We start from the raw sequence: 120,258 nt of genomic DNA on the forward strand, positions 1-120,258 counted from the left end.
CCGGCATTGATATTTGAATACAGAGTACATTTACTTCCTTTTTATGGGTTACGTAAGGAATTCCTGAAATTACAGTAAAGTTTAGAATTTCAAATCTAAAAACATTGTAATTAATGATTGACACTTTCCTAGACATAGCATAGAGGATAACTTTCGGTATAAACTTGACACATATTTTGTGATAATTCACTTCATGTTTGGAAAACTTAAATGTATACGGATACTGATGTAGCATACTTGTAGTCTTAGATCTTTTTTAACAGTTGTCTAGTTTAAGTATGATGATAATTGTGAAGATGTAAGACCACTATTTCAGGTCTACTTAAGGACAATAGCATAACATAGTATTGTGTAACATTCAACATATAAACTATAGGGTCATGACTAAGTGAGATTCCTCTTAAAAGATATTACTAAGAACAACATTTATTGATTTCTGTATTTGATTAATGATCTAATACTTTTATTCTTCTTGTACCTTTTTTAGGAGTTGATGTACACTTTTTAGACGCATGTTCACTCACAACTGATACTGGCGTAGCATAATTGAAATCCAAAATGTTTTTATACTGCTCAAGTTAAGGGTCAACCGTTCACTACTCTATTTTTCCCTGAAACTGTATTGAAATAAAAAATGATAATCTATACATTTATAAATTTTTATGTATGATCTTCATTCTAATGCAAGCTTAAACATTTCAATTATTAGATAAACTTAAAATACTTTTTTAATTGATATAGATGTCACGAACTATGGCTGCATCACTAGTTTCTAACGAACCGTACTAAAATCATTTATAAATTTATTCACTCATTTGCCATAAGTATTAAATTTGAAAGGTAATATTTATGAAATTGTAATTTTCTCTGTTCAGCTAAATATATGGCTATAAAACATACAAAGTTTTAACAACTCATTATCAACTTTTTCTTCTCTTAACCAACAAAAAACAACATTGGGAAAAATACAAAACTACATAGTATTGTTTTTAATCTACTACTTAGTAATCGGTTTGATTATTTGAGCAATTGGATAGTGTATTTTCATCATTATATCTAAAACAGAACGAGCATGTATATATTTATTAACGTTTAACAGGAATAGTAATTATTTTTATACGATGTACATGTTTGCTATTCATATTGTTGCTTTTGTAGATACAGCGAATGTTTATATCATTTTGTTCGAACCGTGTATTGTGTAATAATTGCACTTTTTAGCTTTGATTGGGAACAAGTTGTATGGTTCTATTGATTACGCCTTTATTTGTTCCTATTTCCAATAAATTAATCAAGAAAAACACGTTTAATTTACTTTAACAGAATTATGTTAGTTCTAAGAGAATGTTGTTGATTTCCTCGAAAAATAGTGTTTAAATTGATTTTCTTATTTTGTTCTCAAAAACAGCAACAGCAAAAATGGTTGATAATCACATTGAATAGTGTCAATTAACTATATGTTTCAACGCATAATGTCTTTCAGTAATGCTTGAGGCCAACACATTGGGAAACCAAAGTAATATTGAAGAATTGATTAAATCGAATAGGACCAAAAATATTGCAAAACACTTTCAGGAAAGCAGAGCTAGGCATGGGGGAAATACGCTCCTCTATTGAAACAAAAAGTTTTCAAGAAAATTTACAATTGTTATAGTAAAATAAATATTAAAACCAATATCCGTATTTTCATGCCACACGTCTATTATTCTGGTGATACATTTGTTGCCATAAAGTCCACCAGAAGATATTTAAAAAAAATGATAGATATAAAAAAATTCAATACCAATTATGCATCACCAGATATGCATTACAACAAAAAATCCATATTTTACGATATTCAAGGCCAAAAAAACTAAAAGCAGTCCGTATAGAAAGGTTGAAAGGCAGACACAATCCAAAAGGACAAAACATAATTTCAAACTAGGTCCAGGAACCCAGTGGCGGATACGGGGGGGGGGGGGGGGGGGGGGGGGAGGGGGGGGGGGGGGTTGGTTGGTTGGTTGTAACCCACTTTTTTGGACGATCAATGCATCTGAAATTTGAATGGGGACATTTGGTTGGAACCCCCCTTCCCCCCAACCCTTCTTATTTCCTTTTTAAAAATGTCTGGATCCTGAGGAAAAGAAAAAAACATGTAATAGTAAAATATGTTCATTGGATGTTGGATGTGTATGATTAATATTTGAGTCTTAGATACATGATTTTTTTTAGTTATTATTGTCTTTGATCTAGCTGTCAGAAACTGCATGTACTTTCAGATCTGTACTTTCTGTCTTTTTTTTGTTGAGATGGATATATAATTTCCCTGCGACTTCCGGTTTTCAGAAATTGTTTTATTATAATATAGGCCGTTTGTTTTCTCGATTGAATTGTTTCATATTTTTCATGTCGGAGCCTTTTATAGCTGACTTTACGGTATGGGTTTTTCTCATCGTTTAAAATTGTACAGTTGCCTATAATTGGTTCTATCCGCTTCATTTGAACTTTGGTGAATTTTTCGCAATCATACCACATCTCCTTGTGTTTATAAAGGCAAAATAACAAAGTAGAGATGTAAAAACACCTTTCAGAATTAAACACAAACTCTGAAATTTGCAAATTCTTTTCCAGATATTATTTGTTCTATTTGAACATTTTTTTTACTTAAAAGGGGACATACACGATTGTTGCATCGATGAATGCAGATAACACCTGAATGATAATTCTCTTTCATTTTGTCTTTCCGCAAGTGTACGTCACAAGGATACCAAACCGATAAAATTAAGAGCTACAATGATTTTATTATAAACTTATATTCATATTAAAAAAAAAAAATTTGAAAATAAAACATTATAGAAGTAGCTACATTGAATTATTTTGTATTTAATCAGTTTTGTCTCCGTGTAACATTTTATTGTATATAATTTTAATAATGATTATTAATTGTGATGGGGTATTTTATAGAAGTTCAAATCGATAGTGTTTAGTCGATTAGCAGTTGTTGAATCTGCTTAACTATATTATTTCTACACTACAACGCGGACATTTTAATTTGTTTTCTCCAGACAGTTTGAAAGTGTTCAATGGGGGTGTTGCTATTGATTCAGGTTTATGGCTATTTAATTAGATGGGGCTAAAATCAACTTTCAATTAATTTTAATGACCGCACGGGGATAAAGATTAAATCAAACTGTAAGTAGTTTATTTGTTTGTTAAGCTTTTTCATTTACTGATCTATTTCAACTAGAGGCTTTCAAGAGCCTGTGTCGCTCACCTGATTCTACTTTGGTTTTGAAAATCATGTAGAAATAGATTAAAATCATAACAGATACCCTAATAATGATTGAGGCCAAATTTGGTTTAATATTAGCCCCGTAATTTAATCAAAAGCAGATGACTTTTGTTAGGTTTACAGAAATTACCAATGCATTCATTGAAATTGTAGAAAATGACTTTATAAGGACAATAACTCCAACAAGATGTCAATTGACAATTTTGCTCATGTTGACTTATGTGTAGATCTACATTTCTTGATATTTTTGCAGTTTACAGTATATCTCAATCTATAAAGATAAATATATTAAGGTCTTCATCAGCACCCAATAAGGAACATTTATGCCATGTTTGGTTTCATTCCATTCAGTGCTTTTATAGAAGAAGCATTTGTATGTATTTCCCATAGGGTCTTATGTTAAACTAAGTCCCCTGCTGACGGCCATCCTGGATGATGGTTCGGCTACAAAGTAACAACACTTGCTCAGCACCTCACTAGGAACATTCATGTCATGTTTGGTTTCATTCTATTCAGTGGTTCTCTAGAAGAAAATATTTATATGTATTTCCCATAGGGTCCTATGTTAAACCTACTCCCCCTGCTGGCAGCCATCTTGGATGACAAATCAGCTACAAAGTAACAACACTTGGTCAGCTCCTCAAAAGAAACATTCATACCATGTTTGGTTTCAATCCATTCAGCGGTTTTCTAGAAGAAGACATTTGTATATATTTCCCATAGAGTCCTTTGTTAAACTAAGTTCACCGTTGGCAGCCATCTTGGTTAATAGATTTGCTACATAGTATCAACACTTGGTCAGCACCTCATAAGGAACATTCATGCCATGTTTCGTTTCATTCCATTCAGTGGTTCTTTAAATGAAGACTTTTGTATGTATTTCACATGGGGTCCTTTGTTAGACTAAGTTCCACGCTGGCAGCCATCTCGGATGATTGATTGGCTACAAAGTAAAAACACTTGGTCAGCACCTCATTAGGAACATTCATGCCATGTTTGGTTTCATTCCTTTCAGTGGTTCTCTAAAAGAAGAAACTTGTATGTATTGTCCTGAGGGTCCTATGTTAAACGAAGTCCCCTGCTGGCGGTCATTTTGGATGATTGATCGCCTACAAAGTTATAACACTTGGTCAGCACCTCATTAAGAACATTCATGCCATGTTTTATTTCATTCTATTTAGTGGTTCTCTAAAAGATGACATTTGTATGTATTTCCCATAGTGTCCTATCTTAAACTAAGTCCCTCTCTGACGGCCATCTTGGATGATGGATCGGCTTCACAGTAACAACACTTGGTCAGCACTTCATAAGGAACATTCATGTCATGTTTCGTTTCATTCCATTCAGTGGTTTTCTAAAAAAAAGACATTTGTATGTATTGTCCCTATGGTCCTATGTTAAACGAAGTCCTCCGGTGGCGGCCATCTTGGGTGATGGATCAGCTACACTTACAACACTTGGTCAGCACCTCATAAGAAACATTATGCCATGTTTGGTTCCATTCCATTATGTGGTTCTGTAGAAAAAGTTCAAAATGTAAAAAGTTAACGACGACAACTACGACGGACGCCAAGTGATGAGAAAAGCTCACTTGGCTCTTCGGGCCAGGTGAGCTAAAAAGATAAAAGAAATTTAGTCGATCATGTTCAATGTAGCTTTTGGTGGGTTTTTATTTTAGATTACTACTTAGAATATTAGCATGTTTTGAAATTGACCAATATATATACACATTAGTGAATTACAGAATTTGCATATTTTCACAAAGGAGAACACACTTTACAATTCACGAAAAGAATAATCCAGTCCCGTTTGAAGATCGTTTTGGTTTAGCGATGCAAGTTTAATTTAGATTTATTTTAGTTTAAATTCATTTAGTATTTTTGTTTTTTCACTACAATATTCTATATGGCATTAGCTTCAAAATTCTGTGAACAGTAGCATACCCGAAGAGATTAATTCAGAAATGCACTTCGTACACATACAATTATTATCACTTCGAAATGAAGGTTTGGGTCAGGTTTTCTATGTTACATACCCAACATCTTTTCCTTTTTTAATATGAGAGTTGAATATTTTCAAAGGTTTTCTCTATTCATACTGAAAATAACCTAGATGTACGTTAGTCCTAGCTACTTCCGACTTGAAGGATTAATAACTTACACGTATTAATATGCTAAAGACTAAACATGATAAAAAAACGAGTTTTAATTCCTCATTATTCTAAATTACTATAGACGGCAATAGCTTTTTTTTCTGTAAACATCTTTAAACAGATTGAGGGGTGTTAAAAGTTAAACCATCTCGACTCCCTATTTGAAGTACGCTTCTATTGAATGGAGAAGGTCGTGGGTCTGGCTCTTAGAGAGTCAAACAAGATTTAACATTTGGTGTTTTCTGGTGTTAAGTGCTTCAACTGCAGTAATCTATAGCCTTTTAAAACAGATGTTGCGGGTTCTCCACTCGGACGAGGTGCGTTTGTCTCCAATCTCAATTGAAATGAATTGCCAATTTTCCTTCCTACGGTTTTCTCTGGGTACTGCGGATTCCTTACCCTATGCAAACTGATCGCCATCATATAAGCTAAGAATTTTGAAAGAGGTGTTCAACACAAAAAACTAAAAAAAACGTTGTTACTTTTCACATTAAAATTCTGCTCTGGTGGTCGGCATAGGAAATTCCATTTTCATATTCATTTTCATGTTATCTATTTTAATCAATCATTCCCCATGTCCCCTTGATTGTCTTGTTGCAATAATATGGAAATTACTCTGAAGTTTTTCATTTTATTCTATAAAAGATTTATTTTTTGGCCTTTTCCCCTTTTAAAATTCTGTCAAATAGATAAACATTTAAGGGACACGTGCATATAAGCTAAACACGATACAATTATGACTGTCTTGCGTCTAGCTGACACGGATAATTACTTAAAACCAAACTGATAAGGACAAACACCTGATTTTGGACAAAATGACTTTAAAATATTGTAAATTTGATTTTTTTTAGTTCATGCCGAAACTGCATTTCACACAATACATATGCGGAAAAATTATCGAACAATTCAAATTAACAAATATACACAGAAATAATCACTGTTTGATTCGTATGAGGCATGTGTTATTATAAGAAGCATTTTATCACACGAAAAGAACTTTATCTTTTTATTTTTTTCATATACATGAACATAATTATACTTATATTTATAATATTTCAAAGAAAAGACAAACAAAACAACAATAATTTATTATTTTTTTGTTGTAGCTATTAATGAAGATAGCGATACTGTCCGAGTTGCTTGTAAAATATGTGTGCAAATTATTTATTATATTAATTTTTGTACCGGTTCCTTAGTAGCAATTTTTTGCCTTTCTTTAATAGGGTTAGACAGTAATAATATCATTTTCCTAACTTGATGATGCAGTTCAGTTATGTCTGTGAAATTGCTTTATTATGGGCACATCTTAGTGGAAATAAGCTACAGTCTAAAATTAAATTTTTCTTTTTATAATTTCATTGGGTGTAAAAGCGTTGACCGAAGCATATTTTGTCATTTAAAATGTGCGCACGATCAACGCTTTTTCAACCCTTTAATTAAAATTATAAAAAAGAAGCATTCGATTCTTATAACTATATTTTTATTCTACAACCATAACATTAAGAGTTATATCAATCTTTTGGTATATTTTTGAACGCATTCTGTAAATATTGTCACAAACAGCACGTGAAGTCAAAGCTGTATTTTATACGGAAATAAAATATACATTGGAGTCCATCACGAATGTTGTCAGCAACTCAAAATAACAGATTGTAATGAAACAAGTATGCAATGAAATTTTTCAAAAGAACAACTGGCTTACCTTAATTTAAGTCTAATCTAGACTTTTTGACTGTTGTTTGCTTTTTCTTTTAAATTTCATCTTTGATAAACACATTTTTCAAAGTATTTATTGTTTTTTCAATATTTTCCTTTAATTTTGTAGCCACAATTTGTCTTGTTTGTTCATGGTAAAAATAATTTATTATTTTCAAGTACATTTCAAACATGGCTTTATCTGAAAAAAAAAAAAAAAATCTCGAAAACAAGTATATTGTATTTTATTTCCCGATCGATACTCTCAATAATTATCGTGTACCATATACTATGGATAGTTCATACATTACATTTTGACCAGAAAGTCTTATTTTAAAATTAATTTTAAAACATATTACAAAAAGAAAATAGATTGTCAAAAAAAAAAAAAAAAAAAAAATGAATCATGAACCAACGAAGTACTTGAAATATTGGTGTTTTGTATATCCTGCTTTAAATAATAAAAAAAAACCAAACAAACGAAAAAAAAAAAAAAACAAAAAAAAAACAAAGATACGTTACACGTAGCTGCCTATGAAGTAAAAAGCAAAATAACAAAACAAGCGAACTCCACGGAAAATTCAAAACGGAAAGTCCTTTATCAAATGGTAAAATCAAAAGCTCAAATACATCAAACGAATAGAAAACAAATTTCATATCCCTGACTTGGTACAAGCATTTTCTTATGTAGAAAATGGTGGATTAGAAGCCATCTGCCATTCATTTTGTTTCAAGACTAAGAAAATAACCGAATATTACCTTTTTTTTCTATGATTTGCATGTCTTAATTACTTCACTGCTATGTTTATACTAGTGCGTTTATTTTTAATCCAATCCACCTAAATTCAATCGCGTAAATGTTTATGTCGATAAAATTGTAACTGTGTTTTGGTTGACGTTTTCATTATTAACATGGTTTATGTGACTAGTGGTGCTTTGATATTGACCTTACCGTGAACGAATCTCGTTAGAAAAGTATCAAAGAATAAGCTATTAGAATTCTCTAAGTACGATTTGTAAGATTGAAGATTAAATGCAACTATATATACATAAAAAGTTGATGAGTATATACATTAAGAAGAAAGAGAACAAACGACAATAAAATTTAAAAGACATTTAAGGATACGCCGTTGGAATTCATAAAATTTCGGGATATATGTGAACCATGGCATCGTGATTTTGCACCAGTTAATTAAAAAAAAATTCTTCAATGATGAAGTATCTTATAAAGATTCCTTCGTAGGGATTTCTCTTGACAGAAAACTAGTTAATAATGAATTCTTGAAGCTTTACTTCACTACTTTAATGGTTCAAAAAAGTTATGTTGGAATCTATACTGTATTAATTTTTGAAATTTTCCTTTAGAGCGGACGTAACGCTGACATAATGGGTTCATCAATCATCACCAACCTTTAAAAGCATCGTGCAGAGTAACCATTTTGACGAATATTTCCTTTAAAAAACAGTTCTACTGTATGCAAACAGTATAAACATGATAAAGCTGGCTTTTTAGCGTTTGATATTTCTCAATAAAACAAATGTTATAAAAGTACATTAGGTGTAATATAACAAATAAACACAGCTTTTGCAATCATGGCCTCGATTATTTTGTAATGAATTTGAAAGTGTCTCTTAAATCATACAATTTTGTAAATATATCAATTTTACGCTTCGGATTTACGCTATCTTTTATTTGATTATTCTTGTTTTAACCTTTAATAACAATTATGTTAAGTAGATAAAACAATAGGAATACGTGTATATCAGCTAGAAAAGAAACAAGTAGGACTGTCCTTATCAACACAGATCATTACGTTCAATAACAACTGATAAGAGCAAACGCATAGTTTAGGACATTATGACTTTTACATACTGTAAGTTCGATTAAAAATAATAGAAACTTAAAGTTGGTGTTGTATTTGCATTTCACAGTCAAAGACCACAAATTAATATGATGAAAAAATATAAAAACAATAGTTGTGTTGTACTAGCTATATGTATAGTAAGCACAAGAAACCCTTTGAAAAAAAAATAACCTTCTGTTCACTATGGATAGACATGATAGATAGGTGTGTATTGAACCTGACACTGAGACTGACAGTATTAGCAAAGATCGGATAACATACCAACAACAACGATCAGTATTATCATTATTATTCGAATTGTCGTTGCTGCTTATTTTAATAATACACATTTAGCAATTTTGTCGTTGTTTCTTATGATGTGTTTGTGCAAATAATGTTTTATTTTATTACAGTTACCTTATTATTACTTTTGAGCAATTTGGTTCAAGGGTCAGACGGTAAGTATATATATGTATATCATTTACCTAATGGTTTACTTATTTATGTGATGTCGTGGAAGCGAGACAAGGCGATTATACAATCCGTCGTCATAGGGAGGTAAGCATTTCGGTTCAGCCCGTGTTTAAAGTATTTTACTGATAGTTAGACTTAGAGTTTTGCAGTTATCATTTACAGCTAGTATGGGATTTAATGTTTTTTGACATTTGTAAATCTTCATGGATTATTATGAATCTTTGACAGAAGCTACTCTTGACGATCAAGATATAGTATCTTAAAAACAGGTTGGCCTTTTAAACAAAAAATTCAGCCCTAAGCTATAAGACTGACAACAGCAATCGAAGAATTTTTAGATATGTTTAAATTCCTTTTGTTACATTAGTTCTACCAATTTTACTGCGACAGTGTCTCATTTCTACAGTTTATGTCCCTTCAATTTTGCTCGAAGCTAAAATCTAACAAAACCGATGAAGTGCTGATCAAACCAAATAGGACAAAAAGAGTTTGACCCGGACAAAGTATCAGAGCTATGCACGAAGAAAACACTTACCTTAGTTTGAAGTAATTGTGAAATCAAATAAAAGCAATTTAAAAAAAATATTTGTGTTTTCAACCAAGTTCCGAAGTAACATGTAGTCCTGAAGAAAGGTAACAATCAAAATTAAATCTGGTCATTTGAGTTTCAATGTTTTATGTGGAGTTATAATACCCAACCATCATCACATGCTATACTGAATAACAGATATCCATCCGTGAAGATACATACACATTTTGATTAGCTGAATCGTTTCAATGATATATTTTCTGCTGTTAGTTTTCATTTTCTATGGTCGACTTTGATGGTTTAGATGTCCATGTAAAAGTAGCTTCACCATTATCAAATTTGGTAAATGAAAAAAACTTTTGATTTTCTATTAACATTTTCCTCATAAAATTGTAAAATACATTATGTGTCATTCGTAAGCAATACAATGTGGTGGTGATTTGCTTTCTATACATTATGTATAACTCGAATCTGTTGCAGAGAGGGAAAACCTTTTAAAACAGATATCTACTTTTGATTGAAGGATGTCCTGTCATTTAGCTTTTTCATCATGATCTCTCAAATAGCTTAAATATTATACCAGTCGAAAAAGTGACATGATAGTAAACCAGGGAAAATGAAGTAGAGTTTTTGTTGTTGATATCCATCAGATGCAAATGATATCGATATTTTGATTCAGACATTCATATGTATTGTGTGAAATTTCCTCTTTATAAAATGAATAAAGGCGATGCACAGTTAAGATCAATAAAATAGCGACCTTAACTGTATCTAGATCTACACATAGCTCCATCTTAACAAAATCTGATAATGATCTCCCTTCAATTCCACTCCCCAAAATTACAATAAAAAACAAATATCAAGGGGAAAAATAAGAACTATTCAAATATGGATATAACAAAATGCAAAAGACAACCACTGTCGAGATCCTGATTTTAGTAGCGATAAATGAACATGTGGCTGTGCAATACATTACTACATACATTTAACACATAACAATAAACTGAAAATTCAGTAATATTTTTCATTATAAACGTTACCGTATCAAAAAATGCTCAATATTGTGGTCAAACGAAAAACAACTTGACAAAAAATACAATTTTCCGATCTGGAACGACATTAATCAAACATATTTCATTTCGATGTTAAACATTTGTATCTTACTTTTTCATGTGGAAATTGTAGGTCTCACTTGCTTAAGCTGTATTGGTATTGCTCATCCCCGATTTTGTGATTATGTGGAAGACTGCAATAGTGAGAAGGTAAATAAGATTTACCAATAAACTTAAGCGTATATATATATATATATATATATGTGTGAGTGTGCGTGTGTTTGTAAAGATATACGGTAAAGTATTGAGTTGATCTTGTTAAATTTCAAACTGAATGTCCGACAAACTGAAATCTGATACTTTAAATACGGCACAAAACAATGAATGTATCATTATCATTGCAAATCAAAGTCGATAGAATATAAAAAGAAACATAACATTGATTTTCACAGGTATGCGGTATTGAAAGCGTAGTACATCCACATGGCCACTCTGTGTTCAACGTCGGATGTTTTGACAGAAAGGTAAGAAAGTTGTAATAGCTAAAACAATAATTTATTAAAATAAGATTCTAATGGTTACCTGTAGCTCTGAATTTTAACATGAGCAATTAAGTATATATGTTGGTCATGAAGATCAATATTGTAATTAACATTTCTACCTTGGTTTTCTATTAATGTGTCAAGCCACTAGAAGTATTCTTTATTATGTGAAGTTTTCTATTACAATTACATAATCTGCCCTTAGAAGGCATAGGCCAAGGGTCCTAGTCATAGTTTTTTTCTTACTTGACATAAATGTTTAATTTGTTTATTAATTCTTTGCATCAACTAGCCGATTTCCGATCATTGATTTTAGTTTCAAACGTTATATGTGAGCAAAAAGTTGCCTTTGGAAAAACATGGAGTGATCTGGTTAACAATGAAATCCACCGGTCCTACAGTAAAAACAATTATAGATAATTGTTTTCGTTTACAAGAATGCATGCTTTAAGTTTAGAAAAAAAAAAACAAAAAAAAACGAAAAATACATTTAAACTGACAGTGAAAATGTCAAAGTTGGAAACAGTATGGTGATTACAATTCATAAAAAAATAAAGACACCCCTATATAAAAAAAAAATCTCCAGAAAGCAAAACAAAAAAAGAGGGAACAAAAAAACAAATGAACTTAGATATTTGGAATTCAACATGATCATTAAGGTTTCAATTCATTTTAAATTGTTATGAACTAACACCTAAGGCACATAACAGACACGGTGTATGTCGTAGGATGCATATTAATCTGAACACTGTTTTGTTTTTGAAACAAAAGACGAGGCTAATTGAAAACCCTGTTTTGATCTTGATATACACAAAAAAGCATATTGTTAACATTTATGTGTGTACGTTACAAGCAACAGGAAGACATACACATCGAACTACACAGTTTGATTTTTAAACTGACTTATTTCAAGATATCTGTGAAGTTTCACAATGCTTATAGTGTTTCGGAGGCAAATAAATTTGTTTCAGTCTCTTTTATGCAAACTACTTTCACCACAATTGTAGATTGTTGATTTCTTAAGTCTATCCCAAAGAAAATATTTTCTTTGTTGTTCATTGATGTATAGTAACTATAGAAATATTCCAGACTTGCCTTGAAAATGGAACTGGAACACAACCTATGTGCCGGCATTGTTGCACGTCAAATATTTGTAATATGGCTGGGTGTGGAGAGAAAGGTTTGTTGCCTACAGTGTCATTTCATCTAGGTTCTTTTACATCAGCTATTGTTTAAGTTGGCAAACCATAAAATATATCATCGTATCATTTAAGATCCAAAAGATTTTATAAGTGTTTAATACTACGGTAACCTTAGTTTGCTCTAGCCACTTGGAAAAAAATCATGGAGAAAGGATATTTTTGTTCAGTAACTCGAGATTAAGTTCTGACAAAAATTGTATGCAACGATTTATTCCTGGTACAATGACAAATTATGCACCGTGATACCAAAAATTGCAAATGATACGATGAATAGGTTCAACCGATTTTTGTGCAAAGAGTTTGTATAAGAAATAATGATACTTCAACCAGAAAAACTTTCTGAAAGATATCAACATAGTTTTAATTAAAAATTAAACCGTTTTTAAAATTGCAAGGCGTAGGATAGTAGTGTGTTTTTGAGGCTGAAATTTTGTTTCATTAATGAAATATCGGCAATTAACTCCTGCACAAACTAAAGGTAAACCGTGAATAAATTGTCTAAACAAATAATATAAAATGCTCACTACTTCAGGAAAGTTCATGAAGGAGAAATAGAAAAAAAAAAAGAAAAAAATGTGAAGCTATAATGTTAATAGATATAAGAAGATGTGGTATGAGTGCCAATGACACAACTCTCCATCCAAGTAACAAATTTGTAAAAAGTAAACCATTATAGGTCAAAGTACGGCCTCCGACACGGAGCCTTGGCTCACACCGAACAGCAAGCTATAAAGGGCCCCAAAAATGACTAGTGTAAAACCATTTAAACAGGAAAACCAATGGTCTAATCTATATAAAAAACGAGAAACGAGAAACACTTATGAACCACATCAACAAACGACAAACCCTGAACAACAGGTTCCTGACTTAGGACAGGTGCAAACAAATGCAGCAGGTTTAAACGTTTTAACAGGCGCCAACCTTTATTGTTTCTTACATGTTAGAAATCGGGTGTAACATACTAAATTAGCTCAACGGGTCCTCAATAACAGGTTTGTTAATACACTATGACACTATTTGCATAAATAAATATATATATATAAATATATAGTGTCTTCCAATAAACATCATGCAATATGCTTGTATGAAGAAACATGTTCCCAGTACACTGATTGTTCTGCAAGGGTGAAACATATGTTATTGAAATGGATTACATCATTTTCAAAAATGGCATTCATACACTATTTTTGAAAATTCACGTGAAACACATTTTTTTATATGCTAGTTTTTATATACTCTTCTCATTGTGCGTAAACTTAAAAGCGATGAATAGAACTGAATTATATGTTGTGCAAAACCTTCAATTCAACAGTTTTGACAAAAAAGTAAAATAACAAAAATACCGAACTCTAAGGAAAATTCAAATTGGAAAGTCCCTTTTCAAATGGCAAAATTAAAAGCTCAAACACATCGAAATTTGATAGTTCATACGTACACAAGTCCACATGCTTTTTTATAATTTGTCAAATGTCTTACCTCGATATATGGTATGCATCCCCTTGTTCTTAAATTTCCATTGAGTATTGTGATTTCCATTCAACATGTGTCACTTGTCAGATCAGCTATTGAAAACAAAACAGAAAAGAAAGCTCAAAAGCCATGCTGATCGATTAATTATTTGACAATTTTCAAGACTTGAAACTATTTTTATGAAAGTTCTTACCGCTGTAAACAGATCAAGTTTAGTATATAAAAGTACGTTTTCTGCTGTAGGAATTGATAAGATATAGGGTATAACTGTTCAAATCTGGTTTAGGGTAGAACTGTAAAAAACAACTAGTCTACGGTCGAAGAGTTCTAAATGACCAAGTTTAGGGCGGCTCTCTGATCGATTTTAAGTTCAAGGACAGGAATATTTCCTATGAGATACACATGTAGTCTTAGTTTAGCTAACTTGAGGTGAATAAACAGTCTTTTCATTGTTTTTTTTTATTTGTATGCAGTAATGTTTAAGCAATTAGGAAATATACTTATCTTATTTCTGTTAATATAATTGAAATACTATTATTATATTATCGTCTGAAAAATTATCGGACGTGCAGAGAAGCTGGTGTAACAAGTAAATTATTTGGATTATACAGTCATCATTTTATTTTCTCGGGGAGTGATTGTACGAGACATTGTACGAACTGACGCAATGATACATATGTCTTAAAACTTGTATCATTATGTACATTTTGTCGCTGATATCAACAACAATTGATCAAGGTAAACAATATTTCACGCAGGGATTTATATTGCGTATTGCTATTGATTATTTGTACCAACTGTTTGCGTGGAGGATATTTTTGTGCCTTTAACGCGATCCGATAATTTTGTGCTAAATGTACATGATGTAGATACTGTTTTAAATATTGTACAGCATGGAAGTTTGAGTTGCCTAATTTGGTTCAATCTGTCTCCATAAGTACGGTGCATTTTCATGTTTTGATCTTTATTTATCTCCCCTTCGCAGTGATTTCAAATTGAAATAAAAATTGTCAGTACTTTTTAAAATTTGTACATACTTGCACATATACTTTTCTTCATGAAGTTATCTATCACTCATTTGGCTATTAGATATTTTGAACACGGTGTGTTACTAGCTTTCAAATACCCACGAACATAATTTTGATCTTGTTATAACTTCAGGAATAACACAGTCGAGAGGACCAATTTGTTACAACTGTAAAGGAGTTTTGACGATGGATGAATGCACAACTGTTTCTGTATGTGAACAGAATCAGGTCAGCTATTTTTTGTATATCCAAATTGTATCATTTGATTAAAAATGGCTTTCCATATATGAGTAAATTAATTAGATACAGAGAGAAGGCGTATCTTCGGTTGAAACAGATTAAACGAGCACTTGCGATGGATGGCTTTTTTAAACGAGCTTTCGTTTATCCATTGTACATACTAATTATGGATAAGTATTTTTTGGAATATTTTATCAAATTGCATTAATTTTTCTTAGTTTCATAGAATGTAACTTTTTCAGGTACTATGTTGCTATGCACAAACGATCAAAAATGAATAAATATATATACATAAGTTCAATATCAGCTTGCATTTGATAACTGTCAATCATCATAAAACAACATTTCCAAATTTGTGCAAATTATAGAAACTGAGGTTCTTACTCAATCAGGTAACGTTGGTTATTAGTTTAAGTCTCTTGTAGACGTACACAATATAAGCATGGCAACTTTGATGAGTTTTTTTTGGTTTTGTTTTGATCGTATAGCTCGTTGCGTGAATCTCATTCCGTACACACAATTGGCTTTGGTCGTTCCTGATGACATTTATTAACCAAACAAGCAGTCAGCAAGATAACAAAAAGAGAGTAAGATACCAAAAAGTAAAATCACAAAAATACTGAACTCCGAGGAAAATTCAATACGGAAAGTCCCTAATCAAATGGCAAAATCAAATGATAAAACACATCAATCGAATGTACAACAACTGTCATATTCCTGACTTGGTACAGGCATTTTCAAATGTAGAAAATGGTAGATTGAACCTGGTTTTATAGCGCTAAACCTCTCACTTGTATGACAGTCGCATCAAATTCCATTATATTTACAACGATGATATATCCAAACTCATAAGTATGAGTGTCATCAAAAATGTATGCGTGATTTTCCAAAATAAATCATTGTTTTCATAAGAACTGATAGAAATGTAATGTTACAGAATTTTTAGAATGTTAACTGCTAAGTACACCTTGCATTTTTTCACTAATTATAAAACACTCATATATATCATATATATTCCAAATATAAGAGTAAATGTTTTTGAGCAAATAAAAAGCTATAAAACATAATTTGCAGTGCGTATCATTTTCTTATAATATGAAATAGCAGATTAGTAAGAAATGATAAAAAATAACGTTTTTCTCTTGCTATTAAATATAAGATAACACAAAACAAAAGGAGTTTCAATATTTTCAATTGTTGCAAGTAAAAAGCTTGTTTAAATCTCATTAAAGCTACCAGCCTTATAAGTTGGAACGCCAGACTTTTTTGTCTGCATCAGACTTATCAGTATCGATCGACAAAAAACGTTCAAAGCCAGATCTTATACGAAAATTCAAGTACCAAAAATTCACTAAAGATTGGCGGAAGACACCAAAGGAAGATTTAAACTCTTTTGTCTGTGATAAACTTACAACGCCATGGCAAATAAAGAAACAAAATCTATATGCAAACTAAAGACTGAGCAACTCAAATCCTACAAACGTCGTTCAATAAGGGCAAGGATATATCCAATTTCGTAGGTATAGCCGTCGTGGTATTTTTTTTGGGTAAATTGCAGTTTCTCTCTACTATTGTTTCTACAAAAACACGAACATTGATTTTGGTAAATAACGTAATTCAAGGGTAGCAACTTTTTTCAAGAATCTTTGATTTAATGCAAGTGCAAATGATGAAAACAGCACGCTGAATAATTTCATGCGTCCAAAGCGCTTTTCTGGATTTACCTTCATCAGGAACGCTCATAGATGAATATTTGAAAGCCGATAATGTATAAGAACAGAACAGTTGGAGAGCTATATGACATAAAAAAAAACATAAAAAATAGCCAAATCCATCTAAGGTCAACTTTGTCTGCGGGAGATGAAACCTTAGTTTCTTCAAAAAAAATTTAATTTATAAACGGACAATTTTAGAAAGGCTTGTTTTAAATCATGTCAGCACCCAAGCACTGACTACTGAGCTGGTGATACCCTAGGGAACTAATATTCCACCAGCAGAGTAATCGACCCTGTGCTGTGAAAATTAAAACAATACGCTAAATAATCTCATGCGTCCGAAGCGCTCTTCTGGATGTAACTTCATCATGAACGCTCAAAGCCGAATATTTGAAAGCCGAGAATGTATAGGAAACGAAACAATGAAGAGCTACATGACCAAAAAATACCTAAAAAATAGCCAAATCCATCTAAGGCAAACTTTGTTTGAGAAGTTGAAACCTTAGTTTCTTTATATTTTCAAAGTTTATAAACGAACAATTTTAGAAAGGTTTGTATTAAATCATGTCAGTACCAAAGTACTGACTACTGACCTAATGATACCCTCGGGAACTGGTAGTCCACTAGCAAAGGTATCAACCCAGTGCTGTTAAAATGAAAACAACACGTTAGATAATTTCATGCGTCCGAAGCGCTTTTCTAGATATACCTTCATCAGGAACGCTCAAAGCCGAAGATTTGAATGCTAATAATGTATAAGAACCGAAACAGTTGAAGAGCTAAAAAGAGCTAAAAAACATACGTTTGAATTGTTTTACATTTGTCATTTCGAGGCCTTTTATAGTTGACTATGGGGTATGGGCTTTGCTCATTGTTGAAGGCCGTACGGTGACCTATAGGTGTTAATTTCTGTGTCATTTGGTCTCTTTTGGAGCGTTGTCTCATTGGCAATCATACCACATCTTCTTTTTTATATACACACATCACGTTGAAACAGAGACATTTAATGGTGATACAAATGTAAACGTAAATCATATTTAATAGCATCGGTAATCTAGAATTTGATTATATACGTAACCAAGTTTTATATAGCCGCGCTGTTTCTTTACACTGAAAAATTGTAACCTAATATCGATGTTATATTTTTTCTATTATCATTTTAACTTAGTTTTGCGATTATTTTGAAGGCTTGTTTAATTGAGGAACACTATACTGTTGGAGAAAGATTCTATACAACAAGCTGTCAGTATACCAACGTAATATTATTATGTGCAATTACAATTCATTCTTCTACGATTTTCTATTATCAATTTCAACAGTGTGTTATAAACATGAGAAATTAAATATTTATGAGAATGAAAACAAGGTTAACTGCCAAAAAAAAAAAAAAAGTAAAATAACAAAAATACCGAATTCCAAGGGAAATTCGTAACGAACAGTCCTGTATAAAATGGCAACATCAAAAGCTCAAACACATTTAACGAATAAGATTTGGAAATGTTGGATTGTAATCAAGTACTTTCAGATTCTTATATCAGTTTTAAATATTAAATCAACGTTTATAAGATAAAACATAACATTTACACAAGTAAAAGAACAAATGAAGATATAAAGGTCGATAAAAGAAGTCATTTTTTTTTTTATATAAAATCAATATTTATAAGATAAAAACAACATTTATACAAGTAGAACGACCAATGCAGATCTCGATATAAAGGTCAGTAGAGGAAGTTATCAGTCTTAAACCACTTAGACTAATTCTGGTGTAAAGGTCAAGGAAACAAAAAGGAAAATAAAAACATGAATGCATTTTATTAATCATAGTGATACCGAAGGACTAGGTAATATGTGGAAATTTCAAAGACCATTAATTGCGGATATAGACAACACTTGTACAAGTTCATGTATCACACTTATGTCACTGAAGGCGAGGGGTTTTAAAGAGGCAGAAGAATCCATAACAATACCATTTTTTTAATGTCGAAGAGAAACTTACAACACCATGGTGAAAATACGATACACATCGGGTTATTTCCAGCTGATAGCCATGAGACAAAGTGTTTTGGTGTAGATTTAATCGCAAAATTCTAAAGCAGAAAGCCTAACTATATTAAATTCAATCTGGACAAATGACCTCAAGCTTAATAAGTATAATATTATTCAAAACATAATAACAGTTTATAATTAATGCGTGGTGCCAAAAATAAAGTCTTGGCTTAACAATAGGTGAAACGTTTTGATTTGGTACTGTCATTATTATGCTTTTATTTGCTTAAGGTGTGTGAAGCTCTCTCAAACGGACTTGGTTTACCTGTCATCGGAAGACGATCATTTTCAAAGATGTATCGAAGCAGTTCGACTTGTAACAGATGTTGTTTTACTGACTTGTGCAATAATCGATGCAACAACCAAAGGCTAACAACAAGGAGTACATCAACAATTACAAGACATGAGACCATTACTGCTTCCTCGACCCCGATCACAACTCCAAGTAATACCACAAAGGAAACCAAAATAAAAAAAGCACAAAAAAAAATCACAAGACTAACAAAAGCTAGAGCTCATTTTTTGTGTTCATATGCAAGAAAAATAACGAAGCAACAATAAGAAACGCTATCATTGAACTATATTTTCCAGATTTATTTTTGGAAAAAAATTGTCAAACCTATTTCCATTAAATATAGGTTTGAAAATCTGTCATTTTCAATGAGAAGAGTCGATATGACCCGTTGTTGTTTCCTTTTCATTACATTTACAAGGAAGATATACATTTTATTTTCAGAAGAGCTTAACATCAAAATATTTTGAGTAATTTCATATTAAGGTAGACTTGCTCTCAATTTTTGTTTGTTTGAGAGATTTTTTACTTAAATGAGTTTATGTACATCTATGAATATTTATAAAAACCAAACAAAAATAAAAATGGTTGATCTGACAGTTTCAAAGCCCTATAAGATAGTTTTTGCCTTCGAATTTCTTGTAACAGTGACATTATGACAATGTATCAGATGTCAGAAAAAAAATGGAAAGGGGTAGCTCATTTAAAAAATATACTGTCCGAATCAGTTTTACAGTAGAACTTTACTGTTTGAAACTGTTCTATTGATAAACTGTCAAAAACCGTCCTGGAAGAACTGTAAAATATTGTTCTAGAATAAAACTGTTAAAACCGTTCTTTGTTAGGACTGTCCAAAACTGTTTTTGGTTAGAACTGTCCATAACTGTTCTATGACTAAAACGCCTTTGACAGAAACGGTTCTCACTTTTTCTTGTAAACTGTTCAGCAGACTGTTCTAGAACAGTTCTCCTGACAGCGCTCGCTCTATTCTACTGAAAAAATAAATGTTGCTACCACTGTATTTTCAGATATTCTAAAACTTGATTATTACCATTCAATAATTATAAAATATCACTTATTTCTTATCAAATATTCAGTTTAATTTCTTAATTTAGTTAAGATGGAACATGTGAAAGACTGTACTGACGTAAATCAAACGATGCGCCAAAGTGGAGTTTATCATATCTCTCCTAGTGGAGCCCCAGGATATAAGGTGTACTGTGATATGGATACCGACGGCGGAGGATGGACAGTATGTTATTTTTTAAACAATTTCACGGTTTCATCACATCTATACTATAAAGGACTTAGTATATAAGGTGTCATTTTTAAAAGAGTATGTTATGGTATAGAACCAACCTGTTCTATCGGCATTATTCACAATAAAATTTTACAGGATAGTTTTGAAGGGGTAGTTCATTTCTATTTTCTTTCATTTCGTTCGCCGTTTTTTTTTTTATTCTTCGTTATTGTTTTCCCATCTATTCTTGTTCTTTATATTCTAACACCTAATTATTCTCTATTCTATATTTTTAAGGCCTATGTCTCTTTATTCTATATTATTTGGCAAGTTTTTGTCTACTTTTTGCCAATTAGTTCTTCAATGTTCTTCTCCAAACCGAATCCATAATTTCTTACAATTATATTTATAAAGACCTTTTATATTTTTTTTTCTTTTAGTACTAGTATTTGAATAACTTGCAAACTTCTGAGAGAATATTTCAATTGGCACATCGATTGAAAAAAAATGTCAGATTCTCAATTTTGAAAGAAAGACATTACTGCAGACATTTGTGATTATAGATACGAAAATTGCATTTACTGCATAATAAGTTGCTTTCTCAACTTCCTGACCCTTAACAGTATAATGAAATCATAAAACAGAAACAAAATGTGAAAAAGAGCTGTAGAATGTTTGTTAAGGAAGTTCGCTACTCAGTTTCAAAATAACAAGCTTTTCATAACACTAGTATATATTGATGGGGTATTAATAAAGGAACAAAAAGAGCAAAAATAAAATATAGGTCAATGTGCTTGTTTTCGAGATATTAGCTTTTGACATTTTGGCGGGAAAATATCCTCTCTTGATTTTTCATAGCTTAATCATTGACAAGTTAAAGTTCTCAAAAACTATTAAAAAATAATTAAGATTTTATAAGACTTTTACAGATGGCTATCATAACATAATTATGCATGTAAAAGATTTTTAAAAAGAAAAAATCGGGGTCAATGGGCAAAATTTTTTAAGGCATTCAAATAGATAAAACCAGAGGATTCCGAAAATCTGACAAAAATTCCAAAACATGACAAGCTAACTTCCTTAAGAACCAATCTTTCTATTTCACTTTTAATGTTTATGGACGGAGACCTTGGTTAATGGAAACAATTCTGGATAGGCACTGGACAAATATGTTAGTGTCATCCTTTTTCTTATATATTTGTTAAGCTTCTGCAGAATTATTGTTCTGCATGTTTTGTTTCATATGACTCCTTAAAAGGCTTTTTATGAAACTTGTAGTTGTATCAGCATTACTGATTTAAACATTATAAAGGGTCAATTCCCTTTACTCATGTCTAACACAAAAGACAAATAAAGGCAACAGTAGTATACCGCTGTTCAAAAGTCATAAATCGATTGAGAGAAAACAAACCCGTGTTACAAACTAAAACCGAAGGAAACACATCAACTATAAGAGGAAAACAAAGGAACAACAAAGACACTGAAGTGCAACAGAAACAAACGCCAACATACATAGAAACGAACTATTTGTTAACAACTGCCATATTTATGACTTGGTACATGACATTTTATGAAAACATGATGGATTGAACCTGGTTTTATGGCTAGCCAAACCTCCCGCTTATACGGCAATGTTAAAAAATATCGCTAAAATTACAACACAACGTGACAGAAATACAGCACAAACACACGCAAGAACACTCATCATAGAGAAACGCACAAATAAATAATATAATAGTCGATACAACATGTAAACCGCAGAATAACAACGAACATTTTCCATTAACGACAGACAGCACAGGACATCACAAACAGTGACGTATTTTTGTAAAGAATATCTAATCTTGAAATTCATAAAATTATTTTCACAATACTAGTTCAAACAATTATCATGATAATGACGGTATTGAAAGGCTATTTTATAATTATTTGGACTACAAACGATAAGACATAACACATTATCCAACCGAAACCATAACAGAAACATCATTAATAAATACAAGAATGTTGGATGTATAAAATACCGAGACACGTCGTATAGCAATACAAATTCACACTCGGCAAAACAGTCATATTCGGGATTAGGTCACGTTCGGTACTTAGCAGACAGACGACATAGATGTTAAACCACAATCTAAGACGTGGTAAAAATGTCATTAGTTAGTTTAGCCACGTACACATCATATAGATCAACCAATTCGTGATGGTGTCCGAGACATCTTTCAATTCGTTATTAATTTTACCATTTTAGAACTTTATTTGATCTTCCTACAGGTATTTCAATATCGATCTGGCGGATTGGTTAATTTCCATAACAAACTTTGGGAGGACTGCAAAAATGGATTTGGAGATATAAGTGCGGAACATTGGCTAGGTACAAGATAAAAAAATTTCAAAGCACTTCATTGTCCGTAGAAAAGAAAGAGTTTCAATCTGGATATGCACGAACGATAAGTATTTTGGCCAAATACAGAAGGAAATAGACTCATGGATAAACCACTAAAATGAAAGGTTCTGGTAAATTGTACAAACATCTTAATCGCACGAAGGGCAAAATATCGTGTGGTCTAGAAAAAAGGTCTCTGAGTATAAATACATCATTAAAACATTGTAATAAGACGCAATAATAACATTCAGCGATTTAGATGCAAATAGATGCGTCGGTTTGAAGGGTTGATCTCTTTGATAAATTTATAGTATTGTAGATTACAGAATAACTAATAAAGAAATGTGAATATCTCGAATAATAAACAACGAGTGACCTTAGAACACATATGGATTCGCGAATATATGTTGACATTTGATTTCTTAGGTTGATATTCTTTTCATAACATTGTCCTCTAACTATTTTAATGTAGATGAAATACTAAATGAAATGATTTTTTTTTTTATTTAGTTAAGAGTAAGGAATATTTGTCTACATGTGTCATATTTGTAGAAGGTTTGTAAAATTTAACGACAAGAAGGCGTTAAATAATGTTTATTGTGATATACTAAAATATCTTTATGTGGATTTTAAAATCTATACATCTAAATAGTATATTTGATTTATGACCATGTAAAACATTTATCCAAATTATAAAAAGTCTAAAATAAACAACTTACAGGGCTGGGCTCGATACTATGTAGCTTCGAGTCGTGTGTGTTTGAGTCTTGACGCCATCTAATTAACTATCGAGTTGACCTCCGAAGACCACCGATGGCCATTTACGCGATATAAGTATGAATAGAGATATAAATAGAAAGTGAACTCGTTCAATTTGATTTTTCTAGGACTGTTTAATTTCATATTATGAATTAAAACTATATGCTAATCATCGTTTTCTACCTGTATAAGAATGAATTTTTGTGGATCGAATCAGTCAATCAAATGATTTACCTTTGTTTCACTTTCAATGTTGACGTTCTTTTCCTTTAAATAACCAAATACGTACATCAGTATGCATTATCCATCTCAAGCTAAGGGGTTAAATTATAGTTCACATGAATACGGATTCAATGAGGTCGAATTATTCATTTTTAATTTTTGTAATAAGTATATGATTTTTTCAGTAATGTAACAATGATTAAAGAAAATAATTTAAAACTGTGTTCATACATTTTGTCATATGACATGTTGATTTTCACACAGAATTCACATAACTCGCTTTCGTATATCACTTATAAATACCGGTCACCTTGCGGATAACAGTTCAGCAATACACAAATAAGCATCAAATGCATAAAACAATATGAATGAAATTGGTAATACTTACATGTATATGGAACTATCTTTAATTTTTTTATCAGAATTTTGCATAAGTATTTGATATTATACATAACATTATTCCAGGTAATGAGCAAGTGCATCAGTTGACTGGATTGGGAAACACTGTTCTTAGAATTTATCTTGAAGACTGGGTAGGAAGTAGTCGTTATGTTGTTTTTAGTAATTTTTTTGTCGGTGATGAAGACTCAAACTATACCTTGTCATATGGTGCATACAGTGGTACTGCAGGTAAATTCTGATACAAGTTCAACCATTATTTGATTTTTCAAAACAATGATTTGAAGATCAGGTAAAGTTGATTAGAATTTTATGTCTTTTCCTTTACTTGCAAATGATTTATTAAAGAACACAATCAAATATCTATGATATCAATTAACATTTATAGTAATAAGGTGGCGTCATGAAACCTACCAGAATGTTTACTGATCATCGGTTAAAAAAATCGGGTGGGAGTCAATTTATTTAATCATACTATATACTGATTGAAATAATGCAAGCGATTTCAATAATTTTGTTTTAGAATGTGTTTTATGATTCATCTCATTACGAACTTATTGTTGTATATATATGTTCCGGACCATGTCCGTATTTGGCCAAGACGCGTATGATCATGACCATATGCGTAAACTCATATGATCCGATCATACGAGTATGCTCGGACAAAATACTCGTTTGGTTATAAGCGGCCCGCACCATATTAGTGTTTAGACCATATAGGTATTGTTCGGGTAAATTCTAACTTCCTTAGGAGGAATACACAGCTCGTTCTTCAAACCAAAATTGGGACATATTTTTTTACCTGACCTATTTTCTGAATCATGCTGTATATGTTGTCTTTCTTTACCATGAGTCAATTCAAAGGCCTTTATCCTATTGACCATAGCCGTTTGGGGCCTAATCCTCCCCTCCCCCCAGTATTTAAATTTTTTGTTTTTAAGAATATTTTTTTCTTCTTATTTTTTACTTATTTTCATTAAATGATATGGTCTCGCGCCTATTCATACTATCTTACAATCATAGAGTTTATACGTGCTGTCCTTTTATTGCTTTTCTCTATATAAGCATAGGTAGCCCATATAATTTTCTGCTATTTTACGATCGTATGAATAAGACTAAGAACACATTAAGAAACTTATTTTTTTTAGACATTTTAATTTACTTAAAGCGCACTTAAACACCACAATAAGTAGAGAAGGAAAATACGGAAGTTCAACCCCTCAAGTTGTTTCGTACGGACAATTCGAAATTTACCTCCAAGAAAAAAAAAAGGCTTTTACTATAATTTTTACGTGTGAGTATTATTCACTTTATTTCGTTAATCATGCAATAATGATTTATTAAGTCAAAATGTATTTCTTATAAACTCTTAACTTACAACACATTGAAGGGTAGCCTATCATCTTTTAAGGTGGCTCACCCCAATAAGGATTTTTTTTATTTTCACATATTTTGTAGATTTATTTATGCTAAATCCAAAAATGCAAAGAAAAAGGGTGTCACCAGGCTCGTTTTCCCCTCAAATGGAAGCGAAATGTGCGATTTTGACCCTATTTCCAAACTTTTCCACCCTTTCAACAATAGCGACTACATCAAATTCAAAGACTTTTAGAACCATGTCAGTATGATTATTATGTGAAAAAACAATTAAATTTGAAATTTAAACGTTCCCCTTGGTTGTTTTAGACTTAAAAATCCTTTTATTTTCAGATATATGTCTAAATTTGGCATTTTCTAATTTCAGTTTAAGGCTAAAAATATTGGTTAAATCGATTTTTCGTAAAATTTCCCCGGTAGATTTTTTTTAAAAACGGATATGTCAAAGCTATGAATTTTTCGAGCATTTTAAAGTCAGATAAAATGGGGGTCACCAGGCTATTAAAAAAGTAACGAGCTTTCAGTTTGTTTAACCCCTATACCCCATGAGGTCTGATTTCAATGCACTCCATTAATTACTTTCTTCTGAATTTTTTATTGATGTCTTTAAATAAAAAAATGTTTGTAATTATATCAATGGACGATAGCTGAATATAAATGTGATAAACATTTTACTGTTTGTTATAAAAAGGCAAAATTTTGATTATTTTAGTGAAATACGGTAATTTTGTCTGGCGCGAGTTGCTTCCCTCTAATTTGGTGCCATAATCGGACAACAGAAATTTCAGGGTCGCCTTGCTGAGCAGCATACTACACTGATAAATACGACCATGTGCATGAAAAACAGACATAGTGGCGAATAGACAACGATGAAGGTAGAGTCATTACATAAGAAAACATAGATTTTAATATATTAGACAGCCAATTGTTATCAGTATCACGAAAAATACAAAGTGGGGGGGGTTATCTCAAAATACCCGCTACTGTAGAAAATCCCTGCGGCTGAAACCTTGCATGGGCTAAATTTCTGTTCTATGTATAATCGTTATGGCTGGTATCTTATTTATGTATTTTCTTGACCCTTTACCTGTTAACTGGCAAGTTGTGAACATGTATAGCCTGTTTTGAAAAATATCTTTGTCAAACAGTCAAAGAGGAGGGATGGTCATTTTCAGCATCTGCGCTACCGTTAGCGTCAAATGAGTCTTGATTTTATATCGTCATTCGTAAAATCTAATTTCGTAGCCACGTTAGGGTCAAATGGAGTAAAATATTTATCGTTAACGTCTATAATGACTAGTAAAATGGGGTACCCCATAACTTCCCTCGGACAGGGGTTCATGATTTCCAGATTATTCATTCCCCCCTCTTTTTTAATTCTTGTCCATTCACCCAAAATCATGTTTGCTTCAATTCACGTTCATCCCTTCTACATTCCCACCCTGAGTCTGTTTGTACCCTTCCTTTAATCTAAATCATGCTTTTGTTAGATATAGTTCTATAACACAATAAAATAAAGTTTTGTTTTCTTGAGAATATAAATGGCCTAACTTGTATATTATAACCACTATAACACGAGGCAATACATTTTAATGATGAATTCGTCTTGATCACAATTTGTTTACAATTAACCCCCCCCCCTCCCCCGTCTCTCTTTAGTATAAAAAATTTCATAACGTCAAGTATCAGGTTTAAACATACACGTAGGGCTTATCTTGTTTACCAAATAACACATACATTTGAGTTGAAAATTTCATTATTGTTTTGTGCTTAGTATTTGTAAATACAAAATTTGTGTATCCCATATTCCAAACAAGGTACAAGACACCTCAACATAATTTGGTTGACGAGGAGTACAAATGTAGCTCAGCTGCAAATTTAGAATTTTTAGGCAGAGAAATAACTTGTCCCTGGCAGCGAAACACCATGCCCAGAAAAATCTGTATTCAACATATAAAAACAAAACCACTATTTACACTTGCTGTGCATGTTATTTTATTTTGTTTGCTCATTATTGTTGCCACAAACTCTTCATTTTTTTAAGCCGTAGCGGAGGGGGCATTAAGTTTTACCCTTGTTTGTCTGTACGTACGTCCCAAAATTGGTTTCCTTTCTCTAACTTCAGTTTGCCTCAACCAAATGTTATGAAACTTATACTAAATGCTTATTACCAACAAACACAGATCAAATTTGAATTTTTTTATGTGGTGTCACTTTTACTGTTCTAGAACTATACCCCTTTACAAATGGAAAAAATGCTGAATTTTTTGTTTCCGTTCTCTAACTTTAGTTTGCCTCATCGAAATGTTATGAAACTTATACACATTACTTATTACAACAAAACTCAGATCAAGTAAAAAGTTGGGTAGTGTCACTCTTACCGTTCTTTAGTTATGTTCCTTTATAACTTTATATGCAAGCGGGGGCATCATTGTGTCCAATGGACACATTTCCAATTTATTTAAAATATGAATTAGATTATGCTTTTAAATGTCAATCATGGTTGATTTTCTGACAGAATTAATCTGACATTTAATTTCAGGCTTCAAGTACATGTAAGAGGAAGGAGTGATTTGTTGTGAAAGATCCTGGAATGTTCAACTTTACTTGGAAACTATTGGCAAAGTACTGACAGAATTTACAGGAGAAGCCAGTATCATCTTGTCTTGCAATTGGGAACTATATGTAATGTGCTGAAACTTAAGAACAACCAACATTAGAAGCCAAGACCAACAATACTTGGAATTACATGTATAATCAAAGTACTGTCAGAATCCATATGAAAGAACCCAAGATCATCTACACTTGGTGTCTATATGCAATGTGTTGTCAAAATCCACTTAAGAAGCCAAGATCAACTATAATTTGGAACTATATGCTTTAGTGCTGTCAAAATCCATAAAAAAATCCAAGATCAAAAGGACCTACTTTACCTACCTGTCATGCCTGTCCCAATGATAAATACAGATTATTGAGTCTTATAAAAAACACTGAAGAAGAATATTGATATAAAAATTATGAAAATATAGAGCTGATCAGCTAATGATTGTACATGTACATGATGTATACATGTCAACAATTACTAGTATATTGAAATTAACAATGCTAATAAATGTTTTATAAATTTGATCTCATAGACATTTGAGGAATAAAAATAAAAAATGTTTCAAAAAATGAATTTTAATAGAGCTGAATTAATTTTTTTTTTGCTGTCTGTAGTGAATTTTGCTGCAAACACAATTCATGATATGCAAACTGCAATATATCCAGTTGTCTTTAATACAGAAGGTAGCTATGAGATTTGTAAATTTTGGAAATCATAATACCAAGTGGCAGTTGTGGTAAATGCACATGCCTTTGCCTCATCTTTTACCTCACCAAACCCTGACCTAAATGGCCACTTGAATTATTTTACATCATTTGGCATTTGTTTTCCATCCATATGCTATTCGGTTTCTATTTCAAAAGTTATATTTTCTGGATAAAAGGAGAAATAAAATACAGTTTTGTTCAATGAGACAGCAACTAAACAAAACAAACAAAAGAATTATATATTGTCTGGGAAAACTTGTGTCTCACTATTAAATGACAACATTTTTACCTACTGTAAATTCAGAAATTATTGCGTGCATTTATTATTGCGATTTTTGACGAATGGACTAAATTGCGAGTTTAATTATTGCGAGTTTAATTATTGCGATTACAAAAAAAAAATCAGTTATCAGAATGCAAGTTCTTATTATTGCGATATTCACCCTGTCGCATTATTTGCATTAAAAAAAACCTCACAATAATTTCTAAATTTACAGTATCACCATGATCCAGATTAAAATTGTTTTGTAAATTTAGATATGCACTCAAATTGATACAGATTGCTACAAAGATCTCAACCTCATTTCATGGATCAGTGATCAAGGTTAAAGTTACTTGATTAGGGTTGTTTATCAGATACTGTTAGCAATAGGTCATTTGTCAATGTCATGTTTTTGTGTTTTTGTCTTTTTTTTCTAATACTAAAAGTACATGTAGTAGATAAACTATATGTATACAATGATTCACAAATGTAAGGAGTACATGTCTGTCTGGCAGTTATCATTGACCACATTTGCATGATTCATTGGTCAATGGTAAGTCCTCTTTTAACATGTTACATTGTGTAATCAATAGCTCATTATATTTGGTGTATGGTATGATTATTAAATGTATATATTGAAATATTAAGTAAAAAGATGTGATATGATTGTAAATGAGACACTCCACAAGAGACCAAATAACACAGAAATAAACAACTAAATGTCACCATACGACCTTCGACAATGAGTAAAACCTATACTGCATAGTTGGGTATAAAAGGCCTCCAAATGACAAATGTACAATTTGAAACAATTCAAATGAGAAAACTAACGGCATGATTTATGTACAAAATAATGAATGAAAAACAAATATGCCTGTCTTGCAGGGTCTATCTGAACTTAACCTCATGTTCATGGTTTTGTCTGCTACTGGCATACTATATATATGTTTCAAAATATTTGGTTGATGGGGTGATTGTAACAGAGGCGGATTAAGGGGGAGGACCCATTGGTTGATTATATAGAGAATCACTGAAGCATGACTGGAGCAGGCCTGTCTTAGGCAGTCAGTTCCACCCCCCCCCCCTTTTCATGAAAAATTCTGGTTCCGCCACTGTGTAAGGCTGGCTTGGATTGGTTTATCTGATCATTTTCATGATCATTGATAATATGAATTTTTTCTGATACTTGTAATAAAACTTTATCTTAAGGAATATTCAAGGTGATAGGACGTGCCGCTGGAATAGGTCACCTTTTCAAGCTTGAAAATATGTGAATAGGTCGGGAAAACTATCAAAAATATATGATAAGGTCAATAAAGTTTCCATAACTTCTTCGTCTGTCATCTTTCCTGGTGTTCTCGGGTGTGATTTTATCAAACAAATTTTCTCTTTTAACACTTTGGTATTCTAGTCTTCCATTACACTACATGAAACCCAAGCATTATAGGGAAAAGGTTACATTTTTACCTACGCAATATATGAAAAGGTATACATTTTTGAAATATAAATTATAAGAAAAAGGTAGACCCCAGCGGCACCCCTATCATTTAAGTATTAAAGTGCCCCCTCCCCCCCCCCCCCCCCCGAGGTATTTATACATCCAGCTGTATGAACACCTTGTCATAGCAAGGGATTATCTGTCAGATTAGGGAAGTCATATTTCTATACCCTACGATATGAAAATAAGGAGATGTGGAATGATTGCCAATGAGACAACTATCCACCAAAGTTCAAATTCAAAAGTCAATATTAAAAAAATATTTCATCTCCATATCATCATAGGCCGATAATTACGTTTCTTTGCAGCTAGCAGGTGGGTCAAACCAGTGTTCACACATCATTAAAAAAGTTGTCATACATATTCCTTGCCGCAATGACACACTTCACTTTAATTTTTTTGAATCAAGAACTTTCCTTATCAGCTTCCCTTTTGAAAAAAAAACGCATTTCAAAAAGTAAGACAGAAGTTAAGGTTTGCCAATATCACCGACTAATATAGCGTCCCTGTGTACTGGGCGGAGTTTTAAAATTACAATCCCAACTTTTCCTGAACCTAGTAAGTAGTATAGATTTTGTTTATATATAATGTCTTTATTTGGTAGTGGTTGGAACTGCCCGGTAGACTGCGGATGTGTGTCCTAGGCAAAATCCCGACTTGGTCAAACCAAATATTTTACGCTTCTCCGCAAAGTATGCGGTAATGAGGGATAATAGCATATACCGATATATAAGGTCGGAATACTAGTAAGGTCCCGTTTGCTATTGACCAATTTTCATCTACATGATCAAAGGTGGAAAACTGCAAATTATTGAAGTGTCCGGTTTTTTTTCTGCGTAAAACAAAAAATGTGTTGCTCGAGTTCCGTTAGTCTTTTATAATAACTCATTCTTAATCAATTATTTTAGTTTTTACGCTGATATTTCCTCTTTTTTTTAATGCGAACTCTTTTGGCATATTAATAGATACAACAGAAAATAGAAAATTAACAAATAGCAAAATAAGTAAAAGGAAAATATCATAAATAGAAAACATTGGCCCCGAGGTCTCATGTTATAGGACGAGAGTTCCAAAAAATCGTAGAATCATGATACGAGAAAATTTGTTAGATATTTTCGTGTCAATTATTTGATAAAGTATATAAATCTTTAAATAAAAATGTTATGTGTGACTGTCAATCATTTAGTCTTTGTTTGAAAATTGTAATGTCCAAAATGTTTTTGGAAATTAAAAAATACTTAACTATTATCAAAATTTTGCAGTGTTAAAATATTTCACATACTCCGGAATTGTTATGTTCAAAAATTTTTGGCAAATAAAAAATACGTATAACTATTATCAAAAGTTTGCAGTGGGAAAATATTTCACATACTCCGGAATAAGATCCTACCAATACTTGGAAATGAAGATACTTCAAGTAAAAAAGAGATTTATGACAGTAATACGCCAAACGGATAAAACGGTTAAAAGCTTATTAGAGCTTATGTTGACTCTGTTTGTATAATTTGCCGACTCTAAATAAAGCTTACTTATTATTATTTATTTATTTATTTATTTATTATTTATAGCGTGCAGATGAACCCCGATGCCTTTATACTATAGCATAATATATAGGTTTTACTTGTTTTTGAAAGCCGTAAGGTGACATGCAGTTGTTTACATCGCTATCCTTTGTTTACGGTTAAACATTGCGTCATTGGCAAAATATTTTCATATATATACTAATACATCTAAAAGACATCTTTTGATACATTCAACCAGTATTTAAATGAAAACAGGGTGCTAACGGATCCAAGGGGCGAACGTGTAGGGTGAGAATGTGTTTTTGAGCGAACGCACCAGATACCGTCGTACATGTCAATATTTATATTTTCTTTTTTTTAATGTTATGCTTTAATATATCATGTATAATTCTGTCCTTTTTATGTGAAAAATTAACAAACCACTCTGTAGTTCTGACCGTACGTATTTACTGTTTTGTATAACGTTTTGCATGGTTTGTTGACATCGGGAAAGGGTGCTTTAATACACGCCCGCGTTCCAATGTCGTCAAAACTATTTTTGAGAAAACCAATCAAAGCGACCGTTTCCAAGGCGCTCGTCGTTAGAAACATGCGTTTAGATATGCTCACTGTGAAAGGGCCGAGCCACCTTAACGTATTAAATACCTGGATCACACGCATACGGTCATAACTATACGTGTATGGTCAAAATACTAATATGGTCCGGAACATATATATATATAATATTTATTTTTATCAACTATTTATACGCTTTAGGAAGCGTCTTATAGCTTTTAATATATTTCTATACATTGAGTACAATACTGTTAGATAGATTTTTGTTACATTTAAATAAAATTTTGGGATAGAAAAATAACTTCACACTATGGACAGTTTTTAACAGAGAAGAAGCCTAACGAAGCTAATATTTTCATCGCACTACTTAAGAATTGAGACAGAAAGAGGTCAGGTTACTCTCCTAGATGACAGAACTGGAAATGTGGCGGATTATTAAATTTGTCTATTGCAATGTGTTTAATTTGACGATGACCGTGATTATCAATTTTAAGAAATTTGTTGCCTAATGTTTTAAATTTTAACTCATGGGAAAAAATATATATGGGTTATGACTTCACAGATAAATTTATTTTTATTGCTGTTAGTAGATTATTTACTAGAAATAGGTAATAGTGTAGCTTTCCTGTCTGCCCCAGGCACGAGAAGGGCTGTGTGAAATACTTTAATGACTTTTTTGAATCGCACAGTTCCTTTAGCACCGTCTCTCACTGTCTGATGTAATATGTACATCTACATTATTCTTAGAACCTGTTACTGTAGTACTTGTGCTGTGAAAGACGGCATCTTAATGTGTTTTTCGACATCAAGTACGAGGAATCCTAAAGCACCATCCCTAGGTGCCTGTTCAGATTAACAACCATAAACATAAATCTTCCAAAAAGTACAAAAGAAAAAAAATGAAAAATAAATTCTAAATTTTGCGAATGTAATATACAGTCGAGGACATTTTCCATATCTCTGGGGTAGCAGACCTTAACAAACTTGAAAGAATAACCCGTATGACTTTACATAATCTTTATTTAGGTTTGTTAAATAAATGTTTTGTGAAAAATCATATTTGTTAAACGTATACGCCTCCTTTGGAGCTGATTTGGAAAATAAAATATTTTTTTTCTTATCTTTATTTTCTTTCTCAAAGACTTTATGGACTTGCAAATACGTGTTAAGTATTGTTTTAAGTACTGCATCAAAGTACACACAATGTTATCAATTTTTTTTCCATGCAATCATTCATAGTCATAACTCCACATGAACATTATAAAATCTTAGGAATGTGGGATAAACTGCAGAAAAAGGTAAAGGTTTAATTTCAAACAGTGTTATTATCAATTTTGATATGGTATGACAACAGTTGTCACATTATGTGTCTCTATATTACAGGGAACAGTTTGGCTAATAATGTACAATTTACAACTGCAGACAGAGATAATGACGAATATCAACAAGATAACTGTGCAAACCAAATATCTTATGGAGGTCCATGGTGGTATAGAAATAACTGTGGTTATTCAGATCTTAATGGAGAGTATATAAAAGGAGGTAAATCTGGAGATGGCGGCGTGATTTGGAATGGTTGGAAAGCATTTACCTACTCTTTGAAAGTCAGCAAAATGATGATACGAAAAATATTGAATTAATAACTTAAATGGTGTGAACTGTTTCAATGCGAACCAATTTAAATAACAGTTTTAGCACTATGGGTTTACTGATTGTAAAATTAGGCAACTTTCACATTTATAAGCATGTTGAACATGTATATACTATATCATTGTATAATATAACAACCAACATATTTCACACAAAAATTTCGAACTCCGAGGAAAATTCTAAACGTGTTCTGTTCTTTGTATTCTTTGTTTTCATCATGCATTAAGCTACCAAGTTAATGATGCTCTCGGGTAATGATCCACCAGCAGTAAAGTTTCTTCTAGCACTTGGCTGTAGTAAAAAGTAAAGAGCGAATTTAAAACTCAATAAATGCCAAAACCAAAGATCAAACACATCAAATGAATGAAACACAACTGTCATATTTCTAACTTGGTACAGGCATTTCTTTATGTCGTAAAAGGTGGATTAAACCTGGTTTTATAGCTAGCTAAACCTCTCACTTGTATGACAGTCGCATACAATTTCATTATATTGGCAACAATGTGTGAAAAAAACCAAACAGACTTCACATACTATGTCAACAAAGAAAAACAAATGACATATATACATTCTATAGACAAAGCAAATAAGCCAAAATGAAAAACAAGAATACAAAACATTACCATAGCACAAAAACACCATGGCAAGATGTATAAATACCGAGCCACGCCAAACAGATAGTACCAAAATTAGACTATACAGTAAAGGTTTAAAATATCTCAAACACATAAAAAAAAAGAACACTATAACACGAAATTAAGATGATAGAAAACGTCAGTACCTAGAATCTATGCTTCAAGACCATCATGTATCATTTGTGAAGTTGATACAGAATATTTATCAACAAGGACTTAGAATCTTCAAATGCACTTTTTTTTTAAAAGGGAGATACGTTCTTTGACATAACCCTTGTTTATCAACTTTCTGCTTAGACACTTGTGACGTTTTATAAAGTCTCAGTAGCAGCTGCAAACTCTTGAATACAAAATGAGTTGGGAAATGTAACCCAGATGCATGTGAAGATGGTATATTGCTGCTAAGGCGGGTGAAATTTTTCATGCAAAAATTAATATCGTCACGTTTGACTGTTTAGTCTATTTTTGGTTATATATTTTGGTGTGGCTCTGTATTTATACATCCCGCCATTGTGTTGTTGTGCTTATAAAATTGTTTGTGTTCTTGTCTTTCATTTATGTTTATGTACTTTGTCTATGTAATGTCTATTGTAACACAATGGTGCACCATATTTTTTGACATTTTTACCTATTATGTCGTTTTGGTTTGCTCACACATTGTTGTCTATAAAATAGATGTATGTTACTGACATACAAGTGAGATGTTTAGCTAGGTAAAAAATCAGGTTTAAACTACCATGTTCTTCAAAAGGAAGTGCCTGTACTAAGTCAGTTGTTTCAATTCGTTTGATGTGTTTAAGCTTTTGATTTTTTCCATTTGATAACAGACTTTCCGTTTTGATTTTTTCTTTCTGTTCAGTATTTTTATTATTTTACTATTTTCGGCATGGATTCTGGTACTGCAAGAACCGCTTATGTCAAATGCGAGGTATAAGTCTAAAACTGGGGCGAAGGTAACCGTGTCTTTGATTTCTGTTTCTGGAGGCAATATTAATCATGTTAATGGAACCTAATCAGAAAAGTTTGGATTGTTAATGGAAAGAACATCATCAATATATCTAAATGTAAAATTAAATGATCTTGCCCCTTATATCTTGTTTTTTTGACAAGTGTCTGAAGGAACTCCGGTTGATAGGTAAATAAGAAGAGGTCGATAAGGAGAGGCACACAGTTCGTTGTCATAATAAACTCCATCATGCTGATCACTTGATCCTCTGTGTGACATGTTTATCTTTTTGTTCACTATTAACAAAATATGTCGTATGGTATCCCAAAGCAATATATTTATAGCTTATACTACCATTTATATTAAAAAGCATTGTAAATTATTTCTTTTAGACAATTTTTTAATTTGACATGGGGAATGACGATATAAAGGGTTGAAAAAGGTTTTAATATAATTCATTTTAGAGAAACACTATTACATTAGATAACATTTTGATTGTTAAGATATTAGTTATCTAATCAAAATGCCACCAATCTTTTCGTCGTCTGAGTAATCATCAGAGTTAAAATGAGATATTCTAAATGAGATTTCAACTTCAAGTATATGTATATGTGTAGCTCCGTGTTGAGGGCCTCACCGTGATTTTTAGATGAAGAACAGCAATAAAAGCGCTGTTCCTTTGCTTTTTGGGTGTTTTTTGTTGTTGTTGTTGCTGTGCATGTATTGATTTTGTGTCATGGATAGATACACCATATCTTTTGCTTTTCTATTATATTTCTTTTATCGACGAAAACGTCGAAAATTGACACGTTTTAGACAAAAATACACTGATAGCAACTACAGAATAACAGAATTGTCTCATCTTGTAAATGACTGATTGAAAGGGAGACCAAAGATACCAAAAGGACATTCAAACTAATCAACAAAAAATAAACTGGCAACGCCATGGCTAAAAGAGGAAAAAAGACCAACAGTACACAAAACACAACATAGAAAACTAAGGAATGGTCAATAAGAACCTAAGCAAAATCTCGGATCGATCTAAAGTGCTCCGGGAGGGTAGGCGGATCCTGCTCCACATGTGCCACCCGTCGTGTTGCTCATGTAAGTACAAACTCTGTGATTAATCTATTCTGTAGGTCACATCCAGGGAAAATGGGACGGGCTTGTAATATCGACATTTGGAACTTATCATATGTGAAACATTTATTCAATAGCGGTCAACCAACTCAGTGGTTGTCGTTTGTTTATGTATTACATATTTGTTTTTCGTTCATATTTGTACATAAATTAGGCCGTTAGTTTTTGTCGTTTGAATTGTTTTACATTGTCATTTCGGGGCCTTTTATAGCTGACTGTGCAGTATGGGTTTTGCTCATTGTTGAAGGCCGTACGGTGAACTATAGTTGTTAATTTCTGTGTCATTTGGTCTCTTGTGGAGAGTTGTCTCATTGGCAATCATACCACAACTTCTTTTTTATATCAACTGGGTGATATCTACTCTGTATGCAGTCGCTGTTTGAATGTTTCTACAAAGAAATAGAAAGTTCACAATTGGGATGATGAAATAATCTCTTTTATCGTAAAATTTTGTTTTTGTCTACTGCAAGATGTAAGTCATGATATGAGGCAGACTTAACTGTATCTGTTGTATCCTTTATCTCAAGCTCGATGGAGTATATGCCTTCAACAAAGTCACCAAATGGAAATAGACGAGTACTTACAACAAACGTTGTGTTATATCTGCAGGCTGTAAATATTTTCGACAAAGCTGAGTATACATGTATTGAGTTATAAAAGTTCTGTACAAGGTATGCCTTAGAGGGTAAATTACATGTCTCCGTTGTAGGCAATGCTGTTTCCGCTTTGTGTAACACTACCACACAAAATGACTTAAAATAGTTTTTCAATATATACATAGATCTTGTGTTTTGCGTTTTAGTGATGCAATCTAAAAAAACAAACTAACACTAGTCGAGCATCCAAAATAATAAATGAACCTTTCGATTTTTTTCTTGTTAGATACTTATAAGATTCCAAAAAGAATAAACAAAACACAACTAGATAGGTTTTCGTTACAGTAAATAATACTATTCCCGATTTTATTTCAGCAGTTACAAATCAAATTTCAAAAGTAAATTTTAGGATGAACCTGTTTTGCACAGTTATGACTCCACAACAATCTTTAAGTTGTTCTTGAAATTAATTTCGTCATAGATTTATTAACATGTCAATTGCACTAGCATTACGTTAACAAAACATAGTTTGATTTAATAGCTGATTGGATACTAATAGTGATTTTGTACCTTTTACATGTTTTAATAATTGATATATTCAATATTGTGTCAGTTGTTTATCTACATCCATGAAACCAAACTGTGACACATTGCTGTTAATTCGTGTCAGATAGCAGTCTGCAGGAATATAATTAGTCCAATAATATAAGTCCTCGTAGGTTCATATCGTTTGCTTTCAACGTTTTCATCGGGCATTCTTTAAACCTTTAAACTTTCAATGGTGAACCACAAAGTATAATTGAAATCCCCAATTCGTAAGTTCTTGTATGATCCCTTTTCTAGTAGCAAATTTACAACGATTTTTTTGGGGGGGGGGAACAGTCTTAAGTTTACTTTTGTAATTTATTATTATAGGTTAGCGACGAAAATGAAAAAAAGACGTTTTACCTTTTCTCATGGTGGAGGTATATCCCTTTTCAGAAACACCTTTCTAACTATTTCCCCTTTTTTAGATAACTGATTTTAATGACTAAGTGAGCGAGGCAATTATTAATTATTTCTTTATACTAATTATAAGTGGGCGACCATATAATATTAATAAAAATGGGTAGGATGATTATAGAAATAAATATTCATTCATATGATGAAGACATAATCTTTCAATCAGTTTAATTGAAGTCTGGAGCTGGCATGTCAGTTAACTGCTAGTAGTCTGTTGTTATTTATGTATTATTGTCATTTTGTTTATTTTCTTTGGTTACATCTTCTGACATCAGACTCGGACTTCTCTTGAACTGAATTTGAATGTGCGTATTGTTATGCGTTTACTTTTCTACATTGGCTAGAGGTATAGGGGGAGGGTTGAGATCTCATAAACATGTTTAACCCCGCCGCATTTTTGCGCCTGTCCCAAGTCAGGAGCCTCTAGCCTTTGTTAGTCTTGTATTATTTTTAATTTTAGTTTCTTGTGTACAATTTAGAGTTTAGTATGGCGTTCATTATCACTGAACTAGTATATATATTTGTTTAGGGGCCAGCTGAAGGACGTCTCCGGGTGCGGGAATTTCTCGCTGCATTGAAGACCTATTGGTGACCTTCTGCTGTTGTCTGTTTTATGGTCGGGTTGTTGTCTCTTTGACACATTCCGCATTTCCATTCTCAATTTTATTCTGTCCTGATAGTTATAGGAATCATATAATAATTTGATGTGCTTCCCTCGGTTTAAGTTTGTAACACAGATTTGTTTTCTCTAACTCGATTTATGACATTTGAACAGCGGTATATTACTGTTGCCGTTATTTACCTTAGACAGGTATAAAAAAGTAGCAGTCCAATGAAAATACAGATTAATGCTGCAATAGAATCGATTTTGTGATTGTAAAACACATCAGACATACCTGGCTTAGAATGTGGTACGATTAAAAGTGAAATAACTAAAATACCGAACTCCGAGGAAAATTCAAAAAGGGAAAGTCCCCAATAAAATGGCAAAATGAAACTCTCAAACACATCAAACGAATGGATTACAACTGTCATATTCCTGACTTGGTACAGTCATTTTCTTATGTCGAAAATGATGGATTAAACCTGGTTTTATAGCTAGCTAAACCTCTCGCTTGTATGACAGTCGCATAAAATTCCATTATATTGACAACGATGTGTAAACAAAACAAACAGACATAATAGGTAAAAATATAAAAAAAAAATGTGGCACGTTAGTCAACATTGTGTTATAATCTTAATCACTTAATGATTGTTTGGGGTCATGCATCGCTCTATTGATCATTTGTATATAATTCATTAGGAGACGATGTAAAATACTTAATTAATAGTATTCTCCCTTTTGTTTACATCCTTCTTTCGCATATTTCCAAAATGGAAGTGCACATGCACCGATGAAAATTCCAACAATATAGTATTACTTTATAAAGTTATGAAATTGCAGTTTTGAATTATTCAACTCTTTCTTAATGTATTTAGATAAAATTGATTATTCATATAATAAAAATGTATTGTAATTGCTAATTGCGAAAAGGAGCGTGACTTACGAAATCATTGCGCGAAAATTCAAACCCCCAACTACATTAACATTACCAATCGCCCATAGTAGAAGTAGAATAACAGTTGATTTTTTTTTGTTAAGTGTACAAATACAGCAAATTTATATGACTACAAATATTATCTGAAAAAAAGTTTGTTGATTGCAGCATAAAATAATAGTTTTATCAGTATCGTAGACAGCACATGTTTCATGTTTTAAAAAATATTGAACTTATAGAATTGTTTTTATTAGATTAAAAACTGAAAGACAATTTGATAGTAAACCAAAAGAAATTACATACACAACAACATGATGTTTACTGTCAATGGTTAAGATTAAGAAAGGAAATTGTATATTGCTTTCTAAACTAGTGACTGTCACAATTTCTAATAAAGATTTAAAAAAATGTGTAAACTAATATTTGGTAATTTAGAGCTCTTATAAGACAAAATTTTGTCTCTCTTTTTGCTAGGACTTTATCTTTCATATTAACCTAAATATACAATTTTCCATAACATTAACGGTGCCATCTTTACTGCACCAGATGCACATTTCATTGTGTGCATTTTGATTTTCTACTTACAAGTTATAGATTCAAAATAATAAGCAAAATCTCACACTCAAACATCGTCATTCATTTAAGTAAAATAGTTTCAGTCATCTGAATTTTTAGGCGATCTAATATTGATGATCATTTTTACTGATGAAATATTTTAACCATTAATTATAGTCTCTTTTTTTAAGATGAAATGCCTTAATTATCAAGTTTAGGAAGACGACGAACGGCAATAACCGACAGGTGATAAAGAAAGGTGAAGTAAAGGCAACAAAAGTATACCGGTGTTCAAAAGTCATAAATCGATTGAGAGAAAACAAATCCGGGTTACAAACTAAAACCGAGGGAAACACATCAACTATAAGAGGAAAACAAAGGAACAACATGAACACTCAAGTGCAACAAAAACAAACGCCAACATACATAGAAACGAACTATTTGATAACAACTGCCATGTTCCTGACTTGGTACGGGGCATTTCAAGAAAAAATGGTAGGTTGAACCGGGTTGAAGGGCTAGCCAAACCTCCTTCTTTATGACAATGTTAAACAATTTCGCTAAAATGACAACACTACGTGACAGAAATACAGCACAAGCACACGCAAGAACATTCATCACAGAGAAACGCACAAACAAACAATGTAATAGTCGACACAACATGCAAACCGCAGATCAACAACGAACATATTCCATCAAAAACAAACACCACAAGATATCAAAAACAGTGACGCGCTTACGTAATTAACATGCTATCTAGATCTTTATTCAATTATTTTCACAATACTCGTCTAAACAATTTTCATGACAATGATGTTATGGAAAGGCAATTTTATAATTGTTTGGACTACAAACTATAAGACATAACAGATTATCCAACGAAAACCATAACAGAAACATCAAAAATAAATACATGAATGTTGAATGTACAAAATACACGTCGTATAACAATGCAAATCCACACTCAGTATAAGTGAGAAAGACGAAATAATGGTCAACAGCACAACTTTAATGTCGAGACTGTAGTTTGGAGTGTAGTAACACCAATATGGACTCAACATTAAATTCGATTCATAAGAATAATTAGTGTTTCTGTTTGATACGCAATAAACAAAACACGCACAAACATCAAGGTCGTCATAAAATCGGTTTAATACGTGAATTTGCAATACAAATTGAACATTCAGTATATATATTCATGCAAAATCTACTACAGGGGCATACAGTTTGAGGCAAATAAAGACCATTTTCTTTTCTATCATCAATAAGTATATATGACACTAACTCGTAAAGCGTTTTGATGTACGAGAGGAAAAGTGGCACGACGATGTTGCATTAAGAATACGCTGCATCGTCATTTAGTGCCAAAAAAAGGAAAACAGAATCTTCAGCGTAAAATATATGCTTTTTAATGGAACCGACTTCGTACCACTTCGAGAATGTTATATCGAAATTGCAAGAAAAAATCAACAGTATATTTTTTTCTAAATGCTTTTGTATTAGCAAGAAAATCGTCTACGGCTATTTATTACAAATACAAAATTTTATTGTATGATTTAAAAACAAAATTATCGAATTAAACGTACATTTGATGAACTGGCTGAAGGCCTATAAATTAGGGAACACAAAACCGGAAAAAAATATATCGTTCCGTTAGAAAGTTGTGTTATTTTTTTTCTCGGAGAGTACTGAGAACAGAAATTTCCCGTGTTTAAATGAAACAAGTTAGGCACGTTCAAAATATCTCGAAAAGTGAGTCATGATGGTATATTTTGCTTTCTCTAATTCTTATACGAAACATCCTTTTCCTGACCTGTTGATTATATTTATTCAATCAACGTGTGGTTTGTTTGATCTTAGTTCTTTATTGGTCATAATTTGATTATGACGTCAAATTTTCTTGCTATCCTCTGAATTTCCTATTGTGACGTCATGAAAATAGCGACCATGCCTGATGACGCAACATCGAAAGAACACATCTTTTTTTGTAGATCATTCAAAAGGTAGGATTTAATTTGTCTGCATACCGTTTAAAAATCATTAGAGAAACAGATTCCACAACCAAATCTTGCGCAATACGATATTTATCCACTCTCGACAGTTAAATTTAAATATTTAAAACGCTCGGCTAGCCTCGCGTTTGAATTTGAAAATTTGACTGTCTTGAGTGGATAAATGTCGTATCACCCTCGATATAGTGGTGGAATCTATATTTACATATTTTAATAGTTCATGTCAAAGTTTAAGGGGGAATAAAAAATAGACAACTGCTTTCATTGTGTAACTGAAATAAAAGTTAAGTAATTTGAAAAAAGGAAAATAACATTATCATTTTACATTTTTCCAAATTTCCTGCCTACACTTTTCATTTCCGAGAATATATCCTACTATCAATTTGTAATAATTGGCGTACATTATGTTTTGTGAAAATGTAAAACAGTATTTTATATTTAGTCCTATTCAATATTCGTTTAAATAAAAACAAGGATTACGTTGAGGACTATATATAAACAGAATTGGCCACGAAAGAAAGGCGAAAGATACATAACAACAGTACATCTAAGCACAACATGGAAAACTAAAGACTGAAGTACAAACAATCAGGTGCTGTTGAAGAGTTACCAGTTTCTTCTCCACATGTGGCACCTGTCGTGTTGCTCATTTAAGTACTACATCGGGGATAAGTCTGATTCGATAGGTCAAATTCAAGGAACAGAGGACGGATGTGGTTACGACAATGGAACATATCATTTGTCAACTGTAAAACAGTGATTTTACAGCAGTCAACCAACTCATGTCCGTAAAATTTGGACTGACCATTCATGTATCACTCAATCAAAACTTATAAAAAGCCTCGTATCACCAGAAGCTGCAATAAAACGCATGAAATTACTTAATTGGAAAATAAACACGTGAAATTTAAATTTGAAGAAATACAAATTTGAACGCTGCACAAATATACCTTTAAAACTTTTGTCAGATTCAAGGATCTACAATAAATATTGTTTATTTAAAATTTATTTAAAATGTTGAGATGAATGTTTTTGGTTTTTTTGTGTGTGTGTACATTAGAACCAATACATGTTCTAAGGTGGTCTTATAACCTGTTCTAGTTCTTTTTAGATTCGTGTGGTGTCTTCAGAAAAAAAGGTTTTAGACACCCCTCTCCTCATTTAATTTTTTTCCGTATAGTTCGGAACATCATTAGATAAGGAAATAAACAAATGAATGATCCACTATACTTACCTTTGCTTAATTTGCTGACAAATCTGAAGTATCTTTCAACCTGACATGAACAAAATGTGGTTTATTGGCGACAAATTAACCAGCTGTAGCACATTAAAGAATAATGCTTTTAGATTGTTTTAGATGAATTGGCAATAAATACAATTTCAATGAGTTTCATCTGATTTAAGTTAAGGAGATGTGGTATGATTGCCAATGAGTAAACTACCCAACGAAGTCCAAATGACGTAGATTTCAGCAAATATAGGTTACCGTACTACCTTGTATTTGGAAATTGTTTGTCACTTCGTCGATATTCTCTTTTTTTTTGTCGTGGTGTTATCAGTTTATCTCGAACAAAAAGTTTGAATGTCACTTTGGTATTTTCCGTCTCATTTAGTCATGTTTGTCATTTTCTCTGTATATTTAAACTAAAGCATAAAGAACATGAAGAACAAAAATAGAGATGGTAGAAATGTTGACACGGTTTGCAATGGGCATGTATGATAAAGCGATAACTTTTTGGTGCGGACATTTTGTACAGGTTACAATTAAAAGAATTAAAAGTAAATGTTCTTGACATCTTGATTTTGAATTGATTGATTGATTGCTTGGTGTTTTTAGCCACTTTAATCGCTATCGTAATTTTTCGTGGCGGTCAGTTTTTATTGGTGGAGGAAGCCGGAGTTCCAGGTGAGAACCACCGACCTTTGGTAGGAAAACTGACAACCCTAGTCAATCACGGTCGGAGTCGAGTTTACATGCCCCGTGAAGCATTCGAGTTCACATCCTCAGTGTTTACAGGATAGTGATACAGTATTTTGACTACTACTGTACACAGATATGCAAAGAACACACTTCTGTACACCAAAAATGAATAGTAAATTGACAACAGGTGTACACATCCAGAATCACACATGCAGCTGCACATATGATCATATGTCGTATTTAAATGATGTGCATAGTTTTGAGTCCAAATTAGAAAATAGAAATAGTGCAGCTCATACAGTAAACCATTGCATATATTTCCTGAAAAAAATAATAACTCTTTTAGCATTCAATAGTTACAAAAAACAATATACCAAAATAGAAGCAAAAAAGTATGAGGATAACAAACCATCACGATTTAATTCTGACAAATGCAACACATATACATGTAGTACTGATAAAAAATGTACATATTTATGTAAATTACTCATTATGTTAATCTACTGTAAACTTTGTAAATATAACTTTTGTATAATATATTCATGTTAATATTTTTCTCAACAGAAGCATTGCAATTTATGTATATTTTTTGTTTTGAGTAAAATGTATTTCTCAATTATTGTATTCACAAGCTGTGTGTGGTATACGTTTGTCACAGCTCAGTTTGTAAACAAAGTCACGTTGTTGACCCAAATAATGACCCGTAAGGCGAGGTCATTCTGTGTAAAAATTGTATGCATTGTTCACTTGAAAACAACACTGTGTAATATTTTTTTACATAATACCGTTACGTTATATATTAATGATACTGAATATCTAAATTATGTGATAAAATGTGAACACTATTTAATATGTTTTTATATAGGATCACTACGTATAGTAAAACATTGTGCACTATGTAGAAAATATATTTATTTCTATTCCGTTATATTTGGAATTTCCCTATTCTATATCTATCTTTAGACTTGTGGTACAAGTTTGGCTAGTATGTAAATCAGAAGTGGTCTGATGTTACTGTTGTTTTCTGCACGAATATTTCGAGGGCGGTAGTACGGGTGGGGTTTTATAGGCATATATAAGTCCTGATTACGTTTGATTATTATCGATGTGCTCCAGTAACTTTGATAGACGAAGTTAACGTTAAGCTCTGCATAATATATTACAGTTATGTTTGTATTGATATGTATTTAGAGGACATTGTGAATGTATATAGATGGAATTGTGGTATATTTTTGTAATTTGTAAAATGTTTACAAGATATTAAATGTTGTTTCGCTGAGAAAATAAGAAAGTTACTGCGAGCAAACAAACCTAAATTATGACTTGTCTCTTATTTAGCCATGTATTTAGTATAGAAATGTTTTAAATTCGGACGAATTCATGAGGGAGAATTTAAAGAGAATACATTGTTAGAAACACAACAAAACAGCCGTGAAACAGTAGCAGAAGGCACAAAATCGATAATTGATACTATAAATAGATGGGGGTTTCCCAATCATAAAGCTAAATTAATTCTTACCTATTAATAATAACAATCATGGCTGATCCAAAACTTCACATCTGTACAGTCAATTCTAAGGGACTACAGCAAACTGAAAAAAGAAAACGACTAATTGAATGGACAAAACAACAAAAATGTGATATCCTTCTAATACAAGAAACACATTTTACTGACAGCTTAGAAGAATCTTTAAAAAAAGAATTTGAAGGGGAATTGTTCTTCAGTAATGGTCAGAGCAATGCAAGAGGGGTATCCATATGGTTAAAAAGTAGGCTTAATTACAAATTTATTGACTATTATAAGGATAAAAACGGGAGACTTCTTCTGATAAATATAGAAATTGATGAAAGCATACTTACAATTGCAAACGTTTATGCACCAAATAACAATAAACTAAGAAACACTTTTTTTAAATCAGTTAAAACTTTTATAGACAGATATAGTCTTGGACAATTTATAATAGGAGGAGATTTTAACGATATCTTATCTAAAAAAGATACAAAAAATAAAAATAAAAGAACAAAATTTGATAAACCAGTATCCGGACTTAAAACTTTAATTAAATCTCTTAAATTAACAGATATATAGCGTGAAAAAAACCGAGATAAAACTCATTTCACCTGGTGTAAAGGAAATAAAACAGAAGCCACAAGAATTGACTACATCCTTGTTAGTACTGAAGTTAAAAAAAATTGCTCCTCTTGTGATATTAGAACAATTGTTATTCAATACACTGACCAGAATAGTGTATATTTAAAATTACAAATGTCAAGAAATAATAAAGGACGTGGCTACTGGAAATTAAATAGCAGTGTTTTAGACAATGAAATTTACCTTAAAATAATATACAATCTCATTAACAACTATAAAATTAAAGCAAATGATTCCAAAAATCTAGCTATTTTATGGGACAGTTTTAAAATAGAGGTTCGAGATTGTACAATTCAGTTCTGTAAATTGAAAGCCCTAAACAAAAAAGATTCAATCAATGTATTAGAAAATCAACTAATACAACTAAATAATGAAATTCATACAAATAACATCAGAGTTAATGAAACAAATACCTACCTGATTGAAAAAATAGAGAAAGTATAACAAGAATTAGGTAATCTGTACAATGAAAAAATAAAAGGCAATCAAATAGGATCAAGGGTAAAATGGATTGAAGAGGGAGAAAAAAATACCTCCTACTTCTTAGGTCTTGAAAAAGCCAGGCAGTGCAAAAAACCATTACTAGATTATATGATGTAAACAATAATAAAATTACTGATCAAGAAAAAATACTTGACCTTGAAGTTAACTATTATAAAGATTTGTATTCCTCATTAATCCAGATGTTGAAGATACCAAAAAGTACTTAAACGATATTAAAAAATGTCGAAAATTAAGTGATAGTGAAAGTAATTTATGTGAAGGAAAAATCACAGTGCAGGAATGTACAGATGCCATATTCAAAATGAAACTAAATAAAGCTCCAGGTTTAGATGGACTTAATGTTGAATTTTACAAAAAATTCTGGGAAAAAAATAAAAGAATTAATTGTATCTGTATTAAATTTTTGCCATGAAAAAGGAGAATTGTCAAATTCACAAAAAGTTTGGGCAATATCATTTATATATAAAAAAGAAGATCCACTTTCTTTAAATAATTATCGTCCAATAACTCTGTTAAATTATGATGTAAAATTGTTAGCGTATGCACTTGCTCAAAGATTAAAACTAGTATTACCAAAAATAATTCATACTGACCAAAAAGGTTACATAAAAAATAGATACATAGGCTTCACTATTAGGCAAATACAAGATATTATTGATTACTCAGAGAACTTTAAAGTAGATGGAGCTATACTTTTTTGTTGATTTTTCAAAGGCATTTGACTCCCTTGAATGGAACTTTATGTCAGAAACCTTGGAAAAATTTGGCTTCAAAAGTAGTTTTATAAGATGGATTCAAACAATGTACACAGACATAAAAGGCTGTATACTCAACAATGGTTGGGTGTCCAGCAGTTTTAATATTTTTCGCGGAATTCGACAAGGATGTACAATTTCTTCGTTAGCCTTCGTATTGGTAGTTGAAATTATGGCAATTAAACAAAGACAAAATAATAGCCTCAAGGGTTTACAGGTGAAATTAGATGGTAAAAACTGCTCACTGAAAATATGTCAACTCGCAGATGATACAACCCTATTTCTCAAATCACCAAAAGATGTTAGTTTAGCAATGAATATAATTGAAACTTTTGGAAGCTTCTCAGGATTACAGTTAAACAGAAATAAAACAGAGGGATTTTGGTTAGGAAAAGTCAAACATAGTAGAGACAAATTTGAAAACATAAATTTGAAAACAGATAACATTAAAAGTCTTGGCTTTTACTTTGGTTATAACAATCAAACCTGTCAAAAACTAACACTGATAAACAGCTAAAAAATGTGAAAAGATACTATCAAACTAGATGTAAAGAAACTTAACACTAATAGGTAAAATAATAGTAGTAAAATCATTAATTCTTTCAAATTTAACTTATATTGCATCAAACATGTACATACCAAAGGAAATTATACAAAAGTTTAAAGTCTATAATGGAATGGGAAAACAGATAGAGTTAAACGTGCAACCCTTTGTAAAGACTATTTGGAAGGTGGGTTAAAAATGATCGACATAGACTTGTATCTCAAAGCCCTTCAATTACGGTGGATTTTAAAACTTAAACAAAACTCTGGCGATAATTGGTCAATCATACCCCAAGTTTACCTAAACAAATTTGGTAAGAACCTTTTGATATTCCAAATGAACATTAAAAATGTTAATATGTTAGACAAAAAATCATTTAAATCCATCCCTGAGTTCTATCAGCAATTGATAAAAACTTAAATTAATGTAAAGGGTGGACAAACAAAGATTCCACAAACTTTTCTGGATATAAGAAAGCAGATGTTATGGGGCAATCATAATATACAAACAAAAGGAAAACACTTATTGTTTACTAAATGGATTGAACATACTATTCTGTATGTTAATGACATACTAGATGAAAGAGGTTATATATCAGAAAATAAAATATTACTTAAACTAAAAGATAAACGAGATTGGATAAGAGAATTATCCTTAATAAAGAAAGCTATTCCAAAACATTGGCAGAATATTTTAAAGCAAGAAAGCTCATTTAAAACAAAAGTACATATAAAGATACCAAAAATCTGCAGATACTACTCAATCATAATATCTATCCTGAAATGAGTAATAAAGAAATATATTCAATATTATTTGCCCCTCATAAACAAGAAAAACCTGTAGGATATCTTAAGTGGGAAAGAATTTTCAAAGAAAATCTTAACATAAAATTTAAAAGCACTCTTAATTTTATATTTAAATACCTAGATAACAACAAATTTAAAATGTTTAAATGGAAATTACTCCATTTCATCCTTCTATGCAATGAATTATTAGTTCAGTGGAAAGTATTAGAAAACAGTTCATGCAATTTCTGCAAAGAAATTGAAAACTATAAACATTTTTTCATAACATACCCTTATAATACTAAATACTGGCAAGAAATATATAAACTACTACTTTATCTTCAAATAAACAGACACATTCTAAGGATAGAAAATTTAATAACTGGCTATAACATATCAGATGTTAAATATTTTGATATAAACACCCTTATAACAGTTATATTTTTCTTTATATATAAAGCATATTTTATTTCAAATAAAAAAGAAACAAAGATAGATATCTTCAAAATTTTCAAAACGGAAATATACGACATTATAAAATTAAATGCGATAAGAAATATCGAAACCGGAAAAATGTTATTAAAGACATCGACGTATTGTAACTTGTAAGTGATATCTGTAAGTAATGAGTATGTTTGACAAATCAACACATGCTACTTCCAGTCTATAAATAATATACCACGAAGTGCCAAAAAAAAAATGCATCGTAAATAACCTATTGATTTGTATTTAACATAACTATATATACCTACCTATATATGTATTTCCATTAACATGATCAAGCATGTAAGTTTGAAAAATAAATCCTTCAAATTATAAAAGAATAAGTAAATTCCATATTACACAGGTATCCTGTGAGAAAGTAAACACACATAATAATCACGAAACGTAACGGTGAAGATCCGTTATTTTTCCGATTTGTAAGCAGACAAAAAAATCAATGAATCAATTTATATTGATGTTTATTTATATTATGTATTATGTTTAATTGTATAATACTAACATTTATATATATTTTATTATATATTCTCCCTGGATATACATGATATATAATAATTCTAAATACACAGGGAAACTTAGCCCAATGCTGTAAGCTAAGTAAATTGTTTAAAAAACAGCATTTAGTGCAATAAAGATGATTTAATTGTTAAAAAAAAAAAAAAAAAAAATATTTTGACTACTTACACCACTCGACCACCGAGGCTCCTTTTTAATCTTTGAATGAACAATTGTATATTATTTGACATGAAACGGCAATTTAAGATATATATCCTTAAAACGAATGACTTTTTCTAAATTTTTTTCGAATTTTTATAATAGAGTCTTTGGGATATATATATTAATTTCGGTCAATTATGTCTTTGACATTATGAACTAAATATACATTAATTTTCATCGTTCTGAATCTGACATGCACATGTAATAAAGGTGCTTTGTTATCAGTACAGTTGTTGTCGGCCTTTTTGTCACTAACTTTTTCATATATATTCTTAAGTTTTTTAATCCCTGACATAAACACATGTATGAACTTAAAATGAACTAATTTGTTTTATTTTTTGTATCCTGTTGTTTCAGATGAAGGTTGGGGAAATCAGCATCATTTCTGTATCCTGTTGTTTTTGAGAAGAGAAAATTATTTTCCGCATAGATCCTGTAGCTGAGTGCTTTATTGATATTAAAATTTGTAAGTGATCATACAAAACAAAGGTTATTGTTCTATTTTATGGACGAATAGGAAAACCCTATATTTAAGAAGCTCAAGCAATTTCATTCATTCACCTTTTTCAAACACATTAAAAGTCAAGTTACTGCCATATATAAAGATACCGCCAATGAAACAACTATCCAACGACACGACGAATTTAAAGAAGGAAACTGTCAGCATAGTACCATCTTCAAAAGTATACAGATGTTTATACATAATGCCGACCTCTAAATTGCTGAAAGTCGATCTGAAAAAGTTGATTATATATCAAGCAAAGATTATCAAAGACGTGCAATCAAAACACAATTTCTAAAAATAAAAATCACATGTGAACTTGAAAAATATAACAATTAACTAACTTACTTAAGATAGACACATACATAAGTGGTTGGATTTCTTTTAATATATCAAAGACTCCCCTTCTGATCTAGACAATTAGACAAACAACAAGTTCATAAACGAGCATACAATAAAACTATACTGGAAAATATCCAACAAAGATAATAAAGAATATGACGAGAATTATAGATTACAAAAGTAAAAATTTAACAATAACAATTAATAACGTACATTCCTGTTTGAATGGTTTTACATTAATTTAGTCATGTTGGGCCCTTTATAGCTTGCTGTTCGGTGTGAGCCAAGGCTCCGTGTTGAAGGCCGTACTTTGACCTATAATGGTTTACTTTTACAATTTGTGACTTGGATGGCGAGTTGTCTCATTGGTACTCATATACCACATCTTCTTATATCTATGTACTGAAGAATGATTTTAATTACTGTAAGCAAGCTATTTTTTTTAATACTTATGAATATACAATATAGAATTATTCCCGAGAAAAAGAGAAAACATACGTAGTTATGTGTTCTTGTTTAAAAGATTTAAAAAAAGGCCTAGTAATGTTTCACAAGATCATATTGTTTTAATTCATTATTGAACTTAATCATTTTTCGAAGAATAGTTTCTGAAAGTTAACAAAAGCAAATCAAAAGCAACCCTTTTCAACAAAGAAGAGAATGTATACATTTAAAAGCTTTTGTCGATTTGCTATGACATATGTGAAATCAAATAAATTATATTATTCAACCTGTTGTAACAACAGACACTTGGAAAAGGACATTAACAGAAATGTATTAAAAATCATATTCTTACAAGGAAGTACAACACTTTACCCTAACATATAACAAAACATATGAGACCCTAAAAGGTAATACACCACCATATTAAACATATACAGACAACACCATATTCGAAAATATACTGTGGTTATACAGATAACATACTCAAATAAATACAGACACCATACGTAAACAAATGCAGATAGCATACCTAAACCTAAAAAGGAGCATAAAGAACCTGAACAAAGACTTACAATACCATACTCAAGCATAACAGACAACATTTTGCTCAAACATGTAAAGAAGCTTGAGAAACCGAACAAATACAGACAACACAACTCAAAGGGATAATGAAACATATAACAACTCGATAAAGGACAGACAACACACTACTCAAACATATAATGAAACATGTGGCAATTCGATCAAGGACAGACCACATAATACTGAAACAGATAAGGAAAAATATAGCAACTCGATCAAGGACAGACAACACACAACTCAAACATGTAAAGAAAAATATAACAACTCGAACAGGAACAGACAACACCATACTCCGTCATATAAAGAAACATTATAACAAACATTGACTGACAAGCACCGTTATCAAAAAATATATATACCAAAAAAACAAAACAAAAAAAAAACAGAAATTCAAATAAGGACACAAAACATTATAATTTAACGTAAAAAACCCATTACAAACTCATAGAAAAACAACAGCACTATAACCAAACATATAAGAATACTTATGTTCGAAGTTGCCATGATTAAACATGCTAAACGAACATAAATTATTTATACAATAAAACTCAACACATGTATCAGAAATGTACGGACGCGTATATTAACCAACATTTCAAAATTCCAAAACTAGAAAAATGAGCAGCTCATGAGACGTCCTAAATATGCATGGCATATTTTCCACTTGATTTACCATTGTTTAAACTAGACAAAGTAAGTGGCTTGGTTTTGGGAAAACAAACAGGCCTTTAAAACCAACCATAAAACAAGAGATGATAAATGTCCTCAAGTCCGACGATCCTGAGACAGTGTGGCGGAAACTAAATCATGGAATATGGGAAAACAATATTTTTCTTCTCTCAACATGCATGTTCTTTCCGAGTGAAAGTCTTCATTATTAAATGCTAATCCATATCATAAATTAAGAACAAGACCAATTTCTGAATATTAATTGCCAAAATGTGTGGATGACGCTTTAATAATTAGTGCCCATGTCTCCTCCTTCTAAAATTGTATTAACTGTGTATGAATACTAATATAAACATTTAAACACTTAGAAAAAGTCGAAATATCGAAATTTCAAAAGTCAAGATTTCATTTGAAAACTCGCAATTTTGAGGTTTTTTTTTAAAAAAAGACTTCCAGCTTAAATCAAAATTTCCAGATTTTAAAAGTTGACATTTTGAGTTAAATCAAAATTGCGAGATTAAAGTCGAAATTTGGACTTTTATAAAAAAGGTAATTTCGAGTTCGACTTTTTAAAAGTTGCAATTTCAATATTCAAAAAAGTCAAAATTTAAAGTTAAAGTCAAAATTTCTAGATTTGAAAAGTAAATATTCGAAAGTCGAAATTTACAGATTTGAAATGTCAAAATTTCTACTTTGAGTAAAAAGTTTAATGCTAATCTTATTTTTACTTTGTCCCTATAATACGCTTCCGTAGAAATGAGCTCTCATTGTGACAAAAGCATACTTTTGATATTTCTCAAAAATCAGTTCAATTTTCTCCACGATTTCCTTAAAGCAACGAATAGCTCTCAGTCAGTATGTTTAAGGGTAATTTAGCTACGTGATACAATGTACAAAAAAAATATAAATAAAACAAAAATAAAAAATATTTTTTAGGTTAAATCATTAATAAATTTTCTAAGTGAAATATTGAAATCTTAATTCGTTTAAGCAGCCAGTCCTATTCAATTTTGTCAAAATCAGGTAAAAAGCATCGCTGATGAATAATTCGACCTCATTGAATCCGTATTCATGTGACGTTCAATTAAACCCCTTAGCTGAGATGGTTTACGCAGAAGAAGAAGAAAAAAATGTCAAGATTAAAAGTAAAACAAAAAATGAACCATTTAGTTGGCTGATTTAAAAAAAAAAAAAAAACCACACGAAATACTAATACATATTATCGAGTCCATGCATTGTTAATTGTCAATTTTAGACTTTTTGTAATTTAGATATTCGTTTTAGTATATGTTATTACTTAGATTTGAGTCGGTTAACATGTATTTGACAGCTAATGCCCCTTTACACGGAAATACGTATATAGACTCAACCACAGCCTTTCAGTCAAACATAATTATACATCAAGCTACAAAATAAGAAATATACTATTTATATTGAGCATTCTTAATAGCCCTTACTTTTAACACAATAACAGACGACTGTCGAGATGATTGGAGTGTGTGTGGAGGGTGGGGGGATTTGGTGTTTATTAAAATCAAGTCAGTTGTAAGCAGTGTGCTACTCAGCTAAAGGCAGAACTTTGAATTATTACATTATATATTTTATTAAGTTTATATGAAACAGCAAGCACGAAAAACACGAGCCAAATCCTACATAAGCTAGAATACCTACAATGCGACAAATTACACCCAATGAAAACCATTATAAACATTTTAGGTATTTTAAAACGTTTGTTGATGTAGACAAACACAAGTGTTTTACCAAAACAAATATAGGTGCTTTCGTATTATAAATAAATATATAACAACAACCAGAACATGAACAACCAGTACTTTAGCCAAGTTATGAAACAACAGAACACAAACTAGAATAAGAAAAATACAACATCATCAAACGTTAAGAAAAACAACAAAAGACATTTGACTTTTAATTTGGTAAAAACTAAATACGTGACCAAGATTTTTGTTGTTGTGTTTTGTCACGTTGGTATCTTAATTTGCGTTGTTTAAGAGGGGGAAAAATACAAACATTGTTTCCTACAAGCTTCCTCGCCGGTTGTTTTATTACATGTGGTATGTCGTACTAATGTATATAACAAACCGGAGCCCTTCTGCGTATAATCTGTACTACTGAATACATCGCTGTGTAGAAGAGGTAAGAACTTATCCGTAAAAATAGTATACGTGTACGCTTTTCCCTTTTTTATTCTGTTTTTTTTTTTTTTTTTATTTTTCCATTTTGAACATGAAATGACTTAAATGTGTAATTGTATGGCGTTACATGCAAACTTAATGTACACACTACTCATTGATGCCTGGTTTGACTAAGTTTGATTATAAAATAAATGAAACAATTATATACTGACTTTTACTGACTTTTCAGTGACACAGTGTACAAATTACTGTATAATATATTCATTTGAATTTACAAAAACAAATAAATAATGATCAGTCTATGATGTATATACGAAAGCAGCCTATGATTTACCTATTCGACCTTTTTTGATTAGGTCCCTAAGTATACAGACACGTACATTTTAATTTTAGAATGTCTGCCTTCAATATCGTAGCAAAGTTCCAACAGCAACACGATTGATAACTCCCGTGTCCGAAAGGTTTAGCCTACCTTTTTGGAGTACCCTTTTAAAAAGTAGGTTATAGTAGGCTGGTATGTCTTTGAAACAAAAACAAAATAAAAAAAAAGGACACGGCCTCATTTCATTTATTAGATTACGAGTTAATTGAAACAACTTGAACTATTCGGAAAATAAATCTATTGTAGTTGATCATTTTCCACATAACTTATTGAAGACCAAATAATTATTAATTCACAAATGTATCAATCTAATTAAAATTAGTTCTCCTCACTTGCTCCTCCTTTTCGTTCGGTTGTTTTATATGTGTCCGACGCGCGACATATAAAAAACCGAACGAAAATGAGGAGCAAGTGCGGAGGACTAATTTTAATTAGATTGCAAAAAATTGGAAACAACACTTTTAATAATTCCATGCGTCCGAAGCGCTTTTCTGGATTTACCTTCATCAGGAACGCTCAATGCCAAACATTTGAAATCCGAGGGATGTATAAGTACCGAAACAGTTGAAGAGCTATATGACAAAAATACCTAAAACAAATAGCCAAATTCATCTAGGGTCAACTTTGCCTGAGGGAGTATTGCTCTGCTATCACGAAAATAGATCTACGCAACATAATATTGTTATTAATTTGAAGCTGTTCTGGTCATGGCCAATACTCTATGAACGTGTTTTTTCTTGTTTTTCAGCTAACCAAATTGAGAAGTCTGTTTGTCTCTATTTTGGTATGTGTTGGTACCCACCAACTAGTACGTTCAGATGAGATTGGCCTGTGTGTGTCGTTAATTGAACAAGTTGCAGAAGTTAAAATACGTGTTCTCTTGATGCAGATTTAATTGATTTAAAGTAAGGCTAAGATATAATATAATAAATGTAATATGCTGGAAATGTATAAGCAGCTGATGGAATACTTTATGAATAGATATGTTTTAAGAAAATATCGATCTCGGCCATAGCATTCAATAACTAGCAAAATTCAAAATGACCTGTAAGTTCTTTATTTCAACGAATCTGTTTTTTTCCTCGCACTATTTACTTGAGAATTATATGCAGTAAACTCACTTGAACATATCTTGATCCTCAAAAAGCTTGGAAATCTCATGGTTAACATGGGTAATCAAATTTTGAAATACGGTTTATTTGTCAGGTTACCTTGGATGTTTTAAGGATATAGATAATGCTATGCTTCCATCAAGAACTGTCAAAGGTATTCCAGAATTAACTCTGAAGAAGTGCCAACAACAATGTCGGGATTACACATTTTTAGGACTGCAAGTAAGTTGAAATTATTATCCTATTTTTTATTTTCTATATGGATAATTTTTTTTTATGGGATAACACCCCTATACCTTGATTTTTTGCACTGAAAATGATTCGAATTTTTCTGCCAACGTTAGCACTAATTTAAGAAATAAGCATTTATTCCGTTGATACTTGTTTCAACAAAATTTTGAGATTTCTAGGTATTTTATCCATTTGTATAAATCTTGAATACCACTTCCTTGAAAATCGCAAATTTGTTTTGTTTTTTATTTGTAAAGTTTAGCTATCCTTTTAAAAGTGAATGCTGCTAATAAAAACGTATAATTAATATAACTATGCGATATGTTTTTTATTTCATTGTTCAAGGCCAATGATTGCATCCACTTCATTTCAACTGATATGAATAGTTGTCTTATTGGCAATCATGCCGCATCTCCTTATTGTTTTATTTAGATGATAAAAAAATTATGTAAATATAAAAAATAAGATGTGGTATGATTGCCAATGCGACAACTCTCCACAAGAGACCAAATGACACAGAAATTAACAACTATAGGTCACCGTATGTTGATGGATTTTTCTAGTTCTAGTGTCTGTTGGTTCTATCACTGTTGTAGGTACTGCCAAAATATGATGTACAGTTTAATACAACATCCCAAGTCAGGTTTTACTGAAGTCTGCGTTGGTGTAATTAAAGTAGACCAGTTTAATATACTGAGCATGCCTATAAAAGCCACGAGTATTATGAAAAAGGTTATAGGTTATCTAGATGGCCGTTTTTTGATCATCTCAAGTTAATTGCTGTGTTCGGGTTTTGTGGGGTTTCTAAACCAAGCAAGTGTACTTAGGCGTCGGAAAGAGAAGTAATAGGTATACCTGCAACCTAATGTTTGTGATTAATGTCTAACAGTTTTAAGGAAACCTAGGCTCTTGTTTGCATTTGTGGTGACATTATTTATCTATTGAGTCCATATAAAGTCAGATGGGCGAGTCATGACATGACATTTTGCCGAGGAAACACTTTCTTCTTCAATGCACTGAGGAAAATGTTGAGTTATTTTCATTTTCTTTCAATAACTATTGTGCTTGCTGCTTATTACACAATCTTTTATTTTCAAAAGCTTATATGTCCCATCCGTACACTCGTATTGCAGCGTTTGAAAATATATCACTCATACCGACAATAATTTAATCTTCAACAAAAACACAGATAACAAATAAAGGGGGGTCCATAATCTGAGCATATATGCATATCCCTTGCATTTGTCATGATATATGATCCTGTATCCAGGCTTACTTTCAGTTCTAGGCTGTAGTTTGATACTTTTATTTTCAAACACAGATTCTACTGAACAGATCATAGAAGTGAAACCTCTACCACGTGTGTGTCAGATCTAAAACACAAGCACACGATTTGTGATAGATCTGCATTTTAGTCAAATGTTAACCCATGCACTTGCATTCATTTATATCAATATTGATTTATTCTTGGCACGATAACTTATAGAATATCAGAAAATATACTAACAAAGGAACAAGTACAAGTTATAGGTTAAATATACTGTTATAAACTTAGTTTATAATTGCCTATTTAAGCCCCATGGCTTTCAACGTTGAGATCGAAGTGAAGTTTTGAGACAAATAATTCAGTATTATCATCAACATGTAAAGCAAGGGTTTAATAGAAACCTAAAAACTAAAGTCACATAAAAGATAAAAATGAAATAAAAATGAAACAGCAGATAATCATACTTAAATAACTCTCCTCAATATGGTTATTTGTAAATATGTAGTATGTTTGCATTGCTGGTGCTTACTGTAAAAAAATCAGAGGCCGTCACTAGCCATGACATTATTTGACCTTCGGCATTTTATATTTGATAATTTCAATTCAATAACAAACAGCTGACTTTTAGTCGAAAACATGAAAAGTGTCAGAGCTTTTGTCCTGCATTGTTCATATTTTACTCAAACATTTTATTCAACACTGCTTTTCATAGGAAATACAGGTAAATGTTTATAAACAAAATCTATTAAATCTTTGAAATTAAACATCGAGAGGCTGATACGAGTAAACCAAAATATATTGTCTTTTTTCGTCCCTCTTTTCTTCAAGGTGTCACTTAAAAAATTGGATTATGAAATGGAATGCGATATTTCTCTTATGGTAAAACATTCTTTTTTTGTTAAATAGAAAACACCAGGGATCATTGATCTAGTAGATACCAGTATCATGTCATATGTCATGATCCGGCGTCAAAATTTCAAATCGTATATTTTAAAACTGTGTTAACGCTTCAGAATGTAATACAGTTTTACAGAAATAAGATTTTCAGGTGTAAAGTGAAAAAAAGAAAAATGGATTTTTTTTTATAAAGTTTTGACAGCTTTCGGAAAGTTATGAGAATATAATTACAATGCACGTTCACTTCGAGTTTCGAAACACAACTGGTTTCCTGTTTATCATCTTTTATAAACAGTTAATATGTTATTCGTCTAAGTTTTGTGTTTATACTATATCATGTTATATTGATGTACTTGTACCATATTTCAGTCTTATTTATCCTATGCATTACAGCACAGATTAAATCATTCCTTCTGTATTGCGTGCCAATATAAACTGGCGATATACAGAGCACTACAGTATGTTAAACAGTAAATCTGTTCTGCCAAATATCTCATCAGATTCAAAGTATAAAATCTGGATTTTTTCACGAAAAGTTTAATTTCAGTATGGAGTTAAAGATGTTGCATGGAAGTACTCTTGTTCTAATCAATTTTTTTCTGAATGGATATGCTAGTGCGGATTCTTGCAAAAATGACAATTGTTCGTCTTCAATTGACATCCCGCTCATTTCAAAGCTTAATACACCGTTAAAGGCAGAATTAGATATAACTAGTTTAACCAAACAGCTGAGGGAACTAATACGAATGCAGATAAAAGTGGCTGTATATAAAGAGATGAAAGATCTCGTGGAAAATGTTCTAGATAAGAGGATACAAACTGCCCTGGACAGTTTCAGGAAATCATACAATCTTACACTATCAACTTTTAAACAGAAAATAGAAGGTAAGATCATTAACATATACATGTGATGTAGCATTTAACCGGTGTAATCTCTAAATAGTTTTAACAGGATGTTATTGTTCTTCTTTTTTTTTTAACAATTTGTGAAAGGGAGAATGAATTATTACTTGTACTTAAATGCAGTTAGTTCCATCTATATGATTAGCTACGTTGGATTTCATTTTATCTATGTATGCTATCTTTCGAATGATTAAACTTGGAATTCTAAGAACTTACTCTTATCAACCCGTAATCCCGTATATTCCCCAAACCAGAAACCTAACTTTTGTTATTCTTTAAGGAATAACGAACTGACACAAGAAATGGCAAACCAACTTGCTTTTTGGGTTAACACGTTTAAACAGATTTTACTGCGATTCGCATTAGCGATTTTCACATTTTATTCGTACATTGCCATAAAAGAAGATTAACCTTTGTTATGTATGCGTGTTTTAATATTCTCGTTAATTCTTTTAATCGAGTTAATCGCGAATTTAAGTATGTTAGAATGTTTGCAATATGAATATTACATTTTCTTACCTTAACCACAACTCTGAACTGTGAAGAGACTGGCATAACGTAGACACCTATTAAAGCATTTATAAACAGATGATGATGGAGGTTTTAAACAACCTTGACTAGCTATACAGTCCTCGCACGGTCGGTTATAAACTGAATTGAGGAGGGCTTAAATGTAAACTGATTTTACCATGGGTTGTCCCTTCATACTCAATGTTTTACGACGAGAGATAGCGTAGGTTAAATTTGACATCAATTTCAAACCCATGGTAAAGTCAGTATACGTCGAGGTCCCTATGAATTATTTTTGTTCTAAGAGGACAAATACGACATTTGTTTTCGAAATTTTCTAGGTGAAGGCAAATAACTGCTGTTTTTGTAATTAAACATACTATTGATATTGACGCAAAAAGACAGATGAGTTACATGGTAAAATCATTTAAAATCTCAGATTCATATTCGTGCATTTTCCCCTAATAAGCTTATATTTTTACGTCATTGTTCAGTTGCATCATTTACACCCATATATCAAAAGCAAATGACGTGGGAGTTACTCACAAACGCTCAAACAATCAATGACGTTGAGGATCAGCTGACATATCAATTTATTCATATTTTACCACGGCTGTGTAAACAAATCGTTTGGTTTCAATCCACCATTTGGAACATAGGAAAACGCCTGTACCAAGTCAGGAATACGACAGTTGTTATCCATTCGTTTGATGTGTTTGAGCTTTTGATATTGCCATTTGATTAGGTACTTTCCGTTTTGAATTTTCCTCGGAGTTCAGTACTATTGTGATTTTACTTTTAACGAATATCAAATAAGATCAAAACGTAGTATGACCTAAAGATTACCTTTGAATATTGTGTGCTAATGGTTGCTGTTTCAATTTAATGTTCTTGTGGATAACATAATGTTCCAAATGCATCGTAGCATGTACTGTCTTTTACAAAGAAACAAATACATTTTATATGAGTTCGTGTTGCTGATTTTGTTGGTTACCTAGATATAATAAGGCGCACTGCTGCTTGTTGTACTTTCTTTTCGGTGTGATGTTGTACAACCTTTCTCGGCCGCTTACGGTTTTATTCTTACTTACAATGTATCTACTGTACCTTTTTGTCAAGGAATATTTGAATCAATTAGTAAACTAGCTTTTCTTTCAGACGGGACTGCACAGATAGAGGAATCAGTCGCTGCTGTTTATAATAAAACAGTAGCTCTTGACAGAAAGTTAACTGAAGTTCAAGAAAATACAGAGAAGAAAAATACATTCATGTTGTTAAAACAGAACCTTTTGGCAAGCTTCATCAATTCATTGACTACAATGGACAATAAGCTGGTGGAAGAAATTGAGGAGATGAAAGAAAAGCAAAATTCAACAAAAGCAAAAATGTCACTTATTGAATCCAAGGTTAAAAATTTCACTTAGCTAAGTAATTATAATTTATAGTCATTTTCATACCTACACATTATGCTTAATGTAGCTGGAGAGTCGAAATGATGGACGGTAGATTGTTCTTGAATTTTGGGAAACAATGTATAGGTCAATGTAATTTATGGTTACAATAAACCATTAGATTTTATGGGAGCAGCAATTTTATGAAGATAACATGCTATTCAGAATTAAGAGTATGGCTAATCCTAATTGGTCGATATGTGCACCCGTATTTTTATATTATTAGAGACTTCGTGCATTCTGCATTATACCAAAGGCAAAATTATATATTTTCCTTAGCCTAACGGAAATGAGATGTCTTTTCAACACTAAGATCAGGCACGTGTTTTAAGAGAGCAAAATTGATAGGCAAGGGAGATAATTAAAAATTCAGTAAAGAAAAGCAACGGGAATCTATATTATTTGGAACAAGAAAAACAAGATCTTTTTTTTAATTCTAGCAAAGTTGCGTAAAAAACCAAATCACCTTTTTGTTTTAGTCTGTATCTCGAAAAAGGCTATCATTGTCGCCTATGGAGGAATTAATTGTTTATTTCAATCTTAAATTTCAATACAAAATTGGGCATAACGGATCTCTCCCCTCCCGCTTACTTACATTGAAATTAACAAAATCACAGTTATTTTTATATGGGTTATATATAAATCTCTCTTACTCAGGAAATATAAAACAGTAGAAATGATAGCGTTGCCTTTAATCAATACCTCCAAATTGAAAAAAGGGGATCACCAGTATTTATTTTCCTCAAAAAATAAAACTAAAACAAATTGTCAGTCTTAAATCAAAACTATTATCGGCCTTTCATTTATAATTATCGTTAATCGCGAATTTAAGTAGGTTTCCAGTACAAATAAATGCAGAATGTGTTCTAATTTTCTTACCTTATGCACATTTCCAAACTCTGTACGATAAACAGCTTGACAAATTATGCATCATAATTAATGCATTTAAGGAATAATGTCCGAGGGCTTGCAATTATTCTGATTTTACCAACAACTGGCCCTTTATGCTAAAAATTTTACCTCGAGCAATAGTAAAATCAGTATAATTTCAAGGGATTACCTTAGCTGTATTTGTCAAAACTTTTAGGAATTTTTGGTCCTCGATGCTCTTCAATTTCGTACTTTATTAGGCCTTTTGGACATTTTTTGATTCGAGCGTAACTGATGAGGTTTTTTTTTGGTATACGAAACGCACGTCTGGCTCAAATACAACATTTCAATCCTGGTATCTATGATGAGTTTATTTTCTAGCCCTAATGAATTATTTCTATTCTTAAAAGACAAATATGGCAATGTATTTGGATACAAACACTTTAGCTATGAGAAGGCATTTATTTGCTGTTCCTGTCTATTAAGATGACGTTATATACAAAGAAAAAAGAATTATTTATATGCCTAAACTATTGACAATGACAGACATTCAGTTTCATATTTTTGTGCTTTTCCGCGTATAATTCTTATATGCTTACGTCAGCGTTCAATCACACCATTAACACCCATTCATAAAAATCAAACCGATCATCAGACATTATATAAATAACACATGGAGTGTGGTAAGGCAGATTGTTACCCAAAAAAGGTCAAACGAGGCGCAGTAAAGGTTGACAATGTTTTATCTCTAGGTAATAATGTGTTATTTGATTTTTCAAACTGAAAGCATTTTTATAACTGTATATACAAATTTCAAATTCAAAGTAATAATCTATGATGTCTTGTACATAGCAACAACCGTATTTGACAAAGCGCACACTCTATTAATCGTCTCTGTGAAGGATCATTGAGTATCTTCCATATAAAAGAGTAAATAATCATTATTGTATTAACCATTCAAATATTGCAATTTGACATCAAGTAAAAATAAGTAAAACAAAATCATATTTGACCACGTGTTTGTATTTAAAGCCTTTGAAAAATATCAAATATGAGTGAACCGTTTTAATGTCATGACCTAAATATACTCTTAGTTTCTTTTGTATTAATGATTGCTCCCTCACAAAAATGTTTCTTATGGATTCTTCAATAACATTTCCAAAAAAAACCCCCACAAAAACCAGATAAATTCTCACGGGTTCGTTGTGCTAAATTTGTATCTAATTACTAGATACAATTTTCGACGAAAGGTCTTTCTTCCTCACATGCTTTACCTTGTTTACCTTTTTTTTTGCAGACGAAACTGCACATATAGAGGAATCAATCGCGTCTTTATACAATAAAACAGCTGCATTCGATAGCATAATAACAAAACAGAACATGTTTGCAAGCGACATCAATTTGCTGACTACAATGAACAATAAATTGGTGGGAGAAATTGGACAAATGAAAGAAAAACAAAAGGTAATAGAATCAAAAAAGTCAATAATTGAATCCAATGTTAAAAGAACCACTGAGAAGGGTAATTGTGTTTTAGATTTATTTTTATACAAATTATACTTAAGGTAGCTGGTTTGATGAAATGCTGGACCCTATATTTTTTCCTGAAATTTCCGTAAAAGACTTCTGGGTCAATGGACTTTCAATTTATGATACAAATACAGACTGTCTTGGGCGTTTCCGCCCGTTTAAATACATTTAAATTAACGAAATCAACGTTATTTTATATTGGTTTGTATATCATTCTTACTTATTCAGGAATTATTTAACAGTAGAATATGTTGAATTTAAATGAAAGAGTTGCTTTTAATGAACACCTCCGAAATTTGAAATAAAATAGATCACCAGTTTTGTTTTCTTTAAATAATAAAGGAAAGACAAAATGGTCTTTTAAACTCATTATCATTATCCCACCTTCATTTTAGAATGATTCTTTTCTTAACATTTGAAATACTCTTAACGATACTTAATTCTAATTATAGTTTAATCTTTATATTTTATGGATTATATGTTTTATGTTTATTCATAACATTGCATAATACTTGTTATATGTTTTTGTAACTTTGAATTTGTTTTTTTAGTACGTGGTGTTTTTTTTTCGCTTTTTAATTGACTCACATGTACAAGTACAACATCTGTTATGTTGCTTATTATCATTATTTCTTCTTAACAGGTAATACAATGAGAGACTGCAGCGACCTTAACAGAATGATTCAGTAAAGTGGAGTTTATCATATCTACCCTGGTGGATATAAGGTGTACTGTGATATGAAGACCTATGGCGGAGGTTGGACAGTATGTAATTTTATAAGGACAAGATCAAACTGTAATTACTTTGCTTTGATAATCTCTGGGAATCAACTTAAACTAGTGTGACATTTTATGTCTCATGTAGACGTAAACAGTTTGTCTTTATCCTTCGACAAGTCATCAACGAAAACAATTTTGTAAAATTGTAAAATATTCAATCAAAACGTAGATATTAGCAAACATTCGAGTTAGTTATCTGTTATCGATATATGAGCGTTTATTACAGTGCACAATTCAAATCATATATTTAACAGTACTATTCTACATATAAAATCATTTCATTTCTGTATTGTTTCATATACATGTACTACTGGTATTTAAAAAAACTCTATTACTTTTGATAGCATAGTTCATTTGTTATGTTGATAACTATGGATTGTTGACTTTATAATTAGGAAACGAATTGGAAACATTTTTAATGATAATATTTTTAAAAATAAAGAACGGTATATGATCTCCCAAAGGTATTTCAATATCGATCTGGTGGACTGGTTAATTTTCATAACAAACTTTGGAAGGACTACAAAAATGGATTTGGAGAAGTCAGTGGGGAACATTTGCTAGGTAAAGTATGTCATTGTAATGTGCTATGTATTATCCAATTGACTTTTATTCCCTTATGTTATTTTAATGTTGACGTTTTTCGTGGCCTATAACTTCTTATACTGCTAGCGTTCGATTGGCATTTTTTTATGAAAAAAAAATTGGAATAAATACAATATGTTATTAATGTAATATTTAGGATTTTAAATCTTCAAACATTGAAGTTTTTATACTATTTCACGAGATAGGGTTGCTACCACACATGCAGTATTACGTAATGCATAGTATCCCTGTTGTTTTATCTTTTAATGCTATTTCACTGATAACAACTTGCTCTGAAATGAGCGAATCTAACCAAGAAATGTGCAGTAAGCTTTGACTAAAACAAATAATATTAATTAAAAATGTCGAATTTAAATTAAACATCGTTCATTTTAGAAAAAAATAAAACTAAACATGATAATTATTGAGTCAATTTTAAATATCAGTGATTTCGTCTGTTTTAGTTTTAAGTAAGTGTATTTTACTAAAACAATCATGCGATATGTCGAAATGTTGATTTAGCTGTTATTTCGTTGTATGCAATTAAGGATTGTATTTTTTTACTGCTTTTATTGATTTTTTTTAACCGTGTATTTCGATATTCCAATTTATCGGCAAATCAACAAATTGTGTCTTGTCGGTGTCTGAATATGGCTTCTATATGATGCTATCAAATTGATACAATAAAGACATGTTTGTCTTTGCCGATTACGTGACTACTAAGAAATTATACTACATTTTACTTTTCAGCTCACTTGATCTAAATGATTTTAAAAATGTGTCCGATGCCCCGCCTGCCAAACAAGATGGCCGACGTGGCTAAAATAGCATAAAGGGGTAAAATGCAAATAGTGTCTTTTATTTTGAAAACCGTTATAATTTTATTTTTTTTGCGTTTTGCCTTATATGATAAAATTTATGAAAGATGGATATACACTTTAAATCTAGAATCAAGTTTTTCTAAGAAGTCAAATTTTGCCGATACGGTTCTAGAAGACTGTCACTCTTTATAGAAGTGATTGCCCTTAAATGAGTATTTTCCTTTACCCTCTTGAGTGTTATGAGAAAAAATGAAGGAATATAGAGCGAAACTAAACAGGCAAAATGATCAGAGATTTGATCATGAATTCTATTCTTGACTTCATTGTTGGAAAGTTTCCTTAATTGAATATGCATATAGTCCAAGTTGATTAATTTTTGTATGTAAAGCATCGTTGCTCCTTTCATCAAAATCTACAATTGAACACTAAACAAGAGTTAAGATCCACGAAAGATATTGTAAAGTTTTAAAAAAAAAACATTTAAATTTTAAATAAAAAAAAAGTCTTAGAAAAAAGGGTTGGTTGATTGTGCACATACTGTGTGCTGAATTATACATGTTATAGCTATTGCATATACGATCTATAGATAAGATTTTATAACTTATTGCAGAAAGATTTGTAACATAACGAACTATTTTCTTTAAAGAAAGACATAGCTAAAATTGCATAAAGGTAAAATGCAAGTTTTGTCTGTTATTTTGAAAACCGTTATAGAAAAGGAAAATCTGACAAGAGCAGACATATTCACAATGTTGAGCTCTACCAATGGTTAATATACGTCAAAACTAATAGACGACTACTTAGAGGAGATATTATCCTTAAACAAAAATCTTTACATATTTTTTGTCTACTACTTTGAAAATTACAGTAGAAGCTGTGATTTGCATTAATGATCAGCAAGACAAGTTCCACAAATAAATTTACCAAAGTCAAAATTGTCAATTTAAAAAAAAAAAGGTATTGCCATTCGATGACGATTTTCACCATTTTGTTTGCCTTTTATGATAACGTTTATAATAGATAGACACTTTAAATCACAAACATATAAGCAAGTCAATTTCTTCTTACAAGTCAAATGTTGCCAATGCACTTTAAAGGAGTAAAGGAGTGATATCCCTTAAATTAGTATTTTTGCTACCCTCTTGTGTATTTTGAGCAAAAAGATAAAGAGATACTAAATAGGCTAAATGATCAGCAACACACAAACAACAAAACAAGATTGTTCATTCTCGTATACAATGCTTGAGAGTGTCCTTTGTTGAATATGTACATAGAACAAGATGAGTGACACAGGATATGTCGAGCCTCTTGTTAAATTATTGATCGTTTTAAAATCGTATGAATGAGCACTTTTCTACAGCCATAAATCACACCACTGGCTGTTATAATTGATTTTTGAATTGTTAAAACTCTGATGACGGTAGCATATATGAAATTGTGTGCATATTATAAGCGAATTTGCAGACACAATCCTAAGGTTTTCTTTTTTAAATGCGGTCACCATGATTGCAATAGGCCAGCGTTCCTAAAAGAAGTATTAATGTAAATTAATGAAAAAAAAAAAAAATGAAAGGAAAATGACATTGGTAATAATTAAAAAGGTATTGAACTAGTTTTCTTATTTTGTAAAAGGATTTAATTAAGTATGTAACATCACACATTGACATTATTTCAGGGAATGACCGAGTTCATCAATTGACTGGATTGCGAAACAACGTTCTTATGATATATCTGGAAGACTGGGAAGGAAACAGTCGTTACGCTGTTTTCAGTAATTTCTCTGTCGGTGATAAAATCTCAAACTATCGTTTGTCATATAGTGCATATTATGGTTCTGCTGGTATATACTGACATAAGTTAAAAACATATCTTATTATCCAAAAAAGGATTTCAGGATCAGATTAAATTTATCAAAATAGTACTTCCTCGTAATAATGTGCAAATGATTTCACCAATATAGCACAACAAAACATTTGTGAATGGCAATACACTAGTAATAAGCTTAAGACATGCAATTTACCAGTGTTTTAAGTGATGATCGATGATTTTTATAAATCATTTTTAAGTCAAATCATTCTGTCTTACTACATTATGTACTATGTACCTCCGAAAATACCGTGATACCGTGGTCAAAATAAAAAAAAATTAGCTGAGTATAGTGTTAATTTATTCATGCCATTAGGAACTGGATATATGTGAAAATAAAGTAAAAACGTTTAAAAAAAAATTTAGAAACTATTTATATATTTTTTTCGAGCGTTTGGAAGCCTTGATATATTTTTATACATGGTATCAAATAAGTTTTTGATAGATTTTGTTATTTTTTACTACAAGTTCTGACTCCATACATACCAGTGATTTCATAAAAAGATCAACAATTGTGTTTAAAAAAAATATTAAAAAGTATCCATTAGTTTAGTAGTTGTTCATATGCTTTATAAACGATAGTAATTAGAATGATCTGTTGACGCTATGCTCTTAATTACTGAATTTCGTGTGTAATAAAACATTTGCTCCTTTTATCAAATAAAGGCAACAGTAGTATACCGCTGTTCGAAAGTCATAAATCGATTGAGAGAAAACAAATCCAGGTTACAAACTAAAACCGAGGGAAACACATCAACTATAAGAAGAAAACAAACAAAATCGGTATTTGAACTACAAACAAAAAAGATCCTCGAATTTTATTAAGCTTACAGTTTAAGTGTAAGTAAAAAAAGAATCATAGGAAAAATGGTTGGATGATTGGTTGTGCAAATAGTGTTTTGATAAATTATAGCCATCGCAAAGACAATCCATACATAATATTTTATCACTTTTAACAGATGTTTTTGTAACATCACCAATTCTGTTCCTAAAAAAAGAAAGACATGACATCCTTTTTGGCTCTTTTCAATCAGTCTGTAAAGTTTTGCCGTAATGGTAACAGCATTCAAGTAAATACAGAAAAATAACAGGATATACACTTATACACAATTCTGCCATTAAATGATTTTAACCCCCATCCTCTTGTTTCCTCGTAGACAATTTGTTTTATCTCTATTTTTGTTGGACTTACTGCAAAAAGTTGTAAGGTTTAATTTTGTTCAGCAATGACAAAAAAAAAGAATTGTTGAAAATTCAGCTCAGTTCTGAAATTTAAGCATATTTAGTTTCTGTCTGACAAACGTTGGGCAAGTGTAAGACAGTCATTGTATATGTCTATCTATTGCAGAAAATAGTTTGGCAAATAATGTGAAATTTACAACTGCAGACAGACAGAATGATGAACGTTCGCGTGGGAGTAATTGTGCAAATGTATATGGAGGCCCATGGTGGTATGCCAGTAGCTGCGGTTATTCCGATCTTAACGGAGAGTATGTTAATGGTGGTAAAGGTCTTAAACGTGGACATGGCGTTATTTGGCATGGCTGGAAGGGATTCAAATACTCAATGAAAACCAGCAAAATGATGATACGGAAGACATGAAACAATTAAACGTAAATCATTTGTGCTGTTTCACAGTTTCAAATTTACTGTCAGTTGCAAAATACTGGCGTTATAAATAGTCGTTGGACAACATTTAATAAATGATCATGGTGTACATGTATATAACATCAATATATAATATAGCAACCAAATCAGTTAAAACAAAACAGACGATTGTAATAGATTTTGTTTTAGTTACAATGTTAGCAGGTATTTGCAGCGACTCCAAAAATCCTTTAGTTATACTAGTACTTCGAGTAGTTATATTTGGATATTACAATTGAGATTACAAATTCCAGTACGTATATACCTACTTCTTTTATAGACGGCAATTGTCGTGTGTTAACACTTCTTAGTATCAAATTGAGTGAAAACTGTTACTGAACATCACAACTTCTCACCTCGAACTAGATTTCTCAAAGAACAACACACCTTACAATGCTATAGCGTTATGCTTATGCTTCTAGCGATGCAAACGGCGAAGGTCCATGAGTCAAAAACCTTTATGCAGTTTAAAGAATACACTAATAAATCAACTTTAATCTTAAAAGGGAATTTCTATTGGAACATGTACGAAAACACTCAACAATCAATTAAGTATTGAGTAATTTCAATCTTTTAAGTGCATGTTTCATCTTATTCATTGCGTTAAATGCAGTACTGTTCAGGAGCATGTGTTTAGACTTTTCAGTAGTTGTTATTTACTTTTACACATCCGCGTCATACTTCATTGTTTGTAAAGCTACTGAACAGTACTGAACAAAAAAAAAAAGATGCCAAATGGATATTCAAACTTATAAGTCAAAAACAAATTGAAATTGCGATAGCAAAAAAAAAAAAAAAAAAAAAAAACAACCCAAAGACGATGAAAACAGTACACAAATACACAACAATGAAAACTAAAGAAAGAACACAAAAAACTTAATCGGAAATTGGGAGGGCGTTGACCTAAGGTTCTCCGGTACTGAATTTAATGCAATCGAATTGTTTGAGAAATTCTAAACAAAAATACCAATAAAATTCCCAAATTATGAATTAATTGACAATCTCAGCCAACGGAACTAATGCAAAAAAAAAAAAAAAACTGTCATATTCCTGACTTGGTACATATTTTTTTTTTAAAATGGATTGAACTAGCTGAAAGAGGGGCGAAAGATACCAGAGGAACAGTCAAACTCATAGATCGAAAATAAACTGACAACGCCATGGCTAAAAAAATCAAAAGACAAACAGACAAATAATTGTACAAAAGACACAACATAGAAAACTAAACACTAAGCAATACGAACCCCATCAAAATCTGGGGGTGATCTTAGGTGCTTCGGAAGGGTAAGCAGATCCTGCTCCACATGTGGCACCCGTCGCGTTGCTTATGTTTTTGCAAACTCGGTAAATAGTCAAATTCGGTAGGTCACATTCGTGGTGAAAAGGGAAGTGAATTGTAGTTACGACATAAGGAACATATCCGATATCATCTGTGAAACGGTTATTCAATAACGATCAACCAACTCGTGGTGGCGTCCGTAAATTTTACGAAGGGATGATTTCAACTTCACCATTTGGAACTCTTGGTTTAATAGCTTCCTTGTGAGCAGCAACCCTCTATCAAGGAAATCATGATAAAAAATACAAGCCCGGGAATATCGTATCATTTGGGAGATATATACTCCGTATGCTGGTGCTGTTGGAATGTTGCTACATAGAAATGGAAAGTTCACAATTGGGAAGCTGAAATCATCTCTTTTGTCGTAAAGTTTTGTTTTCAACCGACCCTCATTGTTAATTTCTAGATGTAAGTCAAGATATGAGGCAGACTTAACTGTATCTGTTGTTTCCTTTATCTCTAGTTCGATGGGATAGATGCGTTCAACATAGTCACCAAATTTTGAATAATTTAGTGAGAGAACATCATCTATATAGCGGAAAGTAAAGTTAAAGGATATTGCTAATTTCTTATCTTTCTTCCTTAGAAGTTCCTGTATGAAGTCTGCCTCATAATAATAAAGAAACAAGTCGGCAAGAAGAGGGGCACAATTGGTTCCCATTGGAATGCCGAAAGTCTGTTGAAAAACACGTCCCCCAAACGTAACAAATATGTTATCAATCAAGAAATCAAGCATCCTGATAATATCAGTTTCAGAGAATTGTTTCATTCCTTTTTATGTAACAAAGCAATACCAACTCTTTTAATTTGTCTTTTGGTTTGGAATGGGGAATTAATACACTTGTATGTCAGTTTATTGTATACATCCGTTGTATTAACAACATAATTTCAGAAACCCGAACAAACATAGCTGACTCTACGATATGGGTTGTGCTCTTTGTTAAATAATTATACACTTGTATGTCAGTTTATTGTATACATCCTTTGTATTAACAACATAATTAAAGAAACCCAATCAAATATAGCGGACTCTACGATATGGGTTGTGCTCTTTGTTGAACGCCATACGCCAACCTATAGCTTTCCACTTCTATATCATTTGGTCTGTTGAAGTGATGTTGCAAAGGTAATTTTATCACAACTTCTTACTTCTATAATTAGTTAAAGTGACAATAATTAGGATTCACAGTCAAAACAGCGTAAAGATATATACATGACAGACATACACACACAGCTTACTTCAACATTCAAATAAAGATAATAATAAACCTGGAAAAGATGTCAACAAAACAGTTATGTAGTTGATAGAACCGTAGAAAAACATTTTTTTCTGTCAAATCGACACAATAGACCACATGCATATTGCTAGGTAATTGGTCATATAGGAAGTATGTAACTTCGAAATATGTATTGGTTGTACCAAAAGCCGGGCAAAAGGTCCAATTCCGGCATTGTAACAAGTGTAAACAAAAGCATGTTTGATTAACGATGGAAAACAAGCATTGCATTTACGTGGGTTGTAAGAGTGACAGCATGCACCCAGAGAGACTGGCAGAGCAAAAAGTGTATTTTATTCCAAAACCATAACGTAATAAATTGACGTGTGAAAGATGGAGAAAACTTTGATGTCTGACTGAGGAATATCCGGCTCCTATTCCATCAGGAGCCAGTGTAACTGAAAAAAAAACCAACATATTTTCCAGCTGAAGAGTAAAAAAAGAAGCGCACTACTATGCATTAGACCATCATAGCCTTGTGTGTAGGAAGGTAAACAAACACAGGTAGGAAATGTATATATTTGGATATGAAGCATGTATTTTCTTTATAACAAGTTCATAATATTTACAAATTGCCCTTGTTTAAAATTTTAGATGGTTGAAAAATCTCACATTGTCACTTCATAAACATATACATTAAGACAGGTTCTGCATTCATACATATACATGTACTTATACCGTCTGAAATAGTACAGGTGCTGTTAAGAAGCACAGTTGCATTTTCTATGGATGAATTTACAAGTTTTCAGAAACATATCAATTTCTTCAAACAAGGCTTTAAGGGCAATGAATGTTGACTGCCAAAATAGTAGAGCTGCAGAATAAAGTCCATGGAAACTTAATTGCACCAGGTTAAACTGCGCTCCTCCCGTATGAAAAAGGCCTTCCGACCCAAAGCATAAAAAGAGAACTTATTCCAACTTATTCATGTTATTATGACAGCAGTGCAAATGTTAACTTGATGAGAATGATAAGACCGTTATTTGTTTTAGATTTGGGAAACAAGTCTAAAGCATATCGCTACAAACCAAAGTCTGAAATGGCCTTGACTTGATTTTAATGATTTTTTCTCGACCGGTCAGAATTGGTCTGAATTTCACTTGTTATTAAATCACTAGACTGCAGTTTGCACCATCCTTAACAGTCTGAACTTGTTCTCGACCATTACTCGACCAATACTTAACCATTTTTATAAGTGTCTGAACCATTCCCGAGCAAGTCTGAATCCTGCTCGGCCTAGTTTGATCATACTCGACCTAGTCTTAACCATACTCGATCAAGTCTTAACCAACCTAGACCTATTTCTGTATCTATCTGATGCACTTCATCTATTTAGGAACTATTTTTTTCTAGTAGCATGATTTCAGTCTAAAACGGTCATTTTGGTCTGATCAAGTCTTAATCGACTGTATTTACCGCTAGAAAAAAAACGTCAAGACTTTTTCAGACTTTCAGACGCCGTTCCGATCGATAGTCCCATCAGGTAAATCAGTCCGTTAAGGCATGTCAAGATAAACAAGACTGGATGTTCTAGCGAGCGTTTAAGATCTGTTAAGACGGTTTCAGACGAAATCAGACCAAACCTAAAAAAATAACTTTCACATTTGTCAGACCGTGTTTAGATCCGTTCAGTATGCTAGTATGATACTACGAGTTACGCCTCTTCTGCTTGATGATACGTTTTAAATTGAAAAATAAATGCCTGAATTAAAAGCGTAACTTTCGAATAAATGAATAAAGAAAATCCGCTGTTGATTATTTATTTTTGTTGTTGTTTTTTTGAGAAATTAAAAAATTATTCGTCTATCAATGGTGTTGGTTTTATTTTCTAATTAATGTTAGTTTATTTATTTATTTATTATTTGTATATCGGCGAATAAAAGTTTACCATTATTTGCTGAAACCTGTATTTCAAGATAACGAATTTATACATGTATATTTACTAGGGGTTTTAAAAGTTACCCTCGGAAGTTACCGTATTTAAAAAGATTTGCAATAGACGGAAATTGCGTCTATTGGAGAAATCGTTTTTTTTTTTGTTTTTTTTTTTATGTAATCGCTACTTACAAAACATGTATATGTTATACACTTAACCCTAACATGTTGCTAACCTGGCAGGTAAAAAATGTAGTCGTTTTTCCAAAGGAAATGTGTACGGTAATTGATTTCCGTCTTTGAAAAAAAGTAACTGGAAATTTTAAACTTAACAATAAAAATTCAAGGAGATGTGGTATGAATGCCAGTTAGAGAATTATCCGCCATACTTCAATTGAAGGGGACGTAAGCAGTTTAATTAGCACATATTAAGTATATTTTATGTCAGGTGGAACAATTCGTTATCTGTCGATACTTTCCTCGTAAACAAGATATTTACGTTGGAGCATTTAAAAACTTGTTATTTTCGTGCGGGTTACTTTGTAAAACTTGGACAAGTTTATATTTTTATAGCTTGTATTGTACAATATATTTCTAAACAATGATTTACATCACACAGTGGTGCATCTAAACGCTACTAAGGACGCCTAAGTGCATTATGCTTCTAAAACTGCACTTAGCCCGTGATGAGCCAGTATTAAAATTACAAATAAAATACCATCGGATAGAGCTTTTCATTAAAACAATATATTCTTATTTATTTTTCAGTACCCATAGTAATTTTAGTGTAATCAAGGGTAATACGATATCCCACGAGATTCCAACCCCTCTTATTATATAAATCCTTGACGTACTTAGTATGTTCTGTTTTTAAAGATTGAGATCAATGGCACGTGCTAGCAATCAACTGGGTCAACAGGGAATAAAACCAATGATCCATAACGCACGAAAGAAGATTGGCAATTACATAAAATTGAGAATGGAAATGGGGAATGTGTCAAAGAGACAACAACCCGACCATAGAGCAGACAACAACCGAAGGCCACCAATGGGTCTTCAATGCAGCGTGAAACTCCCGCACCCGGAGGCGTCCTTCAGCTGGCCCCTAAACAAATATGTATACTAGTTCAATGATAATGGACGTCATACTAAACTCCAAATTATACACAAGAAACTAAAATTAAAAATGATACAAGACTAACAAAGGCCAGAGGCTCCTGACTTGGGACAGGCGCAAAAATGCGGCGGGGTTAAACATGTTTTTTGAGATCTCAACCCTCCCCCTATACCTCTAGCCAATGTAGAAAAAACAAACGTACAACAGTACGCACAGTAAAACTCAGTTTAAGAGAAGTCCGAGTCCGATGTCAGAATAGGAAACAAAAGAAAATAAACAAAATGACAATAATACATAAATAACAACAGACTACTAGCAATTACTGAAATGCCAGCTCCAGACCTCAATTAAACTGATTGAAAGAGTATGTCTTCATCATATGAATATCAGGCACAATCCCTCCTGTTAGGGGTTTAGTATTATACCGTCATAAAATATATGAGAAGAACATAACCCGTGACATGCCAACAACTGGTTTTAGAATACATATGTTTAATTCCGATGCAAAGACCCTATAAGTGAATCAATATTAAAGCCAAAATATGCAATTTTTAACGACCTGACAACAGTATCGTAACTATATCCCTTCTTAATAAGTCTGTTTAAAGGTTTTGTTAGCTTTTGAGGTGAATACTGACATTTTTGTGCTTTGTAAAGAATATTACCATAAAAGATAGGATGTGAAATACCCGAACGTATAAGATGTCTGCATGTTGGAGTTATATTTACGAATGATGTCCTTATACCGATTATAACATTTAGTAAATGTTTTGACTAGTTTATGATATCGAAAACCCTGGTGTAATAATTTTTCAGTAATATACAAATTTCTCTCGCTAAAATCTAATACGTTGTTACATACACGAGCGAATCGTACAAGTTGAGATATATAAACACCATAAGATGGTGACAAGGGAACATCACCATCTAAAAATGGATAATTAACGATAGGAAATGAAAAATCATCTCTTTTATCATAAATATTTGTATTAAGTTTCCCGTTAATGATATAGATATCAAGATCGAGGAAAGGACAGTGGTCATTGTTAGTAATAGCTTTATTTAAAGTAAGTTCAACAGGATAAATTTCTTTAGTATACATACTGAAGTTGTCATTATTGAGAGCCAATATATCATCCAAATATCTAAAAGTATTGTTACATTTTTGTATCAGATGTTGTTTCGATGGGTCTTTGCTGATTTTAGTCATAAATTGTAACTCATAAAAATACAAAAACAGGTCACATGACTATTTGACAATTACACCTCTCATAGTATCATAGCTTAGTATGTGTAGTTTAAGGTTCGACCACTATTATAATGGCTTCTTTCTGAACTCTACAAATGACACAGTTAATCCTAAACCTAAAGATACTGCAAAACCGCAATTTTGAGTAGTCATTAAAAAGATTGAAGAATAGCTGTAATAAGCAAAAACCCAAAGTTCCGGAGAAAGCAGTATATTTTTATATCTTGTCTTTCGGAAATACATTATTTCTTTTTCATAGTTATGTCCTTCGATACAAAATTTTACAAAAAATATGTAGTCCGGCACTTAACTCAACCCCATTATGTTAACGCACGTGTATCACGAATACAACCTAGTCACAGCAGGGTATCAATGTGATATATGTGATATATGTGTGAATTTATTGTATTTCAGCTACACATGTGAAAAGCCGAACGTATGGACAAAACTCTGTAAAGTCAAGGATTTGTATAGTAATATTCGAGCGTCACTGATGAGTCTTTTGTAGACGAGACGCACGTCTGGCGCAAATACAATAACCCTAACAATTATTCTTATTTTGTTTTCATTTTTAAATTGCCATCCGCGACGTTTCCAACATAGTTAATCTAATTATGACTGCTGTGACTCGTTTAACGATCAGCGGCCAATATCCCTTGCTATACAGTGTGACGTCTATCGAAATGATAACAAAGAGTATACAATTGTAAAATCAAGAGCATTCCTTAATTAAAATAATTGTGTTGAAACAGTCGTATATATACATATTTTATTCCACGAGTTTTCCCGATGCAAGTATATTTTATATAAAAAAAAATAGTTCAGCGGTAGCATGTTTGCCATGAGCGCAACACACTTTCAAAATCAAGATCTATTCTAAATTTCATATTTGATTTTTCTCCTTTCATCATGAATGAAGAATTTAGAAAAAAGTAGGAAATTAGATTATAGCCTAGCTTGGATTAAAAACAATGTGTTCTGAGTGAAGGACATAACCTTCTTGCTGTCGAAATATATCTTGTGCACTAAAATGTAGAAAAGGGAATTTGGTTCTATAAAGTTTACAAATACGGAAATGAAGAATTCCTTACCCCCAATCAAGACCCTCATAAAATTATACGGATGTGTATACGTTTTATTCTACGGAGTGTCTATTGTTCCGGCTAGCCGGAGGCGCAAATGTTTAATATAAACAGAAGTGTCATGTGGCGTGGAAAGTGTCCTTGATGAGGTTCTATTGCAAACGCGTGTATGCAATGGACGTTTTGAGAATTGGAGATCGTGTTTAAAATTTAAAGATGTACTATAGAAAACTAGAGAGACCGTGACTACTTTAAAACACATTTATATAGGACAGACCCCAGTCAAATATAGCGTGTGCACGAAAACTGAGAGGAATAAAGCGTGAAATCAAACAGAAACTGCTGATTTATCCTATTACCTTTAACTGTATCCGAATGGAGGCAAAAAGCATAACACCACTTAATATGAAAACGATCAAATCAAATATACTTGGTTGAATTATTTCTAAGTTCTACTACAACGGAGATCTATGAACATGCACTGATATGCCTGGACTGGGAATAGTATACTAGGGTTGGGGTGAACCCCCCTTTTTATTTTCTCAATAAAAAATATTATGTTTTTGCTATCATAAACACAATCTTACTTTGGGGCAATTTACATGTGCCTACCCGTTTCTCTTATTTTCTATGTGTTAAAATAACAATCACCAAAAATTTTGAATAAAACAAATCGTGCAAAATCATTTGACGACTTAATTGGAATTAAACTTCAACGAAATGATACATTCAGAATCTTCATAGATGTCCATTGAAGCCATAAAGCAGTGGTCCGACTCCTAACCTTGCCGGAAATTCCAAGACAGAAAAAAGAAGAAATCCCCCCCCCCCCCCCCACCATTCCTTTAGAATAAAAAAAAAAACCTGAATATGCTGTATACTATATAGTTGTTTTATTATCATTTTGATTTGTTTTAGTGAATGAATGGAAATTGTTTGCACGTTTTTTTTTATAAAAATGATTAGTGACTTTAATTCAAAAGTGCATATCAATCGATGTTGACATTCTTCTTTTATCTCAATTAACAGGCTGTTTATATTTACGGGGAATCAGCGTACTAGTATTACATAGAACAGCCAGTAAAAAATAAATCAAAGTTGGGACTTCGATAATTTATTTTCATTATATTTTTTTTTTTATATTTTATTACTATTTTTCAGAACGTTTTATCTTGAGTTTATTATCAGTAACGTCCGCTCGGAGAACGTGCAAAAATGAATAGTCTAATTCTCAGTGTTTGCATGTGAGGAAATTTTTTGTCACTATATTCTTGCTACAATAACTTCTTAACCCAGAACATATTAATTAATCATTGTTATGTATGACCGTAATTACAGCATAATGGCAGAGAAAAGCTATTCTTCCGGGCGCCGGAAGAATAGCCACTATTCTATAGTCAGATAGAATAATCTTAAATCTTATCATCTTAAGAGCATGTGAACACCGTAAAAATGGCGGAATAAAGTTATCAAAGGGATAATCAAACTTACTAGTCGAAAACAAACATTAAAACGTTTAATCCCGCTGCAAACGTTTGCACCTGTCCTAAGTCAGGAATCTGATTACAGTAGTTGTCGTCTGTTTATGTAGTTCGTACGTGTTTCTCGTTTCTCGTTTTTATATAGACTAGACCGTTGGTTTTTCCTTTTGAATGGTTTTACACTAGTAATTTTTTTTGGGGTCCTTTATAGCTTGCTGTTCGGTGTGAGCCAATGCTCCGTGTTGAAGGCCGTACCTTGACCTATAATGGTTTACTTTTATACATTATAACTTGAATGGAGAGTTGTCTCATTGGCACTCATACCACATCTTCCTATATCTATATGCGCCACGGCAAAATACGACATAAAGACAAACTGTATATTAGTGCCGACTACAATGTAACTATACAGAAACTTTAAGACAAATAAACATTGTTTTGTGTGTCTTATCATATTAAAGACAAAATGAAAACTTTCACCCGAAAAATCATGCAAATAGAACTTTTACATGTAAAATAGCTTTTTATTTTTTTATTTTGTTTTTATTGTGTATCGGTCAGCCGTCTGGGACTTCACATAGTCCCGTGTCTATTGTGTTTTCTCGTTTTTTTTCTTTTGGTGTTTTTTTTTTGTACTGACAAGTGAAACAAATCCAATATTTAAATTTCGTATTAAATGGAATTTTGTCCCGAATAAAAACTGAAACTCATTTAAATGAATTAAAAAAAACGAGTATCCGACAGTTTATGTACATGTTATACGAAATCTTTCCACCGGATTTAGCAGTTTAATAAATATTTTTATTCACAGCAAAAAATAACAATTACCAAATTCGTTTATTATATATACATGTAGGAATATTGTATAATAATCACAACTGTATATTACTGCTCATGTTTATAATCTCAATCAACAAATTTTGAGTGTCCAGGTGATGTTCACACCATGACGAGCTTGTAACAAATGACACATACATGTATCACTGCGACCGATCGATAATATAAGACAAATCTGCGTGCAGAGTGTCGTCCCTACTCTGACTTGGCATATTACACATCTATAGAGTTACGTCTAAGCCTCGCGACCATGACAAGTAAGTCTGGGACCTTATATTGTCCTACAACTGTTTGACACTACATTATGAATCTAGGATCTAAATAAAGCTTTACCTCAAACAAAGACAAATTACTGAAACTTATTCTTTTAAAAGAGAATAGTTCGTAAAAACTACTAAATGGGTATTATGCGCATGAACTGGTAAAAAATTTACTTGTTTGGCTATATTGGTCAGAAATTTGAAGATGAATTACAAGGCAAAATTGTTTTTTTTTTTATACAAATCTTATAACCAACAAATAAACGGGACAAGAAACTGGGGCAAAGGATACGATTTTTTACTGCAAAAACCGTAAAAGTTTATATGGGACATACTTTTCTATTTTAATGTATACACATTAAGTGAGAAAAGTAAAAACGTACATGCAACGGATGTTTTTATAAACTCAAAATAGCATTATTTTGCAGATTATATCTGGGACTATTATACTGAGTATAATTAGTATAATAATCCCAGATTATATTAGTTATTAGCCAAAAGCTGCATATGCGGTATCGGGTTTGAATATTGTTGAAGTTCGCATAAGTGACCTATGGTTAGTTGCCTCGTTTGAAATCACGTGCGCACACCACGTCTTCTTGTTTTGTATGACATTAAACCACAAAGTTAAAATTTCTAAAATATGTAAAGACATTTGGTTATTGTTGTTGAAAACTACAGGTATATGAGGGTATTGATGCAGGGTTCTTCATTTCTGTAAATTTTTGACTATTTTTTCTATTGTTTATTTGTGTTTGCCCATTATTCTACCATTATGTAAACCTGAACCAGACCCTTGTATATGTTAGACCTTAAGATGATGTTTTTTTATCTAGTTGTTGGGCTGATGTCTCATCATAGTAGTATACTCGATATACCTTTTATTATCATTTACATGGATCATTGACAATGTTAAGTTCATGTGATCCTAGTGTTGAACTTTCATATAACAGACTTTTAACATAAATTTAGTCATAATAAGAAAACAGGCGAGATATTTCAGAAAGTGCACTTTTGTTTACCACGTTTATTCATAGTTTCTATTAAGGTGGATATGCCCATTGTGACACTAGTTTAAAATACATCTTTGGCTCATATGGGGAGCACACAAAAATCAAAAGGGTTTACTTATGATAGGGAATATTATTATGTTTGTTTCTTATTATAAGTTTTCTTATTGGTTACACAGACATGACAGAACAAAATAGCTTATAACTAACTTGTGATTATGATTACACTATGTCATGTATGTTGTGACAAATTAATCTATGTTATTAAACATAATTTGCACTCCAAATACAAGCAACATAAAAGTTCAACTTTCTGATTTAATGATTTATGGTTGCTTTACAATTGCAAATAATATGCATATTTAAGACAGCATGATAATATGTATGAATATAAAAAGGAAGATGTGGTATGATTGCCAATGAGACAACTCTTCAAAAGAGACGAAATGACACAGAAATTAACAACTATAGGTCACCGTAAGGCCTTCAACAATGAGCAAAGCCCATACAGCATGGTCATGAATTCTGCTTTGTAGTTTAACCAGATTTTAAGCATACTACCTCAAAATTAAACAGTCTGTTGAAAGACATTTAAATCTTTTCCTAAATGCTCTGTACTTTGATAAGTTAGATGAGGAGCAGCAAATAACAATTTTTACTTCTAGAGTTAAAATCTTACCAACAATCACACAATAAACGAAGCTAAAGACAAGCAGGCTTATTTCCAGTGGTTTTCATGTGTTGTTGTATCTCATGTTTCTCTTTTGTTTGTTGTTTTGTGCATAATTCAGGTTGCTTGGATTCTCTTTTAAATTAATTTACAATTCCAATGAGGTAACTGACAGCTACATAAAATAAGTGCACATATAAAAGTATTCGCCATTTGTCATCTGCCTTGGTTACATGTAGCTAGATATGGGGTATAAATTTTCTGGTCATTTATCTCTATCGTCTATATGTTTTGTATCAGTTCTCTCTATTGTTCATTTTCCTCCTAATTTTCTGCAGTATTGACACATTTTTCTCTTTTCTGTAAATCCCACTCAAATCCTCGTAGATGACGTTTATTTTTTAAGCTGTTGGGTTGATGTCTCATCATAGTAGACTGTAAATATACTGTATGGCGTCCGTAAAAAAATTATCGTTTAAAAATGAGGAATAAAATATGTAACAAGCAATCATTTCTTATAAAATAAAAAAATAAGCATACACTAATGTCAAATTGTTCTAAATTTTTGAAGAAATAAAACAAAACGTCTGTTATCGATTTTTAAGGATGTGAATTTAAGAATGGATGCAATTTGGGTACTCCTCATTACAGAATCATAGATCGTTTGGAGGTCGGTTCAAACTCATTTTTCTATGAATCAATATGGATTCAAAATTAAATTGGTGGAACTATATAGTAAATCAGGAAACATCTACAAAATAAACAAAGAATGGAAACTTTTGTCTGGATCATAAATAAACATAGGTGAAAAAACTGTCAAAATAGGTGCAATTTGGGTACCCTCACGTTATAGCCTCTGTGTTTACTTTAATCTATGATGAAGATGTTAACGTAACACTGTATTCACCAAGGATATCAAAACGTTTTTACTTTTTTGTACGGCCATTAAACAAAATCCGAATAGATTTTTTTAGATTTTTTAAAAAATTTCTGGCTATTTTCTTTTTATTGCTATGTCATTTAATCTGTATGGTTCGGGTGACCTTACTTCTGTTTTTACACATGACGTCATCAATCTACATGACCGTTTGGGAAATATGCGGACGATATTCAACCATTGCTCCTGGTAAAGTTCTCTTGTAGGTTAAAGAAAGGGAAAATTATGCCTTTAAGTAGTAAAATATTGGTACCTTTCAAATTATTGTTTTTATTTTTATATTCAGGATTTTTCCTAAATTGTTACATTATTTGGAGAAATGCGTTTTAATGGCAGATCTTTAATTGGTTTGGTTTTATGTATTCACAATTTTTATATAAACTCGTGACGATTTATAATAAGAACTTGACATATTATGTAGACACCTGTTTCTTGTTATAGACTATATATGTTGCCCTCCTGATGTTCTTATGTTGTTTTTGTCGTTCGATTGCTGTCGTATTGAGGTATAACCCACATCTCCAACAGTTTGAGTTCCGTTTGATTACTTTTAAATCAGTTTCTGACAAATCATAACTGAAAGGGTTATTGAGTATAGATTAATTGCTTTCTTTCCCCCAAGCCATGAATATACCCAGAGGAAGATTAATCTTTGAGAGATTTACCTAAATTCTATAGTACATAGTAAGCAGAAAAAGTTTCACTTTTCAGCCTTTACCATAATCTCCCCTCCTGTCACAATATTTCAATTCTAATTTTAAGTACATGTCATATCCAAACGAAGTCTGGTTAATTTGCAACTTATATTTTGTTCCTGTTTTGGCACATACTTAAATATGAACCTCATTAAATTCGATCTCAAAACAGTCACTATAAAGGAATACATATTTAAACGATCTAAATAAATTCCATTGCGCATAAAACTAATCCAAATCCTATTCAATCATTTGGTGATTCCAAAATACGTTTTTACTTGGCAAAAATTACAATCATTTTTTTTGTGTGTATCTTGTATAACTTTGAAACACTGATTTAAGATTTGCATTGTCCACATAATATCATACAATGTTCCCAGTTTAAGGAATACAAAACACGCTTTCAATTTTTTTTTAAAGTTGTTAATTAATTTACTATGTCGTAATTGCTTGGTCAGTGGCGGATTCAGGGAGCGAACAGAGCGTACGCTTACCCGTTGATAAATTTATATTTTTTTTAGTATAAAATCATCAAATTTGTTTTATCCTCACTACACTCCGCGTTAGTTCTTCATCTGTATATCATAACTGAATAGTGAATTAGTCTTAATTTCAATCAAATGTATAGTAACTTTTTTATTCTTAATATTTAGGTATAAGCGTTGTCTATTTTTATATGACAAGACCACAGTGGCAACAACATCCTTTAAATGTAGAATTCATTATAAAAAAAAATATGTCGACAGTGTTCAAGCATCATCGGACACAGTTTTGTTTTATAAGACAGCTGATTGGATAATAGTGACAGATTCCAACGCCTACATTAAACTGATGTCCAATCAAATGCCTTCAGAAACCTGTCAATGAAAAAATATTGCAAACATGGATAAGTTAGAGATTTGATTGTGTATTAGATATTTGAAAAAAAAAAGTAAAATAGTTACTATTCGTTCAACACTAAATTGCAAAGAACGTGTCGTGTAACAACCCTCCCCCTTTTCCCGTTTTCGCCTTCTTATTTTAACACTTTCTTTTTAAACGGAGAAATATAAAATATGACCGTACTACAAGTTTCTGAATTTTACAAGAATTCTATATAGCAACGTGTGATTCACGGAATTGTCATATTTTCAAGATTTGACAGACCTCTGTAAAAGTTAGTTGATACAATGTGCAAAAAAAAAAAAAAAAAAATCCACCAAATTATTTGCAAATTGGAAAAGATTAAAAATAGTTTTATATCCGTACTAAAAATCTTTTGCAATAATTGAAATAAAACAAAAAAATATGTTTCTCTCTGCCTGAATGCAATCGAAAACAAATTTTCATTTTACTCTTTATCTATTTGCAAAAGACGAAGAATGATCAAATTATTAAAAGACAAAATAAGGATAATATACAAGTGTGTACTACCATCCAGGTAAACGAGTTTTCCATAAAGTAACTAATCCTTAATTCACAACCGTCCATATACATGCAAAACTCTGGATTCATTTTTTATATGTACTTGATAGATAGATCATAAAAGACATATCTAACATTAACTTCGATGGCAAAAATGAAACAATAAATGTTTTTTTTTTGTAAACGAGTAGCAAATTGAATAAGGAAATTTTGTTGAAAGAAAATTAAAATATATGCACATCTTTATAAGTAAAGTGGCAAAAAACACACATATAGAGTTTTCCTTTTTTAGATGACGGTTCCTTTGGCTTCATCATACGGTGTTTATATATCCCAACGCGTTCGTTATGCCCGTGTGTGTAGTGATGTCATAGATTTTTACGAACGTAATCAATGCATCACTGGTAAATTATTAAGTCAGGGATTTCGTTACCATGAATTACGTAAAACTTCACTAAATTCTTTCATAGATACAAACATTTGATAAGTAAGTCTGGCTGTACCTATAGAAAACTGATTAAAAACGGTATTTCACATCCTACATTTTACGGTATTATTGTACTTAAAGCGCGGAAATCACTATGTGATCCATGTAAACTGATCGAACCTTTAAACAAACTTATTAGTAAAGGTTATCTTACCAATGTTGTAATTAGATCTAAAACATACAATGAAATATAAAACAACTCGACCAAGGACAGACAACACAATATTCAAATGGATAATGAAAAATATAACAACTCGATCAAGGACAGACAACACATTACTCAAACTTATAATGAAAAGTATAACAACTCGATCAAGGACAGACAACACAATACTCAAACGTATAATGAAAAATATAACAACTCGACAAAGGACAGACAACACACTACTCAAACATATAATGAAAAATAAAACAACTCAATAAAGGACAGACAACACACTAATCAAACATATAATGAAAAATAAAACAACTCGATCAAGGACAGACAACACAATACTCAAACATAAAATGAAAAATAAAACAACTCGACTAGGACAGACAACACAGTACTCAAACATATAATGAAAAAAAAATTGACCAAGTACAGACAACACACTACTCAAACGTATAATGAAAAATATAACAACTCGATCAAGGACAGACAACACACTACTCAAACGTATAATGAAAAATGTAACTACTCGACCAAGGACAGACAACACACTACTCAAACATATAATGAAAAATAAAACAACTTGATCAAGGCACTACAAACCAGTAAAAGTCTGAAATGGCCTATATCTGTACTCGACTGTACTGATTTTTACTCGACCAGTCTGAATTGGTCTGAAATTTACTTAATAATACTCGACTGTAGTCTGAACCATACTTAACAGTCTGAACTTCTACTCGACCTTTACTCGACTAGTACTTAACCATTTTATACGTGTCTGAACCATGCTCGACCTAGTCTGAACCATACTCGACCTAGTCTGAACCATACTCGACCTAGTCTGAACCATTCTCGACCTAGTCTGAATCATACTCGACCTAGTCTGAACCATATTCGACCAATTTAGTCTTAACCAAACTAGACCTATTTTTTGTATCTATCTATTGTTTTTCATCAATTTAGGAACTGTTTTTAACAACAGCTATTTCCCCTGGCTAGAAATTTCAACAACAATTTGAAATTACAAATGTATTCAATATAGCATTGAAACCAAAATTTCACAATAAACATAATATAACTTCAACACCATATTCATCAACACTTACATATATGTATCACCTTTAAAATAAAGATAAAACAAGCTGATCAAATAATCTCAAAACTGAATTGTGACTTATATTTTCAATGTTATTCAAAATTTTTTGAATGTTTCAGATATATTTTATGGTTACTGGACAGTATTAACCATTAACTTAAGCCTAGTACATGTATAGATTTATGGTGTCAGTTGAGTTTAGTTAATAATGCAGTGAACTTTTTTTTTATTAAAATATATATAAAATAGTATATAAAGCAACTTAATAAATTTAAAAAATGACACCCTTGTTTTGTAAAACCAAGAATTTAATATCATGATAATAGAACTTCCATAGTAATCCTTGATAACCTTTTAAAAAAGGAAATGTGTTCCAAAGTTGCAGAAAAAATTTATTTCAATTAAATTTAAATAACTTTTGTCAAAATTAAAGACATGGCATAAAGAAGCACTTTAATAAGGTTTAATTACCTCAGTACATGTGTGTTTTACAGGTAAAAAGAAAGCCCTATTTTTCTTAAACTCGTGTATTACTTATCTAGTGAATTCAAAAGGCCTTGTGATTTAAGTTAAACAGGATGTTGCAATTTTGAATGAATGTTATTAAGAATTTAATACTCTCTGACCAGGTGTGATCTTTTTAATGAGTTTGCCCCAAGCAGGAGGTATTACTTAATACTTCACCACTAATCAGAAGAACAATTTTATTAATTTCTTTAATTTTTTATCCCTTTTTGATATATATATTATATATAATATATCCCAAATTATAATAAAATATTTATTTCCAATATAAGGTTTAACAATTGTGATTTTGTTGGCTGTTGTTGCCTCATTAAAAAGATAATTGTATAACTATTGTATGTAACCATGAAACCTATGTAGTTTTTATTTAGGAATTTAGAAAAATTAAGTTTTAAAAAAAAAAACATGCCAAACAAGAAGCACCTTAATAAGGTTTTATTACCCTCAGTATAGGTGTGGTTTTAAGGTAAAAAAAATCTTTTTTTTTTAACAAAACTCTAAACCTTTAAAATTAATATAATTAAATTATTATATAAGATAATTTGATTTAACTATCTCTATTTGATAAATCTGAGAATCATGTAAGGATGAAAAAATCTGTTTATGTATATATATATCTTTATTTTATTGTGGCTGTTGTCATGTCAGTTAAAAAGAAATTTATTTTAACAGTTAAAATTAAAAAAAAGTAAAGGTTATTTGGTCAAGTATGGTTTAGACTGGTCGAGTACTGTTCAGACCTTTGGTCGAGTATGGTTTAGACTGAAAAAATAGGTCGAGTACAGGTCGAGAATGGGTTAAGACTGTTTCAGACTGGTCGAGTAATAGTTCAGACTATTTTCAATGGCAAATATAAGGGTCAAGTACAAATCAGTACAGTCGAGTATGGTTAAGACTGGGGTCGAGTAATGTCCAGTAAAATTCAGACCAATTCAGACTGGTCGAGTTAAAATCAGTACAGTCGAGTACAGATATAGGCCATTTCAGACTTTTACTGGTTTGTAGTGAGGGGAGACACCACACTACTCAAACATATAATGAAAAATAAAACAACTCGACAAAAGACAGACAACACATTACTTAAACTTATAATGAAAAATATAACAACTCGATCAAGGACAGACAACAGACTACTCAAACATACACTGAAATATAAAACAACTCGACCAAGGACAGACAACACAATATTCAAATGGATAATGAAAAATATAACAACTCGATCAAGGACAGACAACACAATACTCAAACGTATAATGAAAAATATAACAACTCGATCAAGGACAGACAACACACTACTCACACGTTTAATGAAAAATGTTACAACTCGATCAAGGACAGAGAACATAAATTACTCAAACATATGATGAAAAAATGAGACAACTCGATCAAGGACAGACAACACACTACTCAAACGTATAATGAAAAATGTACCAACTCGATCAAGGACACAGAACATAAATTATTCAAACATATAATGAAAAATGTGACAACTCGATGAAGGACAGACAACACAATACTCAATCGTCTATTATTATACTTCATGTCAAAATGCCAGATTTTGATTGGTTAATACGAGGGAGACAATTTACTCTATCCCATGATAAATACTCTATTACCCTTCACGGAGACGCTTGATATAGTGTGGTCTTTATTAAATACGGATGGTTGTTATGTACAAGACGTCATAGTTTATTACTTTTAATTTGAAATTTAATAGACATTAATAACAGAACATGTATTATATACATATGCACTTTGATGGATCTACAATCTGTCGATACCTGTATCTTGGCATTGCACAAGGTCATGTTTTTCTCTGACCGTTTATGACGTCTTTACACTAAATCCATTGGATGTAAGATGTGTACTGATTGATAATTTAGTCTTCGATGCATGATTTTTTTTTATTAGTTTGTATTTGCTTTGAACTAGCTGTCAGTAACTGCGAGTACTCTCAGGTATGTACTTGGTTTGTTTTTGTTGTTGGGATGTACAAGTTCCAGGCCCAGGCCTCTACAATAACTTTTTTTTCATCTTGCCCAATAGGACAAGTACATACCAAAACTAACTTGTCCGAATGGAATTGTAACTTGTCAAAAAAACAACCTTTGTATTTAAATTGAGAATGGAAATGGGGAATATGTCAAAGAGAAAACAACCCGACCAAAGAACAGACAACAGCCGAAGGCCACCAATGGGTCTTCAGCGCAGCGAGAAAATCCCGCACCCGGAGGTGGTCCTCAGCTGGCCCCTACATAAAATAGTGTACTAGTTCACTGAAAATTGACGTCACACTAAACTCCAAAACATATAAATGAACTAAAATTAAAAAACATACAAGACTAACAAAGGTCAGAGGCTCCTGACTTGGGACAGGCGCAAAAATGCGGCGGGGTTAAACATGTTTTGTGAGATCTCAACCCTCCCCTATACCTCTAGCTAATGTATAATAAGGAAACACATAGTAATACGTACAGTAAAACTCAGTTCAAAAGAAGTCCGAGTCCGATGTCAGAATAGGTAACAAAAGAAATCAAGCAAAATGACAATGATACATAAATAAACAAAGGACTACTAGCAGTTACTGACATGCCAGCTCCAGACCTCAATTAAACTGATTGAAAGATTATGTTTTCATTATATGAAAATTAAGTACAATCCCTCACGTTAGGGGTTTAGTATCATACCATCATAAAATATATGAGAAGAACATAACCCGTGTCATGCCAACAACTGGTTTTAAATTAAATGTGTTTATTTCCGATGCAAAGACCCTATGAGTGAATCAATATCAATACCAAGATATGCAATCCTACTGACTTGACAACAGTATTGTAACTATATCCTTTCCGAATAAGTCTGTTTAAAGGTTTGGTTAGCTTTTGAGGTGAATGCTGACATTTTTGTGCTTTGTAAAGAATATTACCATAAAAAAAGTTAATGTACATTAATTAGACCATTATTTTTCTCTAATGAATTGTTTTACATTTGTCATTTCGGGGCCTTTTATAGCTGACTGTGCGGTATGGGCTTTGCTCATTGTTGAAGGCCGTACGATGACCTATAGTTGTTAATTTCTGTGTCATTTGGTCTCTTGTGAAGAGTTGTCTCATTGACAATCATACCACATCTTCCTTTTTATAAACACCATACTCAAACATATAATGAAAAATGTAACAACTCGAACAAGGACAGACAACACCATACTAAAACATATAAAGAAACAATAGAGCCAAAACATTGACTGACAAGCACCGTTATCAAATATATATATATATTAAAAATCAGAAATTAAAAAAAAGGACACCAAAATCATAATTTAACATAAAAAAAAGCATTACAAACTCATAGAAAAACAACAGCATTATCATATCGAAACATAATAGAATACTTATGTTCTAATTTGTAATAATTAAACAGGTTAAACGAACATAAATTATTTAAACAATAAAACTCAACACATGTATCAGAAATGTACGGAAGCGTATAACCAACATTTCAAAATTCCAAAACTATAAAAATGAGCAGCTCATGAGTCGTCCTGAATATGCATGTCATATTTGCCAGTTGATTAACCATTGCTTAAACAAGACAAAGGCAGTGGGTTGCTTTTAGGAAATCAAACAGGCCTTAAAAACCAACCATAAAACAATAGATGCTAAATGTTCTCAAATCTGACTATCCTATGACAATGTCGCGGGAAACTAAAACATGGAATATGGGAAAACAATTTTTTTTTTCTCAACATGCATGTTCTTTCCAAGTTAAACTTTTCATTATTAAATGCTAATCCATATCATAATTTAAGAACAAGACCAATTTCTGAATTAAAATTGCAAAAAGTGGGACGAAAGACACCAGAGGGACATTCAAACCCATAGATCGAAAACAAAATGACAACGCCATGGCCAACAATAAAAAGACAAACAGACAAATAATAGTACAGATGACACAACATAGAAAACTAAAGACAAAGCAACACGAACCCTAACAAAAACTGGGGGTGATCTCAGGTGCTCCGGAAGGGTAAGCAGATCCTGCTTCACATGTGGCACCCGTCGTGTTGCTTATGTTATTACAAATCCGGTAAATAGTCTAATTCGGTAGGTCACATTCGTCATAAGGAACATATCCGATATCATCTGTGAAACGGTTATTCCATAACGGTCAACCAACTCGTGATGGCGTCCGTAAAATTTACGAAGGGATGATTTCAACTTCACCATTTGGAACTCTTGGTTTAATAGCTTCCTTGTGAGCAGCAATCCTCTATCAAGGAAATCATGATAGGAAATACAAGCCCGGGAATATCGTATCAATTGGGAGATAAATACTCCTATGTATGCAGGTGCTGCTGGAACAAAATATGCGTATTACGCGTTAATAATGTGTGTCCCTGTCTCCTCTTTCTAAAATTGTAATAACTGTGTATGAATACCAATATAAAAGTTTAAACACTTTGAAAAAGTCGAAATTTCTAAATTTCTAAATTCAAAATTTTATTTGAAAAGTCGCAATTTTGAGGGTTTTTTTTGTTTAAAAACTTCAAGCTTAAATCAAAACTTCGAGATTTTTAAAGTTGACGTTTTGAGTTAAGTCAAAATTGCGAGTTTTAAGTCGAAATTTGGACTTTTATAAAGTCGAAATTTCGAGTTCGAATTTTTAAAATCGAAATTTCAATATCTTAAAAAATCAAAATTTAAAGTTAAAGTCAAAATTTTGAGATTTAAAAAGTTAAAATTCGAGTTAAAGTCGAAATTTAAGATTTGAAATGTCAAAATTTCTACTTTGAGTAAAAAGTTTAATGCCAATTTTATTTTTACTATGTCCCTATGATACATAGAAATGAGCTCTCCTTGTGACAAAAGCATACTTTTGATATTTCTCAAAAATCAGTTTAATTTTCTCCACGATATCCTAAAAAATAACTACTAGTTCTTAGCCAGTATGTTTGAGGGGCATTAGCTACGAGATACAATGTACAAAAAAAAAAAAAAAAAAAATTAAAATACACAATTTATTTTGTTCAATTATTGATACATTTTCAAAGTGAAATAATGATCATAATTCGTTTAAGCAGCCAGTCCGATTCAATTTTGTCAAAATCATCTAAAAAGCATCGTTGATGAATTATTCGTCTGCGAGTGCATATTTCAAACTCATTGAATCCGTATTCATCTGACATTCAATTTAACCCCTTAGCTGAGATGATTACCGCATGTATTCAGCTATTAAAAAGAAGAAAAAAATGTCAAGATTAAAAGTAAAACAAAAATACACACGAAATGCAAATACATATCGTCGAGTCCATGCATTTTGATTGTTAATTTTAGACTTTTTGTAATTTAGATATTCGTTTAAGTATATGTCATTACTTAGATTTGAGTCGGTTAACACGAATTTGACAGTTAATGCCCCTTTACACAGTAATACGTATATAAACTCAATCAAATGCAGCAATTCAGTAAAACATAATCATACATCAAGCTACAAAACAAGAAATATAATATAAATGTTAAGCATTAGAAATAGCCATTACTGTTAACACAGGAAAAAACGACTGTCGAGATGATTGGTGTATGTGTGGAAAGGGGGTGGGGGTTGTTTATAAAAAAAACAGGCAGTTGTACGTAGTATGCTACTCAGCTAAAGTCAGAACTTTGAATTATTGCATTATAAATTTTGTTTAGTTTATATGAAACAGCAAACACGAAACACAGGACCCAAATCCTACGTTACCTAGAATACCCACGATGCGACAAATTACATCCAATGAAAACCATTATAAATTATTTAGGTGTTTTTGTTGATGTAGAGAAACACATGCGTTTTACCTAAACAAATACATGTGCTTTCATACTATAAATAAATATATAACAACAACCAGAACATGAACAACCAACAATTTAGCCAAGTTAAAAAAAAAACAGAACACAAACTAGAACAAGAAAAATACAACATCATCAAACGTTAAGAAAAATAACAAAAGACAGCTGTAATGATGACTTTTAATTTGGAAAAAACTAAATACTTGACCAAGATTTTTGTTGTTTTGTTTTGTCACGTAGGTATCTTAATTTGCGTTGTTTAAGAGGGGAAAATACAAACATTGTTTCCTACAAGCTTCCTCGCCGGTTGTTTTATTACATGCGGTATGTCATACTAATGTATATAACAAATCGGAGCCCTTCTAGGTCTATTCAGTACTATTGAATTCATCGCACTTTAGAAGAGGTAAGAACTTATACGTAAAAATAGTTATTATGTATACGCTTTTCACTTTTTTATTCTGTTTTTTTTTTTTTTTTTTTTTCATTTTTCCATTTTGTACACAAAATGACTTGAATGTGTGATTGTATGGCGTTACATGCAAACTTAATATACGCACTACTCATTGATACCTGGTTTGATTAAGTTTGATTATGTTTGATTATAAAATAAATGAAACAATTATATACTGACTTTTCAGTGATACAATGTACAAGTTACTGTATAATAAATTCATTTGAATTTACAAAAAAAAAAAAAAGATTGATCAGTCTAGGATGTATATACGAAAGCAGCCTATGATTTACCTAATCGACCTTTTTCAGGTTCCTAAGTATGCATACACGTACATTATAATTTTAGAATGTCTGCCTATAATATCGTTGCATATTCCAAACAGCAACGCGATCGATAACTCCCGTGTCCGAAAGGTTTAGCCTATTATTTTGGAGTACCCTCGTAAAAAGTAGGTTATATTAGTAGGCTGGTATGACTTTGAAACAAAAACAAAATAAGAAAAAGGATACGGCCTCATTTCATTTATTAGATTACGAGTTAATTGAAACAACTTGAACATTTCTGAAAATAAACCTATTGTCCTTGATAATTTTCCACATAACTGATTGAAGACCAAATAATTATTAATTCACAAATGTATCAATCTAATTAAAATTAGTTCTCCTCACTTGCTCCTCATTTTCGTTCGGTTGTTTTATATGTGTCCCACGCGCGACATATAAACAACCGAACGAAAATGAGGAACAAGTGCGGAGAACTAATTTTAACTAGATTGCAAATGTATTGCTCTGCTATCACGAAAATAGCTTAATGATATTGTTATTAATTTGAAGCTGTTCTGGTGATAGCCAATACTCTATGAACGTGTTTTTTTTCTTGTTTTGCAGCTAATCAAAATGAGAAGTCTGTTTGTCTGTATTTTGGTATTTGTTGGTACCCAGCAACTAGTACGTTTAGATGAGATTGGCCAGTGTGTGTCGTTAATTGAACAAGTTGCAACAGAAGGTAATTAATACTTGTGTTTCTTTTTATGCAGAAAAGTAGGTTGTTAGCCTTGAATACTTTATGAATAGATATATTTGAACAAATCTTGACCTCGGCCATTAAATTCCATAAATAGCAAAATTCAAAATTACCCATAAGCCCTTTATTTCAACGAATCTGGTTGTTTTCTTGCAGTATTTACTTGATAAATATGCAGTAAACACTCACTTGAACATAGGTTTCCTCCATAAGCTTGGAAATCTCATGGCTATTCACATATGTATAATGTGTTTTTTTTTCAGGTTACCTTGGATGTTTTAGGGATATAGATAATACTATGCTACCATCAAGAACTGTCAAAGGATTTCAAAAATTAACTCTGAAGAAGTGCCAACAACAATGTCAGGGCTACACATTTTTAGGACTGCAAGTAGGTTAAATATGTTATCCAATTAAATATCTTATATACTCAATGGATAACTTGTATTTCAATTTGATTATGCGCATAGCTATTTACTATTTGTATAGCCGTTTGATAATATGTACAGCATGACACCTGTCTATTGTTACACTATATGTTGCCCTCTAGATGCGCTTAGGTCGTTTTTGTCGTTTAATTGCTGCCTTTTTGGCGTAAAAACCCACATCTCCTACAGTTTTAGTTCCGTTTGATGTGCTTTTAAATCGGTGTATGACAAATGATAAATGAGAGGGTTATTAAGTATAGAATAAATTGTTTCTTTCTCTCAAGAATATGCTCAGAGGAAGATTAATCTAAGAGAAATGTACTTAAATTTAAAGTGCAAATTAAACAAAACAAAAAAAGTTTCACTTTCCAATCTTTAACTCCGACCCCCTATTCCCCCCATATATTTTTGTTCTTTTGTATTCATTTTGAGGTCATGCCCAAACTATACGAAGTCTGATTGATCTTATAAAAAAGAAGATGTGGTATGACTGCCAATGAGACAGCTCTCCACCAGAGACCAATTAACATAGAATTTAGCAACTATAGGTTACCGTACGGCCGTCAACAATGAGCAAAACTTATACTGCATAGTCAGCTATAAATGGCCCCGAAATGACAAATGTATTACAATTCAAACGAGAAAATTACTAATATATTTTTTTCTGTTCTGGCACAACCTCATTAAATTCGATTTCAAAATAGTCACTCAAAAGGAACAAATATTAACAAACGTCGTAATACATTCCATTGAGAACAAAACTAATCCAAATCAGGTTTCAGCTATTTGGATACTTTAAAAAATCAAAAAATTTGGAACGACAAAGGGTATGCTAAGTTGTTAGTTGATCAACTATGCCGTAATTGGCAGGTCAGTGGCGGATTCAAAGGGGTAGTGCGCCCCCCCCCCCCCTTTTGATTGGAAAATATAAAATGTTTAATCCTAAAATCGTCTATTCCTTTCAAAAATTCTAGATCTGTCCATAAAGATAAGAGTACATTTCAACTGTGCAGTAAATCTGAGGTAGTTAATACACACCTTACCTGTGCATTATCCAGATTATAGCACAGTTAGAACAATGATTGATTTTTGATTGTTGGTTGCTTAACATCCAGTGGCAAATATTTCATGCATGTTCAGGACGAGAACAAATTAACAATGAATACAATAGGTAGGTCCTGTAATAGAGGCCGTCCGGGATGAAGGTCGGGGAAATTTGGACTGCCACGGGAAAATAAGGGTATAAAGGATCAGGACAGAAATTTAGCCTTGCAACAGGCCACCTACGGACCCCTCAAAGAGTTGTTGCAAGGGTTCTTAACGTGCAAAGAACGTGGCACTCTCTTTACACGAAGCATCGGATTTAACGTCCCCATTCTGACCGGACGTGATTGCGAACTTGTACACCCCGCACAGCCAAACGGACGCCCCACTTTAGCGAGGGTTTTACTGCCGGTCGGAGGAAGACCAATGGTGACCATATTTATATTCCCCAGTCACCCTTTGGGGCCAGTAAGAACAAAGAGATTTTGCTTATGCTATGTGTTAAATAAAGTTGTTTATCAATTTGTCCAAAATGCGTATACAATAGTTGCCACTGAAATTAATAAATGATCCCTGAATCTTTTAAGCATTCAAGTTATATATAGGTCATTTCGATTTTTGGCACTGAAACGGATTCGAAATTTTCTCCCAACCTTACATGTAAACCAAATTCAGAAATAAGCATTTATTCCGTAGATACTGGCTTCAACAAGATTTTAAGACTTCTGGGTACTTGATCCGTTTAAAAAAATCTTAAATACCACTTCCTTGAAAATCAAAAATTTGTTTTTTTTTTATAAGTAAAATTTAGCAAACCTTTTCAAGTTAATGTTGAAATAGGAAACGTATTATTAATACATTTGCAATTACTTTTTTTACAGTTTGCTGACGAGTGTTTCTGTGGTAACAATCTGAACACTGATCAGTTCATATCAGTTCCAGAAAGCGACTGTAACATGAAATGTAGTGGAGAAAACAGGATGTGTGGATCAGGTCATAGGAATTCCGTTTACAGAGGTATGCTGGATATTTAGGGAGATAAAACTAATCACGAAGACAAAAGCAAAGGAAGATATGCACGATACACTGTGCTCATTATGAAACCAAACATACTAGTATGATTTTCATTAAGTTTGTGATTGATTTCATACCACTAATCCATATGATGAGGGGTCGTATAGGGATAAAGGAACATTGGAAGTATACAGGGGGCAGGAAGAGAGAGTCAGGGAAAATAATGTGGGAGTCATGGGGGCGGGAATCGGAGAAAAGGGTGAGTAAAAAAAGTGATATTCTGGTAAAAAAAATTTGAACGAGTTGGGAGTAGAGGATGAGGGGAGTGGGAGTTGAGGGTAGGAAGTGGGAATCAGGGGCCCCCTATCAATCTTCTCATATATGATCGTCGTAGCTGTAACTAAGACTTGCATGTAAAGGGTAATGACAAGAATACATAGAAAATAACAGCTTTTGGGCAATCATTATTTGCAGTTGACTCTTAGATATAATCGCCATAAAAAAAACTGTCAAAAGATCTACTGCCCTGTTGTTTTTGAGACTATAAAAAAAGCTTCAGGTAACGAACTTTAGAAAAGTATGGTCTGTTGATTATATGTATTATTATTATCATTTTCTTCAAAACTGTGCGAGAAGCAACTTGAATTTATCTTTATACGAAATTCAGATGACTATTCATTTCTAGAATTGATTTTAAAAGTTTCATCTTTTCAAATGCATTTTTACTATGACTGCTTCAGTAACGTTCATGAACATAAGTATTATACACAGACAGGAATAGCTGTTTTATTTAAAGAATGGTTTATTGATGCTGGAAAAATAAATTCATTCCGTTTTTTTTTTACGTCAAACGTATCAATTTGAATTGTAACAATACAGGGGATCTAATAAAAATTCGATCTCGCTGCTTTATTTAGCATATTGTAGGTTAAGCAAAAGATTAATATATAAAGATAAGAAGATGAGGTATGATAACCAATGAGACAACTCTCCACCAGATTCCAAATAAAAAACGTAGAAGTTGACAACTAACATAAAAATAAGAAGATGCGGTATGATTGCCAATGAGACAACTCTCCACCAGAAACTTAATGGCATAGAAGTTAACAACAATATTTTACCGTACGGCCTTCAACAATGGGCAAAACCCATACAGCATAGTCAGCTATAAAATGCCCAGAAATGGAAAACAATTCAAACGAGAAAACCAACGGCCTGATTTATGTACAAAACAATGAACGAAAAACAAATATGATATATAATGTATTCTTTTTATTTTTCAGTACCATTTTGATATGCTGGTTATTGTTAACTCGAAGTGACTGGAAAGATGCAACGACAATTGTTTTTCATTGCCTTTTATTAAGCAATAAAATATTTTGGTACACATTAATTGTAGTAAGATTCAAATATTTATTAGCACTGATTGATTCGGTCAATGGTCATTTGCATGCACCGAAAACCTTTGGTATTTTGTTGTTGGGTCACTGTCACATGACATTCAACCACCAATAATTTTCGTTTTATCATCACACATTTTAATTTTTCAGACAACTTGATTACAATGATTACTGGTGATAAATGTGGTCGGTTGTACTGTCCAACGTTTTTGCATTGGAAACTAAAAGGGGCCGGTATTAGTTGCCAAAAAAACATGCACATACAATTGACTCAATCAGAAACAGGTCTATCTGTTGGCTGCCTTGTTTTACTTTTCAGTTTTGACATTCATTTCGTTTTAATAACAAAGTTTTTTTACAATCAAATATTCTTGAAATTCAGTTTTTGGTTTTACTATTTATGTTTACACTATGGAATGGAAGAACTAAAACGTGTTTTATATAAAAATCATTTAATTAAACGAATAAAAACAAATAGGTAAGATAAAAATCTGATATATCTGGTATTCTTTACAAAGATTTACAGGACACATTTCAGATAATGGAACTATTCCTGTCTTCTCAAAACCAATTGCTCTTCTGTTATTTTTAGAATCAGATAAAAGATGAAATATTTGTTAATTACTTCTATCACGTCTATGTAAATTCATTTTGTACTGCAACTAGTTGTGTTTATTTCCTATATATATTAACAAAGCTATATTTTCTGCAATGTCAATTTCACCATGGAACACTTTTTCCACAATCAGGGGTACATTTAGGGATGAAAATAAGTTTGAAATTTGTGTTACAATTCAAATAGCTATCAATGTATTAATTTAAGTTGCAGTATAAAAACAATCTTAGGTCAATGTCAGAAAAATATAAACTTTTTTGTATTCGGCACAAGACTGTGGAAGAGCTCTGTAAAACCTCGCCTTTCCCCAGTTTCTCAGCCTCATACAAAAAAAAAATATTTTTCTGACATTGACCTAATATTGTATATACATTACATCTTTCTACGTACTAATGTCATCTCGGAGAGATAAAGATGTAACATAACTTATATATTATCTGCTCAAACTGTCAAACAGATCAAATCTTCGTAAATTTAGTCGTGTAACAAGATTTACGTAGAAGTGTTATCAGTTATTAGTAAAAAAATCAGGTTTCAGCAATTTAAAAAGCAGAACATCAAACCAACTGAACAAAACACGCTCAACTGAAATACATTGAAACACGTAAAGATCAAAGTTACTGTATCAAATGGCAATAACAAGGAAATACACTTTCATGAACTATAATTACTGAATATTATTACACACTGAACAAGACAATTCAAACATACGAGATGCTCGGATTAAAGCAAGAACAAATAAATGACTGATATAACGACAATATTTTACTTCAAAAATAAGGAATATAGAAAAATGAGCAAAAATATAAAAAAATAGAGAATAATTGGGTGCTAAAGAATAAAGAATAGCTGTCGGATATAAAAGAATTAGGTTATAAAATACTGATTACAGAAAGGAATGATGTACAGAATAAAGAAATCATCTACTCTCAGAAAAATTTAATAGTAAAACAAATTTAATGATAATTTTATTATAAGAATACATGTTACCTTTTTCACACATATAGATTGTTTTATTTGCCTTACACATAGTTCTCTCCGTCGTATTAAGCCACTCCTATACATTCGTTAAAGATAATGTTTTGGGGTATCCTGCAGCACAAATACGGATTCAAATAAGAGTTGAAAATATCAGACTTTTTTTCTTCCTTACCCGCGCTAATTCGAATTCTAATTTTAACTAGTCGAACTTTAACTCGAAATTTAACTTCAGTCGAACTCTAATTCGAACTTGAACTCGAACTCTAGCACGAACTTTAACTCCAACTCTAACAGATTGAGATGGATCATTTCAGATAGCACTTCACTGATAAACAAGGTTAAATTTCTTCGACATTTTAGAGAAAAAAATGTATTCATCCATTTAATTAAACGATGTCCTGAATACGGGCCTGTTTAGGCTCTTTTTTATAAATAGCCTTAAGAACAGTTGTATTATTTGAAGGACTTTAAATTGAAACTAATGAATACAGATGACATTTTATTGAATTTAATGTCAGTTTAAACAGATATACAAGTATATACGGTATCACATGATTCAAACGGCCATAGTTACATTACATTACATTTGCGTGCATTAATTTCATCTTTATACACATCAGTCTAATTAACATATAGATCTCTGATTTCGTTATTCTATAATGAAATATAACACTCGTGCGTATGTGTAGTTTCACTTTTGAATGATTTCGCACCTGATTTTTCAACCAATCAGAATGTGACTTACCGAATGTGGAAAATGCACCCAGAACAAAAATTTGAGCGTGCTTCATTGAAATGACCCGAAAGTCTTCAAAGAGAAAAACAAATCGGAATGGCAAGTTTCTCACTTCGAGGGAAGCATATCTCATCAACCTTTGTCATCGTAATAACACCACACAATTACATTTAGTTAACACATTCTGACAGTAGATAATACTATAACCATGAATAATTGAAATCCGTGCCGTTTGTCACAGTCTTCAGTTGTACCTAAAAGCATTATTCATGTCTTGACCCTCGAACTTTAGGTCGGATTGGCTTGTAATATTGACTGGGACATAATATATAATCGTTTGAAAGTACCAAGAAAAAAATTTTTTTTTGGTCTTATATTCTATGAGTTAGTCAGTGTCCGCTTTCATTTTCATGTTTTACTTTCAATAACAAAAAAAGAAAAGACAACAAGTGTGAAGGTGGAAAAGGGGGGGGGGGGGTGTAGGCAATCACATGGGGATATTTTGGTTTTTTTTATCTAGAAGGTCGCCTGGTTGTAGGGAATATTTGAAAAAATACTTAAATGCTTCATTTGTTTTCCTGGATAATAGAAGTTTGTTTTGTGCATTGAACAAGATCATGTCCTCCTATGCTGTTAACGGTGAATTACAGGAATAGATATCACGTTTTTTTATTTTTATTAAGGAGTTATTTGTCTATCACACTTCAAAATACTTTTTATCATTCATAATTTCAGTAGGCTTGTGCTTTTCACAAAACGTTTGAAAAAATGCATTACTTAGATCTCACATTTTTACCATGCAGTAATCAGTGATTCGCAATAATAAATGCAGGCATTAATTTTTGAATTTACAGTTTTGTCTCTACATGTAAATGTCTTATGATTTTTGTAGTTTGGTTGCTGTCTCAATATAAAAGTCATTGATGTATAACCCACATTTTTTATTCATATCTGTACAAGTTATCTTTTTACAACCCCTGCATTTCTTCTCAACCAAATATATTTGTACTAATAGGTATACATGTCTTCTACCTACTCAAATACAACTTAGCTAACACAGCTGCTGAATTAAAATCCCTATGTCTCCTATTCTGAGCGAGACAATCAGGACATCAAAGAAAACAAGAAAAAAACATGTTACAATGTTCTATATGTATATGTAGAAGACAAGGAATTTTCACCTAGCTTTTATTTCACAAATTTGGAGGCATTCTGGGAATTAAGTTGTCATTTAGGCTACATAATCCTAGTCGGTGAATAAAAAAAGTATATATAATTATTGTGAGGAACAAGAGTATACACGCTAAAAATGAAATGTCTGGCCTGCTTCACTATAATCATGATTGAATTTATGTTGAAATATAAAAAAATAAGAAGATGTGGTATGATTGCCAATGAGACAACTCAGATGTGATATGATTGCCAATGAGACAACTCAGATGTGGTATGATTGCCAATGAGACAACTCAGATGTGGTATGATTGCCAATGAGACAACCCTCCACAAGAGACCAAATAACACAGAAAGTCTGTACTACGAAGGTTTTACTACAACCTTCACATACGCTAAACATTATTAACGATCAATGTAAATGAGGCTGACAGGTCAGGTAAACCATGTTTGATGGACATGTAGACCTTGTAAAGATCCCATATATCAAATATAGTTATCCTTTTACTCATAATAAGTGAAAATTTCACATGACAAAAAAACTAAACATTTTTTCAAGCAGTAACTGAACCATGCAAATGAGGTCAAAGACAATGGATATAACAGACACAAGTCACTTGCATACAAGGTATGACACATCTAAGTCTTCTATATGTACCTTTTGAAAAAGAAATATTTATACAAATAGTTTAAGCTGTCGCCGCCATATAGTAATCCCTATGTCTCTCATTCTACAGGCGAGTCAAACATGAACTAGAAAGACAAAGTGTGTGATTTATCTGCTTGGCAACGGATGTATTGCATTTCAAAAGAGAAACTTGTTACAAAATGTCTAGGCAATATTGGACTATTTTTTTAAGGTCGCCATTACAATGACAACATGGTGATGCGTGTGTGTCGACTTATGAGAGACTTTTCTTGTTCTAAGATCGCAAGATATCGAAAAAGTGAATAGCGAATAGAACATACTCGAAGTGATGGCAACAGCTCACTTTGTCCATAGGACCTGGTGAGCGAAAAAAAGTGCTTTCTGATATGTAAATGTGAATCTAGTTTTCAGTTCCAGTTGAATATTTATTTTGGAAAACAAGTACAATTTTTTATGGCGTTATACATCAGATTTTTGATGATTTGTAGCGCATGTGTAGGACAAAAACCGGTAGCAATGTATTTACAAATAGTGCCCAAAATGAATAATAAATATGAAAATGTGGTTAAAACTACTTGCATAACAACTAGAAATTACTGTTCTATTTTGTAGAGAACAGTAGATGTCAGCTGTTCTCTTAAAATACTTATTGTAGGGGAAAGTGCTGCATTTGTAGGAAGTAAGTTCCATTTTGTGATAGTAAACTTTAATATTTGTAGCAGTCCTTGTTCTTATGTTGTACTGTTACACCACTGTCCCAGGTTAGGGAAGGGTTGGCTCCTTCAAACATGTTTAACCCAGCTACATTCTTTTTTGCATGTCACAAGTCAGGAGCCTGTAATTCAGTGCAGTGGTTGTATTTGGTTCATGTCTGTCGTATTTGATATTCGTAAATTGTTTTGCTATATATTAGGCCGTAAGTTTTCTCAATTGAATTTTTTTATATTTTTCTTTTCGGGACCTGTTATAGCTGACAATACGATATGGGTTTTTTTCATTGTTGAATGCCGTCCGGTTACCTATAACTGCTTACATCCACTTCATTTGATCTTTGATGGATAGTTGTCTCATTGGCAATCATACCACATCTCGTTTTTTATATTTAAATGCAAGAAGATATCTGTATGTGTATGAATAGATTTGCCTTGTTCTAGTGTCTGTTGGTAATCGCAATACTGTAGGTACTGCGACAATATGGTGTACAATTATTATGTAAAACGTCATAATATTGATATAAGAAGATGTGGTATGAGTGCCAATGAGACAACTCTCCATCCAAGTCAAAATTTATAAAAGTAAACCATTATAGGTCACAGTACGGTCTTCAACACGGAGCCTTGGCTCACACCGAACAGTAAGCTATAAAGGGCCCCAAAAATTACTAGTGTAAAACCATTCAAACGGGAAAACCAACGGTCTAATCTATATAAAAAACGAGAAACGAGAAACACTTATGAACCACATCAACAAACGACAACTACTGAACATCAGATTCCTGACTTAGGACAGGTGTAAACAAATGCAGCGGGTTTAAACGTTTTAATGGTACCAAACCTTCACCCTTTTTCCGAAACAATAGTGTAACATCACAAAGTAGAAAGACACACTATAAAATATCAACTGAAATAGCTTAACTCAATCGAAGGACATATTAACACCACTGAACATACACTGAACAAATAAATTTGACCTATGATACAAGGTAAATACAAAATAAATAAACTAAGGGAAGAATAATAAAAGTAACATGTTATATCGGTATGAAATGTTAAACAATTAAAGAAAAACAATATGCTCGAACAAAAATATCAGCCATTTGCAATAACTTTAAACACAGGTAAATGAAAATAATTGTGTTGTTAGGTATACGTGTACAGTTCTAATAGAGAAAGGAAATATTTTTACAAAATAGATAATTTTGATGTTCATAGTACGAAGTGAAAATTTATAGTAATACCAAACACTTATCAAAGCTGGTATATAGACCAGATATAACCCTGAATAACATTAAATAACAAAAAAGCAATACAATTAGTATCAACAGGTCAAATAAACAAGAAAGTACGATTTGAGAGTACTCGCAGTTACTGACAGCTAGTTAAAAGCCAAAACAATTAATAATAAAATATCATGCATCAGAGACTAAAATCAACTAAAACACATCCCAGGGAATTAGTATTTTAACGTCATTGACAGTCAAAGAAGACATGACTAGTGCAATGCCAAAAATAAATGTATCGACAGACAGTAGGATAGTTAGGAGTTTAACCTCTTTATAGATCAAAACGAACGTGGGTGTGTCTTTATACATCCCGTTTGGAAAGAATACAAATTTAGTTATGTTTTAATTTGCTGATGACAAAATCGATATTAGTGCCAATGTAAACTATATTCAAAGATCTGATTACAACATTGGTAAGATAACCTTTACTAATAAGTTTGTTTAAAGGTTCGATGACTTACACGGATCACATAGTGATTTCCGCGCTTCAAGTACAATATTACCGTAAAATTTAGGATGTGAAATACCGTTTTTAATCAGTTTTCTACAAGTACAGCCAAATTTACTAATCAAATCTTTGTATCTATGAAAGAACTTAGCAAAAGTTTTACGTAATTTATGGTAACGAAATCCCTGACTTAATAATTTACCAGTGATGCATTGATTACGTTCGTTGAAATCTATGACATCACTACACACACAGGTTTTAAAGCTGCTTCGATGTAATAAATTAGGCCAGTTTGAAATACTAAGCATGCCTGTAACGCTACTGGTATTGTGAAAAAGGTTATAGGCATACCTAGCTGCCCGTCTTTAGACCATCTCAAGTGTATTGCAGTGTTCTACAGTGTGGGGGTTCTAAACCGAGCAAGCGTACTTAGGCGTCGGACCGACAAGTAATAAGTATGCCTGCGACTTGTTTGTGATTGATGTTTAACAGTTTCTTTTAAGGAAACCAATGCTTTTGTTTGTATTTGCGGTGAAATTGTTTATATGTTGAGTCCACATAAAGTCAGAATGGCGAATGATGCCAAGATATTTTGCTGAGGAAATAGATTCCTATGCATGGTTTTGAAGAATGTAATGATATTAGATTGGATTTTTTCTTGTTCGATGCAGTGAGGACTGTGTTAAGATATTTTCATTTTATTTTAATGTGTACTTGCTACTTATTACACAATCTTACATTTTGAACAGTTTATGTGTTCCAACCCTACACTCGTATTGCAGCGTTTGAAGATAGATCACTTGTACCGACAACAGTTCAATCTTCAACATCACAGAGAACAAATAAAAGGGGGGGGGGGGGGGCATGACCCCGCCATATGCAGAAAAATTCGAGCATATATGCATATATATACCTTGCACTATTCATAATGTATGATCCTGTATCCAGGTTTGCTTTCAGTTCCAGGCTGTACGTTAATACTTGCTTTTCAAATAAAGATTCCACTGAACATATCACCAAATTTCATGTAAAACTGTAGGTCGTTGGCAAGGACGATTCTGATTGGTCGATATAGATTATTTGGAAGGTCAGTTGTTACGTCACGAAAGGTCTTAGAAGTGAAACCTCGAATACGAGAACGCGAGTTAGATCTGAATTTTAATCAGATTGTAAACAAATGCAAATTACATTCATTTATATCAATATTAGTTGAACTTGGCACAATAATTTATAAAATAAGAGAGAAGATACCTAAAGAGAGCAAGTTTAAGTTATAAGTTATATATTTACCTCTCAACTAATATAATTGCCTGTCTAAGCCTCATGCTCTTCAACGTTGAGATTGAAGTGGAGTTTTGAGACGAATAATTCTGTATTATTATACGCATGTTAACCAAGCACTAAGCCTTGGAAACATAAAAACTAAAGTCACATAAAAGATAAAATTTTAGATCGCGAAAAGCAAATCTCAGGGAGTATTAGATTTTCAAAATTTCTGAAAATCTAATCTGACAGTTATTTTGAATTATCTTTCTATTTACCTGTTCAACATGTAAAATGATTACGCGCAAATATGATAAAATACTGCGCACAATCGTAAAATAAAATAAAACAGTTATCAAATGAACGCATATGTAATGCACCCGTTAGTGGTCATCACTTACCTTTACTATATTACACCATTATTAGTTCGAAAGCACAACTTGAGATATGGGGTATACCTAAATGAAACAGCAGCCAGTCACACTTAAAAAAATTAATAACCCTCTTCCATAAGTAAATATGTAGTATGTTTGCATTGCCTGTTCTTACTGTCATTCAGAGACCGACACTAGCCATGACATTATTTAGATTTACCTTCGGCATTTTACATCTTATAATTTCAATTCAATAACAAACAGCTGACTTTTAGTCGAACAAATGTAAAGTGTCGGAGCTTTTGTTCTGCATTTTTCATATTTTACTCATACATTTTTATTCAACACTGATTTTGTATAGGAAATCTAGCTGAATATTTATGAACAAAAACTATTATTCAACATTTAAAATTAAACACAGATATTCTGAGACGAAAAAAAAACCAACAAAAAACAAAAAACAAACATGACAAATGGTGCTGTCAATTTTTCGTCCATGGTTTCTTCAAGTTGTCACCTTAAAAATAAATTAAAGTAGAATGGACTTATGATAGAAAAACTAAAAAAGTAGTTTATAAAACAAGATCTTTCGGTAAGTTATGCGAATATAAATACAATTTATATTTTCTACAAAGTTAGAAACAAAACTGTTTTCCTGCTTTTTTAATATTTTATTGAAGCATAAGTAGTGAATATGCTATTCTTCTAAGTTTTGTTTATATTTTCATTTCATGTTATATTGATGTAATCTTATGGTTTATGATTTCAGTTTAAATAAGCATAAAACCACAGATTAAATCATTCCGTCCGTATTGCTTGCCAATATAAACAGGTGTACAAAAGATTAGAGTGTTTATACAGACTAACCAATCACTGCATTATGTAAAACAGTAAATCTTTTCTGTCAAAATGTCTCATTAGATTTAAAGTATAAAATCTGGATCTTTTCACGAAAAAGTTTTATGTCAATATGGAGTTAAAGATGTTGCATGGATGTACACTTGTTCTAATCAGTATTTTACTCAGTGGAAAAGCTCGTGCGGATTCCTGCGAAAATGGCAACTGTTCAGCTGCAATTGACATCCCGCTAATTTCAAAGCTCAACGCACCACTAAAGGCAGAATTAGACATAACTAGTTTAACCAAACAGCTGAAAGAATTAATACAAAAGGAGGTAAAAGTGGCTGTATCTGTAGAGATGAAAGATTTTATGGAAAACATTTTGGATAAGAGAATACAAACTGCCCTGGACAGTTTCGGGAAATCTTATACTCTTACAATATCAACTTTTATACAGAAAATAGAAGGTAAGATCATGAAAAAATTATTAAGCACTTAACCTGCTTCAGAATCACATAGTTTTGAAATGGGATTATTGTTCTTCTTTTTTGGTAAGGTGGTACCAAACACTTTGACTAAAATTAATTTGGCTCGTTTAATTTTCATAAAATTTGGACAAAATATTTTCTTTGGCCCCTTGACAAAAATATAAAAATTTCAAAAAAATTGAACCACACACTTTATCGGAAAAAATTTCATTGGATATATAGCAATTGACAAACACTAGTTTTGATCATTGAGAAGATTAATATTTCCTTAACAATAGAACGTCATTAAAATGTTCAGCTGATTTTTACAGAGTTATCACCCTGAAGTGTTATGTACAACCTTAACTATTTGGGAAATGGAGAACAAATGATTACATGTACTTCAATGCAATTGAACTCCGAAACAGTGGTAACGTCATCCTTGCTACGCTGCGAGCGAAGCAATGTCACATCTGGGTCGGGGTTTTCAGTGCAATCAGTTTTATCTATATCATAAATTACGTTGGATTTCATTTTAACTATGTATATTATACGTTCTTTCTAATGATTGAAAGGGTAATTCTATAAACTTAATCACATGTAACCCTTAATCACGTGTCTTTCCAAGACCAGGAACCTTTCTTTTGTCATACTTAACATGTTTGCTATCATAAGGAATAACGCACTGACATCAGAAATTGTAAACCAACTTGTTTCAGCAGATTTTGCTGCGATTTGCATTCGCAATTTTTATATTTTGTTCATATATCTCCATAAGACCATAAGAGAAGATCAACCTTTGTCATGTGCGTGACTTTAATAATCTCATTAATTCTTCTAATGGCGAATATAAGTTGGTTTTCAATATTATTTAATATTTTCTTACCTTAATCACATGTCCAAACTCTGAACCATAAACATATTGGCATATTGTAGACACCTATTTAAGCATTTAAAAAGTAATTCATGAGGGCTTTAATTTGTACTGATTTTACCACGGGTTGGCTCTTTATGCTAAATATTTTATCACGAGCGATGGCAAATCCGTGGTAAAGTCAGTATAAATTCAAGCCTCCATGTATCATTTCTATTATAAAAGGACTAATACGAAATTTTTTTGGATCGGAACGCTCTAGGTGAAGGCAAATATTTGCTGTTCATGTAATTATACACACTATTAATATTGACGTAAAAGACAAATGCAACGGAATAAGTGACATGCTTAAACGATTTACAATAACATATTTTCAGTTTCATATTCGTGCAATTTCCCATATAATGCTTATATTCTTACATCATCGTTCAATGACGACATTTACACCCATTCATAAAAAGCAAACGACGTGGGAGTAAGATTGGAACAGCCAAAAGAATCCATGACGTTGACGATCAGCTGACATATCAAAATATTCATATTTTTTTACTACTGTGGACAATAAACTGGTGAGAGAAATTCAGCAAATGAAAGAAAAACAAAAGTTAACAGAATCAAAAATGTCATTTTTTGAATCCTAGATTAAAAGTACCACTTAGATAAGTAATTATATTTTTTATTTATTTCCATACATACAATTTATATTGAAGGTAGCTTGGGTGTCGAAATGCTGGACAGATATTTCTTAAATTTCTGTAAAAGACTTCTGGGTCAATCTTCTTTGAAACTTCAATACAAAAACTGGACCTTTTCCCCCCCGTTAAAATACATTTAGAATAACGAAATCACAGTTATTGAAATGGGTTATATAGGGAAAACTCCTTGCTGTTAGTAAAAATTTTAATTTTTCAAAGTAGAGGTCGTTTGAATTTGAGCTTGTCTAAGTATATCTGGAGAGTTATAACTATATTTGGTATATGAATATGAGGACCATCGTTCCAAAGTTTGTATAAGATGATCTTCCAGTGGTGCTTTGTAGGCAGTAGTTGCAGCACCACTCTTGAATGAATGACCGTTATACTTTTCACTAGACAATCCTAATTTGTCTAATGTACATTTTATGTGAGAAATGAAAAAGTTTCTTGATAATGGGTCACCTTTATTAGTAATAAAAAAGGACTCAGAATGGCTAACAATACTCATTCTTAGTCTATAGTATTTTTGTAATACACAACAGGACATATGTCTAAAGAGTTTGAACAAAGGAATAGTAATACCATATCTAAAAGGATCAGTCTTAGATTTTTTAGGTACACAAAAATACAATCATTTGAAAGTTGAACATCACTAAGACACACATTTGATTCAGGATCATTTTTTTTTTTGTATCATAAACAGAAAATTCACCACATCTTAAAAACCCAAAAAAAGCTGTTACGCATGCAGCTTCTATTAAAACATCTGTAAAACTATCAAAAATACAATTGCGTAGTAAAAAACACATTCTGTGAAAAATATCAAAAATTATAGGTAAACGAATTCTCTTAGGCATAATGGCATGCTTCTTTTTCAAACCTACTAATACTGATTTTAAATTTGGTAATGGTTTAACAACAAAGTTCTCTAATGGATTAAAACCCCCTTTTAGTAAGTAAAAGAAACGTATACCACATAAGTAGGATTTTATGGTGGACTATCTCAGATGTTTATGATTTTCACAAAAGCTATAAAACGCATCAACAAATTCTCGGAAAAAAGTTGGTAACTGGAAAATTGAACAAATTGATCCTTGTAGTTGTAAAAACTTAAGATAATGTTCATATCCCACGCTGTACAAAGCTTCAGTTGAATCTGCAACAGCTATAGCTTGTAGTAAATTTTCTACTGCGAGGTCCAAAAAATCTCTTTCAGGTTTAGACAAGAAGTTGGTGCTTTCTCTTCATCTGGTGCTAATTGATGAAATTTGTTAATCTGTAAACGAGATAAAGAGTCGCCATGTTTATTTTTTTTCCAGGCACATTTTTGCTGTAAATTGCAAAGTTAAATTTTACTGCACACATAACAAGACGTCTCATCAGTTTCATGATTATAGGATCTTTCGAACGACCTTTTGTTAGAATAATGACAGTCGCTAGATTGTCACAGTGAAACAAAATACGCTTTTTAGACCGTTCTTTCCCCATAGAACAGCTGACACCACGATAGGATATATAACTCCAAAAAAATAATAGATAGAGTTGCATCTGAAATAGTTGGACCAAGTGTAAAAAAAAACCATTTCCATCGATAAAACCTCCAAAACCAATGGCAGATGAAGCATCCGTCAATAAATGCATGTCTGCTGCAGAGGTTAAATGAGATTCATAGAACATGGTACTTCCATTCCACGTAGACAGAAATTGTAGCCACATTGTCAAATCTGATTTGCACTCTTTTTTTAAATTAACATAGTGGTGACTCTCTTTGAGAAAAGACATCAGTTTATAAAAGTAAGTAACAAAGGCCCTTCCTGGCAGAATTACTCTTGTAGCAAAGTTAAGATGTCCGAGTAATTGTTCAAGTTCTCTACGATTGCAAGATTTTTTTATCTAAAACAAAACACATGAATTGTGTGATTCTGTTTACTTTGTCTAAAGGAAGTCTTGCCTGCATATAAATACTCATTCTCTGTAACCACTTAAACTTTTTCGGCACACATAGTCACTGATCTTTCTGAAAATTGGCTGATATGTAGATCCTATTAGCCTAGTCAGAAAAATAATTCCAACCGATATATATATTGGTTGGTTACCATGGTAACAGCGGAGAAAGTTGGGATTTTTGAGAAAAATACAATATGTGTTGTAGTGTTGTGAAATTATGCGGCTACATCTATTAAAAAGAAACACAAAAACTATTAATTTCAGTCTTGTTTTTATCAAAAATCCAAAAAAGTTATGGGGAATCTACCTAGAAACATGTGAAATTAATTTCAAAAAAATGATCATTGTGTAATATTCCTCACAATACGAATTATCTCCCTTTGGTGGGTTACACCAATGACTGGACCAAAAGGAAAATGCTAATAAATTTTTTATTTCTCAAAGGATTTATGTCAAATTTGAATTGTTATAAATTAAGACCAATTAATACAAAAATATAAGAAAAATATAGAAAACCTTTTTAAATCTTCATCAAACGTGACCTGACCAACGCTGACAATAACAGACCCGAATCAAAATGCTAATAACTTTTTTAATTTCTTAAAGGATTTATGTTAAATGAAAAAATATAGAAAAAAATCCGAAAAGGTGACCTTTCTGGCGTTGACAATGACCTGACCAACAACAGCAATGACCTAACCGATGAAAATATCTGTGTTATTTTATATAATAAAAAAAAAACTTAGGAAAAATATATGTTTAGGGGTTAAAAACTTGACCTGACCAACGTTGACTGTGTCCTGATCGTTGTACTACCTAATACTTATTTATATCTTATAGGATTTGCTTTAAATTTATAAAAAAAAACAACATTGAGATTGAATGGTAAAGTCTTTATCAAATGATAAAAAAAACAAGGGAAAAACAGTTTAGGGTACTATGACGAGCACCGGATTATTTAAACTTTTTATGGTATTGAGTAGTATATTGTATTTAAATGTGTTGTAAATTATGTTGTATGTTACCGGTTATAATTTGACACGTTTGATCACAAATATAAAGTAACACAAAAAAGGTGTGCAGTAGGCCATGAATACATGTAAGTTGATAAATCCAATAAAGTTTGTTTTTTTGATATTTTGATATTAAATAATTATTTCCACATACTACTTAAGGCATGCCCGAGCCTTGTTCATGAAATCTTGGTAGTTTTAAATAATTTCATAAAAAACAAATAAACATTTTGCGGACAACTTGAGGTATACCCGAGCCCCTGCATGCACGATATCTTGGTAGGTTAATATATTTTCATAAAATATAAGTAAACATATTCGCGGACTTAACTTGAGGTATGCCAGAGCCTTGTCTTAGTTTTAAATGTTCCTGAAAGTCAATACATTTATAGTTTGCTAATATGTTTGAAAAGCATTTTATATTTTCTTATTTGATAAAATTAATGATTTGATCTAAGTGTTTCAATAAATTTGATGCAAAGCCTATTACATATAAATAGGTATAAGGTCATTTTTCCTGTTCATGATAACGGTCAGAATGTAGGACAGAAAGTCACAGACAAAAAAAGTCACATGTATAATATGTTATAAACATTGAGTCCTGTTTCAAAATAAAATTTTATTTTTTTAAATTTTTTGTTAAAAGAAAGACAATATACTTATTTTAAGAAACATCTTTCTGTAATGGGCTTTCAGTGAAAATCAAATTATATGTACATGTATATATTTCTTTAAAAGTTTCCCTATGTAAAGAGTTATCATATTGTCAATATTTTTTAATTTGCTGCTAAAAATACATAAAGATTATTGTTATTTTCTTAAATTTCAATAATCCAATGCCTATTACTAATGTTAAGATAGTGCTACCATAGGCGGATCCAGGGGGCACTGAGGGCCGGCCCCCTCTTTTCATTAGAAACATTTGTTTGATTACATATGGACTTACTGAAGCATGAATGTAGCGGGCCATCTCTTAAGGCAGTCAGTGGGGTCCCTTATATGAAAATTGTCTAGATGGTATATTTCCCCCTCGCTGCTCGTTGTAAGACCAACAGCCACCCGCTGAGAGATTTTCAGCGGGTCCTTGTAGGGAAACCGAACTTTTTCGAAAATCTCGAAAATTCCTCCCCGGACAGAACGGAAAACAAGAAATGAGTCGGATGGATAGCAGGGACCATCGGGTCGTGGCCGACCGTACCCGCCCTTGCTGGTTACGCCCTTTGTTTGCTAAAGAACCCTTGTGTTAATTCTTTTAGGGGCTCCCTAGTTGACCTATCGAAATTTCTGTCCTTGTCCAATGAATCCCGATTTCCAGTGATCTTTCAAATTGTCCGCCTTCATCCCAGCCTACCCCTATTGCAGGACCTTTTTGAAATTGTGTATTTTTTTCACCTTCACCTCAGAAATAATCTTCATGTAGATACTCATCATCCAATAATATAATATTATTCAAAATGTATAGCTATACATGCTTTGCCATTTCAACATTGATTTTAAGAATGAATAATAAAAATAAACAGCTCATAATATAGGTATTTTTTCCCTTAAAGAAACAAAGGTTAGATGGTCAATTATCATTAATTTAGAGGATCAACGTCTGACTTTTTTTGTTCTATTTTTTTATTGTGTTGAATTATATCAAATTATTACCTTTAATTAATTTTGGGTCAGTAGACTAGCACAGGACCTACAATGTTCCTATTAAATTCATTGATTTTGTTCTCTTCTGAAATATGCATGAGATGTTTGACATTGGACATAAAGCAAACCACAACTTATCGATCATTTCTTTTTTACAAAATCTTAACCCCCCAACGATATTGATTATTTTCATTTGTGATAAGTATTTATTTCTGTGCCTCACACAAACAATTTTAAGCTTGGCCTTTCTTGAAATTTATGCATATAATTTGTTGTTTCTATGGCAACACTATCACTAATAATGCCTGGAATATTAATATTTCTCACAAATACAAGAAAACCTGCATTATGTAAGCAAAATTGTATACATTCATTGCTATATGTATCGAAGTTCATTAAATCGAATTTGTAAAAATTAGCACTTATCAGTATTTTTGCTAATGGACTGCTTGTTTCCATGGCAACACATTCAATGGCAAATATTGCACAAATAAATATATAATTTTTCAAATGATTTTATTTGTTTTTTCTAGATTGAGTAATTGTTTTTCTTGTATATTTTTCATAATCATGAAAACAGTCTTAAATTTCCTCATAATCAGCACTTTTATCCAGATAAGAGAAATTGTGTTTGTTTCCTTCAAGTGGTAACACCATTATCGATATACTATACTACCAAAATTATTTAAATATACACATGTGTGTATACAGTGAAACTTAATAAGTGTTTTAGTTTTCCTACTTTTGTGCACATTTAAGAAACTAACTGAAACTTTTTCAAAATTGTTTTAAATTTGTTTATCATCATGAAATTGTTTCCATAGCAACACAGTTAAAACTATAATACCGTTATGTATGAATATGTTTAAAATTTTGATGATTACAATAAATTCTACATATTGTATATTTGTTTATTTTTTTTCTGACTGCAGAATTAGGTTTTAAAATATTTTTTTCAAAATTTTTCAAATTTTTTTTTCTGAAAAAATGAAAACTAAGCATTTTGTATCCATGGTAACAAAACAATGAGACATAATTCCCCATTACTTTTTCGCATCATTGATAAAATAAGACTATGGTATTTATGAATTAATGGTTGACTTTAACTCAGGTGTCCGCAAAAAATTATGGTGAGCATTCAAAAATGACCTCAAAAAGGGTATTTTTTATCTAATGCAAACCACATAAAAAGGGGGGTATATGTGATTATGATTGAAAATTAATATGCAAATATCAGTTATTAAATTACATTAATAAAATGCATATATTTGATAAAATCATAAAAAAATATTCTTTCTCTTAATTTTATATTATGAAAAATTATGTCGAAAATAGCCTTTTTCAGCTTAAAATCATAGATATCCAGATGAGGTAAAACTGGTCATCGGTTGCTATGGCAACCAATATGCTTAGCAACCAAATTTTTGCCATTTTTTGTTTGTTTCATCAAGACTAGTAAGTGTGAGAAGTGTGAAGAAAATCCATGACCATGCGTGCCGCACTCCCTATGTAAGAGTTTAAATAGTTACAGAGAACCAGTATTAATCGTGTCCAAAATACTGCCTAGGTATTCAAGTTCGCAAACTGGTCCCATAGTCTTTTTACACGACAACGGAATATTAAGTTTGTTGAAAATTAGGCTTAACAAAGCCATTGTTCTTTCTCCACAATCAGAAGGTTTGTCTATTGTTAAAAAGTCATCTAATAGATGGAAAATAACTCTAATATTATAATTGTAAAGAGCTATCCAGCACACACTAGTAAATAAAGAGTCAAACAGACGGGGACTAGAACGACACCCAAGGGGTAAACGAACATATAAGAGTACTGACCGTTCCACTTAACACAAAAAGATGGTACTGCTCTTTTTAAATCGATAGTCGTTTGAACGCATTTGAGATATCCACTTTACAGCATAGGGACTTTGAACCATATCTCTTAATCACATTAATAGCATCATCAATTTCAATGCATGTCAAGGAACATATGTCTTTATCTACCAAATCATTAACACTGTAGTGCTCATCTAAATTATATGATGATAGATCAATTATAAGCCTTTGTTTTTTTAATACTTGTGTGTTGCAATACCCAATGGACTTACTCTTTAACTTTTAAAAGGGGGTTGGACCCTTTAGAAAACCTTTATCAACCTATTGCTGTAATAAATTTGTGACTACTTCAGGATTTTTCCTGGCAGTTAAAGAATTTATACATTCAAAAATTAGATAAATTAACATCTGAAACTAACATTTCGAATCCATAACAAAGACTGTTACATAAAAAGTTCAAAAAATGCTATCTGGATGATTTAAAAGTTCCATTTCTAGTTGGTCACTGCTAACAGGTGTTGATGGAACGTCTTTTGTATCAATAAAATCTGGTCAAATTTGATTTAGTGTTGAGCTGTCTAGTAGCGAATGATTTGTTATGTTCCTGTTGCTGAGTTCCTGACATAGTTTTATTTGTGGAACATTCAAACTTTCCATGGTTTTTCTTGCAGATTTTACTCACATGGGCGTAACGACAGTAAGGCTTAACACAACCTTTTGGTTAATTAAAATTATTGCAAATTTGCATTCCATCGTGAACAACAATATCTCTGTCATATTTGTCTTGATAAGGAGCTTGATTTTTAGAATTCTGATATCCCCTGCTATTTAAACACATAGATGATTTGTGAAGTGTTGAGGAACAAAAAATTACACATATTAACTGTTGAGCCAGCACAAACCATTTGTCTTAACTCCAAATCACCCCTAGACTAGTCAATTTTAATGTTGTGTTCCGTGACATGATTGAACATTTAGCGCTAAACATTTTGTGGTATTCAAAAAATGTTGCTGGCCACACATTGACAGTTTTGATGATGTGGGATAGGTAAGAATCTAATTCTTCTGCACTGTTTGGAAATACTTGACACATTTTTTTGTATCTTCCAAAAGCTATAATAAATTTGTCAAATAGTGAATTTCGTTTTAAGCGGTCATCGTTCTCTTTAAACGTTTGGTTATTGGGTAATTCATAGTTCGAAAGAAGGAGAATGTTTAAGTTGATGTCTTTACCTGAGATAATTTTAGTGCGAATTTCTGGAGATACCATATCTACAACGGAAAACGCTGTGTAGGGATATCTATGTTTAGACATGTGCACTTGTTGGTTTTGCGTGGCAAAGATTTGAACTTGTCCGAAACTGTTCGGGAAATTCATCTGGTTGGGGTTAACAAATTCTCCAAACGTAGTGTTTGGAACACCAATTGCGTTTGGGTTGACGGGAAATGTTGATCCGGGGTTAAATTTCATGGCGGAATGCAAGTTGAATTTGCTTGTCTGTTTGGGAACTCCGGCAATGACTTGTTGAAATAATTGAGTCAAGAGTATTGAGATCAGCTCTGGGCGGAAATGCGTGGTTTTGATGCGCAGAAGTACCTACTACTGGTAACGGCGTTTGCTCAGCGGTATTCATGCACGAGATAGATGCAGTCGGAATGTGGCTGAAAAGTTCAGAATTCTGCGTATTTGTAGACGAAAAAATAAATTATCTTGTTCATTTGATGCTTGGGAAGCATTCAAAGTGGTATTGTTTCTGTATTTCCACTGTCGGAACTTTCTGCACTTCTTTTTTTTGTTATCCAAGAAATTACGTTTTAATTGTTTATTTGTAAAGTTATAAAGAATATTTTAATTCCTAATTTTGCTTTCAACTCTGTTTATGTCCAATTATTGGGATTATTATGATCTAGCTCAGGACCATGTGTTCTTTTTTGATTATCCCATCCTTTTGGAAGCCATAACGAGACGAACGTTTTAACACAGATTGTAATTTTATGCTCAAATTTTATAAAAACATCACTATAAGCAAAGTTATTCCGAATGATAATAAATCCTTCGTAATTTATAAAGAAACAAAGAACACATTTATAAGTCAAAAAGCTGACCAAAACAATAGAAGTTCATGTATTACTTTAGACACTTATCATACGGAAACATCGTGTGAAGTAATGACATAGCAAAATTAGATTAGAATGGAATGTGCGTTGTGACGTCATTGACCATGTGCAAAGATAATTAACTACCCAATAGAGTGAGCTGACAAATTCATTATAAACTCCAATTATAAAACATATAATTTTAATTGAAAGCGTTTTAAAAGTCGTATACTAGCATTTCGTTATCATTAAATCTCAGAATATTAACCAGATTACATACACTTGAACACACCATACATTTTATGTATGGGACTGAAATATGGGAAACTTTAAAGCAATTTTCAGCTAGATTAAGAAATGAGAGTTTAACATTAATGACATTTGATAAGATATTTTCTAGTTAAAAATGCAAGCGACTACACATTACATTTAAAAAAAAAAACTACTTTGAGGCGTTTATAAAAAATAAAAAATATTTTCAAATTTTTTCAAATTGTAAAGTTACGGAAATTTCAATGACCTTATTATATACTTAATTATATGCTGAATTATTGTCATTGTTTAGCCTACCTTGATATCGTCTTTAAGATGTTTACATCACAAACGTTTCCTTAAAAATACAACAACAAATTGGTTTGGCTCTATTCAGTCAGTTCGTTAAGTATTGCAGTAAGTGTTACATAAAAGTATACCGAATTTAACAGAATATACACTAACACACATTTTCTCCTTTTAATCTTTCAAATCAACCAATCACCGAAAAGAAATATTTTTAACATTTTAACTTTCGATAAACTACAGAAAGCAGTAAGGATTTAGTTTTGTTCACCAGTTACAACAAAAGAATTTTCGAGATTTCATACATTGCATGAACTCAGTTTTGAAATCTTAGTTTCAGTAAGAAAACAGTTGGCTTAACGAATGACAGTCACGATATGTGCTTTTATATTACAGGGAATAGTTAGGCTGTTAATCAAAAATTTACAACTGCAGACAGAGACAACGATGCATATAGGAGAAACTGTGCAAATTTGTTTGGAGGGCCTTGGTGGTATTCCAATGAATGTGGTTATTCAGATCTTAATGGAGAGTATATAAAAGGTGGAAGAGGTCTATCACGTAGACATGGCATTAGATGGGAACATTGAAAGGATTTGAATACTCTATGAAAATCAGCAAAATGATGATACGGAAAACATGAAATAAATAAACGTTTATCATGTGTACTGGTATAAAGAATCATTTAGCTTTCAGTTTAGTTTAAACATATATTATTTGCTAAATATCAGCAAAATGGATGAGACACAAGTAAATCATACTTATGAAGTCTTCTCCATAAAGCTTT

The 120,258-nt window shown here is 31.9% G+C and overlaps 2 protein-coding genes and 1 long non-coding RNA gene across 4 annotated transcripts; 2 read left to right on the top strand and 1 right to left on the bottom strand.

The window, feature by feature from the left end:
- Positions 1 to 42,280: 42,280 nt before the first annotated feature.
- Positions 42,281 to 50,850, bottom strand: LOC127715215 (uncharacterized). The gene is made up of 3 exons (XR_007988235.1): positions 50,573 to 50,850; positions 46,600 to 46,672; positions 42,281 to 45,401 (listed from the first exon to the last, which is right to left on the bottom strand). It is a non-coding gene; the product is annotated as an uncharacterized LOC127715215 (long non-coding RNA).
- A 4,787-nt stretch (positions 50,851 to 55,637) lies between these two features.
- Positions 55,638 to 99,261, top strand: LOC127714583 (WSC domain-containing protein 2-like). 2 transcript variants are annotated; one of them, XM_052220653.1, is made up of 5 exons: positions 55,638 to 55,731; positions 95,247 to 95,364; positions 95,646 to 95,773; positions 97,736 to 97,871; positions 99,152 to 99,261. In XM_052220653.1, the coding sequence occupies exons 2-5, from the start codon at positions 95,256 to 95,258 to the stop codon at positions 99,160 to 99,162; spliced, it is 384 nt and encodes a 127-aa protein (XP_052076613.1). In that variant the 5' UTR covers positions 55,638 to 55,731; positions 95,247 to 95,255; the 3' UTR covers positions 99,163 to 99,261. The 2 variants fall into 2 exon arrangements, with proteins under 2 accessions (XP_052076613.1, XP_052076612.1); XM_052220652.1 differs by lacking the exon at positions 55,638 to 55,731 and adding an exon at positions 94,194 to 94,308.
- On the top strand, positions 60,007 to 65,886 carry LOC127714582 (uncharacterized). Its single transcript, XM_052220651.1, has 4 exons — positions 60,007 to 60,504; positions 62,191 to 62,438; positions 64,651 to 64,875; positions 65,527 to 65,886. The coding sequence occupies exons 1-3, from the start codon at positions 60,168 to 60,170 to the stop codon at positions 64,666 to 64,668; spliced, it is 603 nt and encodes a 200-aa protein (XP_052076611.1). The 5' UTR covers positions 60,007 to 60,167; the 3' UTR covers positions 64,669 to 64,875; positions 65,527 to 65,886.
- Positions 99,262 to 120,258: the final 20,997 nt, after the last annotated feature.

Source organism: Mytilus californianus, unplaced genomic scaffold, assembly GCF_021869535.1.
Source record: "Mytilus californianus isolate M0D057914Y unplaced genomic scaffold, xbMytCali1.0.p SCAF_9, whole genome shotgun sequence".
Lineage (NCBI taxonomy): Eukaryota > Metazoa > Mollusca > Bivalvia > Mytilida > Mytilidae > Mytilus > Mytilus californianus.

Bases quoted from the DNA above. Each gene is read 5' to 3' on its own strand.
- LOC127714583 (XM_052220653.1), top strand. From the start codon at position 95,256: ATGAGAAGTCTGTTTGTCTGTATTTTGGTATTTGTTGGTACCCAGCAA. The intron at 95,365-95,645 runs GTAATTAATACT...TTTTTTTTTCAG, and splicing joins TGAACAAGTTGCAACAGAAG to GTTACCTTGGATGTTTTAGG. The intron at 95,774-97,735 runs GTAGGTTAAATA...CTTTTTTTACAG, and splicing joins ACACATTTTTAGGACTGCAA to TTTGCTGACGAGTGTTTCTG.
- LOC127714582 (XM_052220651.1), top strand. From the start codon at position 60,168: ATGGAGTTAAAGATGTTGCATGGAAGTACTCTTGTTCTAATCAATTTT. The intron at 60,505-62,190 runs GTAAGATCATTA...CTTTTCTTTCAG, and splicing joins TTTTAAACAGAAAATAGAAG to ACGGGACTGCACAGATAGAG.